The following is a 144,179-nucleotide window of genomic DNA, read 5'->3' as shown; positions in this document are numbered from 1 at the left end:
GCTTCCTCAGCACGAGTTATTTTCTCCTCTGGAGGTTTGGAACAGTCTGTGCCTTCCGGCCAGTTGGTGATCACCTCCACTAGACCAGGTCGATCAAGATTACCCATTCGTGCTCGTTGGGTTATCAAAGCCATCCATTTAGACCAGGTTGCATCTGTGGCATGATGTGGTGATGAACCTTTGCCCTTGAACATCCAGTTAAGAACTGGCAGTCTAGGAGCTAAAAGCAATTGTGACTCAGTTCCAATCACTTCAGAAGCTGCTTTCACTCCCTCATAGGCTGCTAGAATCTCTTTCTCAGTTGCAGTGTAATTTGTCTCTGAACCTCTGTAACAACGTCCCCAGAAACCAAGTGGACGACCACGTGTCTCATTTGGAGCTCTCTGCCAAAGACTCCAAGTTGGACCATTGTCACTGGCAGCCGTGTACAGAATGTTTTTAATGTCCGGGCCAGATCTCACAGGTCCTAAGCCCACTGCATGGACTACTTCTCGCTTAATTTGATCAAAGGCTGCTTGTTGTTCAGGTCCCCACTCGAAATTGTTTCTCTTACGAGTCACATCATGCAGAGGTTTGACAATCTGACTGAAACCAGGAATGTGTAGTCTCCAAAATCCCACCACACCAAGGAAAGAAAGTGTGTCCTTCTTACTGGTGGGAACTGCCATGGTAGAGACTTTATTGATCACATCCTGAGGAATGTAACGGCGACCATCCTGCCACCGCACTCCCAGAAACTGAATTTCTTTGGCAGGTCCTTTGACCTTGTCTCTCTTAATGGCAAAACCTGCTTGCAGCAGAATGTCAATGATTTTGTTACCTTTCTCGAAGACTTCCTCAGCAGTTTGGCCCCACACAATGATGTCGTCGATGTACTGGATGTGCTCTGGAGCTTTACCTTTCTCCAGTGCATTGTGGATGACTGAGTGACAGATGGTTGAGCTGTGTTTCCACCCCTGAGGCAAACGGTTGAACTGGTACTGGATTCCTCTCCAGGTGAATGCAAACTGAGGCCTGCACTCCTTTGCTATGGGAATAGAGAAGAAAGCATTAGCAATGTCTATAGTTGCATACCACTTAGCCTCCTTCGATTCCAGCTCGTACTGGAGCTCCAGCATGTCTGGCACAGCTGCGCTCATGGGTGGCGTCACCTCGTTGAGGGCACGAAAGTCAACTGTGAGTCTCCAGTCGCCCGTAGGTTTGCGCACAGGCCAGATGGGACTGTTGAAAGGTGAATGAGCTTTCTCGATGACAGCCTGACTCTCCAATTGACGAATCAGCTGATGAATGGGCAACAAAGAGTCACGGTTAGTTCTGTACTGTCTGTGATGAACAGTTTGAGTTGCAATTGGCACTTCCAGGTCCTCTATGTCATGATGTCCCACAACTGCAGATTCATCAGAAAGTTCAGGTCTAACAGACAATTTCAATTTATCATCCTCAATCTCTACAGATGCTATTCCAAAAGCCCATTTATGACCCTTAGGATCTTTGAAACAACCTTGTCTCAAAAAGTCAATTCCCAAAATGCAAGGCGCATCAGGACCAGTTACAATAGTATGTTTCTTCCACTCTTTACCAGTTAAACTGATCTCAGCCTGTACCTTAGTTAACTCTTGAGATCCACCAGTGATTCCAAAGATAGAAATGGACTCTGTCCCTTTACAATTTGATGGCAATAAAGTACACTGAGCACCTGTGTCAACTAAAGCCCTGTATTTCCGAACTCTTGAACTGCCAGGCCACCTAATGAATACATTCCAATAGATTCGGTTCTCTCCACTATCCCTTTCCTCCTCCTGGCTGGAGGCAGGGCACCCCTAATGCTGAACATGGCATGTAGGGTGTACACAATGATTGGTGTTGTTGTGAGAGGAATTGCAACTGTTGGAACAATTGCAGTTGCTCTCAGGAGCTGAAGAAGTGACAGCTACTTTCCTGGCATTATTGCCTCTGTTTCTGCCACTCTGCAGATCCCTGACCCTCTTTGAAAGAGCTGAAGTAGGTTTACCATCCCATTTGTTCATGTTCTCCCCGTATGTGTCACGCAGAAGTATCCACAGTGACGCACGTGATTGCTGCTGTCTGGGTGGAATTTGTCTCCTCCTGGGCTGGAATTGCCTTGCAGGAGGTGGGCGTCTGTTCCTGACTGCAGAAACATGCACCCATTCAGATGATGCAGGAATGGTATCCTTTACCAGATTGGAAATTGAGGTTGTAAGGTCCTCCTTCAGTTCTTTCATGGTATTCTCAAAGCCATCTTTCATGCCCTTTATTTCAGCAGTCATAGTTTGTATGGCACAGATTATACCAGAATGTGACAAGCTGTCCTCTATCTGCCTGAGCTGGTCAGTGAATTCACCAACAGTGAAAGATCTTCCATTATCACTCCTTGCTAGAAATTTACTGGCCAAGATATTAGCATAGGATGAAGGAGCAAGCTTAATAAGCTTCTTCATGAGACCTGTTCCCAAAGGAATATCATCGGGCTCATGAGTGCCATGATCTCCATAAAGCACTTCCTTCACAGCAAACTCCTTCAGAAGCTTAATTCCCTGCTCAACGGTGTTCCACTTCTTGGCAGCCCATGGCAAATCATCTCGGGAAGGATATCTCATAGCCACAGCCAACAGAAGGCGTGTCCACAAGCTAACCCTACCAAAAGGACTTGCTAGGTGTTTGTCCACTCCACTCTCCTTAGTGAGTGGTCCCAGCTGCTTGGCAGACTTGTCTCCTACCTGCAGAGCATTAGCACCAATGCCACGGCATCTCACTAGCCAGCTTAGGATTGGCTCACCTGATTCCCTTGTGTATTCCTTCCTAACTTCCCTGACCTCTCTGAGTGGATCCTTGGAGCCTTGGATGTCATCTTCCTCCTCTTCCTCCTGTTGTTCTGGTGGTGCCGGGCCTAACACAATTTTCCTCATAGCATTCCTAAACTCATTGGAACCATCCTCTCTCCTGGCAGCTAACCTCACAGCGCTCCTCTCACTTGAGTATTGTTGTCTCAGAACATCTACAAGGTCTCGCAGACTAACTGCCTCCTCTTCCTCCTCTTGCTGCTGATCACCAGAGGTTCCATCTCTTACATCCTCCTGCGAACCACTCTTTGTCTTAGCTTTTGCCTTAGCAGGTGCCAGAAGGGCCTGAGCAGCAACAGACTTGGATGTGTCTGCTGGAGGGTTTGAATCTTTAGGAGTCTGACCTGAAGGGTTTGAATCCTTAGGAGTCTGACCTGGAGCATTTGAATTATTGGAGGTCTGACTTGGAGCATTTGTATCCTTAGGGGTCTGACTTGGAGCTTGTGAGTTCAAATCTGCCTTGCTTTTAACAGGAGGATTTTGGTTCTGGTCTGCTGGCTGGGGGTTCGAATTGGCTGAGCTGGTGTCATTAGGATTTGGACTGACTGGGCTAGCGTTACCAGCATTAGCATTAGCATTAGTGGGATTATTTGCCTGTCCTCCTGGGATGCCTGCCAACCCTGACTTATTTTCATTTTTGCTGGGAACATTCTGATTTTGGGTACCTGCCTGTCCTCCTAGGGCTCCTGCTAAACTCTGCGGCTTGTTTTGGTTATCCTTATCATTGTTTACGTTATTGGCGGGAACATTGGCTGTGTTCCCAGCACTTGGAGAAGGAGGGGCAGAGGCTGGCAAGGGGGAAGCCGACAACTGTGTTCCCTTGTTTTGCTGTGAAAGAGACTGCTTCTGAGACACAGAAGTTTTCCTAGCTCTTACAGAAGCTGGTTTTGAATTTTTCACCAATAATGCCAAAATTAATATGAATATTAAAATCATGAGGCAAATATTAAAAATTGTGAGAAGAAAAACAGTTTTACACGAGCATGTACCTAGGCAAACAGTTGGAATTCCTGTCTTAGGCTGAATAACTCTCATTAGAGCCATATTTAAAGCAGAATTTCCATTGATTGTCACATTATTGATCAGAGCTCCTGTAATGTCCTTGGTAATATTCTCAGAGATATTAAAACCAGCATAACCAAGAATAAAATCACCCCAGCTCCAGAACATATCTGAAACCTTAGCTTTAGCCTTATTATAAGCCAGATCAATGAAATAAGCAACAATTTGAGCTTTTATCCAATTAAATGCCAAGTAAACAAAACCAGACCAGAGCAATGCACCAACCAAATACAATAGCTGCTTGATTAGCTTCATCTTAATTCCCAGAGCTAATTTCCACTCACTGAAATATCTAGCCCCACGTTGGGAAAGCCAATAAAAAATGTGATGGTTTGGGGGTTACCCCGCCCCCCCACACTTTTGAATTTGCCCCAGCTAACTCAGACGGACCCTGGGAATATAGATGAAGCAATTTATTTACAGCTAGCAGAATTTACAAGCAGCTATTTACAATATATACAGTTATTTACAATTATATACAGAAATATACAAAGGATAAACAATACAAAAGCACAACTCCCCTCCCAGAAACCTGAGTCCCCAGGAGGGGCTCTCAAACCACCCCAACACCTCCCCCCGGCCCTCTCAACCTTACCCCAGTTCTCAGGAAGAAAAGAGGTGCAGCCAAGAGGTTAGGGAGCAAGGTTAGTAGGAGCAGGGTTAATGAGATGTGACCAGGTCTAAGGCCAAAGCAAGAGTGAGAAACAAAATGGAGAATGTTTTCTTCTTCTTCCCAGAGCTCTCAGCGAGACTGTGAGAGAAGTTGACATCAATTGTTTTTCATTTCACTGCCCGTTATCTAGTTCTGTTACCAAAACATTCCAGCTTGCTTCAAACTAGCACAATCATCTAGTTCCTATCCCCCTGCCATGGGCAGGGACACCCTACCCTAGATCAGCCTGGCCAGAGCCCCATCCAGTCAGTCATCAGCAAGTTTGCTGATGACACCAAGCTGGGGGCAGATGTGACTGAGTTGGAAGGCAGAAGGGCTCTGCAGCGGGACCTTGACCGCCTGGACAGATGGGCAGAGTCCAATGGGATGGCGTTCAATAGCTCCAAGAGCAGGGTGCTGCACTTCGGCCACAACAACCCCATGCAGAGATACAGGCTGGGGTCGGAATGGCTGGAGAGCAGCCAGACAGAGAGGGATCTGGGGGTGCTGATTGATACCCACCTGAACATGAGCCAGCAGTGTGCCCAGGTGGCCAAGAGAGCCAGTGGCATCCTGGCCTGCATCAGGAATGGTGTGGTCAGCAGGAGTAGGGAGGTCATTCTGCCCCTGTACTCTGCACTGGTTAGACCACACCTTGAGTACTGTGTTCAGTTCTGGGCCCCACAGTTTAGAAGGGACATTGAGATGCTTGAGCATGTCCAGAGAAGGGCGACGAGGCTGGTGAGAGGCCTCGAGCACAAGCCTTATGAGGAGAGGCTGAGGGAGCTGGGATTGTTTAGCCTGGAGAAGAGGAGGCTCAGGGGTGACCTTATTGCTGTCTACAACTACCTGAGGGGTGGTTGTGGCCAGGAGGAGGTTGCTCTCTTCTCTCAGGTGGCCAGCACCAGAATGAAAGGACACAGCCTCAGGCTGCACCAGGGGAGATTTAGGCTTGAGGTGAGAAGAAAGTTCTTCACTGAGAGAGTCACTGGACACTGGAATGGGCTGCCTGGGGAGGTGGTGGAGTCGCCGTCCCTGGGGCAGTTCAAGGTAAGGTTGGACGTGGCACTTGGTGCCATGGTCTAGCCTTGAGCTCTGTGGTAAAGGGTTGGACTTGATGATCTGTGAGGTCTCTTCCAACCCTGATGATACTGTGATACTGTGATACCTCCAGGGATGGGGCCTCAACCACCTCCCTGGGCAACCCATTCCAGGTTCTCACCACTCATGCTGAACAACTTCCTCCTCACGTCCAGTCTGAACCTACCCATCTCCAGCTTTGCTCCATTCCCCCTTCCCTGATATTCTGAAAAGTCCCTCCCCAGCTTTTTTGTAGGCCCCCTTCAGATACTGAAAGGCCACAATAAGATTACCTTGATGCCTCCTCTTCTCCAGACTGAACTCCAGCCCCAACTCCTTCAGTCTGTCTCCTCATAGGAGAGGTGCTCCAGCCCTCTGATCATCCCAGATCTAAAAGATAACATTTAGTTTAACTATTTTGTCCAATTGTTTTTATTTTCCTCTATGATTGCATTTCATATCTGAATTGGTTGTGGTGGAGTCACCGTCCCTGGAGCTGTTCAAGGCAGGACTGGACTTCGTGCCATGGTCTAGCCTTGAGCTCTGTGGTAAAGGGTTGGACTTGATGATCTATGAGGTCTCTTCCAACCTTGATGATACTGTGATACTGTGATACTGTAATGGCTCCTTTGGCCACAGAGATTCACCAATCAGAATGACACTTTGCCAAACTGACCATATTAGATGAATCCAGGGCTTGTTCACCCCTATTTGGGCAAGACATAATTGCATAAACACCTGTGGGTACCTGTTAATCACTTTGGGAGGGGACATAATGGGCCAAGCCTTTGTTTTCTTCCCACCCTTACATCCCACATCAGCAGAAGGGTGGGGCAAGCCAGGACATGTTTTATGTCTATTAGCCTTCCAGGAAAATATTCAACAGGAATATTGGTGCCACTCGATCAGAACTGTAACTTCTGAATGTATTTTGACTGTTCAACCACCAGGAACAGTTAAAAATACAGTCTTAATAGTGAAAAGTTCTTGGTTCTATTCTATTTCATATCTAACATGGAAGAGTTCTATCTACAAAATACTGATATAAAAAGCTCTGTGTTTTTTATTTTCAAAAAAGCAGCAGAAAATTATATTTTCAAAGAGATTTTGCTATAGCTACTCTTTTTTTTTCTCTTTCTAATGTGCTAGTCTAGTTAACAACTGCAATAGTCCTCGTACAGTTTGAGGTTGTAGTTTACGTTGAATGTAATTAGGCAAGGAAAACAACATTACTCAAGAGGCCAACAATATTATTTCAGACTGTTGTGAGGCACTTCAAAACCCTTCTTCCTCCATCTCTGGAGGTTTGAATGGGGGAAGAAGAAGGCACGAAAATTGCTTTCCCTGCCCTGCCTTGTGAGCTTAAAGAGGAAACAGCAAAGGCACACGTATACTGACTCGTGGGAAAACCCATGTTGGAATCGGCTGGTGATTGGCTGGATTCTTCACATCCCATATAAACAGCAAGTGGACAATTTGTTTAGGCAAAATCATAAATAGAGTGAGGAAAAAAGCATGGAGTTCCCACCTTTACAGAGTTCCTGCTTTTGGACAGTTCCCACTTTTGCACGGCTATCATTTTTGCACCGTCCTGTGCAGTCCTGCTCTTGCACAGTTCATGCCCCTCACCCACAAGCCTGCAAGTTCAGCAAATCCTTGGGTCAATTTGAGAGAGAGACCTGCCAGCAACACCCAGACCTGGCTTTTCTTGGACCACACCATGTCCTGACTTCTTGCTTGCTGCCCTGAGCTGGGGAAGATGCTAGCAGTTTGGCTTTCCCCTGTACTGCTAAAGCAGTTCCGCTTCTACAATGTTTTACCATGTGGAAGCTGTGTCTGAGACACTCTGCCTTTGGCACTGTTTTGTTCACCTCAGACTTCTGCTGCATGTATCAACAATTGGATATAACTTTGCAGTTTCAGAAAACTGTCACAGAGAAATTCATCAGGGATCATTGCTAAATTCTCACCTCCATGAGTTAAGTCTGCTGTCCTCTTAGATTCTCTGCTCAGCCTGGTTTGTAAGTGGGGTAAAGCTGTGCTGTAGCTTAGCCTTTTCCATTTTCTGACTTTCCTAAATTACTAAACTTGCTCATAAGCATCCTTGTGAAGATTTCCCAACCTTATTAGAACCTGTAAATAAACCTTAACTAGTTCTGTATATAGTTTGGGAGTGGGGTTTTCAGGAAAATAAAAATAATTCTATTTTTATAATTCCTGCCTCAGCCAATTAATCCCCAACCAAATCACAGATAAATGCTATGAAAAAAGTACTTGTGTTTGTCCTGATACTTTAATCTTAGTTTTTTCTGAGGTAACTGATTCCAGTGCAGTTTCTCGTAGAGAAGCTTATTCTGGACTATTTGTGTCAGTGTTTTTATAGGTGTTCTGTTACATGAACATATCCATACAATTATTCATTTTTTGCATATAAAACAATCTAAGTAACAGTGCTATCTTGTTAATTACTGCATATTGTGGCAAAAGAAGTCTTATCAGAGCTTGTCAGAGTTAACAATAAGGAGCTCGCTAATGAAGTGATGCTTTGCAGCTTTTGGACAGTACATCAGTTTGCAGATTTTGTTGATATTGCCTCAATCATTAAATATCTATTTGTAGTAACAAGCCAAACAGTCACTGAAAATAAGTCCTACAAGCAGTGAGAGCAGTCGAATCTAAAATATCAGAAACAGCAGTCATTATCCACAATCTCAGGTGAACACTTACTAATGTGGAACTAAATCCCTTCAGGCTCCATTTATGATATGTACACACTTCTCTTGCAGTGATGACAAATACTCCATTTTCCCAGAATTAATGACCCCTCTATAATACATACTAGGCAGCTGACAATTATGTGGAATGAGCCTGTCAACAAACTAACAGAGTGCAGCCACCTTTGAAAAGTTTTATGCCTAAACCACAGACAAATTCCAGTGCTTCCAACCTATAATAAGCTCTCCTGCAGCCATCTCAACAGTCTGCAGCATGTGTTCAGTCAAGACAGTTCCTGCATGCTCTTTTTTTCAATTTGTTGTTTTCGTCCATTACAGGTAATCAGGAGCAATACGTGAAAGGAATAAATATGTAACACTTAGCTGTGTTCTGGCAAAACACTAACGTCTCGTGGAATATTATAATACTTTAATTAGTGCATGCACTACAGAATATCCTCTATACCTCAAAAGCAATTTTATTTTTATACCAAGACATCTCTGAAGAAGATCTCCAGGTAGGTACAGGTGCATGGTGCATCTTATGGCTTTGTGGTATGGATTTTGACAGCATTTTCTTACTGTATCAGTACAAAGATTAAGGATGCAGAGAATAAGTATACCTTCAACTACATCAGCTGCTGTAGTTATAGTTTAACCTGAATTCTGCAATTCACTGCAATCACCAGGAAAAGGAGCCAGTCCTCATGACAAGGCTAGCATCTCTCCCAGCAAGCTTTGTTTTGAAAAATATAATATTGACTAGCCCGAATACTGCTAGGTTTGTTTTAACAAAAGCCAGCAAATTTGAGCAGGTACACAGCCTCATTCCATCAGTGCCACCCTCTCTTGAAAGGTGTCTTCTTACTTAGAATCTCTGCTTTTAGTCACAAAGGATCTCACACAAGTCCAAATTCCTGACTACAAGTCCTCAATGCAGCTTAAGAATGTCTCCCATTACAGTTGGCAAGTAATCAACAGGAACTCACAGCTAGGCTGTAGGATTTTGAACACAGGAGTTTCATCTATGCTGTCAAGAGACAAAATCAAATCTTAACTGGGAAAAATAGGGCCTTCTAGCATGAGCTCTAGTCAACATGACAGTCTTCTTGAGCTTTGGTTTGATCTGCCTTGTAATTACTATCTATCCCCGATCTGCAAGCTGTGTCTTCTAAACTGACTTGTACATATATATTTTCTAACAAGAAACTAGTACTTGGAGTATTTGTCTCAGAAAACAAAATTTTAATCATTGAAAACAAATAGAAAGAAAAGCATCCAATTATGCCTTTTAATGCTCAAAATTACTTCAGATTAACATGTCAATTAAAAAGTAAACCAAGTGAAGCACATGTATGTGAATTTTACTTGCGCGGAACATAGAAATTTTCCCACAGCATCATTTAATCAGTTATGACTGAAAAAGTGAAATGACAGCCTTGAGCATTGCAGTCCAGAATTACAAGTAAAAATAAGAGGTTTTGTTCCAAACAAGAGCCTATGCAGATATGCTATCTTAAATTCTTCAAGCAATTCCAATCTATCTTAGGTTTAAGAAAATGTCAGTTTGTAGTGCCCTGCCTCCAATCCATAGGAAAGGCAGATGTAGTGCTCTGTCACCTGGTTTCTTACTATTTGGTGGCTTGCTTAATTGTACCTAGCTGTTTGCTAGCCATAGGAGGAATACATCAGAAAGGAAAACTACATTGGGAAGGTAAAACACTGATCCAGCACGTTTGCCCAGTAGCCTCAGGCACACAGGTTCTCGGAAGCTCAAAATAAAAAACAAAGCTGCCTCCTCAGCAGAAGAATTTTTGCAATTTGTTTTTGGTCTTCTGTTGGGTTTGGGACCATTTTTGGGTGTGGGGGTTCTGTCCGAGAAGCAAGGTCAAAGAAGGAGCACTTGGGTTCCTATGATAGCTGCTGGTAAGCTGAGTTTCTGCTCCCTCTGTCTGGGACCACGTTTTGCCTTTTCCTGCAGGGTGTGTTTTACACTTCTGTATCCGTGTCACTGACGGCAGGCCCCAGCATCTTCTCCACGTGCCAATGAGACACACGGAGTTCAGTAAGGAGGCTATGTGAGAGTGGTAGCTCTCACACAGAATGTATAAACATGAATGATTTGGAAGGTGAAACTTCAAATCAAGGCAGCACTGCCAGGGCACAGCAAAATAACCGAATGCTCTGCAGCCAAAGGGAAGATCCAGGGTTTGTGTGTTTCTCTAGGGAAATAAAAGATTGTTCAAATGACAATTTTGAATGCATTCTTTGAGTCTGATTTCTCAAGTGATCTTTTTGCTTACGTTAACATTACTCAGAATTTGTGGTAAAGTTCTCATTACTGCCTCATTACAGATAGTTTTTAAACTAAGCAAAAGAGAAAAAAAAATTGGTAGTACCAGTTCCTGGCATTCAAAATTTGTGGATATGTATGAAACGAATACTAACAAAACTCATAATACTCTAAAAAAAAAATTTAAAAGAGATCAGTCACTAAAAACACTGAAGTTCTTAGTGTTCTGGAGTTACAAGCTTCTGGGTTTTTTCCTACCACTGCACACTGAAATAGGGAGTTGAAGTGCAGTGGGGAAGAGGTCATATCTTCACATATGAGATTGCTTAATGCCACATCTCACCGGGGGCATTAAGTGTGCTGCATACACACTAAGTAATTCCCTGGGTGCATGAGAAAAGAGGACTCCAAAAAGACCTTCTTGTGGCCATTTGGTCTTTGAAAGGGCTGATCAGAAAGATGTGGAGACTTTTGATCAGAGCCTGTTGTGACAGGACAAGGGGTTTGATCTGAAAGAGGGAGATTTAGACTAGAGAGGAGGAGTTTTGTTTACAATGAAGCTGGTGAGACTATGGCCCAGGTTGCCCAGATAAGTGGTAGATGCCCCACTTCTGGAATCATTCAGGTTTTATAGGGCTCTGAGCAACCTGTTCCGGTTGCAGATCCTAGAATCCTAGAGTGGTTTAGGTTGAAAGAGACCTCAAAGATCATTTAGTTCCAACCCTCTGCCATAGGCAGGGACGCTTCTCACTAGAACAGGTCACTCAAGGCCTCATCTAACCTAGCCTTGAACACCACCAGGGAGGGAGCATCCACAGCCTCCCTGGGCAACCTGTGCCAGTGTTTCACCACCTCACTGTAAAGAACTTCTTCCTAACATCTACATTAAATCTCCCCTCTGCCAGTTTAAAGCCATTACTCTTTGTCCTGTCATTACAGGACCTTGTAACTAGCACCTTCCCAGCCCTCCTGTAGGTCCCCTTCAGATACTGGAAGGCCACTACAAGGTCTCCTCAAGGCCTTCTCTTCTCCAGGCTGAAGAGCCCCAACTCTCATAGCCTGTCCTCATAGCATGGTGGTTGGCACAGATGACCTTTAAAGATCCCTTCCAACCGAAAGCATTCTATTATACTATGTAATAAATTAATATGAAAAAATATTTTGATTACATGATCTTCAATATCTGGAGATACACACAGAAGGTTTGCTTATCTCTTCACTTCCTTTAGCCTTTAGAATTGTGCACAGTTTTAGCAAGCACCCTGGAACCAGTCTCCCAGGTTTGGAAATTAACTCTACAATCAAGCAGAGTAAGTTTCCTGCTTCCAGCCTAGTGGAGATAAATGTGAACATACAGCCACAGTATGTTGCCCCCCCCTGCTTTTTTTCATTCAGTGATGGATGTGACCTGAGGATGAGCAGTCACCACTGAGCCAGACTTTCCTGGCTGTAGTCCTAGCTAGGCTGTGAAGGCTGATTGGGAAGCTGCTTCTTTCAGGGGATTCAAAACTGTGAGACTAGTTCTGACTATATCTACCAGCAGAGGAAATCCAACATAACTCATCATGAGTCTCCATCGATAACATGTGCCTCCTTCTTCAGGTTAGCAGGACTGGTGAGGAGTCCTGACTTTTAAAATTTCCCTCCACTGGCAATTTCTCACAGTCCAGAATTAATGACCTTCAAGTCATACTACAGGACATAAATATCTTAGACAGCTAGCAGAACAAAGGTGCCACAAAAATGACCAAAATAATAATTCAGTGTCTATGGAGTCACTGAGAGTGTGTGAATAGAGAAATATGGATGAACAGTCACTCAACAGCTTTATGTTTCTTCCAGATGAAATTCAAACAGTGGTTTGAGATTTGATTTACAAGGAATTGAGATTTCAAAAAAAATTGCATCAAGGAAATAGGTAAAAGCAGAAAGTTATTGAGACAGAGCTAAAAGAGAAACTGGAAAGGAGGGTGCTGACAACATTAAACATTTCTTTGTTTCCAAAGAGAGGAAGCATCATTTAAAAACACAGCTCAGCAGTTCTCACAGGGGAAAACAGTGTAACACAATACAGTTCAGTTCCCAAAACTCAGGCCCTTTTGTCTTGTTAGTTAGGAATAGGATAATAAGCTTCAGTAACCAAATACGTGCTTTAATTAGTAGCTTTTCCCAGCTGCCAGGTAATATACTGACATTGTTTAACCTGCTCCCTGAAGAAAAGTTTTGTTAGCGTAGACAGCTTCAAGAGCATACATAGTGTTGAGGAAGTCCTAAAAAGATCCTAAAATTTAATGTGAAATTTCGTTTGTGAGAACTCTCTATTGTAAAAAAAAATCTGTCCAAAAAGCTCAAGCCTGCTTTCCACAGCGGAGACATTCACATAGCTCACGTCTTCAATGCAACCAAATGCAACATATGTTTTCTGTTAGAAATTTACTTTGTGAAAACTGTTTCCAAATTTTTTTGCATTTTGTTCATCAATCATAATGTACATAAATAGTAAATACAGCACACATATATGTAAAATGTTTTAGTAATTCTGCATACAGACTTCCACTGATTTATTCACAGGCAAGCCAAAAGCTAAATTCTTGGCAAGTTCAAAGCAAAAGGAGAGAGAGAAGAAGAAGAGTCAGAATTCCTGAATAGACTTAATTACTTTTTCAAGAAATGAAAACTAAAAGGTAAATTAATTTTTATTTCACTCCCAGACAGCTGCTGCTCCGTGGCATGAAAACTGATTTACTGGTGCAACACATGACAGAAGTTCCACTTTTTTTGCTGTTTTCTAGGTCTCCCACAGAGAAGGTTTGGCAGATTTATTACTGCAGCTCCTAATTGTTGGTTCTACTTTTCTGTCTCTCAGATTCTCAAGCTAACAGTCCAATTAAGCATAGAGGTACAATCTGGTGAACTAGCCTAAGCTGAGACCGAAGGTTTTGCACCAGAATAAGTCTTTGATGTGGCTACTGAAGCACAGATGCAATACATTCCGTTATCCTAGCTAGGAAATTAAGTAACCCACAGCTTGATAAAGAGAAATAGGTGAGTGTGGTTGTAGCATCCAGAACTTCTGCAACCAAATCCACTGTAGCTGAATCATAAACTCTCAGTTGAATTTGTAACAGAAAGCCAGCCTATGTAAAGCACTTTGGTTAACACTGACGAAAAGACAGGGTTAACCTACACAGCCCGGGCACCTACTTTGCAGATTTATTACAACAAGCAAATAATCAAAAACCCAAAATCTTAGTCCTTGTAGGATAGTAAGAACAGTGAGCAAATGAAGCACAGGAGAAGCTAAAACACTGAATCCATAACTAGGAAAGCACAAGAAATTGCCTCCTCTACCTTACAAGCGTGATCATATTGCTGTGATATTTGAAACCAGGCAGGGAGCCAGAATGTAACATGATAAATAGCTGGACTTTTCAAACCATCATGATACTGAGAGATGCTTGTCTGTGCATGGTAGTTATCTGATTTATAGTGCCTTTTAACATGCTTGTTTTCTCTACAAATGAATCAAGGACAAGTAAGCTGGGACAAAGGCGAGAGTATCACGGCTGTTGAAATCAAATTTCCCTTACCTTATATGTCTAATTTGTGGATGGGGGAAAAGATGTGGTTCAATTTACAATTAGGATTCCTCCCTAGTGATGCCTTTCTTTCATAGCTCTTGCTTAGGATAAACAATTCTCTCCTAAAAAACTAACAATAAGGTACACCACATGGTTTAGCCACAGTGTTGCTTAGCTTGGTGTGACAGATAGATCAATGCAAATATCGACAACATAAAAAGACTAAGGTGCTCTAAGCATGATTTGAAGGGAACAGCAAAGGAGAAATCTGAGCAGCTGTCAAAAGGGCAGACTTTCTACAACTCACTGAACGTTCCAAAATGATCCTTAATGTGTGTCTATAAACAGTTCTTACGAGGCAAAGCATGGGTTTGAGTTGGTTTTACATATTGATGCTCACTTATTCCATCAAAATCAAAAGTAATAGGTTTAATATAGGGTAAGTCTCTGTGTTTCGGGTAAGCATGTAGTGAAGGCAAATACTCTGTTCTTTACTGCAAGTGTGAAAATAAATGTACACAGTGTCAGAACTTCTTAATTTAATATTACCTCTGGATTCAGTTTGCTGGACTTCATTGAGTTTAGCTGAAAACCCTTAGTCACACTCTGCTCAGACATAAGTAATTTTTAGTCTCTTATAGTTTAGATGTTTTAGAATCAAAATGTAAATTATTAATTTCCTTATGGAAAGCAGTCACTTTGGGATAATATACAAATCAGTCTTGGGACAACACAATCAGCTGCCATTTCTGTTCAGAAGAGCTGTGAGTGACTTCTTTTCTGTCTCTTATGAGCAGTCACATTTACTGGACTCTATTCTCTCCCTCCCTGCATATACCTCCAGGTCTCCCAGCCTCTCCTAAGTGAAAGTGTACTTGTTTATCTTTAAAATTAAATGAAACTGCAAAAACGTTAAACAACTGAAAAACCTGTCCCAGTTTTGAATATTGACCCTTATTCTTGTGCTATCTGCTTTCCTTACAACCCACCACGCAGCAGGCTGGCAGTGCCCCTGCTTGAAGAGCACTACTACTTAAATGCTCACATCTGTTTTACCTCAGCATCTTTGCTATTGAAGGTTCCTCCTCTGTGGCTTTATGAGCTCTCATACTAGAAGAAGTAACTCTGGCTGCCTACCTCTCTTCTGCCCACATATCCCAAACTTGATCTCGAAATCACACTATTCCTCTTCCAAGTTCTGCTAATTAGCATTTACTCTAGTTCAGCTCATGACAGGTTATTCTGACAGATTTTTATGGTTTTGCTTAAAAGAACTACACAAACACATGGAGTGGGAGCTGTTGTAGATGGTCTAGGACAATAACAGAAAAAACAAACCAAGCAAACAAAAAAAATTCAAATAACAATGCACAAACACAGCACCAACTGCAGTTAATTATGTCTGTTAGTGTAGAATAGAAAAAGAAACGGAGGACTGACATGACACAGAAATATAATGAAGTAAATTATACTGTGCGGGGTAGTACATGTAGTGTATTTTATACATTCAATCTTCAGAATTATTCCAGCAGTCAGTCACTCCAATCCATCAGTAATACTCCACAGTCTAAAATTCCTGACTCCAATTTTTTGACTAAGTAGCTTTTTATAGTATGTTTATAAAAATGACATATGGAATTAAATAACTAAAATACATGCAGTTTTATTTTATTTGCAGTAAAGACTAAAGAACCACTTGTTAGTGAAAGAACCACTTTGCAGTCTGTCACACCTTTCTTTCCAGCAAGTGTCTGATATGTATTTTCATTCTTCACAACCACTCCTTCTTTCTCTTGATAGCTTACATCAGTCTCTCAGTACAAGTTGGTTTTATCTTCTTGGGTCTATGCCTTACTCCACTGGGGCTGGGGTTAAACCACAACAATATTTTACATGACAACTATTAGGAGTAAATGTAGCAGTAATTCTCTGTCACTAACAAAAGTCTTGGAAGATTCATTTGTGACCTGATTTTTGCCAGTCCAGACCCTAGTCTTCTTTTCCCTTCGAAAGGAAACTTTTGGGCAGTGCTAGCAGTAGTAGAAAATTAACCTGGGCTTTTTACCCCACTTCAGTGTCCTTCAGACTGGCAGTCAAGTGTCTCAGACCAGCGGTCATGACCTACCTATGAGGTCTCCTTGCTATTCTAAGTTTATTTAAGTTCAGTTTTAGTAGATTTCTTAAAATTTAGTGGGGGAAGGAAATGTAGTCTGATGATTATTTTTCTGCTGGGCTGCATAAAATGTGAGTTAGGTCAAGGTAATCTATGTGGTGTTGTTTAGATACCAGGACTCAGTCAAATGGGAAAAAGAAATTGAATATTTTCCATTTTTTCCATAGCATGGAAGATATTACAATTTCAACAGGGTCTTCAATTGTAGATAGCTTATTCCAATCATCTCCTACAATTTTCTCAAAAGATTTTCTGAACATATTTTGGAGTAGTACAGAAGCAGGAGTTCAGCTGTGCCTATCAGATAAAAGCAGAAAATTTACATTTAGTAGTCCTGTTGGTCAGGCTATACAAGAACTCTGAACAGGTGATACAACAGCTGTGGATGAAAATTCAATTAACTGACATATTTTTCACATGAAATTAACACAGATTAATTTTTTAAAAGATGTACAGGGTTACTCCCTCCAGGGGGAGTAACCTTGAACCTGACCCTAGGTGGTCTTGACCCCTCCCCAGGGGTGGGTCTGAACATTACCAGGTGATGGTTAGCCCACTCCCCCTTCCTGCCTAAAGATCCATAAAAGCAGGGGGACTTCCTGCTCTCTCTCTGTGCCCTCCATCCCTCCCTGCTTACCAGCATCACCATCCTGTTCCTGGTTCTCTTTGTTTCACCACGTGGCCATCACCCACTAAGCAGACAAAGCCATTGCCATCACAATCAGGTTGTACTTCAACCTTTTGTATTTGCTTTCCCTTCCCTATGCCTTTTGCAGCTTCCCTACCTCAGATACCTTTTTCTAAGTTATTGTTAAACTTTTCTTTTTGACTTCCAAATCGAGTGAGATTCATTTCTTTGGGTGTGCTTACCTTTCCTCTCTCTACATCTAATCTCTTTCTTTTGGGAAAGAAGGGGGAAGAGGGAAGGGCACTCTATAAAAAATGTTATTGGTTCTATCAAATTTATTTGAGTCTCTGGGAATTTAAACTAGAACCTAGACAAAAGATCAAATACGTATGTAACCATTTTTACTCTCATATTCCTCAAAAAAATAACAAACAAACAAAACCCCATAAAATAAATAAGGAAACAAATAAATCAACTGTAAGGCCTGAAGGCTTCTTGAGTCATTGTAGGATACCACTGATAATTTAATATGAATATGCCTACTAAATGAATGAAGTGACTTATAATTTCCACACAAAGGATTTCTTCCCTGTGATATAAATACTTCTTACAAAGCTCCCACGAGGGGTGTAGCAGAAGAAGCCTTTAACCTTTGCATGCAGAATTTCAGATCAGCTTAGCATCATTTTTCTTAGAATGAAACCATATGTCACTTAATGGCTCAGGGGAGATTCTGGCATATGGAGCTTTTCATGCTCTAACTGACAGTTTGAATCCAGCCCAGGCCAGTAACAACCAATGCTGGTATATCTGAAGGCTGTTGGGTCATCTATGCAGAATGACTTGGTAATCTCAGATCAGATCCTACAGCAAGTCTATCAGAATGTGACCACTGTAGATGGCTCACACCCACCTGTCTCTTGGCAGTATCAGCAAATTAGCCAAAGATTAAACCAGTTTGTACGAAGAGTAACTTTTTTTAGAAGCCACTCTCCAACAGCCAGGGATGAGACACTCAGTGAGTCACCTCTAGCCATTTGGCATTAGCATTACAACACCTTCTCCCAGCAGTTCCTTTATGGAGATTTAACCCATTAGACAGATCAAAGTTTAGTGTCCAAGTTAATGCATTAGTCCAAAGGGTAGTAGTTCTCTGAGTAATGACAGCTCTGCTGTCTAAAATGAGGATTCTGATCTGGGAGAATTCTTTTTAAAAAGAAGTAGAATAACCCTCTCCTAATCTGGGGAGGTTAAAACCTCAATCTCTTCATGAAAGTTGAAGAAAATACTGTATGATAAGAGTTGATTTTCTTTAAAATCCAAGAGTAGAAATTAATTATATAGTAATAATATTGATGCATGCATCACAGTAGAGAACACTGAAGTCCTCAGAAAAACAAATTTCAAAGCTTCTTAGTTAAAAATTACCAGGGAGCTTGCTCCTCATTTTTGCCGGGAGGGATTTTTATCTGTATGCAAAGCAAGTTTTCTCTTTGCAGCAGTGAAAACATTGTATGTCTGTATTATCAGTTCTGAGAGTTCAAAAAATACTAATCTCTTTTTCAAATAATCATAAAATTGTAGAACGATTTGGGTTGGGACCTTAAAGATCATCCAGTCCCAACTCCCCTGCCATAGGCAGGAACATGTTCTACTAAATCAGGTTGCTCAAAGCCACATTCAACCTGACCGTGGAACACTTGCAGGAATTAGGTATCCACAAGCTCTTATGGCAGCCTGTGCAAGTGCTTTAGCACCCTCCCAATGAAGAGCTTTTGTCTTACATTTAATGTATACCTATCTTCCTTCAGTTTGAAATCATTAATCTCTTGTCCCATCACTACACACCCTGTAAAAAATAAAAATAAATCCCTTTGCAGATTTCTTGTAGGTCCCTTTCAAGTACTGGAAGGCCGAAATAAGGTCTACTCAGAGCCTTGTCTTCTCTATGGTAAATAAACCCCACTCTCAGTCTGTCTTCATATGGCAGGTACTCTATCCCATCAAGGTTTTGGGTTGGTGTTTTGGTTTGTTGTTGTTGGGTTGGGTTGGTGTGTTTGTTTGTTTGTTTGTCTGGGGGGGCGGGGGGAGGAGAGGGTTTGGATTTTGGTTTGGTTGGTTGGGTTGTTTTTTTTGTGGCCTTCCTCTGGACCCTCTCTAACAGGTCTTTCTTTCCTATGTTGCAGCCCCAGAGCCAGATGCAGTACTCCAGGTGGGGTCTCAAGAGAGCTGTGTAGATGGGGAGAATCACCTCCATCAAGCTGCTCATTGTGCTTTTTTTGATACAGCCTCGGATATAGTTTTATTTCCTACTGGAAAGTTTTGGAAGGCAGGTATTTTGCTGCATAGCATGACACTGATGTACAGCTGGGAAATTAAGCCAGGCAAATTAATTGACAATGCAGTTCTTTATGCACTCTGTGGGAGTTGTATCACAAAAGAGGCTAACAGTAGCTGTTTACAAATAAAACAGAGAGTGGGAGGTGATTTGAAAACATGATTATTCTTACTGATCAAATTCTATTCCACATACTGCCAGGTTACTGAAGAGCTTAGATGAAGGCATTAGTGTGAGTCATTAGTTCAACAGTGTAATAACTCATGTATATCTATTGACACTTCTTTTCTATTACTGGACTTGGAATTTTGCAGCTTTTTCACATTGTAGTTTTATGAAATGAATTTGCACATATCAGAAACCAGCATACAGTTTAAATCTTTGCCTTTTTTTCCCCCTACTATAAATTATGTTGTTATTTTAGAAAATATATCTATCTTGTCAGGTGCTGAAAATGACATTGTCACATTCAGTATACACTCCCCTTTGTCACTAGAGAACTATATCTCATCTCTTTCTCTCATGTCAGAATTGATTCAGACCACTTATAAGGCTCCACATTGCCCATCTCCCAGAGTATATTTCTGCACTTATCCTACATTGTTAATTTTCATAAGCATAGCTGTAGCAAAGGTGACAAGAAGATGGTACCCATCCCTGGTGTAACTGCATATCCTCAAATGAGGATCTATATGCTCATGTGATCTAGTGACTGCTGCAATCAAAGTGCTGAGCTGAGCAAGCAGTACCATAGAATAAGAAATAATTGGTGAGACTTGTGTGCTGTGCAGACAGTTTGCATACCAAGTTCCACCTCTGTGAGAATTGGGAGGGGGAAGTGCCATGGAAGAATGATATTCTAAAGCCAAACTACACAACTCCATCTGAAAAACATCCAGCTGAATCCCAGCACTTGTTTATGAGGTGCACAATGTTACATCACTAGAAGTTATCTTGACTTCTTTCTTAAACACTACCTAACTCAGCATTTATATCCAGTTACAGATCAGAAGTTGATGTGATAAACCACAGCCTTTGATATATATTTAAACTATGATTTATTGTAAAGCATTTAACACAATTTATATAACTATAATATAATCATAGAATCAACAAGGTTGGAAGAGACCTCCAGATCATCCATCCCAACCTACCACTCCAATGGCAAATCACTCTCTCTGGGAAGAACTTGTCCTAACAGTCAGCCTGTACTTCTCCCAGCACAACTTGAGACTGTGTCCCCTTGTTCCATTGCTGGTTGCCTGTCAGAAGAGACCAACTCCCACCAGGCTACAGCCTCCCTTCAGGTAGTTGTAGACAGCAATGAGGTCACCCCTGAGCCTCCTCTTCTCCAGGCTGAACAACCCCAGCTCCCTCAGCCTCTCCTCATAGGGTTTGTGTTCCAGGCCCCTTACCAGCTTTGTTGCCCTTCTCTGGACATGTTCCAGCACCTCAACATCTCTCTTGAATTGAGGAGCCCAGAACTGGACACAGGACTCAAGGTGTGGCCTGACCAGTGTTCAGTACAGGGGCAGAATAACCTCCCTTATCCTACTGGCCACACTGTTCCTGATGCAGGCCAGGATGCCATTGGCTCTCTTGGCCACCTGGGCACACTGCTGCCTCATCTTCAGCTACTATCTATCAGTACCCCCAAGTCCCTTTCTGCCTGGCTGCTCTCCAGCCACTCAGTCCCCAGCCTGTAGTGCTGCTTGGGGTTGTTGTGGCCAAAGTGTAGAACCCTGCACTTGGCCTTGTTAAATCTCATCCCATTGGCCTCTGCCCACCCATCCAGCCTGTCCAGGTCCCTCTGCAGGGCTCTCCTACTCTCCAACAGATCCACACCTGCTCCTAGCTTGGTGTCATCTGCAAACTTACTGATGCTGGACTCAATCTCCTCATCCAGATCATCAGTAAAGATACTGAACAGGACTGGGCTCAGCACTGATCCTTGGGGAACACCACTAGTGACAGCTGCCAACTGGGTGTGGCACCATTCACCACCACTCTCTGGGCTGGGCTCTGCCAGCCAGTTCTTGACCCAGCACAGAGTGAATCTGTCCAAACCATGAGCTGCCAGCTTGGCTAGGAGCTTCTTGTGGCAGACAGTGTCAAAGGCTTTGCTGAAGTCCAGGCAGACTACATCCACAGCCTTCCCCACATTCACCAGGCAGTAACCTGATCATAAAAGGAGATCAGGTTGGTGAGGCAGGACCTGCCCTTCCTAAACCCATGCTGGCTGGGCCTGATCCCTTGGCCATCCTGTAGGTGCTTTGTGATGGCACCCAAGATTACCTGTTCCATCACCTTGCAGCACTGAGGTCAGGCTGAGAGGTCTGTAATTTTCTGGCTCCTCCTTTTGACCCTTCTTGTGGATGGGCATCACATTGGCCAGTGTCCAGTCTCCGGGGACTTCTCCAGTGAGCCAGGACTGCTGGTAAATGACGGAGAGTGGCTTGGCCAGCTCATCTGCCAGCTCTGTCAGCACCCTAGGATGGATCCTTTCTGGTCCCATGGACTTGTGAGGATCCATGTGGCCCAGCAGGTCCCTCACTTCTTCTTCCTGGATTAGAGGGGGACTATACTGATCCCTGACTCAATCTGCCAGCTCAGGAGGCCAGCTGCCCTGGAGACAACCTGTCCCACTATTGAAGGTTGAGGCAAAGAAGGTGTTAAGCACCTCTGCTTTGTCCTCATCCTTTGCCACTATATTCCCCTCTCTATCTAATAAGGACTGGAGGTTGTCCTTGGCCCTTCTTTTGCCATTAATATAGCAACATTTTTATTCTCCTTATCAGCAGTGGCGGCCTAAGTTCTAAATGGGCTTTTGCCTCTCTAATTTTTTTCTACAAGAGTTAGAAACATCCTTGAACTCTTTCTGGAATACCTCCCCTTTTTTGCTAAGGTGATACACCCTCTTTTTTAATTCCTTCAGCAGCTCCTTGTCCATCCAGCCTGGCTGCCTCCCTCATCGGCTCATTTTCCGGTACAATGGCACAGCTGCTCCTGTGCCTTCAGGAGTTCTTTCTTGAAGTAGGTCCAACCCTCCTGGACCCCTTTGTTTTCAAGGGCTGTTTCCCAAGGAACATTTCAAGTTAGTTCCTTAGACAGGCTGAAGTCTGCCCTTCGGAAGCCCATTGTGGAGGTTCTGTTGATGCCCCTCCTGGTTTCACCATATATTGAAAACTCTGTAATTCCATGGTCACTGGACCCCAGGCAGCCTCCAACCACCACATCTCCCAGCAGCCCCTCTCTATTTGTGAACAGCAGTTCAAGCAGGGCTGCACCCCTGGTAGACCCATGTAACAGCTGGGATAAGAAGGTCCATACACTCTAGAAACCTTGTTCATGCAAAATGTTTTATATCTACTTTTTCCTTCTCGAACGTTAACTTTTGCCTTGTATTTCTTTAAGATGCAGAGTTCAGATTTACAAAATTTATATTCAAATCCATATTCTTTATCCTGATAGCAACACGTTTTCCCCTGGTTTGTGGGGAATTTAGACGGTAGTTTAAACCATATTTATACAGATTTACCTAAACTTTACTAAAATAAGATTAATAACAATATATCCATGACTGACCTAGGGAATTTTAAAAATAGTACTCTGTAACCTGAAGTTATGCTCAGTACAAAAAGAATACACATTTTTCCACAAGTGCAATTACAAATCACGAAAAAGAGACATTTGTCTCAGTGGGCTAGATATTTTACATGAACATTAGAATCAGTGGTCCATAGTTATAATGCCCTTAATGCATTTAAATTGCTGGCAGTTTCTAGAAGTCAGAGAAAAAAAGCATTGTTCTAAGGTAACAGTTTAGTGGGATATTTCACACAGAGGAGCTAAAAGCAAGCCAATCCAGAGGCTGGCACTTGGGACTGTCAAGCTGGTTGTACCTCTTTTGCACCTCTATTGTATGTTTTTTGTATTTTGCTCTCTTCTGCTGCACTTTAAAATGGGTAGGAAAATCACAGCAGTTAAGTAAATGGTAGGTAAAATGCACATATCCATCATCAATTAAATAGTTCACTGAACAGAAAAAGAACAGCCTGTCATCCTTTCCTCAGAGATAGGATGGTTAAGTATTCAGGCTAACTTCTCATTAATACCTAGGCTCAACCACAATTTGGGCTTGGGGTATCTCTTTTACAACAGGAAACTTGCTACAACATGACACGACACGCCTATCCCTTTTTCTAAACCATCAGTAGGAGCATTGTATTTTTACTGCCTTTGGAGTAGAAAAATGTAACCATTTAACTTGTGTTTTAGATGTTTCTCACACAGGAGCCACACACAAACAGTACAGAGTAGTGATGGGGAGCCTGAGAAGACATGTCGAGTAAGAAGTGTCAGCAGATCAGACAGATGGATAAGCCCAGTAACAGATCTAACTGCATGCCTGGGAACACCTACCTTCCTTTCTGAGAAGGTCCCCATGGGACAGCAAGTTCAGTCTCATAAAGCAGTGTGCCCAGGCACAATGAGGTAAACAGAAGCTTGGGCTGTGTCAACCTGAGGTAGGCCAACAGCCTGAGAGTTGTCATTGTTCTTGGTGCTTGACAGACCACATCTGGAATAATTTATCCTGTTTTGCATCTAAAGGAAGACACAAAAGTACTTGAAAATGCCCAACAAAGAGCTGTGGAGTTCATTAGAACACTTTGAAATAAATGGGGTTTGTTCATCCTGGAGAAGAGATGGCTCAAGGGAGACCTAATGAGAGTCTTTCAATAACTAAAGAACAGGTGAAGGTACCCTCTGCACAGGGATGCATAGTGACAGAAAATACATAAGACACAAGGAAAATTCCATCTGGATATAAGAAAAACATACTTCACTGTGAGGCTACACTCCTAGCCAACCCATTTAAGCAATAAGGTTGGACCACATGATTTCCAGAAGCCCCTTCCCATGTCAACCATGTTTTGATTCTGAGAAAAGTAAATGAGGGAAGTAGTGGAATACCCTTTTCTGGGGATAATGAAGACTCAGTTTGACAATGCTCTTTCGTTTTCAAAAGGAAGTTAGACAATGCTCTTTCATTTTCAAAAGGAAGTTAGACAAGGTGATCTCCAGAGGTCCCTGTAGACTTTTCTATAATTTCCATCCTACTGGAAATTAATGTTTTGTTTTTTTTTTTTTTTAATTTGCTTGTAAGTAGATTGGTTGAAAAGTAAAAAATACTACCAAGAATACTTACTACTTTGAAGGATAAATTTCTGGGGTGAGGGGAATAAACAAAAAAAACCCAACCAAACCTGTTTTGGAGCTGTTCAAATGTATTATTCCTGCTTGGATCAAAAAAAATTTTATCAGTGAACAACATTTCTTTCCTTCTCCTCAAGGCTTTTAACATTCGGAAACTCCCTTTCCTGGTGGAGTTACCCAATTTCCAGTATTTCTATCACCTCGGGTATTAGTGAGGCACTTGCTTCTCCTGTTTGACTGTCTCAGAATTTGGTGGTGCACCCTTTCCCACAGTTTCTCTTCCTTTAATAACAAGTACCACACAGCTATCCCTCTTAGACTGCCAGATTTCAGTCTGACAAATACTCACAAGAAATCACAGTCTGACACAATTCAGAATAAGGAGCTCAAAAATAGTTATGATGCAGCCCAGTCAGCTTATTTTCTCTCTCCTTTCTGCTCTTACCTCCAGATATCCACTCTTATTTGTCACTTCCACAATTTTACTATTCATCACACTTCCTGAAAAGTTTTCCAGACTAAAGATAAACTCATGTTCAACATTATTTGCTAAGAATGCTAACAGCTTGAAATACGCCACTGATGTACACAGCTTGTTCCATCACTCTAAGTATGCCATAGATCAAGCTATCTCCCCGCGATGGTAAGCGTATTAAATCACTTGGAGTTCCATTTGCATGGCCATCTTTTCAAACACTCTTGCTGTCTTGCTGACTCTAGCACTTTGAACGACTCAATCGAAATTACTGTTTTAAAAAATGCAAACATTGTCTCACTGAGTTTGCAGGAAATGAAATGTGTTAGCACTTACCCATTTGAAATTAGATTCAGCACATAACTGTATAACATGAGTGCACCTAGCTATAGATTGCATTTGTCTCCCCAGTAAGCTTTTTAATCAAAAGTAATTTAGTGTTAAGCATATTGAAAAGCTTTTCATTAGCTATCGATGGGATCTGATTTATTCATACACTGTGTGACATGTTTCTGATGCTGTCATCTGCTACATCTCCAGATTTTAAAAGGGTTTCAGTTTTGGGTTGGTATTTTTTTGAATAGGGCTTATTTGAAGTTTTGCATTGTGTGAGGCTGGAACTTTCAGTGCGTTTAAGGTGTCTTGTTTGCACTGGAGACTGCACTGCAGTACTAGGCATAGGGCACTGAGTGGCAGATTGGAAGGGGTTTTCTGTTTCCTTGGGTCATGCTAGAGTTTGTTTTTCCCAGAGTAGTTTCAAGGTATGATTTTTATTTCTGTATTTGTATTCTAGTGCTTGGAGTTAAAATCTCTGCAGAAATGAGATGCAGTTCAGAACTTTTCAAGTACAAAACAGTCAAGACTACAATGCCTTATTTTGAATGAGGCATCTGTGTTGAACAAGATGATTCAACACACAATTTCAGGGCATAGGAAAGCAAAACTCAGTGTTTTTGTCAAGATATGTCTGTGGAAAATGCTTCAATGCCTATATCCACCAAGTGTCATCAAGAAATTCACACAAGACTAGAGCTGCTAGAGGAATATAGGAAGTACAGAAGCACTGGAAAGAATCTTTCTTAGTTTGCCATTATACGTAGACATTTCTGATACCTCCCAAGTAGCCCTACATGACATCTACGTGCTTTTCAAAAAGTCTCACTTAGCTTCCTTCTGCCTCTGCTACCCACGACCAGACAAAAAAAAAAAAAAAAAAAAAAAAGAGTTTTTGCATGCCTCCTTTTGTCTAGTTAGTTTTAAGCCTTTCTGAACAACTGTGTCACATGGTATGGCTAAGATCCTGTCCACTACTGACTTAGGTGAGAATTCTGTTGTTACTTTGTTGAAGTCTCTAAGTATAAATTTTGTTTATACAGCAAGAATCAAGAAGCATCACTTTAGGCTTGCATCAGCTAGACAGTGTAAGAAATGGAGAATCACATTGCCGGTCTCATATCAGTACAGAAATCAGTTACACCACCAGTTAAACACAAACACCAATAACCAGGTGGCACAGATGACTCAAACTCAAGTGTAACCTTACACATTTCACAGATTCATAGGTTGCATTGGGTTGGAAGGGACTCTCAAAGGCCATGTTGTCCACCTCCCCTGCTGTGAACAGGGACACCTCCAACTAGATCAGGTTGCCCATGGCTACATTAAGTCTGACCTTAGATGTCTCCAGAGATGGGGCCTCAACCACATCCCATGGCAACCTGTTCCAGAATTGTACCATTCTCATTGTGACGAACTCCATCTTTATGTCCAACCTAAATCTACCCTTCTCCAGCTTAAAATCACTGCTCCTTGTCCTGTCTCTGCAAGACCTTCTTCTCCAGCCTTCCTTTAGGTCTCCTTCTGATACTGAAATGCAGCTATAAGGTCTCCCTGGAGCCTTCTTATCTCCAGGCTAAAGAGCCCAAATTCTTTCAGCCTGTCTTCATCGGAGAGTTGTTTCAGCCTTCTGATCATCTTAGTAGCCTTCCTATCAACCCGCTCCAGCAGGTCCATGTCTCTCTCATTGTTAGGGCCCCAGAGCTGAACACAGTACTCCAGGTGAGATCTCACTAGAGCAGAGTGTCAGAATCACCTCTCTCAACCTGCTGGCCACACTTCTTTTGATGCAGCCCAGAATGCCACTGGCCTCCTGGGATACAAGTGTGAAATGTTGGGTCATGTCCAGTTTCTTGTCCACCAGTATCCACAGGTCCTTTTCTGCTGAGAGTGCAGTCATTCTCACTGTCTGCATCATTGGTAAAGATACTGAACAGAACTGGTCCCGATTATAGACCCTTGAGACACAACTTGTCACCCATTTCCATCTAAGCATCAATGCTTTGATCACTACCCATTGCTATGTGATCACCCAATCAATTCCTTATCCATTGGACCATCCACCCATCACGCCCACATCGCTTAAAGAGAAGGATGTGGACCTGATGAAGATAGCTCAGAAGAGAGGCATAAAAGTGATCCTGGGGCTGGAGTATCTCTGACATAAGGGCAGGCTGAGGGAGCTGGGGTTGTTCAGTGGTCCATCATCTCAGGAAAGGGGGTGGAGCAATACTTCCAGTGAAGACTGAGGCAAAAGAGCTACTGAGTACCTCATCTTTCTCCTTTTCTGTTGACACCAGCTCTCCACTCCAACTCATTAGAGGGGAAAACAGTTTCTTTAACCATTCTTTGCTGGTTAACACATCTGTAGAAGCCTTTCGTGTTATTTCTGCATCGTTTGCCAAGTTCATCTCTAGCCATGACTTGGCCTTCCAGACCTCATCTCTACACAACCAGGTAGTGTTTCTATACTCCTCCCAGGTTACCTGTCCCTGTTTCCACTATCTTTGCGGTTCCCTCTTCCTCTTATTTTAACCAGCAGGTCTCTATTCAGCCATGCTCATCTCTTCCTTTCCTTGCCCAATTTCTTACACATGAATATGGAGAGCTCTTGTGCTCTAAGGCCAGCTGCACTGTCCCTAAGGATATGTATTGGTGTGATTTAGCTTCCCAGAGCCCAAAATACTTAACAGAACAACACAATAATAGTATGCCTTCCCCACTTCCCCTTTTGGAAAGAAAGAAATTAGATGCAGAGGGGGAAAGTCTTGCTTCTATTTGGAAGTTAAAAGGAAAAAAATTAACAATAAATAAAAGGTATTTAAGGTAAGGGGAGCTACAAAAAGGTATAGGGAAGGGAAACAAGATACAAAATATATATACAACTAGATTGATGGCAATGGATGGAGATAGATTCACGAGGTGGTTGTCCCTCCATGTGGTAGGGTGGGTGCATGGCAAAACAGGAGCAGGAGGAACAAGGATGATGCTATCAGGCAGGCATGCAGGTCAAAGAGGGGAGGGGAGGAGAGGGGAGGGGAGGGGAGGGGAGGGGAGGGGAGGGGAGGGGAGGGGAGGGGAGGGGAGGGGAGGGGAGGGGAGGGGAGGGGAGGGGAGGGGAGGGGAGGGGAGGGGAGGGGAGGGGAGGGGAGGGGAGGGGAGGGGAGGGGAGAGGAGAGGAGAGGAGAGGAGAGGAGAGGAGAGGAGAGGAGAGGAGAGGAGAGGAGAGGAGAGGAGAGGAGAGGAGAGGAGAGGAGAGGAGAGGAGAGGAGAGGAGAGGAGAGGAGAGGAGAGGAGAGGAGAGGAGAGGAGAGGAGAGGAGAGGAGAGGAGAGGAGAGGAGAGGAGAGGAGAGGAGAGGAGAGGAGAGGAGAGGAGAGGAGAGGAGAGGAGAGGAGAGGAGAGGAGAGGAGAGGAGAGGAGAGGAGAGGAGAGGAGAGGAGAGGAGAGGAGAGGAGAGGAGAGGAGAGGAGAGGAGAGGAGAGGAGAGGAGAGGAGAGGAGAGGAGAGGAGAGGAGAGGAGAGGAGAGGAGAGGAGAGGAGAGGAGAGGAGAGGAGAGGAGAGGAGAGGAGAGGAGAGGAGAGGAGAGGAGAGGAGAGGAGAGGAGAGGAGAGGAGAGGAGAGGAGAGGAGAGGAGAGGAGAGGAGAGGAGAGGAGAGGAGAGGAGAGGAGAGGAGAGGAGAGGAGAGGAGAGGAGAGGAGAGGAGAGGAGAGGAGAGGAGAGGAGAGGAGAGGAGAGGAGAGGAGAGGAGAGGAGAGGAGAGGAGAGGAGAGGAGAGGAGAGGAGAGGAGAGGAGAGGAGAGGAGAGGAGAGGAGAGGAGAGGAGAGGAGAGGAGAGGAGAGGAGAGGAGAGGAGAGGAGAGGAGAGGAGAGGAGAGGAGAGGAGAGGAGAGGAGAGGAGAGGAGAGGAGAGGAGAGGCTTGGTTTCATCAGTGGGCTTCTACTGCCTCAGTAGCCCCCAGTGACATAACCCTCTGCTTGTCGCAGGCAGGCCTGATTTTGCCCTGTGTCCCCTTGGCTCTTCCTCTAAACCCTGCTAATTCTTGTCCCAGGATCCTTTTCTCACTTTGAGACAACTTAACCCCACTTGTTGCTAACAGGCCAGGTGTCTTATGGACCAGCTCATGCTTGAAGAACCCAAGGTTCTGCCACTGACACCAGGCTCAAAGCCAAGAATTCATCTGATGGCTCTTTCTGTCAAAGTCCTCACCAATCCCTGCAATTGGTTGAGTAGAGGAGAACACTACTTGCACTTCCAATCCCTTAACCAGCTGTCTCAGGGCCTTGAAGTCTCTCTTCATTGCTCACACACTTCTTGATTACAGTTCGTCACTACTTGAAAAATTAGTAACAGTAATCTGAGGGCTGAAGCAGAGAGGGGAAGTTTTCTTTTTATGTTCTTGACCTTTGCCCCAGGGAAACAGCAGACTGAAAGATATATTTTTGAGACACTGATGTGAAAATGCACAGTGCTTTTAACAAATTGAAACTGGAGGTGCTCCAATATATTGCACGTTTTGTAGGTATTCTCCAAATACAAACTGCCAATAGGCAGGGCAATGATATTTTGTGAATAGCTTCTTACCTCACTAAAGTAATCAGAACAAACTGAACAACATATTAGAACAAAGACTTCAAAGACATGCTTACAGATCACAGATTGATTTACACAGAAGCAAGTCTTTCAAATCTCCTCAGTAATGGACACATCTACAGAGCTGCCTTTGTTATATGAAAGTTGGTGACTGTGTCTGGTAAAACATGTTCAGATGCTCTAGTGGTGAAAAGGACGATAAAAGAAAAGACAAGCATCCAACCAGCATGTAAAATAAAGCCCATTTCCATTTATCCTAAGGAATTATATTTAAATTAATGATCATCACCGAAATTATTTACACTTTTTAAAATCTCATGCCTGGTAGGAGGCACAGTTCAGCCTCATGTCCTCAGTACTGGCCTTCTACCTCTTCAAAACTGTGAGGTGAGGAACAGAAGTTGATTTTTTTTTAGCTTTTTTCTCCCCACCATCTCCATAAGGGATGAGAATTTGCCTTTAAGTACTTTTACTATGTGGCATACCTCTGTCTGCTTTTCTCAGTCTCTCTCCCTTCGACAATATTTTAACTTTATGTTCAATTTCAGACAAATAAGATAAAGATATCTCAATTCAGACAAATAAGATAAAGAAGTTCCTATGTAATAGGAAAGCAACAAAAAGAGACTGTTTAGTGCTTCAAAGATGGAGAGGCTAAAGTATGCATCCTGACATTATTAGTCACCTAAGATGCCTCTTGAAAGAGAAACTTGTTGGTTCTTAGAAGTCTCTGAATACTTCAATTGCTAGCAAAGATTGGATTTGTGCTCATACCTAGTAGACTCTGTAAGGCAGACATCCACTGGGAACCAAGTCTTGATAGAAAAATAGTCCCTGAAGGAACTATTTTTCTCTTTCTCCCACAGCTCTACTCCCTCTTCCTTCATTGTCTCTTAAATGAGCTTCATTTCGCGTGTGTGTGTTATGAACTGATATAAATCTGATAAAACAGAGTCTCACAATATCACCCTGATTCGACTTTATATTCACGGTGAAATGCAGCCTCTTGTGCACCGAGTCCTTCTGCTCCCTGTGTGTTACAGCATTCAGCCCCGGAGACCAAGTGCCCCTAGTTATCCATTACTTCAGTAAAGGAGAAAGCCACCAGAGCCCAACAGTAATAAAAGAGAAAGTAATATCTTCAATGCAGAATGAAAAGGGAGTTATTCCTACCTTTCATCACTGGGGAAGTATTTCCTGTCTTATCTCTTTTAACAAGAGAACTCCCCTCTGCTCGTTTCTCTGCCCCACAAAGACCTTCCTAATCTGTAGGGGAATAACTGGTGGTTTAAAATTTACATGTATGAGTCAAGATGCTCTCAAAAGCAATCTTCAGCTAAGCTAGGGTAGAGCAGAGAAAGTAATACAAAGACAGATACAATTAACCTGCAATGTTTCCTTCACTGGGGGAAGGGGGGGAGGGGAAGGTATTATTTGAGTTATGAATAGACATAATTACTTCATAATTACTTGTATGTGCTATACAGAGTCATCTCGCTCAGTAAAATAATATAGTGTGCACAAAGATACATTTCATGACATAGAATGGTCAGGGAATGAAAACACGTTTTACAAAACAATCCCTTTTTTGCACATTAATCTGGCAACATTAAAACAGCACATGATGGTTTTAATACAAGCAAAACAATACAATTTATGTAATTAAATAAGGGTGGGTGGGTTTTTTTGTTTTGGTTTGAGTTTTGGCTTTTGGGCTGGTTTTTTTTTTGGTTGGTTGGTTGGTTGGTTGGTTGTTGGGGTTGGTTTTGGGTTCGGTTTTTTTGTTGTTGTTGTTGTTTGGGTGTTGTTTGGGGGTGTTTTTTTGTTGTTTTGTTTTGGCTTTTTGTAATATGGAATTTTCCCGTATTTTATTCCACCAACGAAATCTGCTGAGGCACTTGGAAGATATCCCACACAGCAGACGGGAACAAAATCTGAACAAATATTGCCATCTAGTGGAGCTGTCCCGCACAGAGCAAGCCGCAGCGATGTCAAGGCTTGCTTTCATCGGGATGGACTTTATTTGGAAGCGGTGTTGACATCCAACAACAACAAACAAAACAAAACGCAAAAAGTTTTCTGAGATGTATAAACAGCAGAGAGCCTTAAACAGAGGCCGCACAGGTAGATATCTTGTTACAGCTAAGGTAATTATTGAGATATCTTAGTTGGGAAGACAAAAACCTTCACAGCACTACTGCCAATCAGAAGTAAAACACACAAACGCATTTCTCTGTCCCGTTTTACCAGAAGTAAATGACTGCTAAAGTGCTCCGTTTCATATGTAGGGCCACACTCAACAAGCAAGGTGACTGAATGTTCACCATGCTGAGAGAGGTGTATCCTTCAGCAGATTTGAAGAGCAGTGGGCCACTGGCAGGGAAAAACAGCAGCTCTCCCACTTAAGACATATCATTTACTAGATGCATTTGTAGATATTGTATAATTTTGTCAGCTTGGTGCCTTTCTCAGACATGGAATTTCTTACAAAACCAGATGTTTAGCTTGAAGCTCAGATGAGTCAGGGAATTATTTGTGGAGTGATTAACAAATACCAAATAAAGCAAGCCACAGAGGGGTGAGTCATATCACCATTAGCACCAAAGAAATAAAAACAATATAGTTCTTCCGGTTCTTACTCCTTTTGTGGCTTTTTGTTTGCTTGGTGTCTGTTCATTCTCAACATTTGGAGTAATTTCCAGATATTGCACTTCAACTTCAGCTTCTTTACTTACTTTTTTCCCTACAAAGTTGACTAAAAGATGAAGGAAGTATTCATCCTCTTGATGCAGTACTGAATAACCTCCAAGCTGCAAGCTCCCAATCTTCTTTCCCTCCTCTCTGAGTCAATAAGTGTTAGCCCTAAAGCCTTTTCACTATGAATCATGAAAAGTCCAGTACCCTCTCTAGCATTATCACTCCCTAAATTTGTCAACTGGGACAGCTGGTAAGCTAGAGCTGTGCCAAAGAAAGCAACAGCACAAAAGACTGCATCTTCCTCTACTTTATTTTTTTTTTCTCAAAGAAATTGCTCTGCTCATAAAAGTTTCATAATTCTTCACCTAAAAAAAAAAACCACTTTGCAGAAAAGCTTATGAAAGCTGAACTCAGACAAGAATTAATCTAACGGGCAGTCACTGTGTGATCAAGACAACTAATGCAAGAAGGAAGGATTAAAATCAGCACCATGTGGAAATGAGGCAAGTGGGTTTCCAGGCATATTGCAGAGTCATCTAGAAAAGTAAGTAAATGAGGCTGCATTGTGAGATGAGAGTGGAGATAAACCCATTGCAACAGGAAAGATGAATTCAAGGTCACACAGTGACATAGAATCATAGAATCAACCAAGTTGGAAGAGAACTCCAAGATCATCCAGTCCAACCTATCTCCCAGACCTATCCAATCAACTAGACCATGGCACTAAGTGCCTCATCCAGGCTTTTCTTGAACACCTCCAGGGACAGTGACTCCACCACTTCCCTGGGCAGCCTATTCCAACGGGAAATCACTCTCTCTGGCAAGAACTTTCTCCTAATTTCAAGCCTATACCTTCCCCAGCACAACTTGAGACTGTGTCCCCTTGTTCTGTTGCTGGTTGCCTCGCAGAAGAGACCAACCCCCACCTGGCTACAGCCTCCCTTCAGGTAGTTGTAGACCGCAATGAGGTCACCTCTGAGCCTCCTCTTCTCCAGGCTAAACAACCCCAGCTCCCTCAGCCTCTCCTCATAGGGTTTGTGTTCCAGGCCTCTCACCAGCTTTGTTGCCCTTCTCTGGTCACGTTCCAGTATCTCAACACCTCGTTAGGCAAAAATAAAGAATTCTATTTCTAATCAATGCACAGTGCAGGCACTGAAGAGATTACTTGGTAGCTGCAGTCTTTTCTGTAGACTACCACCACTGAAAAGGGTGAAAGTAGCCATTGCTTGATGCAAGGTGATGTCATCAGAAGATTCACAGGTGTGTCACAGTAGGACGTGAAGTAAACAATCTTAGCTAGTACATGCTTTATTAGGATCATTTCTACTGACAACAGACATACAGGAACAAGCAAAAATCACTTATCTTGGTAACATTCTTGTGGACCTGCTTCCTTCAAATACAGTTCAATATGTATTAACCCTGAAAATTTTATAGCTACAGTAAGAGTTATATCAATGCTCTATAACATAAACTAAGCACATTAGAAGAGGGCAACCAGAATCACATAACTTAGAATAAATAAAAAGCTAAATAAATTTAGCAGACTACCTGAAATACATACCCGCATGTAGTGGTTTGTTCTGCCATGTGAAAACTGGGCTCAGTTCTAGAACTCGGCAAGGAAGTATGGCAGAATGTACACGGCAAGAAATTATTTGCAGTAGCTAGGATTAAGTGCTTTAAGTACATTTATACACTACCATGCAATTTTTTAACCTACAAAACCAGCAGTACAATCAAGAAAATCGAAGAGGATCTAAGGCTTTAACTCTGGGGATGAGGGAGCTTCCCAGGGGAGTAAGTGCACACAGAAGAACATGAAAGGTTAAATTCTTTTTTTAAATCAGAGGAAGTGGGCATTTACTCTTTTTTTTCTTTTTTTTTTTTTTTTTTTTTTTTTTTTTGGATGCTTCCTAAGACTCACAGTGCAGTGTTATTTAAAATCAGCAAATTGAATCAAGACTGTTGCAGATACCCTACAGGCCTGTAATATGATTAAGCACAGTCCATCAGCTGATCCTGACAGTCAGAAACAATGAGTGGGACTGATTTGCCTTCTGCTACAGTAGTGTAAACAGAGTATCTCTTGTTTTTAAAAGATCAGAATTCATCTGCATATTTAACAGTGCAACTGAGGGCAGATTTGGTCCAGCTTGTTCAGTGGCCACCGGGGCCCACCAATACACATGTGATGATGCATAGACGTGCAGTGAAGTTTGAAAACATGTTCTGTCTTTTTTCAAAGTGTGTACAGTGAATATTAAACAACTCCCTGAAGTTCACGTTGCCACTCATCTAGAATTAGCACTGAATCTCTATTACACACTGCACTATGTGGAATGCTAAGGACTATTTAAACTAATTTAGCACAGATGTGTAGAGAGCCAGGGAAGTGGCAGGGATATGGCATATACTGGAGTGCAAGATTATTCTATGGTATTACAAATCCCTTTTCTTTCCTCTTTATTTCAAGGAGACTTTTTTCCCAAATTGGACCAATTTTTATAGTGTTGGAGGACAGAAAATGCTATTTCCACATCCAAATGGTTAAGATACCCATGGGCTAATTCTGATTTAGGAAAAATGAAAAGCTGCCAAGTACCAGAATACTGTGCCAAAGGCTGGGGTGATCAATTATATCATAAAGGAAATGGATAGGAAGCTTCATTAAAATTGTAGTGGAAATTCCCTGCAAGCCATAGTGCTTTGTAACCTCATAGCTGCATTCTAAATTTATTTGCATTAGTTTTCAAAAATTACAAACACTAAATTATCAGAAGGATTTAGCTAGGAGATAGGAAGCAAGTGATATGACAGCCAATTATTTAGCTAACTAGAGAGAATACATATACAACATCCAAGCCTTAATAGCATATATCACTTTTTCCTTACATTTTCTGAATAATACCACAGCTAGAGCATCAGTCAGCAGTAGAGACAAAGGACTTTCTGGAGTTTACTACAGCTTTCACTTATTAACACAGAAGTAGCTTAGTGTATTTTTGTTTTTCTGATGGGTTTGCTTGTGGCTTGACAAAATTAGCATTCAGACAGTATTGAGCTCAGGATATATCAAACTGTCATACTGGATCTTAAGGAGAAGTTCTTCAGTTTGAGGGCGGTGGGACTCTGGAATAGGCTGCTAGGAGGGGCTGTGGCTGCTTCTTCTCCGGGAGTGTTTAAGGCCAGGTTGGAGCAGCAGAGTCTAATTGAGAGGCAACCCTGCCCAAGGTGGGGTGGTTGGAGTAGATGATCTCAAGGTCCCTTCCAACCTAAGCCATTCTATGGTTCTATGAAACTACAGTAAATACAATCTGCTTTGCTCTGGTTTTGTACCTCTGTGCTCTCAAAGAGTGTTTCCTTCAAAGCATCACTTCAGTAAGTCTCCGTCTAACTCACTGTTGAATAAATCTACCGTGAAGAGGCAGCCATAACACAAATCGCATTTTTTTGCAAGGGGAATTTGCACAAAGTGCAGGAAACTGTAGACTTGCTGACAAATACTGGTGCAAAATCATGAGCACTAATTAACTCAACTGAGCAAGTAAACAACTGAGTATTGTGATGAGCCTACCTGGTTTCAAAGTAAGTTTTGTTCCAGCTGAGGGAGAAGTCAGGTTCTCTGAGGAGCTGAAATAATTTTGAAGGTGAACTCAAGCTGGTAAACTTTGGGACAGAGTTAGATTTCAGGTAGTCTAAAATACTTTGACACCATGGTATTAGATATGATTCTTTTACACTTGAAATACAGCACACTGCATTTCTTCAGAGGAAGTCTTTGCTGGAAGTGTGTATACTACTCCACATTTCTACATCACATTCTCTACTTGGCTTAGCAGATCTGTTTCTTACATTCTTATTCACCCTTCCATGCCTGAAGCAGCACATTGGTAGAGAAGCTGGCTGTAACATGAACTGCAAATTTCCCAGGACAAATACTGCTGCTGCCACTTTGCAAAATGTTCCTAGGGTGAGAATGATGCAGACTGAATGTTCAGTATCTTGCTAAATGGTTGTGTACAGGTTAGAAACAAAGTAACACAGGGAAGGGGAAAAATAATTTAAACCCTTAAAAGGAATAGCAGGTTGATGATGTTATTTTCTTAGTTTCTAGCATCCTTTTTCCTAATTAAAACAGGGGAGAGTTTTGTTAATTTTTGAGTAGATATGTAACCTAATTCTTTATTCCCCCATATAAATCATTTTAAGGCCTGAGAGATTCTCTTAAAGATTCATTCTTTCAAGTTGCAATGCTGGAGACAAATTCTGATCACCTAAAATACTCCAGGAAAGGCTTGTGTTTCTGGCGTACAACTCCTGGCAAAAACATTTCAGCAGGATTTTGTTGTATCAGGATTTTAGCAAATTAAAGCATGCAGCTAAAGAACAAGATAAAGATAGGAAGGGGGATGAATCATGAAAATTTAAATGTTGGAGGAGAGAAAATTAAGAATAAAGAAATAGGAGAGACAGCATTTTACTGAAGCCACATCTCAAAAATAGGCTTACACAGTATTAGGCAGTCAGCCTGATTGACATCACAACATCCGAGCGGTGCTGGGCTATGCTTTTGTGACACCAAGTGGTTCATTTGTAAAGGTGCATTTGCTCCTCTGAATTCAAAAGGCTGTTAGAAGGAAGCTGTACTCATGTTGTGGAAGGCCAAAATAGGCGTAAACATGTCGTGGCTTTCCCAGACATGTTTCCCTGTTCTCCCTCTCTCTTGCTGGTGGAAGCTAGGACAGGAAAGGAAAACAAAGGCCCTGGTGCCTTCTGGTCTCCTTCTCACCTTTCAAACTTGTAAACAGGGTCCCCACACGTGTTTATACACTTGTATTCTGCCCTGAAAAGGTAAAAGTAAGCCTTGACTGTACCTAATATGGTTAAGTTTGGCAAAGTGCCACTCTGATTGGCTAATCTGTGGCCAAGGAACCATTAGTCTCAGGATGCAATGATAAAGACATGAGCAGGTAAAGACAACGTGCTTTGCCTTATTGTGCTTCTGCTGTTGCATTGCTCTCTGCTGTTGCATCTTGCCATGCTCCACGCGCTACATAATAACAAGCCCTGATACTTTGGGTCTACCTGGAAACCTATCTTGCCTCAAATTTACCAGGATTAGGCATCAAGTGCCTTCACGTAACAGGCTCATTTAGCCAGCAAGAAATCATGCCCATTTGCACATCCACAAGACATCCCACCTGCACCTTTGCAAAACTCCATGCCATGTCTGGAGTCAAGAAGAACCAGGATAAGATCAGAGATAGTCTGCCTCTCTCCCAGCACCCTGTTAGAGCCTGGGAAGAACGCGAAGCCTCAATGGCTATCAAGACACTGATGGAAATCCATTCAAGTGTTTGGGTAGAGTCTAGAAACTGTAGTTAGACCCCAAAATCCAGAGATAACTTTTGTGAGTAAATACTCAAAAGCCCATTTGAAAAACTCTGTCAATTCTAACTGAATCCAAGTGCATTCTGCATTAAGCAGAAAGAGCTTCTCAAGTCCTTCTAGTGGACAAGTGGTATAATCGACCACAAAAAAACTCTTTCCAGTTCAATTAAGTTTAATGTTTGTTATATTATTGGTAGTTATTTTATAAGTGTCCTAGATTCACTCTGTGATGGGTCAAGAACTGGCTGGATGGCAAAGCCCAGAGAGTGGTAGTGAATGGTGCCACATGCAGTTGGCAGCTGTCACTAGTGGTGTTCCCCAAGGATCAGTGCTGGGCCCAGTACTGTTCAATATCTTTATTGATGATCTGGACAAGGGGATTGAGTCCAGCATCAGTCAGTTTGCAGATGACACCAAGCTAGGAGCAGGTGTTGATCTGTTGGAAGGTAGGAGAGCCCTGCAGAGGGACCTGGACAGGCTGGGTTGATGGGCAGAGGCCAACAGGATGACATTTAACAAGGCCAAGTGCAGGGTTCTGCACTTTGGCCACAACAACCCCAAGCAGCACTACAGGCTGGGGACTGAGTGGCTGGAGAGCAGCCAAGAGGAAAAGGGCCTGGGGGTACTGGTGGATAGTAGGCTGAAGATGAGCCAGCAGTGTGCCCAGGTGGCCAAGAGAGCCAATGGCATCCTGGCCTGTATTGGGAACAGTGTGGCCAGTAGGACAAGGGAGGTTATTCTGCCCCTGTATTCAGCACTGGTCAGGCCACACCTTGAGTACTGTGTCCAGTTCTGGGCCACTCAATTCAAGAGAGATGTTGAGGTGCTGGAACATGTCCAGAGAAGGGCAACAAAGCTGGTGAGGGGCCTGGAACACAAACCCTATGAGGAGAGACTGAGGGAGCTGGGATTGTTTAGCCTGGAGAAGAGGAGGCTCAGAGGTGACCTCATTGCTGTCTACAACTACCTGAAGGGACATTGTAGCCAGGTGGGGGTTGGTCTCTTCTGCCAGGCACCCAGCAATAGAACAAGGGGACACAGTCTCAAATTGTGCCGGGGAAAGTATAGGCTGGATGTTAGGAGGAAGTTCTTGACAGAGAGAGTGATTGGCATGGGAATGGGCTGCTCAGGGAGGTGGTGAAGGCACCGTCCCTGGAGGTGTTCAAGCAAAGACTGGATGAGGCACTTAGTGCCATGGTCTAGTTGACTGGATAGGGCTGGGTGATAGGTTGGACTGGATGATCTTGGAGGTCTCTTCCAACCTGGTTGATTCTACGATTTTATGATCCTCTGCTTTCCTCTGTGTAATACTTTTCATGACTGTTGCTAAGACCCTATTATTAAAAAAAAAAAAAAACACTAGTCAGTTCTGAATATCAAAATTAATAAACAATATTAATTTTGAAAAAAATAATCTTGCCTATACTTCCATAACAACTCGGAAGTGCTTATAAAGCCAATCCTTCTCAGTCTCCCCTTGGTTGGGTTACAGGTCCTAAGGACAGCAAATAATGTCAAGTGAACTTACCTAATTTTTTTCACTCTGGCCCCTTTTCACATGAAATTTTTCATTTACTCGTATTGGTGATGGTTTAAAGCCCAGCCACAGCCAAGCCCCATGCAGTCAATCATGCAGCTACTCCCTGAGTCCACACACATGCACACACACACACACACACTTTATTCTACTCTAAAACTATTAATAGAAAAAACTATATGCTCACTCCACGCAGCCCTTAACACCCTGACTGATGCAGTCCCTGCCCAGACCAGCGCCTTCACACACTGCCTTTATATAGCAGGCACAACATTTAAGGTATCAGATACCCAACTGGCTGGCTCAGCTGGCTGTTCTGAGTGTGTACTTTCCAGCTTCTTGTCAATAAAATTAACCTGCCTCGGCTGAATGTGCTGGGGGAGGTATAGGCTGGGTGTTAAGAGGAAGTCCTTCACAGAGAGAATGATTTGACATTGGAATGGGCTTCTCAGAGAAGTGTTCAAGAAAAGGCCAGATGGGGCACTTAGTGCCATGGTCTAGTTCAGGGGTCCTCAAACTTTTTAAACAGGGGGCCAGTTCACTGTTCCTCAGACACTGTCGGGGGCCAGACTACAGTCTGGAAAAAAATGAACGAATTCCTAAGCACACTGCACACACTTTATTTGTAGTAGTGCACAAACAGGAAAGAGAATGCAATATTTACAACGAAGAACAATTGTAATCAACAAAACCAAATAACATTTCAATGTGAACTACGGGCCTGCTTTTGGCTAATGAGATGGTCAATGTTAGGTTCCATATTTGTCACTGCTAGTCATAGCAGGTGATGCAAGTGTTCATCAGTTAGTCTGGATCTGATTGGAGATTTCAGATGTTTCATTTGGGAAAAAGTCTGCTCACAGACATAGATGCTGCCAAAGATGGCTGCAATTTTGAGTGCCTGGTTCCTGAGATTATGGTATGTCTCTGAGGGGAGAGATGCATAGAAATTAGTAAGGCAGCTTGATTTGAATGCATCTTTCAGTGAGTCACGAGTCTGTAGTTCAGCCAATTCCATTTGGTAAATCAGATCAAGAGTTTCAATGTCAACAGAAACTGGGTTCTGGAAAAGCTGTATGTACTGCTCATGGAGACAAAGCTCTTTAAATCTAATTTGAAATTCCTTTTGCAACATTTTTAGTACATCCATACATGTTTTGTTTGGGAATGCAACTGCTGGTTTTTCTGCAGACAGGTTTTGAGTTGTGGGGAGATGGCAGAAGTTTTCCTCCTTTACTTGGTTAATGAGCAGGTCTAATTTGACTTGAAATGCTTTCACATGTGAATACATATCACACATGAGCTTCCCCTTTCCTTGAAGTTGGATGCTGCAATTGTTGAGTAGCTTTGTAACATCTGTCAGAAACGCAAGGTGCCATTTCCATTCTGCATCTTTGAGCTCTGGTACTTCTTTGTTTCTAGAAACCTGTAAGTAAGTCATAAAATCGTTTCAAAACTCTCCCTTAAGTCAGTCAACGGACTTCTGAGTGGTACAGAATACCTTCATAGGCAACATTTAGCCCAAACAGAAATTTCTGAAACTGTCTGTGGTTTAGTGCATGAGCTCTAATGAAGTTAACACAAGAAACTACAATTTTCATTACAGAGTCCAGCTTCAGTGGATGATGCAGTGTTTCCATTCACTATTGGAAGTGAATGGTTGTGTTTGTCCATCTCTTTGTTAATGCATACAACCACTCCTTGCATGACTCCACCACACTAGGAGCACCATCAGTTGTCACACTGAATAGTTTACCCCAGTCCAGATCCAAATCATTCATAGTTTGGCAAACTTTCTCATAGATATCCCCTCCAGTAGTTGTTCCTTTGATGTTTTTCAGTGTAGCAAGCTCCTCTGTGACTTTAAAAGAATCATTTGTCCCACAAATGAAAATCAGAAGTTGTGCAGAATCACGAACATCATTGCTTTTGTCAAGTGCCAGTGAGAAATAGGAGGAGGAGGACAGGGCGGCAGCAGTGCAGTTTGTGGTCGAGATGCTCCTCATGGAGGGGGCAGGTCAAGGATGAGGCGCTGGTTCCAGCCTAGTCCCAGCGAGTGCTTGGGTGCTGCAGAGGCTGGCATGCAAATTAAGTGGCAGGAAGTGGCTGCTTGGTTTGCCCCCAAACCCCTGAGGAGCCATATCCATCTCGCGGGCCCTAGTTTGAGGACCCCTGGTTGATTGGACAGGACTCGGTGATAGGTTGGACTAGATGATCTTGGAGGTCTCTTCCAACATGGTTGATTCTATTCTAGAATAATGTGAACAGGCCTAGGATTTATTGACTGACAATATTCAAAATGGTGTTCAATTTGGAGGTCAGATTATGCAATTTAAAATCTAGGTGGAACCATATCCACATCAAGTGGATACTATACTAAACACCTACACAAGAAAAGAACAGGAAAAGAAATGGACCACCATGGCTGTAACTTTGTTGATACTAATTGTTTCTCAAAGTTAATGATCCTCTCAGCAGTAAAAAAATTTTAAAAAAAAAAAAAAAAAAGGTCCTATTGATTGTGATCAGCAGTCAGGAAAAGTAAGACATTTTCTTGTTAAATTCCCATGTCTAACAGTTGAATTAAGTATGTTACCTTTATTTCTGCTTTTTGTAAGACAACCATCACCAAAATTCCTACACAAATGCTTCACAATGGACCCTGCTGTCTATCTGTCCCTCATGGATTTTCAAGCCAAGTATACTCAAATTCTCATTTGCTTGAAGATTTCTTTTATTCCTGACCTTTCCATTAATATAGTTGTATCTGCAATGACACAGAAAATATTTTCCTAGCAGGCAAGTATTGCAAATCACAGTTTAAATCAGTATTTGTTTCATCTGTTAGTTCCCTCTGCAGACAGGTGACCTCCTTCAAGAACCTTCCTCATCTATCCAGAGCTTTCTGACTACTCGAGAGCATAGCTTTTGCATCAAGCTGTAAATGAAGAAAAACAGATTAGGGGCTCTTGAATGGATTCTAGATGTCAAATAAAACATTGTGGAGTATCCTGGGAACTATAGCAAACTGTTGATACTCTATTTTTTGAACAGTAACTACTGCATTTATACCAGGTGCCTACCACAAGCTTCAGATAAAAATAATTATCAGTCAGTCTTTACTGAGGTGATGATTATAGGAATGGATTGTAGTCAGTACTTCCTTGTGATGAAAAGTAACACTTCTTGTCTAGCAAGCTAGACATGAAAGAAAGCATCTCCTCAGACTTCATGCTAAGTCAGAGCTTTTCAATACTTGTCTTTGGTAACTGAAAACACACACCTTCTAAGAAAGCCAGTATTGCAACAAATCATTGATATATTTAATTTCTGAATACCTTCACTTTCAGTTCCACTTGCTTTACTTTTGTTCTGTCCAGTGGACACTCTGGCATCCTTGAGAAGGTGTAATTTTCAGAAGACTTTGCTACTCACAAACGGGAAGTATCAGGGTTTTTTCTATTTTCATTAGAAGTATTTAACAGATACCAAGTAACAACATACAACCACAGAATAAACAAACCAAAAGGTTGTAAAGCACAGTTCCCTATTTAGACAGACCTTGAATTATCTTGGGATATTTTAGGAGACCACTCAGTAAGAGTTTTTATTGCAAGGGTACAGCACGTTATACTAAGCTGCAAACAGGCACAAATGTAAGGATTTCTGTAGCCAGGGCTGCAAGGGTGCCCTGCAAGGAGGAATCCATCAGCTGTCCCATGCAACTGCTTCCAGCTGGCTTTGAAATCATTGTAGACTTCATGTCACACACCAAAACTTCAAACTACCATGTGATGCCTTCGTTGAGATACGTTTAAGCATGAGCAGCAGCTGCTGGAAGAGCAGAAACAGGAGACATATGGATAAAGACACTGCTAAGGGCACATATGGAAGTGTGCTCTTCAGAGATGCTCCATGCCAGAGGAGGTGAACTTCTGAAGGGAGTGCAGCCCACAGTGGGGGTACCCTGAAGAGCCTGAGGCACATGAACAACACACACTAATGTAGGGACACCAGGGTAAGGACATCCCCAAAGGAAGATGGCCCATGCATAAACCACAGTGGCAGAGGAAAACAAGACTAACAGAATCACAGAAAGAAAAAACATGTATAATGCAAACTCCAGCTTCTCGAATTGTAGCTGTTTTTCTTGTGACACACTACAGATAGTTCCCAGTGGAACCCTGCCAGCTCAGGCTGCTCTTACAAGGCTTAGTGAAGGAACTGCAAATAAACCTGCAAATAAGATATATTCATATGAAAGGTAAATGGGAGATGGATGTCCCAGCAGCCTTCCTGCACACTCAGAGATAATGGATTTGTCTCAGTCCTGGCATTGGAGTTTAACAAATTCTTGTTTGCTCTTAGTGCTGCTGTATACATTAATCTTCCAAAAGACTACTAAATCTGAAAGATTGCTAAGTTTAAGTTATATAAAATATGTGCTGTCTGTTTTCTTCTTTTTAAGGTTACAAGTAACTACCAAAGGGAGCCTGTTTCTAGGAAGATAGCAGGCATTAACACCAGTGACTCCACAGGCAGCACACTTCCCCCTGAGGTGGAGGGAATTAAATAGATTGCCAGCATGGTGTCAGGCTGAATTCTTGGAAGCATTGTCTTGAAGATGTAGTATTAGACCTATATCTGAAATATTTGCAGTCCAGAGATCTCCAGTGTGCTGTGAACAAGGTTGTCCCTGGAGTTCTACTTAAATCACATTTTTTGCAATTGCATTCTGTCAACCTGAATTTCCACTGCCTTTTTTTTTTTTTTTTTTTTTTTTTAAGATTCTGTACACCCCTTTCGTTCTTGTCTTAAAGTGCTGTGCAGTCTTTGTACATACTTTCAGCAGGGCACATGTTGATAAGCAATTGGAGAGGAAAACACAAGGTAATGGCACATCTTCAAAGGCAAAAGGGCTTCTCCTTGATAAGGATGGTACAGCCACATTCCCCCCTTCAAGCACAGACCATCATCAGTTAACTTCCAAGAGGATAGGCTAAACATTGCACATTTACAGGGAATATGTTGTGGAGGGCCTGTAGGCCTGAAAATAGGCTTGTTTATGCCTTGCCCTGCCTGGACATGTTTTTCTGTCCAAACCAGAGGTAAACACATAACGAGCACAAAGGGGGACAACAGACCTGGTACCACGGAGTCTAGCCTGCCTAGGGTCTATGTTGTATAAGGTGTTTGTAAACAGGTTGTGTAAGCCCCCACATACTCAGCTCGTGTCTGCCTAGTGTAGGCCCATGGGATTCCCATATTTGGGGAAAGTCCAGACCTGGGGCATTTACCTATTATGGTAAGGTTTGGCTAACTGTCAACCTGATTGGTCACTCTAGTGGCCAAGGGGCCATTAATCTCAGCCCACATTCAATAAAGAGGGGTACACAGGTAAACAACGTGCTCGGACTCCCCTGCACAGCTCAGACGCCATTGCTTACACTCAGACTCCCCTGTCTGTGTACTTACTTGCAGAGCTCACTTAAGCCTGCCTATATATATATGGAGCCCATAGTCTCCCAGCCAGCGGTGCACACTTGCATGCCACTGTGCTATCAGGACCAGATCCTGTATTGTCTGCCTTTACCTACGGAGCGCAGACTCCTGAGCAGCCATGCACACCTTGCATGTCCGCTGCCTTATCATTGCCTGGTAAGCGCCACTGCTGCTGAGTTACCAGGAAGCAGTTGTCTGCATGTGATCGACCTGCTGGCCAGCTTTAGACCATGCTGAGACTGCAGGACAGTCTACTTCTGCACCTGAGATCCTGCCTACATATCCCTGGACAGAGCATCCAGAAGAAGCCAGGATACAAGGGCAAAGATTGTACCCTTCGCCTGGAGAACAAGGTCAGAGACCATCATTTCTCCAGAAACTGGGAGGATTCCAGCCCCCAAAGTCCACTGGCAAAAACTTCCCTGAATCTTGGACACTAGTAACAGGCTGTGACGTAGCCCTGGCGGGTGATTATTGATAAATAAGAGTTGTAAGTGAATGCTCTAATGCCTCTGTAATATCTATTGCCTCTGCCATAGAGCAGGAAACAGTTTCCAGCCCACTCTGATGGACAAATAGTATATAGACCCCATGCGGCATTAAGCCACAGGGAAAAATCCCCTCTCTGTTTATAGTTTGAATGTTGCTAGTTATTAATAAGTTACTGTAGATATTTATCCTGGAATGTTTTCATAACCGTGTAGAATCCTTTTAATATTAATATACAGTGGTTGGGGGTGGCGAGAGTTCAGAATATTGAGTTTAATAAATATCTATTTTTATAGAATATTATCTCGCACCAATTAATTTCTCCTCTCCGCCAAAATCAGCATAGGTGGCAGAGTACCCCTCTGTGACAGAACATCAGAAAAAAAGTAGCATTTTCATAGTGGTAATTTCAGCATTGCCATCTTCAAATAAAGGTAGATCTTGACACAGAATCTTTTCAAGAGTGGCATATTTGAGGACCTCAGAATTTTGAAGTGTTTTCATGCTTCTGTTTGTTACAGAAGCAGAAAGACTAACATTTTTGTGAAAACTGGTGATTTCAGGTTGACACATCACTCAAGTAGTCAGGAGAACCAACAAGAGCAACTTCTGCACTTGTGACATACTATTTTTCCATGCCTTCCATCTTTTACAAAACTTTCAGTGCAAGTTCTAGTGTCCTGTAAAAAAACGATAGGACTAAATTCTATGGTATGCTATGCTTGGAAGTAAACCACTGCCAATTTCCCAGGAATCCTTCAGCAATGCACAGAAAATGAACTTTATACATCTACAACAGACAGCTTCCCACATTGTAATGGGAAAATTCTTTTTAGGACTCTAATTCTCTAGAACTTCAGAAAAATATTACATCTTTTTTATTATAATATTTCTATTATAATGTTTCTCTGTAAAATTGCAGACAGTATCACTCTCTGTGCAAAGACTTGTCTATCCATTATCCAGCACAGCAAATTAGCTGGTGACATCCTGTTCTTCATGCATTTTTTCTTCTGGCTCTGAAAAGCAGTAAATAACTTACTCTAGAAATTACCACATGTTTTTTCAAAGAAAGTAGTTCTCTTAGTTCAACTTCAAATTAAAGGTTTCTTATGTAAGTGACATCAGAGAACAACAAAGAGACTTGAGAAATTTTTATCACATGAAACTCCCATAGAAAGCTAAAACAGTATCACATTAAATGACTTCTCGCAATTTGTTCAAAATATGAACTACGGGTATTCTGAACAACTTCGTGTTTTCACATAACTTTTCCTGCAGAATTATCTCTTATTCTGATTTTGTCTGATCACTTTAATGTTATTTCATCATTTGACAGTTATTTCAAATAAGCAGAGTTCAAATAAGAACATCTACAAGTGGAGTCAGTCAGCAGTAGCTACAGAAATTAAATTTAAATCTATTCTAATCAGAATTAAATTTCAAGTGTGAACAGATTCTTTGTTGTTAAAATCATAGAATCAACCAGGTTGGAAGAGACCTCCAAGATCATCCAGTCCAACCTAGCACCCAGCCCTAGCCAGTCATCTAGACCAAGGCACTAAATGCCTCAGCCAGGTTTTTCTTGAACACCTTGGTTGGACGTTGGTCATTGGTTGGACATTGAGATGCTTGAGCGTGTCCAGAGAAGGGCAACGAGGCTGGTGAGAGGCCTTGAGCACAAGCCCCATGAGGAGAGGCCATGGGAGCTGAAAGTATGTACAGCTCGGAGAAGAGGAGGCTCAGGGGTGACCCCATCGCTGTCCACAACTACCCGAAGGGTGGCTGGGGGCAGGGGGAGGCTGCTCTCCTCTCCCAGGCGGCCAGCACCAGAACGAGAGGACACAGCCTCAAGCTACTCCAGGGGAAATCCAGGCTCGAGGTGAGGAGAAAGCTCTTCACCAAGAGAGTGACTGGCTACCGGAATGGGCTGCCCGGGGAGGTGGTGGAGTCGCCGTCCCTGGGGCTGTTCAAGGCAAGATTGGACGTTGGAAAGAGAAGCTGAATTACAATGATCTGGTTAGAATACAGCTCCACAGACACACAAGGAAAAATAATTTAATGTATGATTTTTAAAGTCTTATTAAGGCTTTTATTCAAAAGTCACTTCTATAAGCCACAGAGGCACAAAGGCCACAGAAGCAGCATCCCAAAGCAGCTACACATACCCTGCTCATGTGAAAAATTTATTATGGAGAAAAAGAATAATTACACATGCATCTCCCAAGTGGACCACATTGCCTGGTGAAGACCCTTTAATGTTAGAATAAATATGCCCACAAACTAAGCTGATCAAAAGCCATTTCATACATTTGTATAAACAAACAAATGCAGACATAGTCTCTGCTTAGACTCCTCTGTCTTGGCTACTAGCAGCTAACTGAGCAGCAGAAGGGAGTAGGATGGTGTCATGGAAGGTAGTAGAGCCCTTTTGCAGGCCCCATTTGTGCACAGGGTTGTGGCTCACATGAAGGCCAAGCCATCGCAAAATCAAAACAATATTTCTATCTGTTGTCCCAGCAGCTACAGGGCCTCTGAGAAGATTTCTCCCCCAGAGGGGCAGAAAGGGTAAACATAGGCTATGTTTTGGGACAAAGACCTTGGTTCCCATCACCCGCTGAACATCTGTTGGGGGCTGACTCCTGGGTGGTCCTACAGGTTGTTTTTGGTAATAATTGTCCAATTGTATGAATTGATTATAACTTTGTGCCAATCTGTAAAATTAATGTAAAATCACCTGAACTGGCTAAACACACCTCTTTTGAACACTATAAAAATGCTGCATTAGCCTTAATTGAGAGCTCTTCATCCTCCTGCTCCCCTTCTGAATGATACCCTGCCTGCATACGCATCACTCGGAATTCGCACCGCAGCATTGAATTTATGGCCAGTTTGGAAGAGCATGAACACGGCAGCGCCTGATCCTCGTCAGCCTCGGAAGCAAGGGCTCAGCTCGGACAACGCACCTTAAATTCACAATACGCTAAGACTGTGGCACTTGGTGCCATGGTCTAGCCTTGGGCACTGTGGTAAAGGGTTGGACTTGATGATCTGTGAGGTCTCTTCCAACCTTGGTGATACTGTGATACTGTGAACTGCATTTGGACAGTGCATAACTGACAAACTTTATTTAGAGACTGAATAATCTCTCAGGACTCAAACAAACGCTCTTAAAATCACAGACTCTCTTCATTTTTACTATTCTGTATTTTAATCTGCAACCGCGAACCAAGAACTTCTGTGGGATAGTTATAAATAAGTTTGGGGAAGGGGATTTCTGGTGTTTTAGTAATAAATCACTTAAACCTTTTCATTAATCAGCCTCGCATGTTATTCCCCAAAACTCCCCTAAACTCCGTTCCTTGACAGATGGGATGCACAAATACCAGCCAAACAATTCCATTTGAGGTTTTTTGTGTGTGTTTTTGTTTGTTTGTTTGTTTTTGTTTGGGGGGGGGTGTTTGGTTGGTTTGGGTTTTTTGGGGTTTTGTTTGTTTCTTTGTTTCTTTGTTTATTTTTACTCTCTTATTGTTTTTCCATTTAAGAGAAGCAACAGTGGTCAGAAACAAAACACACAGATTCGGGAAGAGAGCAGTACCGAGGCTAGCTCCCCTGCAACGTGCATCTTTCGAAGCCTTTTCGAAGCCCCTTTGCTTTGGGGCTCTCCTGATTGGAGCAAACCCAGCAGCGGGTTAAACAACTGAAGGCTGCCTTAAGATCACCCACTCTTGTTCTTGTGAGTGACTTTAACATGCCAGACATCTGCTGGGACTTTAACACTGTGTGGTGGTTTGAGACTAATTTTTATTGAGAGAAATTAAATCCTTAGCTGTGAGAAGAAAGAAAAAACAATAGCAACCTATATCACCATTCTTCCGCTGAGAAACACAACTAGTCAAAATATAGATAAGATCACTTCACACACACACTGCTCAGCTCTCTCTTCAGGCTGTGCCTTCTTTCTGGCAGTCTGGTCTCTGGCTGATTCTGCCTTAACTCTCTAATCCACCTAACCCCTTTTCTTTTTCCTCTAACCTCCCTGTCACCTCATTTTTGACATCTCACCTCAGATCTCCAGATTTATCACATGAGATATACGTAGGTAGATCTGGTTATACCAGCCACTAGTGGTGTTCCCCAAGGATCAGTGCTGGGCCCAGTACTGTTCAATATCTTTATTGATGATCTGGACAAGGGGATTGAGTCCAGCATCGGTAAGTTTGTAGATGACACCAAACTAGGAGCGGGTTGGAGGGTAGGAGAGCCCTGCAGAAGGGACCTTGACAGGCTGGATGGGTGGGCAGAGGCCAACGGGATGAGATTTAACAAGGCGAAGTGCAGGGTTCTGCACTTTGGCCACAACAACCCCAAGCAGTGCTGCAGGCTGGGGACAGAGTGGCTGGAGAGCAGCCAAGACGAAAGGGACTTGGGGGTACTGGTGGATAGTAGGCTGAAGATGAGCCAGCAGTGTGTCCAGGTGACCAAGAGAGCCAATGGCATCCTGGCCTGTATCAGGAACAGTGTGGCCAGTAGGATAAGGGAGGTTATTCTGCCCCTGTACTCAACACTGGTCAGGCCACACCTTGAGTACTGTGTCCAGTTCAGGGCCACTCAATTCCAGAGAGATGTTGAGATACTGGAACATGTCCAGAGAAGGGCAACAAGCTGGTGAGGGGCCTGGAACACAAACCCTATGAGGACAGGCTGAGGGAGCTGGGGTTGTTCAGCCTGGAGAAGAGGCTCAGGGGTGACTTCACTGCTGTCTACAACTAACTGAAAGGAGGTTGTAGCCAGATGGGGGTTGGTCTCTTCTGACAGGCAACCAGCAACAGAACAAGCGGTTACAGTCTCAAGTTGCATCAGGGGAGGTCTAGGCTGGATGTTAGGAGGAAGCTCTTGCCAGAGAGAGTGATTTGCCTTTGGAATGGGCTGCCCAGGCAGGTGGTGGAGTTGCTGTCCCTGGAAGAGTTCAAAAAAAGACTGGATGGGGCACTTAGTGCCAAGGTCTAGTTGATTGTATTGGGTTGGGTGATAGATTGGACTGGATTATCTTGGAGGTCACTTCCAACCTGGTATTAGGTCAGATAAGCAAGTTGATCACTGCTGGCATGGCAATTCCAGTTGCTGGACTGATCCTGTTTGGACAGTTGGTCAGATTTCTTCACTCTTATGATATTTTCCAGCAACAGGTATTGGTTCTTTAAAGACCTCCCCTCTGGAAAATTAATGGTAGCAGCACTAGGAAAATAATATTTTACATAATGACTGTTGTGATACCTAGCTATTTTAATCTATATGATCAAACCTATATTGAAGTCATGGAGTTCTATGTGATTTCTATGTCAGTTCCTCAGAAACTATCATAGGACTGCAGCCTGCATGTTAAAGTAATTAATGAGAACTTCCAAACAGTGGCTATTGATTGTTGTTTCTAGAGACAGAGGGAGAAAAAGTCATTTCAGTTTGAAAAAACAATCTCACTCATATTGTGCTTATTTGAAGCTGGCTAGAATGTTTTGATGAGAAGAACTAGATTACAGGCTGTGGAAAGAAAACAATGGTGATGTCTACTTCACTCATAGGCTTGCTGAGATGTATAGGAACAAGAAATAAAAACATAGATAACCACTCTCTCTGGGACTGCTGGCTGAGATGCATCGTTCTAACCTCACCCTCCATTTTGGACTAATCCACTTTGCTTCCTCACCCTCTGGCTGAACCTCCATTCTTCCTTGGGACTGGGGTAAGGTTGAGAGGGGTAGGGGGAAGGTCAAGGGGTGTTTGAGAGCCCCTCCTAGGGACTCAGGTTTCTGGGAGGGGAGTTGTGTTTCTGTATTACCTTTTTATCTTCTATATTTATGTATGTAACTGTATATACTGTAAATATCTGCTTGTATATTGTGCTAGATGTAAATATAAGCTTCATTCATATTTCCAGAGCTGGCTGAGCGTAGTCTGGGTGATTTCTAAAGTAGGGGGGAGGGTGAGAAACACCCAAACCATCACACGTGTATTACGAAGAAATGGGCTGCTTTTCACTCATTGTTGATGTATGATAATCAGTATAATGGAAACTAAGTTAAAATTGGAACAAACATTCCATAGAGGAATATTAAAGAAAAAAAAAAACAACATATTTTTAATGAGTTTTGAGGATAATGTAACTGGCTATTTTTTACTCCCTTACCATTCTTCTTTTTTTCTTGTTTTTATAATTTATTCTTCAGCTCTTGTGCATTATCTTGCTGGCAAAAGAATATTTCAAATGCTAACTTAAAACATCAAAAATGAAGGTGTAATGCAGCAACGGTATGTAAATTTGAATTACTTTAAATTACTTTTAACAAATCTGCAATAAATGATAAAACTTTTTTTACATTTACATAGGGTAGTTAATGAATATTACGTTAATACATTTTTATTTATGGTTGCTGTAACTGAAGTACAGTTAACATATTTGTATTCTTCCCTTTGATATTCTTCACTTTTACTTCTAGCTTTGTGCATAAACAAATGACTGAATTAGAAATGTCTGTACAAAGAGAATTGAAAATATCAAGTGAGAAATGAAGGAAAAAATAAATAGCTTCATTAAGAAGTAAAAATCTTATGCAGTAGCTTGACACAGTTGTTGAAGCAAATAGCATAATTGTGATGCGAACAGCAGGAAGAAAAACAGCTCTCTTGTTTAAATATGGAAAGGGCACAGATTCTTGATCAGCTCTCAAAACAAGAAGTTTCACATCAGCATCTACAGAAACTCCATACTCAAACTGCTTTTGGACCTGGGCCTTCCATCTCACCTCTGGTGTGAGTTTTACTGCCTGTGATGGAAGTTTTCATCATTAACAACCTAACACATGATTTTCACTGGAAATTTTAGAGGCCCTCTTCAAAGAGCCAGCTGAAAAGTTGTGACCTCTGAAGTTCCTGGCACATGATTCACATGATGGCCTTTAAACATGCAACCTTTGGAGCTGTTTTATTTTTAAATACTTTCTTCAGGAAGGCTAACTAAATGAAACCTATGGCATATTTTGTCTGAGTTTAGCACATATACCACGTCATTCAGGCATACAATAATAAGAGGTAATTAGGCAACACATTATAGCCATTTTTAAAGGGAGGAGGATGGACACAGGCCATGGATTTGTCCTCAGGATATAAGCAGTTAGTCAAGTTTAAACACTTGCAAAAAAAATCACATCTATCTATATATGGGAAGAAGCTGTTGATGAGGCCTTCTACAGACCACTGGAAGTATCCTCAAGATGGGATGCTCTGTTGCTAATGGGTGACATCAATCACTTTGATATTAATCGGAAATACTACGTGGCCAAGCATAAACAGTCTAAAAGGTTCCTGCAGTGCACTGAGGAACTTTCTCCTGCAGGTTGTTGAAGAACCACCAAGAGAAGCGCAGTGCTGGATCTTGTATTAAAAAAATGAAGGACTGGTTGTATAGAGGAAGGTTGGGAAATGAAGGAAGGTTGGGGGTAATCTTGGCTGTAGTGACCATGACATGTTAAGAGTTTAGTATCACTAGAGAAAGAAGCAGGGTGATAAGTAAAATTTCAACCTTTAAGAGGGCTAACTTTGCCCTCCTCAAAACTCTGCTTAGAAGCATCCAGTGAACTAGGGCAGAACAAAATAGAAATATTACCAGATAATGTAGAGAAGCGACAAGAAAGGCCAAGGCCCTCTTGGAGCTGAGTCTTGCCAGGGGCGTGAAAAAAAAAAAAAACAGGGGCTTTTTCAAGTACATCAACAAGAAGAAGAAGAAGATCAAGGAAAAGGTGAGTCCACTACTCTCCACATGTGGGAGATATAGTAACCAAAGACACAGAGCTGGCAGAGTTGCTGTACACCTTCTTTGCCTCAGTGTTTACTGCTAAGACCAGCCTTCAGAAACCTCAGTCTCCGGAAGCAAGGAGCAGAACTGGAGGAAAGAGTACACTCCACTAGTCAGTCAGGACTGAGTTAGAGATCACTTGTGCCAACTGAAGACACACAAATCCAAGGGCCCCAATTCATTGCACCCAGGAGTGCTGAGAGAACTGGCTGATACTGTTGCTGAGATTCTCTCCATGTTTTTTGAAAAGTCAGGGAGAACAGGAGAGGTGCCTTACAATTGAAAGAAAGCCAGTGTCAGTTCAATCTTCCAAAAAGGCAAGAAGGAAGAGCAAGGCAACTACAGACCAGTCAGCCTCACCTCCATCCCTGGTAAGGTGATGGGGCAGCTCATTCTGGAAGCCATCTCTAAGCACATGGAAGAAAGGAGTAGCCAACATGGATTTACCAAGGTGTGATGGTTTGGGCTCTTACCCGCCCCCCCACACTTTTGAATTTGCCCCAGCTAACTCAGACGGACCCTGGGAATATAGATGAAGCAATTTATTTACAGCTAGCAGAATTTACAAGCAGCTATTTACAATATATACAGTTATATACAATTATATACAGAAATATACAAAGGATAAACAATACAAGAGCACAACTCCCCTCCCAGAAACCTGAGTCCCCAGGAGGGGCTCTCAAACCACCCCAACACCTCCCCCGGCCCTCTCAACCTTACCCCAGTTCTCAGGAAGAAGAGAGGTGTGGCCAAGAGGTTAGGGAGCAAGGTTAGTGGGAGCAAGGTTAATGAGATGTGACCAGGTCTGAAGGCAAAGGCAGAAGAAGAGACAAAATGGAGAAAGTTTACTTCTTCTTCCCAGAGCTCTCAGCGAGACTGTGAGAGAAGTTGACATCAATTGTTTTCATTTCACTGCCTGTTATCTAGTTCTTTTACCAAAACATTCTAGCTTGCTTCAAACTAGCACACAAGGGGAGATCTTGCTTGACTCGCCTGATAGCCGCCTATGATACCATGACTTCAGCATGGCTTCTGACACTGTCTTCCATGACATCCTCACAGATAAGTTCAGGAAACAGATTTCTGATCTGTGAGGTGGATTGAAAACTGGCTCCACGACAGAGTTCAGAGAATTGTCAACAATGGCACACAATCAAGTTGGAGGCCTGTAGTCAGTGGTGCTCCCCCAGGGATCAGTAGTGTTGAACATTTTTGTTCAGTATCTTTACCAACAACCGGATAAAAAACTGGGGGGAGGTGGCTGACAGCCTGTCAGGCTGTGCTGCCATCCAACGAGATCTGGACAGGCTGGATTGCTGAGTGAAAGCAAAACTTAGGAAGTTCAATAAGGATAAGTGCAAGGCCCTCAATCTGGGGAGGAATATCAACAGGCACCAGTGCAGGTTGGGGGCTGCCCTGCTGGAAAGCACCTCTATGGAGAAAGACCTTGGAGTCCTGGTGGACAGCAAGTTCCGCCTGGGCCAGCAATGCGCCAGTGGCATCCTGGGGTGCGGTGAGGCAGATCTCGCAGAGAAGGGCTAATCTCAAATATGCAAGGACACCACACAATTCAATGTGGATCAAAAGCGAGAGACAACTTTATTTGGTAGACACGTGCTTATATGTGTTACAGATAATATATGCACACATGTAAAAAGCTAAGTGGCTGAATCTCTAAACACCCCATTTGCATGGCGCACCTACTTGCTATGTGCAGCTGCAAGCAGCAAACCTACTTCTTATCTTATTCAGAGTTAGCTGGATCCTGCTCTGCCTGAGTTGTCTGCTGACTTGTCAAGGACAGTGCCTCCCTAGATAGTTATATTAAATGCTGCCTTTGCTTCTTCAATGCTGCCTTTGCTTCTTCAATGCTGCCTTTGTTTCAGTGTGGCCTAGCACAGCCTTAATTTAGTCCTATATACTCATCCTGCTTGCCCACCTCTAAGTCATGTCCATTTTCCTTTGGCCATTCTGCATCACTGGGGTGCATCAGGAAAAGTGTGGCTAGCAGGTCTAGGGAGGTTCTTCTCCCTCTCTACACTGCCCTGGTGAGACCACACCTGGATTACCATGTCCAGTTTTGAGCTCTCCAGTTCAAGAGAGACAGGGACGGGACCTTCTGGAGACAGTCCAGCGGAGAGCCACAAGGATGACTAGGGGACTTGAGAGTCTCCCCTACAAAGAGAGACTGAGAAACCTGGGGCAGTTTTGGAGAAGTTAAGACTGAGAGGAGATCTTATCAATGTATACAAATATCTGAGAGGCGAGTGTCAAGTGGATGGGGACAATCTCTTTTTGGTGGTCAATAGATATAAGACAAGGAGCAACAGCTATGAACTGGAGCATACAAAGTTCAACCTCAACATGAGGAGAAACTTCTTTCCACTGAGGGTGACAGAGCCCTGGAACAGGCTGCCCAGAGAGGCTGTGAAGTCTCCTTCTCTGGAGACTGCCTGGATGTGTTTCTACCCATTATGCAAACTACCCAAGGTGATTCTGCTTGGCAGGGAGATTGGACTTGATGATCTCTGGAGGTCTCTTCCAACCTGTGATTCTGTGAATTGGCCTAGGTTACTAATCAATATCCTTAGCAAATAGGCACAAGAAGTATGTCTGACGTTAAAATGATACTGCTCTTAATTATATACCAGGAAATAAATTAGATCTCTTTCAAGTGTGTGCTAAAATTGGCTCAAGTTATTAGCCTCCAACAAATACATTATACCATCCACTGGTCTTAAGAAGGGAATTCCTAACTAGATAAATGTCAACATTGACATATGTAAAATAGACATTTGAACTGAATCCAGCCAAGCATACAGCCAGCTGTCTATGAACACCAAAAAACAGAAATAGCAGCTGGGAACTACAACTTCCTTATAAAATGCTTGCTTAGGCAAAAGGTACGAGAATACTGGGGGACAGGGAAGGGAAGAGTAGGGGAAAAGGTTTAGATTGTTCTGATGGAAGATAAAAAAGGAACAGTAAAGCTTTCAACAAAGTTTTTGTTTATCTGGCAATACACTAGTGGAAGAGTTTTAAAGAACAAGCACTAATCTGGCATGAATACCCCACAAAATCACCTCCACTTTTCTTTGCATGCTTTGTCTCTTAATCTTCTGATCTAGTTTACACTGTAATTGAAACCCTAGAGATAATTAGCTTACTCTCTGAGTCTTATTGCTAACAAGATAGAAGACAAGTCTGTTTGACCAAATTGGATTGCATGCTATCTTTTATTTGCTTTTTGACTGTGTATCATCTATTTAAGTAGTGATTTCTTTGTGTGTGAGACAAGCTTCCTCCCATTCTTTAAAAAAAGATTCAAAGCATTGGCACTTAGAGTAAATAAACAGTGTTTTCACATTTGATTTACTCTTCTTGAAGTATAGATGGCCATCTGTTTTTCATCTGCAGCACACAAAGTAAGTAACCACAAAACAGGAATACATCAGATGCAGAGAGCTATTACCAATCGCATTAAAGGCTCTTTATGGCTTAAGCCTACAATAAAGTGTGGGCATTTCACTTTGTTACATTTTGTTGAGTAGTCAAGTTCATAGTTACTGCTATATAGGCTTTGTATTACAAAACTTAATATGTCAAACGTAACAGGTGATTTTTTTTCTCCCTGTATTTCAGTATAATCACTGAACTATTAAAGCAGGTTTTTAATTACATTATTTGTGTTGTGAAACAACAGTATATAATATGCAACTCATATTGACACTGCAGACAGACTCAAAATGCCCTTGTCTTGTAAATAATACTGAATATAAAAAACCAAAACAAAACAAAAAAAAAAAAAACTACTAAAAAAAAAAGTGCAAGATTTATGCAGGTTTTGAAATTGTAGTAGATCCTCCCTAAGCAGAAAAGTAAAAAGTAAAGCAAAATAGAAAACACATCTGGAGATAGAAAGCACACATCAGGCAGGAAAAAACTGGACATGAAACCAGCAATTGCAACAGAATTTTCGAGACAGCAAATGATTCTCCTTGCTGATAAAAAAAAGAATCTGTCTCATGACCCTAAGCCTTGTGTACTTCCAGTATATTATGACACTAAGGAAACAGTGAAAGGCAGCCATAAAGGAAAAAGTCTCTCATCTACAACAGTACACATTTTACTGTTTTTTAATTACAATAACATCTTAAAAGCAATTAATTCTTAGTATTACCTAGCATGTAGTTTTTACACTGAAATTGTAAATACTAATATATTTTTAGCTGATAATGTTATCGCTAAATAACATTTACATAAACAAGAATAGCAAATAAACAATACATCTTGCAGTAAATTGCTAATGTTGCTTTACAAGTATATACCATGTACCCTAGACAGTGTTTATGATACCGACATAGCCCACACCTCTCTTGTCAGATGGTTTGTTCAGCTGCTGTAAATACAGGAGGGGTTGTGAAGGATTATGCAAAATTAATCATCTATATTATTTTTTATATTCAGGTGGTGATTGTTAATAACCTCAGGAACTGTTTATTAACACTGAAACTCACCAGAAACTTATTTGCAGGTTCAAAAATCAACGCACAGGTTGGAAATTTATATGTGCAGGGCACAGGCAAAACTCGATCTCTTATTTCTTAAAGTGGCAAATGCAAATATTGTATTGGAAGAGGCTTCTAAGTATTTACTCAAAAAATTATAAATCAGTACCCAAATCAGGTGGAACTCTGTCCAATTGGCTGCTGAGATTTGATTCCTCCCAGGCCTATGGAAAGGAGGCAGACAATCCCTGGCCTTGTCCCCAGCTCCTCTGGATAATCTCTGTATCTCCAGGACTTGCAGTTTTAGCAGGAAGACTTTCAAGGGCAGGCAGGATATCTTGAGGTGTGCACGGCCGGGGCTATGCAGGCCGATTGCGTGCAGGCATTTGGAGCCTGCTCCTGGTAAGCTCTCCAGGCAAATTCAAGATGCAAAAATGAGGCGGCAGCAGCCTCGTGCTACCTGCTCATCCCTTTTATCAATATCCAGCCCGTGACTAGTGAGGCACTGGACATCGGTTAGCCAATCGGAATGGCACTTTGCCAGGCCTCACCACATAAGGCAAAGCCAGGGCTTTCGCCCTCCCCTCCCAAGGTTGCCTCCCCAGCAGAGAAGGGAGGGGGGGGGGGGGGGTGGTAGCGAGTGGGGCAGGCAAATATGTCTGGGCATGGATAAGCCCATGTTTGGCCCATCAGGCCTACCACTACAGAGGCTGGAATATGGGTTAGAAGTCAATTGAAATGAGGCCGATATAAAATTATTAGCTATTTTATTAAATATATATAAAGAAAATTTCCCCAAACTTACTTACCATTAACACACAGAGATTCTATTATGCGACTGGTAAAATTATTTTTGCAGAATGTATATATACAGTCAGATTAAATTTAAATTATTTGGGATGGTTTCAAGAAATGCAAACAAGCAGAGAATCTTGCAGCACAAACAGCTGCTTAAAGATTAAACATAAACTCTCACAAACTTCAGAAAAGAGAGTTAGCTCATTCTCTGGTTAGAGTCTCAATATGTGTAATCTGACAGTGTATGCAGAAGCATAAAAGAGGGACAACACAGTCCCAGCCACGTGGTGGCCTTCCACGTGGTGATGATGTGGTAGGACTTTGCTGCCTGCGTAGCTCAGATTGAGCAGGTTGTCTAAGAAGATCCACAGACATGAGGCAAGTCCTCTGTGGCTCTCAGGAGGTCATCGGAGTGGTCAACCACCTGGGCACAGCAGGATCCAGGTTTGCAGGCTGGAGCAGTTCAATCGGGTGCTGTGTATAGCAAAGCCGTCGGCCCTTAGGCTGGACCGGAGGGCTGGCAGGTCTCTGTGTCCCAACTCGTTGCTAGGCTGTTGCCTAGGCCGTTGCCTAGACTCGTCCGGATTCAAATGGACTAGGGCTTGGCTGAGGTCAGGCGGGCAGCTGTATCTCAGAGTGGGGCAAGCCCTTCCAGTCCCTTGGCTCAGTGTGGAAGACAGGTAGGGTCAGGTCTTACCTTCGTGGGGGAGGCAAGGCCCCAACTATGAGGTGCAAGGCACGCAAGACGAACGGTCAGCAGACAAAACAAAGGCAGCAGCAGCAAACAAACAAATTGGCTAGGTTTTTAAGCATTCTGGTGAGTGTCTTTGACCAATAGCAATGGATAAAAAAACCCGTAGAACCAATCCTAAATTATTTCAACAAAAAAGGGAGATGCACATGCCTAGCATCCATGACCTGTATTTACCAAAGGCAAAGAAAAATGCAAAACAAGGCCAAATACAGTGTCTGTGATAGACTGAGAGGTGCCATGGCTTTTGTCTGCTTTCCCAAGCTTCTTCCACCTAGGAAGAAGGAGGAGGGGGCACCAAGGTGGGTATTCAGGTAGGTGTTCAGGATATGTCTTGGATACGTATTCTAGGTATAATTTGGACCTTCCACCACACTAGTTAATACAGAACAGATAAATTATTCTGAATTTTTACATAATTATTTTCCTTCCTCTTGGAATGGTAGGAAGCTGTATTTCCTATCCATGGCACAAAGTAACCAGATTTTAGTTTAATTAAATATTACCTAAGTTTCTCTTTACAAGTGAAAATTGCACTGCATTGAAGTGGCTTCCTTCTTAGATGTTATTTTATGATAGTAATTGTCATAAATATCAGGCATAAACTTGCGTTCATGCAAAATAAGGCTTTAATAGAGTTGCAGGAATCAAGCAATGTACAGGCCCGGGTGCGCAGGGAGGCTCTGCTCTACCCTAACGCACACCTTTTGTTTTCAGTTTTCTCTTTTTACATCCTATTCTATTACATATTCATTACTAATTCTAAGAAAAGGTTGGGTTTTGCTTATCAGTTCTAAGAATGGGAGGTGTCTCTTCCACGCATGTCTCTTTTTACTCAGTGGTCCCTCTGGTGGTCTTCAGGGATGAAGTAAGGGGTCTTCAGTGATGAAGTAAAGGATCTTCCTCAAGTGTCCGCTCCTTGAACTCCAAACTAGTCCTCTGCTTGCTCATGCGCAAAGGCTGTCTCTTCCACCTGCCTCACTCCTCCACCAAGCTTTCTAGCTTTTAATTATTTATTGCTGTTATCTTAAGCCAAGTGTATGCTTTTGTGATGGTTGTGCAAGGAGGAGTACAGCTCCATTCAAACCCCCCCTTCCTCCCTGTCTGTGGCCTCTTGCCAAAAATTGATCGGATCAAATATATATTTCTCACATAATGGACTGCCTGATTTTCCTTAAGAAACTGAAAAAGGCATCACTTTGACAACTATGATTTTTTAAGTTATCAACATTACTGTATTTAAGAGCTATAAAGAGAAAATAGTAACAAGGGGAAGATTCCCTAATCACAGCTCACATTGAAGAATGACATGGTTTTAGTAGACTGCACTGTTACATAGTACTGTCCAGAATATTAACAGGTGTCTTTCCTCCCAATTGAAATGATAGCTGTATTTTTGTTAGGCACACATAAAAAAAGGGCTTTAAGCTTCAACTTTCAAAAGAGACTGCTAATTTTGAGTGTCTCCTGTTTCAGAGATCACGTCAGTGTTCAAGTCCCTCTGTCTATTCTTTCTGTGTAAAACCGGGAGTGACGACAATTTATATTTGTATTCTAGCAACACAGCATCTTAGAATACCATTTAAAAGGCTTTAGGAAATGTATTGACAAATAGCCTCAAAAGAAAGTTCTCAATTACATACTGCTGAAACCAAGCATTAAGGATAGCTAGCTTCTTTGGCTAGTTAAAGGAGGCCAAGTAGCATAAAAGAATAAAGTCTCCAGGCAGTCTTGATTAGTAATTATGATTACCAGCTCTTCTAGACAGATTGGACTCTTCAAGAGATGTAATTTCAAATCAAGTGATGACAAGCTCTCTGGATTCTAGACTCAGAGCCAGCTACATTCAGATTTGAATTCTTATATTGTCCTTTTAGTTTGTGACACCACCCTGCTCATTCCCATGCAAGGTCCAACCTTTCTGTGCTTCCATGCCAATGCTGTGGCATCATATCCTCTGTAGTGGTACAGCCACCTCTTCTGCAGGCTCTGACTTTGAGCTGCAATGGCAAGGGCCTTGGTCCAAGCTGTACTGATGACAGTGTGCTAATCTGTGCCCCTAGGCCCTGCCCAAAACTACCTTGAGGTTTTACTGCAGCCAATATATATGCCCAGCCTGCCCACTTCAGCCTCAACACAAACAGCCAAGCATGTCAGAAATGATCAGTTCTCTCTGCTTTGCTGCATCTTTCCATAGTTAAGAGCAGGTAAGCCATGCCCACCAGTATTAATGAGTGGCTGCAGAGCTCACATACGGTTCATGGGTTGCCACAGAAGAAATCTGTCTGGCAGCATAATATACAGGTAACTGCTGAATGAGCAAAGAAGCCTGATGATAGCAGCAATAGACAATTAGTGTTGCCCAAATTCTTACAGAATCATAAAACCAGTTAAGTAGGAAAAGACTTTTAAGACTGCTGAGTCCAATTGTATCTACCAAAATATGTTTCACAATTTTCAGAATTTCTCTGTGAAATGTGAGTTCATTGCTTTTTAAACAAGATCTGTTGTAAGGGGATGTTTGACTGCAAGATTAACCCTTGAAGTCATAAGCAAATACAGAAGAAGTGCTTTGCTAGCATTCAAACACTGATTTGTTAGCTCAGCAGATTATTGCTACTATGATTACAGCTAACCTGGCAAATCCACAAGCTGGACTCATATCATAGAATGAACTGAATAGTTTCTAGTTCATCATCGTTCAGCAGTTACTAGTGGTTGGATACTTTCACCTGCATGTATGTGCTAGGAACTTGTAAAGAGGTATCATCCAGGGGACATTTTCCCTCATATCTTTAACACAGCAACAGAGCACCTTACATGCCCTGAAGGTCTTTCAGCAAGAGGTTTAAAACATAGTTGGGAGGCATCTCAACTGGAAGGCTAACTGTGTTGTATCGTCTCATGTAAGTGTCTTGTATAGAGCTAATCTGACTTTTCAGACATTGTGACAGAAAGAACTTGTTTCACCGAGTATTGGAACAGAAATGGTAGTAATGCATTCCCTTCCAGAGGAGATCTGGAGCAGAGCAGGTGGGAATGAAAGCGGCTGTCAGACTGAACAGGAGCCAATAATGTCTAACACTTCTTTTTCCTTGCCAATTACAAAAAGGAAGTGTCTTCCTCATAAGTTTTGAGATAACATAATAATCTAAGAGCTGCAATACTCTTCAACTGTCTAATATTTTTCACATTTTAAGGAGATCTGTTTACTCATTTGTGTAGTGTCTGTATCCTTGCATGAGCATCTACACTGTTTAGCATCCTCTGCTATTCACCTGCCAAAGTGACATGAAGTTCTATTTTAACTTCAGTAAGGAAGCTGAGCCTATTTTTAAGGATACAGCAGCCTGGCCAGCAGAATTCCTCGAAAACAGAATTTTCTAGCTTGTCCAGTCTGCTGAAATGCTGTGGCATCCTGCAAAGCAAACCTGACTGTGCAACAGTGGCACTGCCTCTGTTTAGACACCGTTTCAGGGAGGCTCAGTTTGATCTTGTTACGTTTTCCAGCGGGTTTGGGAGAGAATTCCTCTCTCTTTTCATCCGAAGGCCCTAAACTCGCCAACTTCCCCTAGTGCGGGACGCGCGGCCGATCCTGAGGCTCGGCTCTTCAAGGAGACGATGCCCTCCCACTTTGCCCCGGCACTTCCTCGCCGACACACAGCCCCCGAGCTTTGGGCTCCGGCTCCGCCTTCACCGCCTTCTTCGTCTCCTCTTGCTTGCTCCCCGGTTGGGCAGGCCAAGCCGCGGCGGCGGAACATGGCCTTGCCGCTGGAGCTTCCTGTCACGCAGCAGGTCGGCAGAGCGCTGGGCCCTGACCTGCCGCCGGAGCCGGGGGAACTGCGGGAGGCCGCTCGCTGCCTGGTGCTGGACGCAAACGGGAGGAGCATCCCCTTTAAGGCCCTGTACAGGGAGCACAAAGCAATCGTGTTGTTCGTGCGGGTGAGGAGGGAGAGGCTGCCCGGGCGGCTTGTTCAGGCTGCCTGGAGTCCCAAACACGCTCCTTGCGGGGAGCCCCAGCTTGGCTGCGAAAGGGGCGGGAGGGAGAAGCGGGGAGTTCATAGAAGCGAGACTGGAGCAGAGGGAAAAGAGAATAGAAGCAGAATTGTCCTGCTTCAGAAGAACACGTCCCCCCACGTGTTTTGTTTTTGTTTTTGTTTTTTTTTTACACGAAAGGCAACAATTCTTCGAGTGTCGCCTTAGGGAAATAAATATTGCTGCCCTCTGATTCCCCAGCTGGCAATTAGCTTTCACCTTTGTAATATGTCTAGTGATAGAAATATTAGCCAGGCCTCAACACCAGTGTCTTTGTTCAGGCATAGATTAAACCAGGATCACAATACAAATTAAACCAGGCTCCCAATCCAAATTTGATGACTGCAAAGAACTTTAATCTTTCCTGTTTCCAGTTTCCTGATCATCTCTAAAGGGGTTTGTGCCCAAAATCAGAACCTGATGCTTCATTGCTATGCAATTATGTCTCTTTCTGACATGTCCATCTATGTTGCAGAATTTTTTATGTTACACCTGTAAGGAGTATGTAGAAGACCTGGCAAAAGTCCCCAAGGCATTTTTAAATGTAAGTACTCTGCCCTTAGTATGTAGATGGTCTTGCTTTAGTCAAGCAGATCTTGCAGTCTGGAATGAAGCTTAAACCTTCAGGGAATAAAAAAGAAAAAAAATTCTCAGAAGAAAGTTAAGTTTTCACTGTTTGCTACAATAGTCATAATGTACCAGCCTAGGCGACACAGTAAAAGATTTACTGCACTACATGCTCTGTTGCAGCAGCATTATTTCTCCCTGCCCTCTTAGCGTGGTGCTGTTTTTTTTCTGCTGTGTTCTGAACAGTTAAGACAACATCTGACAGGCATGTCTTCTAGTATTAGTAGTGCCCTAGGCAGCTGTTTTCTCCTGACCACTAACTAACTACTGCCTTTTCCATTATGCCAGTAGAGTTGTACATGGAATGAGATCAGAAAACTGATACAGATTAAAAATGGTCTCTTCTTCCGTGGTTATTTGTAAGCTGCATCAGTTGTGTGACATGTTCTCCAGGCAGCTGCACAAAATGGGACATACTGATGGAAAGAAGAAATGAAGTGGCCAGGGGTTGCTATGGACAGGTATTTGTTAGGTGCTAGTAGATACCACAGAAAGACAAGGATTCCCTGCTAAATAAGGAAGGTCAGTCTGTCTGTTTGAGGCTGATGATTGAAATTCTGTCATATTTTATTCCCAAGAACAGTATAGGTGATGACAGAGATTCAGCTCCTTGCTGACAAGCAAAGCTTAGATGGACTAGAAACTTGCAGATGAAAAGTTATTCCAGCATCTCCCATTCTCAGGACAGATGTTTCTAAACTGCTAAAGTAGTGTTACTCAGACTGACATTTTCTTAATTTGGCTACTCAACTGTATATAGAAAATCAAACTCAGTTTTAAGGAAGGCTTCTATTCCTTGCAAGAAAAAAATTTATGTATGGGAAAGGCAAAAATTGCATCCTAATATTAAAATAACCTTGAATTTTATTAACAGTTTGACTTCTATCTAAATGAACTTGCGTTTGGCCTCTATGTTAGACTCAGACCTTTTGTTGCACCTGCAAAACACGGCAGTACGTGAAGATGCAATTTATATCAGTGAGCTTCTGAGTATGTAAATTGTAGATGCACTTGTATGTGCACTAATATTTGCATGCTGCTTCTTTAGATGCAAGTGAAGCAGAGTGGAAATTTTGAATTTCATAGCGGGTTGCAATCAGTTGAAAATACGACACTACTAAAGCAACAGAAACCCTGAAGTTTACTAAGCTGTAACTTACAAGTTATCTTAAGAAAATATTTTTCACCTAGTAAATTGATGCAGGCAAAGGTGCAGGCTCCAAACATGTAAGTGGTGATATTTAATCAAGTGATGAAATTCAAATAATTTTAACTCAGTGCACTGTGATCATTAGCTCAGGACATCAGATTCTGCAAACACGCAGCCAGGCAGAAACACTGAGTTTCTGTTTACAGTTTCAGTAACCATGTTCTGTTCTAGGAGGCAAATGTGAGGCTTATTGTTATTGGACAGTCATCTTATCGTCACATCAAGGTAAATAAAGTAGTCATTAAATATATTGTATCCTCTATTCTGTTTTAATGCTCTGCACTGAGGGATTTTGCTGTGAGTGGAAAAAACGGTAATTTGCAACCACAGAAAAAGGGGACAGTATTAATTTTAATGAAGCAGTTATAATAGTAGTACACAAATAAAGGAAACAACTAAAACAAAGTTTAAAAAACAGTGGGGCTTGCTAAGGAGACATCTTTTCTTGATTTCACTGGAAGCTTTGCTTAGTAAAAGCTTTGGAGATCACAACTTTTGGACTTTAATTTAACATGACAAATCTACAGGTTTCCAAAACGGGATGGAAGTGGGGGTGGGTAGCAGGATGCCAGTATATCTTAACTAATTATCATTTAACCTTAAAAATACTTTTTTGTATGCATATATTTTGCAGCCCTTTTGCCATTTGACTGGGTATACACATGAAATGTATGTAGATCCAGAAAGGGAAATTTATAAAACTCTTGGCATGAAAAGAGGTGAAGGTATCAATGCAACAGGTAAGAGAATTTTTCTTACCTTGTTTGGACTTACATAGTAACAAAGCAAGAACATTCTGACAAACCAGCATAACAGCAATATTAAGAGAAAGAGAATTGTCCACCAGACCATCTCTTGTAGGCTGTATTTTGTCAAAATGCTGTCAATCAAGAAAATCTAAACTATTCATATCAGCTATTCGATTTTGTTGTTCTCCTTACATACTTTTGTATTTTGATACAACAAGTATTTTGTGGTTTTGTTCAGTGCAGAGCCCTCACGTGAAATCAAACATGCTCCTGGGAAGCATTAAGAGTATGTGGAGAGCAATGACTGGGCCAGCTTTTGATTTTCAAGGAGACCCTGCTCAGCAAGGAGGAGCTTTGATATTAGGTCCAGGTGAGCTGCTTTGTTTTGTCTGAATGTTAGTCTTCCTCAGCTGTTTAATGCTATAATCTCAGCTGCTGTCGCTATAGATCTCAGGCAGACCATCTTATGTTGAACTGTGTCACTTTGCCAGCTAAAGGAATGTGTGGAAGTGTCATTGTGTAGTCTCATTTCCCACAGAGATGGCACAAAGTTGACCACAGCTCCACAGAAACTGACAGGAGTGCTGACAGAACAACTGCCTTGAAGTATGGAGAGGCTTTTTGGACATCATGTTGTTCACCTACATTCTCTTATCATATTTGATTCAATGGCATTTAGTGTGTTTCTAGTAGAGGAATGGTGCATGACCGGGGTGGCCTGCAACATGAGAAAGTCATTGCATGATTAGGAAGCACCATGCTACAGCATGGTGCCTCAATGTTCTTTGATTCTCTAAGTTAATTACATTTTTTTTTAAATCCTTGTCATTGTTTAAAATACAGAATGTTGTGTGATCTATAAAGCTAATACACATTTGTACAAGAAACATTAGAAATCAGAATGTTTCTTTGATTCCCTTCTGCCTTTGAATAAATAAATATTCAACAACTTACATGTTATTCTCATTCTCTTTCAGGCAATGAAGTTCATTTTTTGCACCTTGATAAAAACAGGCTGGACCATGTTCCTATTAACACAGTTTTGCAGCTGGCAGGGGTTAAAACAGTAAATTTCTCAAATAAACCTGAGATTATTGACATATGACACTGGCACAATGCATATGTTTTTATTTCTGCTCCACAAGAACAATTCTCTAGCTAATTTATAGCAGCATCAGTACTGTTGTGTCTTTATGGGACTTCTAAAAACCTTACGTAGAAAATTAGAGCACAGTGGCAGCACTGGAGATGGACGTGAAACTGATATTTCCGTTGTATGGAAGAAAAACTAACATATAGCTGAGGCCTGCTGCAAAAAAAAATCCTGCAGCTTATTATTTCCTTACAAAATAGTGATGCCAATACATTTTAAAATTCTTTCTTCAAAATGACTAAACAAAAAAATACAGGTTTACTTGGGAAGACTTTGGCATTCTTCCCTTCAGCAGATCACACTGGCTTTTAATGCAATACCTCTCAGCTATGTTTTAAGGCTCCCAGTACCATGTGACAGGCTTGTATTAAAATACACCTTGAAAAAAACACAGTTTTGAACACAGGGATTTAAGCTTATGTCTGCATTTGCATCTGGCAGTGGCAGACATTACAAGATAAATTTTATGGTTTTAAATAAATATTTTAAAAACATCAGCCATTGTTTGCAGGGGTTTTGTCACACAAATAAGCTCAGGGAGAGGTCTCTGGAAAAATGTCCTTAGTTATTTCGGTCCCAGAAAGCTGAGCAAAGGCAACAGCATTTTGGTATATAGGCCTGTTGGATCTTCTATTATCCACTTTTCTGAAAATGTTTATGTTCAGAATCTATTGCTTTCACTAAAGCAGATGTGCCATCTTCAATCCATGAGCCACTTCTTTGTAGCAATTTTAAAATTAGATTGTCTGAGATTTATGGAGGAGTGTGTCATCCTCTGCAGTTTCTGATCTTGGCCTTCACTGTAAAATCCTGCTATTCAAATTCTGTTCCCTTGTAAGCTTTAATAGTAATGTAACTGTAAAATGATATTCTGTGAAGAAGTTTGTTCCTGCATTAGCTAAGATCACTGGCCCACCCAGACAAAGCTCTGAAGAGCTATACTATCATGACCATGTGAAATTAAACACAGTGTTCTTGATGAAAAGTAAAAGGCCTGTTTGAGAAACATAATGATATTAAGCAAGGTAATTCTCTTACAGGTACTATGCCTTAGCCCCATATTATTATGTACACATTTTGATAAAGCGCATTTAGAATAAGAGTATTATTAATGCAGAAACACAGCGTTCAGTTCCCTGCATTGACTGAACAACACTTGGCATAGGGCTAAAAGTAGTCACGTGCAGACTATGAATCCACATGATTCCAGGGCTGGCCACAGGCTTCCTCAGGACTTGGCATATCGGACTGGGACTGTCAGCTGAGGCTCAGGGGACCAAAGTCTGCTTTTCATGAACCACTTCCCTGATACTCATAAGGACCAGCTCACTCCCTCCAGCCCCCGCCCCGCCCCGCCCCCCCCCCCCCCCCCCCCCCGATTTTTTTTTAAGTATTTTGAACACTCTCTAATGCAGCTGTCTCTGTTACTTAAAGCAAACATTGTCCATATCAGAAAGCAGGGTGGAAATTATCTTAGATTTGTAAAATCAATCGCTTTATTTGTAGTGCTTCCACTGCTCCATTCACCTGCCAAGGATACTGATTCTAGTAACACTTTGCCATCATTACATTACCACATTCTTGGTGCTTTTGTTTTTACGGCAGTGTTTCACTAGATGTTTCTCTGTTCTGCATTCAGTGGAACTAAAAACAAGCAAGCAAACAAAAACAACAAAACCAAACAAAAAAACAACCAATCAAACAAAACCATAACAACAAAAAATCCCCAAACCACATGGGTATATTGCCACTAATGCATTAAACACTATGAATTGTATGTAAAGGAACTCTGTAGTGGTAAAAGGGATTGGAATCAATTAAGTAATAGCTTGATAGCTCTGTAGGTTGAAGTCATCCATCTTCACTACTTCAATGGTGACATGAACCACAGTGACAGTAGCACTTCAGTGTGCAGCATCCCAGCAAAAAGCACTTCTTCAGAAAGATTTGCAAAGTGCAGGTAAACCAAAAAAAAAAAAAAAAAAAAAAAAAAAAAGAAGACAGGACGATTCAGAAGAAGAGCAATTCTAATCAGCACTTTTGCCCTGCGTTTTGCATCTGGTCACAGCTTCCCTGAGTTTGCCAGCAGCCTGCTTGACAATGATTCCCATGTGCTCACTAGATCGTAGCAACAGCCACATTCGTCCATTGAAGCAATCATTTAGGTCCGCAGTGTTAATTTGAAAAAGTATTTTTAAAAAGTTTTGCAGTGAAAGGTGGGTACCAGTGGGGGATAAATGCTGAACACATATTCGGCAAATGGTAGAATACTTCAGAATATGCGTTTATCATGCCCTATCAACAAAGGTATGGTTAAGAGTGGTTTTCAGTTAACGACTAGCTTCATTTATTTCAACGTCTACTTGAAATAGTTGTGTCCTTTAAAGAATCACTGTGTCTTGAGAAGCAGACTCAAGCCCAGCTGTTTTAACTTTCCAGATAAATTCCTTCAGAGCAGAAGGCTGCACGTACTGGACGTTTCAGTGGGCCTTACACAATGTCATGGCCCCTGGGGACCCTTTTCTGGTATGTATCGCAAGAGGCACCTGAAAGGCGACAACGCCTCCAGACACGCAAGTGGAAATAGCGAAGACTTTGTGCCAGCGCACAGTCGCCAGCTAGTTCGTGGAAGCCGAATGGCTCCGCAGCCTTCTTGCACCCCTTCGGTCAAGCGGACACCACTAGAGATCCCCGATATCTGCGCCAAGTCCGGCGCCACGTCAGCAGCGCTCTCCGCGAAGGGAGGCGTCGGGGGCCCCGCCGGACGCCAGTACCCTCAAGGCGACCACGACAGACAACCGGCTAACAGCCACTCTGCCCTGCCCCACCTGTTAGAGCCGCCACCGTCACATCGCTCCTCGCTGGTGACGCCACATAGCGCTGACCCAATCAGAGGTGGCGGGGCGGGGGGGGGGGCGCAGGAGCGCCGCCGGCTCTGGGCGGGTGGGCCGGAGGTGCATGAGGGGTGGAAGGGGGCGGTGTCCGCCGAGACGCGTCAGCCGCCACAGCCGTCGTCGTCGCGGGGTCCCTCCCCTCCGGCGGCCCGAGCCCCGCGGGGAGCGGCGCGGAGGGGATGAGGCGAGCCTCGTCGCACCCACCGTAGCGGCGCGGCCGCCTCCGCCATGAAACGGAAGAGCTTGGCGGAGGTCCGGCGCCGCGCGGCTCCGGCGCCGCCGGATCTGAAGAGAACTCGGGGAGCGGCGGCGCGAGCGGCGCGAGGCGAGGCGGCGAGGCGGCAGGCGCCCCCCGCCGGGACGGAGATCTGCCTGAGGATCGCGGGTGAGGGGCGCGTGCCGCGGGGGCAGGGGCATGGTACGAGCGTGGAAGCACAAGTCGGGCCCGGGCTGCCGACAGTGGGACGAGGCGGAGGGTGCTGGGTGCGAGGATGTTCTGTCCCGTCGTGTCCCATCTTGCCCCTCTCATAGGCTGTGGTGGGCGCCGTGCCGGCCCCCGCCTGGGAGGCGTGGCCGTAGGGAGGGAAAACTTGCACTCAGCAGCGGGTCGCCGCTTTCCCCGGTGGGACCCCCGGGCGGCAGCTACTTTCGCCGTCAGCGATCGGTCGGCTCTTGGGTCTCCCGGGCGTTTCACGCAGCGAAGTATTTATTAAAAATGCATAGCTAGCCCAACTCTTTTTCCGAACAAAAAAAAGACTGCATGATTTTTATTAACTCAGGCAGTACCTAGCAGTCGCCATGTGCTGTCTAAGGCAGAGTAAGGAGAAAATGTATTTGAACGAGTAAAATATGTTTCGGGGATGTGGGAGGAAGTAACATATTTCTGTATGTTGGGGATATATGCCTTTCTTCTACTGTGCCTGCTGACGGAGGGGGGCAAGTGTTGCTCTTCTTGGCACATGGGTGCCTAGAGCTTTTGCAGGCAGGTTTAGTCTGTATCCTCCGTCTTTTCTACGGCCCTATGATTTCAGCTCTGCTTTATTTTGGCACCTGCCAAATGGAGAAGCTATTTGAAACCTGCCTTTGTGGAGAATCACATTACATCACAGCCGAAGCAATTCTGTGTTTAGATTTGAACCCCCCAGCTGAAAGACATGATAAGTGTTTGGCTTACCTAAAGGCAAAAAAAAACATGTAATAAAAAAAACAACACACACCAAAAACCAAAACCTTTCTATGTCCAGTGCCAGAATCTGGGAATGGTAATGTTTACAACTTCTTTTAAAAGTCAAGGAAAATACTCCACCTACTATTTTTCTGAGAAGGGTATGTGACGTTATCTTGAGACAGAGCAATCAAAAATGCAAAGAGAAAATTTGAAACAACGCTGGTCTTATCTGTGGCAAAAAACAAGGTTCTTGACTTAACTGGTGTGTCTTCAGGTACCAATATGCTCAGAAAATGATGACATTTTGATTTTGAAAATTTAGTATAGCAGTGCAGGAGGAATGTGAACTCTCAAAGCATACCCAATTCCTCTTTTTGAAAGGTTCTAATACAGTTAGGAAAAGAAATCCTAAACACTCCAGCCTCAAATACAGCATTTTAGGCCTAACTGACTCAGGGAAACATAATGGGATACTTATTTGCAATGCTGTAGTATTACAATTACACCATATGTGTATTTTTCTATAATTGAAATAATTTCTATAGGAAATAATGATGGTAGAGTTTTAAGGTTAAATGTGGAAAGGCCTCATATGACAGTTGACAGCTTTTTGAATCAAAGTCATTTCACTACCGTGAAGCTCAGCTTAGCTCAGATCTCCAGCAAGTCGGTCTGTTTAACCATTCCCACACAGCAATTGCTCGGGTCTGTTAATGCACGCTTGGCATCAAAAGCCCCCTTAAATTGCTCACTTTTCTACTCCAAAGAAACATTCACCCACTTAAATTATACAATAAAGCACCTGGGTTTTTTTTTCAGTGGGATTTCACCATATATAGCAGTATACAGTACAACAAACTTGATTAAATTCCAGTAAATTACTATACTTAATAATATTTCAGTTTGTGTTTATCTTACAGCACACACTGCCTGCTGTTTGCAAGGGTCTAGTAATGGAATAGTTGTATTCTAATTTTTATTGTGCTGGTATGACATACATGTTTTTTAAATAGGAGACCTTAAAAAATAAGCCCACAGGCTTCCATTTTTATTCATCTGGTTTAAAAGTTACTTCAAGTTTTGAGCAGTCGATGCTGCCTTCTCCTATTGCAATTTTTAGAAATTAATTTGTAATTCTGGACTGCAAATAGATTAAAGCATAAGGCCTTATTCTTGCAAATGGATATATTGGTAAATATTTTAGCCTCTAGTAAGTATTTTAGCTTCTGCAAAGGCTGAAAGATCTGTGTTAGCTTGTCTGCTTACAAAAAACACTGACAAAGTCATTAAGAGCATTGCAGGCTGTGCTTGTTTTCATCTTGCTAAGAGACAGAGGCAGAAAACAAACCAAAATTGCTCTAAAGATTTATGGATTTTTTTTGTATGCATGTGTGTTGGTTGTTACATTCATAAACAGCAAAGTTTGCAATCCATTGTTTCCGTGGATTTTATACTCAAAATAAGAGTAATTGTTGATTTCTTTATTTCTTAATAAATTGTGTACATCAGCCATATGTCAAAATAATGTTTAATTAGAATCATCTCAATGTTCTTGTTTCCTATTAAAACTAGTTCAGGAAAGCTGTTCTTCTGAAAAAATTGTTTTGGTTTGTTAAACTACATGGTCAACCTTACCATTTTGTTTTTGTCAGCTAGTGCATGAGGCTTACTGGTATGAATTCGATTTACTGGAACTGAATGCATTTCTTCTGTTTATGAGAGGCATATTCACATATCTTTCTGATCTCTGAAAGAAGTAATTTATATGATGTAAAGAAAATGTGGGAAATCTGCATAAGATTCTCGAAAGCTATTGATTTCCTTGGCGGCTTTTCTTTGTCATTGTGTGTGTTTCTTTCTCATCTCTTTTCAGTAGTTAATTCTAAAATTAAGTAACTACAATAACTATAATAGGAATGAAATTTTAAGTGATGTGGCACTGTGGGTGATGTCTTGACATTTGTTTGTCCTCTTGCTGACTGTATATCCAGTTTGTTTACAGTGAGGAACTAACACCTTAAAGGATGCTTAGTTTGTACTGTATATGCCTTTCCACCCTTTTCTTCTCTTTATGGAGAATGATACTGTCACTTGGAGTTTTTAATAGCATTCACATTGTATTTTTATTGTCAGGTGATTGTTGGTTTTGTTTGGGGTTTTTGTTTATTGTTTTGTTTTTTTGGGGGTTTTTTTCAAAGTTTTCTGTTCTCTTGTTTTTCCAGTATTACTGGCTTGTCATTATAAACTTGGCATATTATGTAGAAAAAAAAATGGAATGCTAAGAGCACTTCTACTCAGTGTCATTAAGCTTTCCAGCATTTTGACTGCAGATACTTTTAGTGGTGGTGTTGGTCAGCAGCGACACGGCCCTGAAAAGAATTTTCTTTTAATGGTTTGCTGTTCTAATAAAAAGTTCCTTTAGCCTTTTATTGTGCTTTCATTTTCTTTTTTTCAGAGGCAAGGCTGTTGTTCTAATTGCCAACTCTGTCATCACTCTAAATTTGAAGTATCGTAGTGGAGTGAATGATCTTTCCAAGAATAGAATGACTAAAGAGTAAATCTTGCACAGCTTTGCTTTTTGTCTTGACATTGCAATAGAATTCGCCTTTTTTTTTTTTTCTCACGTGTCTTTCACATATTTTGGTGTCTTAAATCAAGCACAACAAAGTACTATGTACCAATATTAAATAACTCTCTGGTAACATTCCCGGTAATTCAAAACAGACTAGTTTCGACTTTTGTTGTACTGTCAGTTTCTCATGGAAGGCATCTATTTAACAACAGCACTGTGGAATTTATCTTTTTTTATGAAATAATCTTTGCTGATCGTATGCAGACTTGTCTTGCAGCAAATGCCTGTTTGTTGTGTAGCTGTCTCTGGAATTACTGAAATTTCTTTCTCCAAGGCCTGTGCACCAGATCCCAAGAAGCATCAGGCTTATTGAGGTTAAAGGGAAGGAGATTATTTTGTCATCTCTGTTTTCGTGTTAACATGATAGTGAAATGGTAGCTTTCCATCTGTTTCTGCAGAGTACTGTAAAGGTGAAAATCAAGGAAAATGCTTTGTATGTGCACTGCAATCAGATTTGTAACTGTTGTAGCTTGTGTAGCTGTGTCTGTGCTAGCTTTAATCTCACTAGTTCATGTACACAGTCCTAAATTAGGGGTCTTTAAGCTCATTTTTTTGTACATTGAATACTTAATTGCCTACAGTGATGCCATCTTTCTGTTTTTTAACTGTTTTCTTACAGGAGGCTGGCAAAATTAAGTGTAACTGAAGTATGTCCAACATCCTCTAGTTGTATCTCCTAATTCTGGTGCAAATGCAGCCTGCAAGGCAGTGAGCCCTACTCTGTCCTGCTCAGGGATGATTAGAAAGGTCTGCTGCAGTTTGATAGTTTTAGCATGACCTTTTATCAGAAATTTGCAGGAATATGGAAGTGCTTGAGCACACTCTATGTAAATGAACTATTAAATGGCTAAAATTGGCAAAGGAAAAATAAAAATAATAAATTGGAATCTTTGCTCCTGCAGTCCAAACCTTTGTGGAGTCCTAGTGAAACAAGTGCTCTAATGTATTTTATGTGTAAAGCCTAATCCTACACTCAAATCCTTAATGAACAAATTCTCCTTTCTCAGCATGTGTTACTCCTATTAAAAAAACAACACATTACTAATCCTTGGCTAAACAGAACTGGGAATGCATTTGAGAAAAAAAGACAAACATGTGAAAACTCACTAGAGTAACAGCGTTTGGCTTGTATTGGACTGGTAAGCTGGTAGAAAATTAAATGCACTTAACGGGAAAGTACCTCATTTCTAAAATCTCCCTATAGGAAACATGTTAAAAAGATGCAGCCTGCTGCTTACATGGTAAGGCACAATTGTTAGTCATGTACAGGAGTAAACAGCTTGTCAGGATATTGGCATTTGACACATACTGTTCTTACTGTGAGGTAGTTCTGTAACTTCATTAAACTCGAGTTTCTTCTAGGTGTTATTAAGAATAACAGCAGTTCGCACAATGCAGAGATATCAGTGCAGAATTGAATGCCAGCAGCAGTTAAAAAGGCCGTGTACACACTGTTCACTCAGGATAGGCATTCTTATTTTTTGTTGGGCATTTTTGCAAAAGCTGCAGGAGATTTTTTTTGTAAAAACAGGAGCACGGAGGAAGCAAGTGGTTCTGTTACTCCAAATGCTATTTAGCAGCAAGATGCCAAATTACTTTATGTCTTTGACGGTGCAAATATATTTCTTCTGATTGTTACCTTCCTTTTGTATTTGAGGATTTTGGACTACCCATTGTGTAGTGGTTCCATGTTTTCAAGAGTGATGTGGAGTTTGCATGAAGAAGCTGGTGTGCAAGGAGGTGGCATGTCATTTTGAGTGCTACAGCCATTCTGTCCGGGCTTCCATGTGGACGTTTGTGTATGCAGAAAGCTCAGTCTACGTCAATAATTGGACTGCATCTAAAGGACAGATGCCATCAAGGGAAAAAATGTGACTGTGTATTCCCACTGTTAACCCCCAGTGGGCTAGTTCAGTGAGCTAACTCAGCAGAGTTTTTTCCTTGTAAGGAAACTAGTGGCAGTTAGCCATTAAATCAGTTAGAAGTGGTGTGAAATTATAGCTTGGGGCTCTGGTGTGACGTGTTTGATCTAGCAGTGCCAGTTTAAACACAGTCCTTAGATGTCATATCCTCTCAGTTCTCCTTTCTGCTTCCTGCTGTTCCCTCGGTCTTCCCACAAGCACAGGTTATCTCTCAGGGCAGTACAAAGTAAACAAGATTTTTTTTTCTTTTTTAAATGTTGTAATAGGATGCATTGCAATGGGTGCTAGGATACCTGTTACAGTTTCTGATTCACAAACATCCACCTTGACACAGCACACGGAGTAACAGTGGTGGAGACTGACTGCAGGGCAGCTGTGGGAAGCCCAAGCTGTTCTGGAGGAGTGCCTTTCTGCGAAGCAGTTTTCCTCCTAGCGTATTTTGCATCCAGTTGGGATATCGATGCACACACTTCTCGAGACGTATTTCCCTTTGTTGGCCAGTTTAGTCACTTCAGAATGCACAGCATTACTTCTTTTTTTTTTTTTTTTTCCCCTTTGGGTTGTTTTCCGGAGATGCTTTGGTAAGTGCTCTAAGTTATTGGAGTTCCTGAGCAGGTAGTGCTCTTCCCAGGTAGTATCTCAGTTGCCGTGTCTGCAAAGTAGAACTGGTTAGAAGTTAAATAAGCAAGTCTGATCGCTTGCTTCTCTTGAGAGAATAAGGAAGTAAGTGCCTGACTTGTTCAGGAATCAGTGTATATCCATCCCATTGGTTGCCCTTGACCTGTAAACATTTAGGCCAGCTATTCACATCGGGCTTCTTGTCATACTGAAGCGTACATGTAGCAAACATATTTTTTAGTGGTGTTTTGTGCCTCCAACCCCTGAGGCACTACTCTACACAACTGAGCACTGAGCATGACAGTTGAAATACAGACATGGAGACTCTTTTCATGGCATATTTACCATGTATTTTCAAGGTGCAAATAGTGAAGGCTGAGTGCAGTCGTGGTGGAATTTCACAGTATCATAAGGTGTCCTTTTTTTCCTCTGCTTTCTGGGAAAAATGGTAGTTTTTCTTCATTAGAAGGCATCCTTTGAATTTGTATTTTTTTATATGCAGATGATTTATTTTGATATTTAAGTACTGTATTGTCCCAGGCAACTAGTTTGCAGAAACTTAAAATATTTTCTTTTAGGTTTGAAATTTATTCCATTTGGTTTATAATGATATTGTTTCAGCAGGAGGAAGGGAAGTATTGCTGTGGTGTTGCAAGGCCTCAGTTTTTATTGACCAATTACCACAAGCACAGCAATTTACAGCAGCAGAACAACCAGTGTTTAAAGTTCACTGTGGCTACATCTCCCCTGGCCATAAAAATAATTTATATCTATGTGAATACTGCTGGTGTTTTTTCACCTCAGCTTAGTAAAGCGAAGCCAGGGTGAGCATACAGTACCTCCTGCCCAGCTTTGAAGGGGCAGCCAAAATAGGGATGCAGAGCACAGAATCATAGAATATTGGACTCATTTCGGTTGAAGAAGCCCTCTAAGGTCATTGAGTTGAACCATCAACCTAACACAACCATGTCCTGAAGTCCCATAACTACATGTTTTTGGAACACCTCAAGGGATGGTGATTCAGCAGCACCATTCCAGCAGCCCATTCCAGTGCTTTTCAGGGAGGAATTTTTTCCTGATGTCCTGCCTAAATTTCCCCTGGCACAATATGAGGACATTTTCTCTCTTTCTGTCACTTGTTACTAGGGAGAAGAGACCAACCTCCACCACGCTACAGTCTCCTTTCAGGTAGTTTTAGAGAGCAGTGAAGTCTGCTTTCAGCTTTGTCTTCTCCAGAGTAAACACTCCCAGCTCCCTTAGCTGCTCCTCTTAAGACTTGTTCTCTATACCCTTCACTAGATTTGTTGCCATTCTCTAGATGTGCTTCAATAACTCAATGTCCGTATTGTAATGTGGGGCCCAAAACTGAACACAGTATTCAAGGTGGAGCCTCACCAGTGCAGAGTACAGCAATCACCTTCCTAGTCCTGTTGGCCACACTGTTCCTGATACAGGCCAAAATGCTGACGGTCCTTGTCGCCACCTGAGCACACTGCTGGTTCACATTCATCTGGCTGTCAACCATCATTCCCAGGTCCTTTTTTGCTGGATGGCTTTCTGGCCACTCTCCCTCAAGCCTATAGCATCGCATGGGTTTGTTGTGACCAACATGCAGGACCCAGAACTTGGCCTGGTTGAATTTCAGCCTGTTGACATCAGCCTATCAATCCAGCCTGTCCAGATGCCTCTGCAGAGCACGCCTACCTTCAAGCAGGTTGGCCCTCCCACACAGTTCAACATTATGTGCAAACTTACGGAGGATGCACTGTATTCCCTCATCCAGGACATGGATAAAGATGTCAAGCAGAACTGGCCCCAGTACTGGGCCCTGGGGAACACTACTAGTGACCAGCAGCTGATTGGATTGAGCTCTATTCACTACCAATCTGTGTCCTGCCATTCAGCCACATATTTACCCAGTGAAACCATGTGCAGTCAGTTTCTCCAAGAGGATGCTTTAGGGGTGGTGATGACTCTGCAGCCCATGGCTGCCACCTTGCCCCCTCATGTGTTGGTCATCTTGTAGGCTGTAATTGCATTCCACAACTGTTGAGATCATCGTTTTACAGAGAGATAGGAAGTGACTGTGTTTTGCCAGTGGACATGCTTTGTTATTTAATGTAGTTTCTCTGAGATGCTGAGTGATTTGTGGCTTGCTTTCGTATTATGTGTGTTGGCATTCGGAGTGCAAAAGGTAGGGGCTCTTGCCAAAAGGACGTGAGTCTCTGCTGCATGCATATGTGCAAGTTGAGTTTGTGCTGTACAGCAAAGTCCTCAAAGAGGTAGCTTTCCTTGGAACACTTTGTTTGGGGAAAAATGCTGAGGAATTGTTGAGTATGGGAATGCTGCTGAGCAAAAAGCCTCAATCTTTGTATGCAGTTACTTCACACCCAAGAAATAATAATACATAGTTCGGTAGTAATGAAAAGAAGATTTGGTTCATTTAAAAACACGTGAAGTTATTCTGTTGTCATGTGAAATCTCAGACGTTCAGCAGAAAATTCTAATGTTTATAAAAGATTTAAATTTTCTTCCGTTTCAGATCGCCTTTATTTTGCAATTCTCTGCCAAAACCCAAAGAGTGGAGCTGCAGATACCCATTATTTCTGCATAGATGATGAGCTTGTATATGAGAAGTAAGTTCAGAATTATTTTACCCTGTTTTTTACAGAAAAAAAGATTAGAGCAACAGCAGTGAGGAGCACATTTAATTGACATTCTTCCTTTAAATGTAGCTGAGGGAAACATACCATTCCCATTATATAACTAATCAAATGAGTTTGGTCATCTCAGATTTATCTGCCGTGAGAATTTATAAGACTTAAGAATGCTTTTTTGGCTTCCCATTGGGTTTTCTTGATTTTTTTTTTTAAGCAGAAGCTTTCATTATATCCATTCTTGCTAGAAGACACAGGAACATGATGCAATAATGTGTATTCAGAAGTGCGCACCGAGTGCTGCGAGCTGAAGGGGATGTCTTTGGTTGCTCTAGTGTTGAGTGGAATGTCTGAACTCATGAGAATAAGAGAAAACCTGGCAAAACCAATTCAAGCCTTTATGAGCTGACAATGGATATATTATGTCCCCTGTAGTGAACAGTGTATACCTTTGAATGTGATCTGGAATGCTGCTAGTTCTTTAAATATCTTTGATCAATGACATGCTTACTGTTTTTGAAAGTACTACTAAATCTTTATTCTTTAGCAATATTAATTGCCCTGTTCTGAAGCAAAGCTTTTGGATTGCTTTTGAAATAGAATTTCTAAACTGGTGTCACAAAGTGACAAGAATTTTTCAAACTTTGAGTATTTTAGTTTGCTCTTCAGTGGTAGTTAGTGAATATAAAAAATTGAGTTTGTGTCTAAAGATGACAGTACTATTCCTCCACTAAAACAGTATGTATGTAAGAAGACATTCTTGATTTTTAAATAATGCACATGTATTACTTATATATTATTACTCTTTGCTTTTTGCTGTTGATTTAAAAAAAAATATGTAAAGGCATTTACAGAGACTATACACAATTTTTCCCCTTTCTCCTTTTCTCCTACTAGCTTCTATGCAGACTTTGGACCACTTAATCTGGCAATGGTCTACAGATACTGCTGCAAACTAAATAAGAAATTGAAGGTAAAACTTGTGTGGTTTTTATTCAATATTTCTGACTTTTCAAAGAACAAAACTAAATGGACTAAAAGGTGTTTTTTTTTGTTGTTGTTCAGGTGTTGGAATCCTAATCTAGCTAAGTTTTGAATATGAATGCTACATTTTATCAGGGTGAATTTAGGAAAAAGGAGGATTAAGAGGAGAACCTACTTTAATATCCAGAGGATGGTAGTAATTAATGTTAGGCTTCTAAAGATCAGTTGCTAAATGAATGCAGATTTCTTTAAATGAAAAGCTCCCCTCCTGGAATTCAGTCTTCCTGGCAGCCTGCCAGTATTGAGTGACCTGGAGGATTCAATGCAACACATTTTTATTTGAGTTTCTCTTCTGGTCCTGACATCTTTTTGGTAAGAGAGAACATTTGACTTTTCATCATGTTTATGGCATTGTCACAAAGGAGACTGCCATGCTCTTACTGTAGATTATCCTCTCTGAGAAGTGCTCAGTCATTTTTTTGGGATTGAGCTCTTGACAGAGCATAGTCTCTTTAAAGCAATGAGTTCCAATATTAATTAACATGAGTGACTTCAAGATAGTTGACCTCTAACAGATGTTGGAGTATAAAACCTGTTAGGCAGCTGAAAAAGGTTGTGAGCATTAATATGAATCAGACAGAACTGCTTAGAACTTTAAACTGCCACTGAACTGTAAAAATTGGGAGATATGTAGAATATTATAGTTTAACAGAGTTAGTTTGGGTTATTTTGTTTGTTCGTTTTGGATGTGTTTTTCAAAATTATTTTGCAGACAAGATTCTTCTGATTTTTGTTTTCAAGATTCTGTGAAGCCACAGAAGTCTATATTACACTCTTTTTAATATCTTGGGTTTGGTACGTGGGAAAGACATGTTAGGATTACTGAGAACATACTGCTACTAGTGATCTGGGGCTTATTTTTCTTGAGTGCATTAAGTAGTATCTGGACAATAAAAACTGATATTTGAATAGTAATATTTTTTGATAGCTTTAGCAGTTCATCAAAGTATGTCGTTTCTAGTGCATCAAAATTTGTTTCAGGGGACAGCAAGGGGATAGTTTTTGCTGCCACCAAGGATATTTGTGTCCTTTCTATTGGCAATGCCATTTCAAAGGTAGTTGGAAAAACTGTATGCGTAGCTGAGTTGAAATTTTGAGAAGTTATTTATAGTAAAATTTAAACACTTTCAAATTATTTTAGTCAAAGCATGTATTTCCCACTGGTTCTGAACCTTAAAAACAACTACCTGTCAATTTACCTAGAGTCAGATTTTCATTAAGAGTACAAAATGTCTAAATTCTGTTTTCAAAACTGTTGCAACTTTAACATGTCTGTGATGTTTTTGAGAAAACCATTTTATGTCTGCTTTTCATAAGTACCTGTCTGTTACACAGAAGTCAGAAACACTAAATACGTTTAGGGAGAAAGATTACTGTAATTAAAAATCATTTAAGCTGGATGCTGAGAAAAGTACTGGAACAGTTTAGGTAGGGATGCAGCAGAGTCTTCCACATCTTTTGAGGGATTTGTCTACAATATACTTGTCCTCTGAATACTGGTGTCTGAAGATAGATGAAGAGATCCTTGAGCTCCTCTAATTTTGTAAAAGGAGACATTAGAAATCTCAAATGCAAAATCATAATTTTGTTCATTTCTTGATACAGTCATTTTCATTGATAAGGAAGAAAATAGTTCATTATACTGGCTTTGATCAGAAAAAACAAGCAAATGCTGCATTCCTCATAGGCTCCTACACAGTAAGTATTTAAATTTTTGTATTACATCAGCTTGCTAAATGTATTCCTTTCTCCATATTCATTTTTTTAAAGAGCAAGATTAAACCAATTCTTTTCTCTCAAACAATCTTTCTACTAATGTATTTCATAATAAGGTACTACATATTAAGTTTCTGAAGTCTCTAGCAGATGTGTGAATGAAGTCATATGGTTCTGGTTTATTTCATCTCTACTGCAGTTTCTATTCTTAAGAAATAAGAGCACCACTGAAAAAAATCTTCATTAATGAATGTTTCTTTATAGTTTTCCTGTCCTTCGCACACACACACACACACACACACACTTTTTTTCTTTTTTAAACTAGAGAAGATGTATCTTGCAAAAATATATAGTTTCCCACTGCGTGTACATTTAACTGTACCTTTTTTTCTCCAGCTGCTACTTTTCTAGTGCAAGGTCAACTCTTTGGTTAACCTAAGAAGAGGAGTTAGATCCTGTGGTAGGTTTGTTGTAAAGCCTGGGAGTATACAAGGTGAATGGAAATGTACAGAGCAGGTTCTTGAGTGTAGAGGGAAGAAAGACTGCCTTTACATCACAGCTGTGTATGTTTGGTAGACAAAACTGTAGTCAAGGAATAGAATGCTGAATACTTCAGAATGAAAGATGAGAGGTACCACATACCATATTCATGTGCTGTTTAAACTTGTAACACGTCTTGGTTGTAAACATCTCTCTTTATTACTGAGCAATAAAATGAAGTGGGAACCTGTGTGTTTTTGATGTTAGAGATCTGAGGGATCAAAGTTTATGTAGCCATAGGTCATGCCCATTTATTAGCTGCAAGGTTATGCAGTACTTGCTGTGATGCTGAAAGTGTCTTTACTGCCCTTCTACATCATGCCAGAAGTCCATTTCCTGCTTCTTGGGATTTCTCTGTTGTCAATTTTTTGCAGTATTTGTTATAAATTAAGAACTAGATTTCAAAATGTCCCTCTTATAGTGGTGTAGAAATGTTGCTGTAGGCCTTTGCATTCTTTAACCACATGGAAGCTGACAACCTGAGTTTCTAAACTTGTTTGCAGTTCAGGCATTATGTTGACAAAACAATTTCAGCTTTTAGGAAAACTACCTTTTTTCCTAGTACCTTAATCACACTGGAAGCACTGAAAGTGAGAGGGGACTGACTTCATAGGATCACAGGATGTCAGGGGCTGGAGGGGAGCCAGAGACATCATCAAGTTCAACCCTGCTGCCAGACCAGGACCATACAGTCTAGCTCATGTCTATCTTATGTCACAGAAAAATGCATCTAGATGAACCTTGAAAGCCTCCAGAGAAGGAGACCCCACAGCTTCTCTGGGAAGCCTGTTCCAGTGTTCTGTGACCCTTACAGTGAAGAAGTTCCCCCTTGTGTTGAGGTGGAACCTCTTGTGCTCCAACTTACATCCATTGCTCCTTGTCCTGTCACATGGAGCAAGTGACAAGAGCCTGTACCTCACCTCCTGACCACCAGCCCTCAGATATTTATAAACCTTTCTTAAATCTCCTCTCAGTCTTCTCTTCTCCAGACTAAAAAGCCTCACCCTCTCCTCATAAGCCATGTGCTTCAGTTATCAGATGTTATTTTGAAGGAAGTGGGTTCTGCTTTTCCCTAAAATATGTGTAGTAATACTGTGCAGGAGAGCAGCTGACATTTTAAGCAGACTCTACTATATGGAAAATTAACTAATGACAAAATAATCCATTATGAAAATACTGTGGTTGACTCTGTAAAAGTATACAAGAAACCAAACACAGAATTGCATTTTGATACCTAGTAGCCCTGCCATGTTGCAGTTACAATAGACTGTTAAAGGAGAGTGCTTCTACAGATTTGAATAAAGCTGAAAGATTATTCTATATGAACGACAATGGTCCAAAGTGCATAAATTAAAACTGGAGGTTGTGGAGCTGAAGGAGTAGGCAGTTTTTTTGCTTCAGAGAGTCACAGTGGAGGAGGTGGGCATTGCAGAGTACAGAAAGATGCTGCAGATCCAGCCGTCATGGCTGACTATCCAGTGGGCGTAGGAGGGTAGTTGCAGAGAGCTGGCATACAACAGGAAGAGGCTAGTGAAACCCATCAGTGATTTTTAGAGTACAGAGACTTGTGCTTGGGTTATTGCATTGTACAGGTTGGATATTGTGGAAGTTTCCCTTAAGGATTCATGGCAAAGTGAAGCACTATGTCAGTATCAATCCCAACTGGAATAAGAGTGAGTCCATCTTGCATAATTGCAAGTCCTAGGCAGTGAGGTAGCTCTAGCTAGTTGCTGATTTTCTTTCAGGTGCAACTGACTTTGATTTGGTACTGCTTTGTCTATAAAATAGAGTCCTTCTATAAAGTAGGTTTCTTCTCAGGGCAGTGTGGGAGGGATTCCAGTGAAGAAGAATCACAGAAGAAAGACTGTGGCCCGAAGGGTTACCTTTTCTTCCCCTGACATGCTTTGATGAACTTTCATGAGGAGATAGGCTTAATTACCATGCTGGCTGCTGAAATGTTCAAACATGTATGTCCCGCATTTCTCCTTTCTGCAGGGAGAACAGAATTGTTCTCTGTAGAATCTGTTCAGAATGCACAGTAAGTACATGTCTGTATTTCCTGACTGAAAGGAAATTTACTTCTTTACTTCAATTATATGTAGGCTTAAGCATCCCCCTGTTTCTTCAGTGATCCATCCAGCTATTGGTGAAACCTCTAAGAAGTTTTATTGCAAGTTTAATTAATCAAACTGTATCCTGTTGGCAGTATTCTTCACTGCTTGAACTGTCATCGTGCTTGAAGTGTCATCATTTAATTTCTGATCCCTTTCAGTGGAAGTGGTAGATTGCTGTTGTGTTTTGTTTTCTTTGAATGTGTTCTTCTTAGATTTTGGATTTTTAGCTTCATGGTGGGTTCCCATTTCAACAGCTTACCTTAGGTTGAGTAGCTGTGTGTCAGTGCATCAAATTGGAAGAGTTAGGGCCAAGGAAGTAGAAAAGGAAAATAGCATTGGCAGAGCTAGACATGAAAATAATGCTTGCACTTGTTTGCATGTGTTTTAAGGCCTTTGATAACTTAAGCGTAGTTTTGGGTGCTAGGTGCTCTGTAGATGGAGGTGCTTTAAACTTACTTGTTTGGAATAAGAGACTTCAGAAATAGCACACACACACAGTAAGCACATATTCTTTGCAGTTTTGTTCATTTTCTAAACACAGCCACATTTTAACTGTAAAAGAATAATGAACTGTACAACTTGTTTTTCTATGGAACTTGTGTGTTCCCATAAACAATCAGTATTTTGAAGAGGGCAGTTCCCAAGCCTATGGTTTTAAGGAGTTCTTGATCTCCAATTTGTCTTCTTAAACAAAATATTTAACATGTCCTTAAAGGAGCTGGGATATATTAGCTTGGTTTAACATTTGACATCTTTTGTTTAAATATATGTGTGTGTTTGTATGTATACACCTCGTGTAGGGATATGCTTTTTAAACTACTAAGGCAATTGTGCAAGTCTTAAGTGTGGTGAAGTGTAAGTGCAGCTCTAAGTGTTCTGGTTTGTAAGCAAAGTCTGTTCTCAGTCTTTTCTTCACAGTTGATGTGTTTTAATGTTTCCCCTACTAACCTTCATCTAACTTGTCTTTCTTTCCTCTTTAGTGGAGATAGTTTCTGAACTCTTCAGGTTACACACTTCTTTCTCTCCCATCCTGCATCTTCTGCTTCCTTCCAGGTGAACTTTGATGTGACAGGACAGACTAACTCAAGCTACAGGGCTCCTCACTATGAGGTGGCTTTAAAAGTGAAGAACAAAGTTTTCAAATACATTGTTATATACATAGTTCTGGGCTAAAATATAATGGTTTTAGAGCAAATCTTAACTTTAGATCTTAATCCCTTTATTGTTCATCTTCTATTTTAATTCTGTATTTTGTGTCATTTTTGCAAATTATATACTAGATAATGGAATTAATAATATTCTGCATAGTTTAGAATAAATTTGGCACATTCTTCCACACAAAGGGCAGCCAGAACTTGGTGTGTTGAAGTTGACTGTTTATGCTTTATTTGGGTAGAAAAGGTGAGGGAAAAGAAGGGGGAGGGGATGGAACCCTTTGTTCTTCACCTTTTAAAGAAAAATTGCATTTCCTTGGAACCTGTCTGCACTGTTCAGACATTACCACTCTACCAGAGCAGCAGTGGTCTTCTGAATTGATCTCTACAGTGGCTTCTCTTGATTTTCACCAGGATTTGGCTGTGGGTGAGGAAAAGTCTGCTTCTTCCATCATTTCTCATTCTGTGTTAAGAAAATGTACCCTCTGTGCCCTGTTCACCCAATTCCCAAGCTCCCCTCTCTCCCCTTGGCTGCATTAACTTAGTAACAGTGTTTTTTTTCTCAGGCCTGGCACTAATTATGTACTTGCAGGGTGACCCTCCGAGGGTACCGCCCCATGAACTGCTGTAATTCAGGTCACCTTCTCCAGGACTCATCTCTGTACTTTGTCTATTTTATCATCTTCTTTCTTCAGGGTAAGCAGTGTTTCCTTCATCTGTTCTGATCCGTAGTACTGGGGTTTTTTTGCCTTTCAGTTTCTTAGTATCTTTCCTAGCTGTGGGCCTAATGCTGGGTAGAAGATGGAGGTTGCAGAAGCAATTAGCACTCATCTGTGTGACATTGAACTGCTCTGTTCTTACCGTGGCACGTGCATAGTTATCTCTGGTTAAGCCATGGGAAAGCAAACAAACCTGTTCAGTGGTCCAGACTGAGTGGTCATAAATGAGTAACTGCAGCAAGCACTCAGATTACAGGTGCTTAAACTGTATTTACCATCAGCCACGTTTTACTGAGAGGTGCTTGTGCTTGGCAAACAAGTGGTTGAGACAAGACAGACACAGTATTGGCCTTTCATTTAAGTAAAAGTTGCCTTGAGTGTTTTTGGCCTGTTTGTGTCCTCTAAAGGTTACCTTCTCTGAACTGTGTTTTGGAAAGGAGAATTAGTCTTCATGACAGCAGCTGTTTCTGCCATTTGTACTAGGTTTTCTTGTGACTTTTCTTACCAGACTGCTTGTCTCTATAGGGAAAGAAGGGTTGCTCTTTGTAGGTCCATCACTTACAGTGCTAGCTGGCTTTTTTAGCTGTCCTGAAGTATTGCTCTGCCCAGCTGGTCAGTTTATAGCTAATAAGGTTTTCTATACCTCTTCTCTGATGCTTAAAAGGTATTTGAAGACGTCTTACTTTTTTTTTGATGAACAAGAGAGCTGCCAGAGACAGACAGTTATTTCTTCTTTGCCACTTTTATCCATTTAGTAATCTGCTTTAATCCACTTTGTTTCTGCTAATGAAGGGACACTGGCTACATGTGCATTTCTTCAGTACACCATAAATCCATACAGGAAGCTTTTTATTTTAAAATAATTCTATTTTATTTTTCTGCATTAACCTTTTCTTCCAAGGAATGTTGCTAGGAAATTTAATGTATTAACTGACCAATCCATGGAGGATTTAATTAAATACAATTTTGAATACTTTCATACTGAAATTAGCCATGTTGTGATCTTGTGTTTGAGTCTGGTCGGAATGTTTTTCAGAGTGGCTTGGTTGTGATTATTTACAGTAATTCAGGCTATTTTGGGTGAGTGGTAGTGAAACATAACTGTATCACATAAAATTTTCTTGTAAACCATTTACAATAATCTCATCTTCTTTTAAGTCAGTGTGGTTGCTGAAATCCGTGATTTAGATAAAAACTTCAAGTGGATTTTGCAGTTAGGGTGAGCAGGTAGATAAACTTGATTGCACTAAGCACATCATAAACTTGAATTTAAAATGCCATGTACAGACTTGAGTAGATACAGTTTCTAACAGTACAGCATGTTTAAATGTCCTGTTTAATTTTCCTGAAAAAGCAACAATTTGTGTCATAGATGATTATTGTAAAAAATGTTTTGTCTTGTGTTATTACTATACTTGGCAGTCTCATGTATTGAAGGTTAAGATGCCTTTTTTCAACCACAGACTTTTCATTTTCTGCCAGGAATATTTTTCATCCTATTGTGAGTACTGTTTTCATGACTATAATGCTAATCTGACAAATAGAGCTGGTTTGAAAACACTAATTTGAATCAGACAATACTGTGGCTTGCTAAAAGAACTCTCATGCTATGCTTAATTTTAAATGCTCCTAAAGAGTGGGTTGCCTAGTCCTGCAAGCCCTTCTTTTTTTTTCAGTGAACATTTTAACATCTGTTTGACTGCAGAGCAGTGTTGGCAGTGCTTGAGTCCACCTTTCCCAGTACTCAGCACTTGGATGGTTCTTGACCATTCACACAGCTGCCTGCAGTCCCTTAATTAGAAACAGATGTCCTAAATGAAAAGGATGATTAGAGCAATGCTGATGGTTCAACTACTAATCACAATTTTTTCTGTCTGTATTTTTAGGTTTAGTAGGCTATTTTTTTGTTTGCATAAAGAAAGCAATTGTCTAGATTGTTGGTACACAAGTGGTTACGCAGTGTAATGAAACAGTATATTATTTTGGCTTGAAAGATGTCAGTTCCTTATAGTAACAGTTTTCCAGAAAAGGTTTATAAGGGATTTGTAAGGGATTTGTAAGGGATTTCAAGAGTTTTTTCTCTGTATGTGTTTATGTGTCTGTGTGCTTGTATGTAGATATACACCTGGCTGCACTTGCATATGATTGTGGGAAAATTCCAAAACAGATGCAGCTGTATTTGCAGGTCATTATTTCAGGTCTGCCAAATTTTGTCAATTTCTTTCAGAGAGCTTTGCTGCTTTTTTTTTTTCCCAAGATTTGCCTAACCTGCAGGAAGGGAACCCCTTGGGAAATGAGTATAAAATCCTAATAGGCTTCTTTCGATTTGTATGGACAAGCACTACCCCAGAAAATGCCTGCTTCTGCTAAATAACCGCTAATGTCATTGACTGAAATTTCTTTCAGTATTTCTCAACCTTTTAATAGCACTTCTTGTTGGTTGTTTTTTTTTTGGTGTTAGCATATGAAAACAACTTTATTTGTGCAGGTGTCTGTCATCTTAGAAAGCACAGCAGAAACATAACTTAAAATCAGTATCTTGACAAACTGTTTTCAGCCGTTACATATTGCTGGAGGTTATGTCTTTTCCCATTTCCTCTCCTTCTCTTCATGAATTAAAAAATATATCTTTATTTTGCTGTTCATTAGACCAACATTTCCATTTCCTTTGTTTCTGAAACTGCAGTTCTGTTTAATGCATTTGAAAGTCCTTTTTTTCTTGCTAATGTTCTGTCTACAGCAGGCTCTTGTGGTCACTATTGGCTTTCTCTCTCATTTACTAGCTGTCTTTAGTTCTTCGTTAATATAAGTTAATATAATTTCATTGCAGCATCAAGAGCTTTATCTCTAGAAGCCAGCAAGGGGAAAGAACAAGCTGTGCTTTCTAGACGTAAAGCTCTTGATGCTCCAATGAAATTATATTAACTTATCCATTGTTTCCATTATATGGCCTATCCCTGGAATGTTCATCTCTCCGCTATGTCTGAGCTAGAAGATCAGCTCAAACGACCGCAATCTGCTCACTTCACTTTGGTTCACTTCATGGAGTAAGCAGTCCAGGAGAAATCCTAACAAATAATGGGTCTTATGTCCAGAGGGACAGACTGGAACTAGATTTTGAGGTTAAAAGCTGCTGCAAATGTGTAGTGCTTGTGTCAGATCTTTAGTGCTAGCCTTCAGTCTGTATACATGTTTCTGGTGACCCACAGTACTTCCCAAATGCAGATGTGGTCCATGCTTCCTTGATATCTGTTGCCTACCTAGACTTTCTGCTGCCTCCCTAACTCCTTCAGTCTTACCTTTTCTCGTATCTGGAATGTGGTGCACCCACAATGTGAACCCAGGCTCACCCTTGTTCAGCCTCCGTCCACTGTTCCTGGCATTCAGCATTTAAAGCTGGATGCTCTCTTGAAGTTTAAGCTGTGACAGAAACTGATCCTATCTCCATTTTTACTGTCATGGCTTCTTGTGTTGTGTTACTGCCAGGATACTTTCCTTATGAACTAAGTATCTTTTTATGGTCTTTCCCATTTGGTGTGGAGGCTGAATGTCATTCTTTCCCTTTTGGAGCACACCACGCCACTGCACCTGTCAAGATACCTTCATAACAACCTAAAATTTGTTCTCACTTTTCTTTGAGAGCATCATCTGACCATTTCATCAACTGCTGTCTCTGAAACTCTTCACAAGTTTTGTCCTGTATGTGTAGTATTGTCACAGCTGAAATGTAGCAGTCTCTCTGTTTCAGAAAATTCTGAGGAGTCCAACTTGAAGAGCTTTCTTCTTCAGTGAATATATTCTGTGTAATGCATTTTTTTGCTTAGTAGCTTGTCCACACCATATTCTTGCACCATATTTTTTTGTATGTGTTGAGCAATTGTAGATACTGGATTTTGTGTCAAAATCAGGTTAACTTTTGCAAGTGCTTGTACAACTGTGTTAAGGAAAATCCATACACGTGCATGTATGTTAAAATATTTTGTTGCTACTTCACTGGTAATGTACTTTCAGAAATTGGATCTGTGTTTATGAACTAACATGTTTCATCACACAGTAATGTTACTTAGACTTACTTTAGTGCAACGCTTGCATTTGCCTCTTGCAAACAAATGCTTCTGCATTGAAGATTGCTTTCTTTAAGAAGCTGGTAAAAGCTCAGTTGAGATATGAAAGAAATCTGTGGCTTTTCTGAGCTACATGTGCTTACAGGATTAGGTAGTATTAGCTGCATTTCTGTTTGCCTGTTCTGCAAGTAGTATTCTCTGTATATTAGGCATATAGCACTGAATCCCAAGTGGTTTTTTTCAGGTCACTCATTTCTGGCTACAAACTGGTTTTGCTGTTTCATTACCTTCTGTTTGCTAGTGCTGTTTCACATCTCTGTTTTGTAAGTTTTTCTGGGTCAGGGTTCATTTCTGGTAAGCAAGCACTACTGGATTTGTATGGTTTCTAGCAGTATGTGTTGACTGTGCTGCAAGATGCAAAGTATGATGGTATCAAAGCACAGAAATTGAAATTTCTTGGAGCATAACTTTTATATTTGGTTCAGGCAATGAATACGCTTGCAGAATAGAAAGTGAATCCTGGTTTCTGAGGAGCAGCTATTCAGTAACATTTTGGGGGCCTTTTAAGTGTCTTTTTTATTCTGGGTGTGTGCTTCCAAATATAAATGCAGAAGTCACATACCCTTTCACAGCGAAAGCACACACACAAAGAACATGCAGTTTTCATTGCTTAAGTAAACTGCTTAAACAAGGCAGACGTTTTTTTCTTTGTGCTAATTACACAGGAAGAGTGCTCAGAAAATACCAAGGTAATCAAATCATAGCGAAAATAAAAAGCATCACCTGTTGCTGTGTACATTTTATCTCTCTGCTTAGGATATGTTTCCAACTAGATTTGTTTGGGGTTTTATTAGCAACATCTGCTCTACCTCTCATTCTAACCTCACAAGAATGTGTGTGTGGGTGTGTGGAGGGAGGATGTTGAGGGTATGTTAAGCCATTTGTTCAAACTGGCTTTGCAACAGCATCAAAGAAATTTGAAAGGCAATGCCAACTTAAAAAAAATGTCAAAAGCAAAAGGAACTAAAAAGGCCACCTTAGATTTTTGGAGGGTGTTTAATTAAGATTCTTATTTTCAGAAAAGCTCTGAGGAAAAATGTCATTAATGTGAGAAATTCAAATAATTTTACTGGATGTTAATGGGGAAAAGAAAAAACAACCAAGCAGCCAAAAAAAAACAAACAACCACCAAACCACAAAGCTATATAGTGCTAAATACAGTTTTAAAGTGTTAACCTGAAATTAGAGAATGTTGACTTAAAGCTGCTAATAACAGGCAGTCATTAATATCTCTTAGCTCTGCTGGGTGTTTGGTGGTATTGGAAGACATGATTTGGGTAAAAGGAGTTTTACAGTATTCTTTCAGGAGACCTTAGTTTTAGAGGCTATCCAAGAGGGATCAGGCATGTCATAGTGGAAGACTGTATGGATATTTGTTGTGAGCTGGTCCTTTGTGAATTCTTCACTGAGTGTTTTTATCAGTAGAAAGTTTGATATGTAGTTCCTCAAGTGTGTTGCTTAATTTCATTCTTAGGATTTTGCTTCTGAGGCTACATGGGGTTTTTTTTTTTGCTTTATGACATCTGGATTTAGTTACTCTATACTGTCTTGCCAGTGCAAAGGAGGAAGTACAGGATTTGGAGTAATGCAAATGAAATGCTGTAGGAAAATCAAAACATACATGAATTACTGTTTTAATCTTGTCTGCTGAGTGTACGCAGTGTTTTGTAGACCAAATGATTCAGAGCTTTGCTGATTCTCTGTGGGTTTCTGTGTTTTGATTTACATCTTAAAGCTTAATTAAAAAAAAAAAATCTACAGACTGTTCCAGCAGAGTTGCAGTAAAAGCACAGAAGAATCTACGCATGGAGAAGCTTTTTCACTGTAGCCTATAGCTGAACAACTCTGCACAGATCTATAAATTTTGTTTGAAAATATATATTCCTCTAGGCTGACCTGTATTTTATATTATTGTTGATGTAGTTTTCATTGTTGCACACTTGCATACATTTATTCTTGATGCCACTCTTTCCAAGCACTAGGATAATTAGTTATGCCTTCTGAAGTAAACAAGTAACTTGAGATTGTTAATACCAATCTTAAAATAATATTTGTTATTTTCTGTCTTTTTTCACACAAATAGATAATATACCTGAGAGAATCCCCAGAAGATGTCTACAGGCTTTTATTGGCTGGAAGTGTTTCATATCTTCCTTTCAGGTAAATAATGTGTTAGAACTTTTCTGTGCTTCGATGTTTTGAAGAATAATGTAGCATGTATTAGTACTAGCTGGGTTTTGGGTTTTACTGTTGATTTTTTTCAGAGTTTTTTTGTTTGATAGTTTTGGGTTTTGATTTTTTTTTTCCTTTTCCTGATAGAGTCATTCAGGTTGGAAAAGACCCCTGAGATCATCAAGTCCAACCATTAACCCTACTCTACAAAGTTTACCCCTAAACTGTATCTCTAAGCACCACATCTAAACAGTCTTTGAACACATCCAGGGATGGTAACTCAACTATCTCACTGGGTAGCCTATTCCAATGTCTGACCACTCTTTCTGTGAAAAGAATTTTATATTACATTGCTTAATTTAGCAAACAAAGCTGATCCATAATGCAGAGGAACAACTTCTTACAGTTTCTTAGTTTCTTCCAAAGAAGAGTTTATGAAAAGTTGAACTAAACTAACATTCCTTTAGCAGCTGCTACTATATGTTGAAGAGAGTGGCCAAAATGCTTTTTAGGAGGCAAGTTTATCATCCCTATATGTTGTTACAGGATGATTTATTCAATTCTTGCTTGTGTATGTTTTTTAGCTCTTCACAATGGCTTTTGATGATTTGAATTTCAGTTACTTTCCCTTTTGATGATTTGAATTTCAGTTACTTTCCCTCTGCCACCACTGCAGTGGTGCTTTTGCATAAGTCTGCTATCCCATTTCTCATTTATAATTTCTGGTTTTATATTCCCAGAAGAACAAAAATCCTCCAGATTGCAAGGTTTCTAAGTACTGAGATTCATAAAGATGTATTTGGGTGATGGAGATAGTGGCTTTAAATTCAGGTTATAAGCCCTGCCCAAATTCCCAGACCATCACTTCAACAACACTACTAAAAGACTCACAGTATCACAGAATGGTAGGTCTTGGAAGGGACCTCCAAACAGCACCTAGTCCAAATCCCCTGCTAAAGCGGGCTCACCTAGATCAGGTTGCACAGGAATTCATCCGGGTGGGTTTTGGAAGTCCCCAAAGAAGGAGACTCTATAGCCTCTCTGTGCAGCCTGTTCAGTGCTTCATCATCCTCGAAGTAAAGAATTTTTTCCTTAAGTGAAATCTCCTGTCTTCTAGTTTGTAGCTGTTGCCTCTTATACTAACACTGTCCACCACTAAAGGAGCTTAGCCCCATCATCATGACCTCCACATCTTAGGTATTTTCATGCTTTTTTAAGATCTCCTCTCAGTCTTGTCATTTCCAGAATAAAGAGAGCCAGGTCCTTCAGTCTCTTCAGTCTTCTAATCATCTTCATGACTTTCCACTGGACTCTCTCCAGTAGGTCCTTGTCCCTGGGGTGAGCCCAAACTCACCAGTGCAGATTAGAGGGTGAGTGGAACCTTTCTCGACCTGCTGGCCACACTTTTCTTAATGCATGCTAGAATACCATTGACTTTCTTGGCCACAAGGGTGCATTTCTGGCACATGGCAAACTTGTCCACCAGCACTCTCAGGTCCTTTTCTGCAGAGCTGTTTTACAGTAGGTCAACTCCCTAATCTGTACTGGTGTTTGGGGTTATTCCTCCCCATGTGTAGAACTCTACACTTGCCCTTGTTGAGCTTCAAGAGGTTCCTATTTGCCCAGCTCTCCAGCACATCTAGGTCTCACTGGGTTGCAGCACTAAATTCTGATGTGTCAGCCACTGCTCCTAGTTTTGTATCATCAGCAAACTTGCTGAGAGTACACGGTCCCTTCATCCAGGTCATGGATGAGTATGTTGAACAAGACTAGATCCAGCATTGGACCCCTGGGGAACACCACTAGTCCCAGCTAGACTCTGTGTCACTGATCCCAACCCTCTGTGCTTTCTCATTCAGACAGTTCTCAATCCCTGTACACTCATCTCCCTGTACACTCATCTAGCACACACTTCCTAAGCTTACCTTTGAGGATCTTACAAAAGATAGTGTTAAAGGCCTTCCTGAAGTCGAGAGGGAGCACATCGACTGCTCTTCCCTCACCTGTCCCACTGGCCACACTGTCATAGAAGGCTGTCAGCTTGGTCAGACATGGTTTTAACTTCATGAATCCATGCTGACTGTCCTGGTAATCTTCTTTTCTTCTACGTGCTTAGACATGACCTCCAGAATGAACTATTCAACCACTTTTCCAGGGATGGAGGTGGGTGGCCTGTAGTTTCCTGGGTCATCCTTCATGCCCCTTTTGAAGACTGGTTTTCTAATCCTCAGGGACCATCCCTGTTCTCCATGATCTTTCAAATGTTACAGAAAGTGGTTTATAAATAACATTAACCAGCTCCTTCAGCATTCCTGAGTGCATCCCGCCAGGGCTTATGGATTTGTGAGTGTCCGGCTTGTCTATATCATCTCTAACCCAGTCCTCCTTGACTAAGGGAGAGTCTGCCTTCCTCCAGATTGTCTCTGTTACCTTCAGGGACTGGGATTCCTGAGGATCAGCCTTACCAGTAAAGACTGAAAAAAAGAAGGCATTCAGTAACTCCATGTTCTCTGTATCCTCTGTCACCAGGTCACCCACCTCACCCAGCAGCAGGCCACATTTTGCCTGCTGTTTCTTTTTCTGCTGAGGTACTTGGGGAAGTTTCTCTTGTTATTTTTTACATCTTTTGTCAGACTGAATTCCAGGAAAACCCTCAGCTTTCCTCATTGAATCCCTGCAGTGTTCCTGTATTCCTTCCAAGTGGCCAGTTCTTTTTTTCCACATACTCTGAACATTCTTCTTCCATTTGAGTTTTTCCAGAAGCTCATTTCTTATCCATACATGTATCTCGCCTCCTTGGCTTGATTTCTTACTCATGGGCATGCACTGCTTTTGAGCTTGGAGGAAGTGGTGCTTGGATATTAACCAGAAATGTAAAGATGTGTTACATAATAAGATTTACTGAGAGCTGCCTTCTCAACGTGTGTCCAGCCTCTGTGTTAAAGAATACAACGTGCTGAAGTTCCATGCATCCTTCTTGGGTTTACTAGTGCAATCAAACTCTGAAAAAGGAGAAGTCTGGATCACATTAATGATCAGCTGAGATTTTAGTCTAGGTTCTGTTCCATTCAGCTCTTCATCTCTGCAAAAATCAGTACCTTGTCACAAAATAGTAAAATGTCAGTCCAGTACTTGCTGCTAATGGTCATTATCAACACAAAAACTTTTGTTAGCAAGAATCAAAAAACATTCTTTTTTCACTTATAAAATGACAGAATCACAGTGAGGTTAGAAAGGACCTCTGGAGGTCCTCTGGTCCAGCCTCCCTGTATACCATATTCTGGCATCCTAGAACAGGCTGACTAGGATCATGTCCAGATGTCTTTTGAATATCTCCAAGGATGGAGATTATGCAGCCTTTCAGGACAATCTCTTCCAGTGCTCCATCACACTTGGAGTGAAAAAGTGTTTCCTGATGTTCAGAGGAAACCTTCTGTGTTCAGTTTGTACCCATTGTCTCTGGATCTGTCAGTGGACACTGCTGAAAGAGCCTGGCTCTGTCTGCTTTACACCCTTCCTTCAGGTATTTATATACATTGATAAGGCTGGTTCTGAGTCTTCTCCATATTGAACAGTCCTGGCTCTCTCAGCCTTCCCTTCTGAAGCAGAGGCTCCAATCTCTTGACTCATCTGTGTGGCCCTGTACTGAACTCTTTCTAGTATGTCTGTATCCCACTTGCAGTAAGGAGCCCAGAACTGGGTACAGCATGACCTCAGCAGTGCTGAGGAAAGGGAAAGAATCACTGCCACCAACCTTCTGACAAAACTGCTTAATGCAGCCTAGGATCCCACTAGGCTTTATCACAGGGCACATCACTAACTCATGTTCAACTTGCTGTCCATCAGGACTCCGGGAAAGCTGTTTTCCAGCTGGACAGCCTGCACTGATGCCTAGGGTTCTTCCTCCTCAACAGAAATTTACACTTGTTGAGCTTGATGAGGCTTTCCTCAGCCCACTTCTGCAACCCGTAAAGATTCCTCTGGGTGGCAGCATGACCCTCTGGATTATCAGCCACTCCTCCCAGCAGACTTGCTGAGGAAACTGGATTTCTTCATCGGTATCATTGGAGTACCTCTCTAAGTCCTGTCCTTCAGCCACTCTTTGTGCAACTGACCACCACCTTCTGGGCCTGGTGATTCAGCCAGTTTTCAGTCCACCTCTCTGCTTGACCTGGCTTGTCTACAAGGATCTTGCAAAGACAGCGTCGAAGACTTTACTGAATTTCAGGTAGACACTATCTACTGGTCTCCCCTCATGTTCATCGTAGAAGTTTATCACACTAGTCAGGCATGACTTTGCCTTGGTGAATCCATACTGACTATTTTTCATTATTTTCTTGTCTTTCATGTGCCTGGAAATTATTTCCAGAATTAGCTGCTCCAACACTTTCTGGGGATTGAAATAGCACTAACACACCTATAATTCCCTGGGACTCCTTCTTTCCTTTCTTGAAGCTGAGAGTGGCTTTTGCTTTCCTCCAGACTTTGCACATTTCTTCCAGTTGCCATGACTGATCAGAGAATTCTGACAATATCTGTGCAATGGCCTCAGCCAGCTCCCTCAGCACTCTTGGACGAATCCCATCAGCACCCATGGACCTAGGCATGTTCTGTTTGCAGAACTGTTTCCTGGCCTTATCCTCTTCCACCAAGAGTACATCTTCCAGCCTTCCTTCCTTGTTTCTGTGACCTGAGATTCCTGATAGTGCTAGTGAAAACTGAAGGAAAGGTGGCATACAGCACTTCAGCCATTTCCACGTGCTGTGTAACCAGGTACCATATTTCACTGAGCAATCATCTTCCCTATTCTTCCTTGACAGTGTACTTACAGAAGGTCTTCATGTTTTCTTTGACATCTCTGGCTAGAATCAATTCCGTCTGGGCTTTCACTTTCTTGACTTGATCCTTGGATGCTTGAACAATGGCTTTGTCCCTTCTAAGTTACCTGTTCTTTACCTGAGTTGAGTTCTGTTATTTTCTTCTCCTGCAGAGTTTTTATTCCTTGCTCGTCTTTCATACTGATTCATTAGAGAGGAAAAGGATAACAAACAAGTTGCAGAGGGAGCCATCCAGAGTCTTCCGAAGTTTGTCCTCTCAGTTGACATCAACCATGATATATTTGCTCTTTTGAGACATTAATGGTTCTCCTCTGATGAGGGCTTCACGGTCTCAAAAGAAGATGTTCTGCAAACCCATAGTATTCTTTGATGTAGATTCAGTTTAAATGAATTTTGTGACCGTATTATTCCTGTAGAATGCTTACTCAACAATGCTTATGGGGTGTAACAGTGGACACATACTGAGAACATGCTGTTCTTGGATGCACAGTATCTTTTAAATTGTTGTTGAAAGAAGAGGTTTCAATGAAAAACAGTTTCTCCTGGTCTTTAAGTATAAATTACTTTATGCATCTTAAGGAAAGACTTTTAATACATCTACAAAAATATCGTGACCGTTTTGGTAAGAAGATGCTGTTTGTGTATGCATAGAGTGCATGTGCACAGCATCTTTTAAATTGGCTGTGTGGCCATCCAGCCAAACCTGGACAGACTGGAGAGCTGGGCATAGAGGAACCAAATGAGGTTCAACAAGAACAAGTGCAGAGGCCTGCATCTGGGGAGGAATAACAAACTCCACCAGTACAGGCTGGGAGGTGATCTGCTGGAAAGCAGTCCTGTGGAAAGGGACCTGGGGGTCCTGGTGGATAACAAATTATGCATGGGACAGCAGTGTGCCCTTGTGGCCAAGAAGGCCAGTGGGATCCTGGGGTGTGTCCAGCAGATCATGGCAGGTTCTTCTCCCCCTCTACTCTGCCCTGGTGAGACCTCATCTTGAACTCTGTGTTAAGTTTTGGGCTCCCCAGTTTAAGAAGGACAGGGATCTCCTGGAGAGGTGTTGGAGTTTAAGTTAGTGGAGCGCTATGGGAAAATGACTCTTTGTTCACCAATATGGTTAGATGGTCAAATCCCCTTTATTTCCGTGATACAGTGACTTATATGCATTCTAGCAAGAGGCGTGCTCCACCAAGATTGGTTACAGTCAGAGGGTCCAGGGTTACTTGTAAGGAGGCATAGATAGGTCAGCATACCATAACATTCAAAGGGTCAGCCTCTGGGGCTGGCTAAACTCTGCCCACCTGCAGCTGCACTCCACCCCCTGCAGCTGCATGTGGGGGGAAGCCACCCTGTGCCTGCTATCTAAGCTCCCAGGATAGATTCAAGATCTTCCCAGCACGGGTTGCTCATGTTTATTAATTTTGTGTGCTTCTGCTAACAAGAATTTCTCCAACAGAGAGGGTCCAGCGGAGGGTTACAAGGATGATTAGGGGACAGGAGGGCACGGCTTATGAGGAGAGGCTGAGGGACCTGGGGCTTTTTAGTCTGGAGAAAAGAAGACTCAGAAGAGATTTAGTAAATGTTTATAAGCATCTGAAGGCTGTCCAGGACCAGGGGAACAGGCTCTTTTCACCTGCTCCCTGTGATAGGACAAGGAGCAATGGGTGTAAGTTGCAGCAAAACAGGTTCTGCCTCAACACAAGGGGGAACTTCTTTTCTGTAAGGGTTCCAGAGCACTGGAACAGGCTCCCCAGCGAGGTCGTGGAGTCTCCTTCTCTGGAGCCTTTCAAGACCTGTCTGGATGTGTTTCTCTGTGATCTGTGTTAGATAGTATTGCCCTGCTCTGGCAGGGGAGCTGGACTTGATGATCTCTGTGGGTCCCTTCCAAACCCTAACATCCTATGGCTAAGCTGTCAGCCCATGGCTTGGATGGCAAGACTCTGTGCTGGGTTAGGAACTGGCTGGAGGGCCAGACCCAGAGAGTGGTGGTCAATGGTGCCACATCCAGCTGGTGGCCAGTCACCAGTGGTGTCCCTCAGGGATCTGTGCTGGGCCCCATCCTCTTTAACATCTTCATAGATGATCTGGATGAGGGCATGGAGTCAGTCATCAGCAAGTTTGCAGATGACACCAAGCTGGGGGCAGATGTGACTGAGTTGGAAGGCAGAAGGGCTCTGCAGCGGGACCTTGACCGCCTGGACAGATGGGCAGAGTCCAAGGGGATGGAGTTCAATAGCTCCAAGTGCAGGGTGCTGCACTTTGGCCACAACAACCCCATGCAGAGATACAGGCTGGGGTCAGAGTGGCTGGAGAGCAGCCAGACAGAGAGGGATCTGGGGGTGCTGATTGATACCCGCCTGAACATGAGCCAGCAGTGTGCCCAGGTGGCCAAGAGAGCCAATGGCATCCTGGCCTGCATCAGGAATGGTGTGGTCAGCAGGAGCAGGGAGGTCATTCTGCCCTTGTACTCTGCACTGGTTAGACCACACCTTGAGTACTGTGTTCAGTTCTGGGCCCTCCAGTTTAGAAGGGACGTTGAGATGCTTGAGCATGTCCAGAGGAGGGCGACGAGGCTGGTGAGAGGCCTTGAGCACAAGCCCTACGAGGAGAGGCTGATGGAGCTGGGATTGTTTAGCCTGGAGAAGAGGAGGCTCAGGGGTGACCTTATTGCTGTCTACAACTACCTGAGGGGTGGTTGTGGCCAGGAGGAGGTTGCTCTCTTCTCTCAGGTGGCCAGCGCCAGAACAAGAGGACACAGCCTCAGGCTGCGCCAGGGGAGATTTAGGCTCGAGGTGAGGAGAAAGTTCTTCACTGAGAGAGTCATTGGACACTGGAATGGGCTGCCCGGGGAGGTGGTGGAGTCGCCGTCCCTGGGGCTGTTCAAGGCAGGATTGGACGTGGCACTTGGTGCCATGGTCTAGCCTTGGGCTCTGTGGTAAAGGGTTGGACTTGATGATCTGTGAGGTCTCTTCCAACCCTGATGATACTGTGATACTGTGATGATCCTACGGAGTTTGAAGAAAAGAATTTGCAGTGTATTAGGATCTGACTTTCTCGAAAGTGTACTTCAGATCAGATTGTTCTGGGAGTGTATGTTAGACCATGATACCGATGTAGGCATGAGCTTTTGCCAGAAGGAGTTTGTGCTGTTTGTTCTTTTTCTGACGTGAGCACTGAAACATGCGAGTTTCAGCGTTCATGTCCGAATCTGAACACGTCAGCTGTAACAAAACTGTTACTGCATCATCTCTTGGATCATCTGTTAACTCATTTGATTTTGTTATGGTAAGGTGCAAGGTGGAGAAAATAATTTGACATAATTGTTTTAGTTCTAGTAATAATAATCCCGAAGTGCTTTTTTTAAAAGTTGTCTAGAGAAATATCTTCAGTTGCTTTTACCTGGATTAAAATGGTATTTTTACTATTTTTGTCGTCCTGTCTTACAGGGATGCTTCCTTTGGTACTTGCAGCTTTCATCTGACATTGCTGGACTGTTTTCATGCAATAAACAAGGTCAGTAAGACAGTGTATTTCATGTTGCAAAAGGTCAGCTAAGTGTTGCTCAGCAGAAAAAGGACATCTTAGGAGGATAGGATCCAATTAGAGCTATGTAGCAGCAAATTTTAACTGATTGTTGACTGGCTTCTTATGTTTTATGCATTGTAACAACACTTCCAGATACAGGTCCCATAGAAGCTGACCAACATCTTGTATAATCAACTGGAGACAGAGAGAATTCTGAGTTTTATTTATGTTATCTTTCAAGATAGCATTCATGTCTCTAATCACTAAGAGTTGTATGATAGGTTATTATACACACCCCTGGTCTTAACAGTGTAGACCGATTATAGCCTTTGAAAGTGATTTTGGATTAGTTAGTGATACTTTTCAGGCAATTGCAGCACCTGCTAATGGCTTTTATTTCCTTTTGCTTTTGCAATACAAGTAGAACAAATATTAAGAGGCAGGTGTTCGTCTTTAATTAGAAATTATGATGATCTAGTGTGTCATAGTAATACAGTGCTGAAGTGGCACTGCAGAATAACTTAAAATCAGTTAAGATTCTAGCATTGTGGTGAGAGTGAATAGCGTTCACACAAAAAAAAAATGCAATCCTTGAATGCATAATTTAGAATGTACTCTTAACTTCATTAGGTAACTTCTGCCATTAAAAAAAAAAGTTCTATGCATCTAGCAGTAACGAGAAGACTGAGTGCTTCTGTAGTGTGTAGTTTTGTAGTGATTAGATGAAAACAGAAAAAAGTTTATTTGGCTTGCTTGTCTAACTTTACTTAAAATGTACAGATACGGTTTGAACTAAGACTGATTTGATCTGATCTGTAGTTCTTTTCAAATTTATGAAGAAATTTCTGAACTAGTACAACAGGTATTAATGGGCTTTCAGTAACCTTAAAGAGTGGTAAATTGCCACCACTGAAAAGGTGTTTTCTTTCTTAAAATCTGTGTTCTGAATTTTAGGCTTTGCAGTATGGATTCCTGGATTTCAACACATTTGATGTAAATGAATATGAGCATTATGAAGTAAGTGTTCAGTATCAGACATCTGATTTGTTCTCTGTTATTAATGCTAAGACGATTGTTTGTAATATATGCTATTCTTTTTGTAGTTTGAGGATCCATTTCTTCTTTGTCTCTTTAAACTTTGCTTGTTAAATAAAGGTGCACAGTCAAAGAGAGAGTATTAAAATTCAGATTTAGGCACAGTCACCTTCAAACATGGGAGGGAAGCAGAAAGCAAAATGGATATGAATACTTTTTTCCAGTATTATTCAAGTTCTGGAAGATGATCAGTGAGTGGGAATTCAGACACCTTTTAGAGGTCGTGCACATTCTTGAGCAGTCTTTATAAGAAACTTGAGGGCATACAAGTCCAAGTCTAACTGAATTCTGGAAAGGAATTGAAGTATGCATCTGTAAACACATGGCAAAGATGTAATAACGCTCTTTGATATAAAGAAGGAAGCAGGGCTGGGAAATTCCAAGCCTGTAAAATTCACTTTGGGGTATGGGAACCTAACGTGGCAGTGAATGACTTTACTGACTATATACAGCCTTTGAAATTAAAAGCTGCCGGTTATCTGTACAAAGAAAATTAAGTGTTCTTAGAATTTAAAAATACATTATTTAAATTGTGAACAAAGATAAAGCAAAGATTATAATGTAGAAACCTGTTAAAAAATTAAGAAACGTTAAGTTACCCTTTATCTGAAGGGCATCAGTCGTGTTGTTCTAAAACCGATTTAGAAAGAGAACAAGGCAAGGAAAGTGCTAAGAGCACCTGGCATTCTCCCAACAGAACAAAAGGCAGGTGACTAACATAAATTCCACTGGCAACATTTTCTATCACTTCTTTCTAGCATGTATTTTGAAACAATAAGAAAAAAGCATGAAAATACAGGGATAATGATAAACCAAGCATTTTCTCTTGACAGAGAGCAGAAAATGGAGATTTTAACTGGATAATACCAAACAAATTCATTGCCTTCAGTGGACCTCATTCAAGAAGTAAAATTGAAAATGGTATGCTTAAAAAAGGAGGTGGGGGACACAAGCCCACTGCTTTCTTAGCTGATTGTTACCAGTAAGAAGACACTTTAACGATTGTTCTTCAAACAGTGTGTTTTTCCCTTGACTCTTTTTCTTTTATAAGAACCCTGGCAATACAATTTAATGCTTGGTTTAGTTGTATCTGACCTAGGTGATTATAGTAAAATTGCACTTTTGGTTAGTCTGTTTCTTTATGTTGAACATGAGTTCTGTTTTGAAAGTGTTCTCATCTCTTGCATTTGAATCTTTGGTTATTTCTGCGGTTAGAGCCTTACTCTCTTCATTTGTTTGTTTGTTTCTTTTTTTACACTAGGCTATCCTCACCATGCTCCAGAGGCTTATTTCCCATACTTCAGGAAACATAAGGTCACTACTATAATACGCCTTAACAGAAAACTGTATGATGCCAAACGATTCACAGATGCTGGATTTGAGCATTTTGACCTCTTCTTTGCTGATGGAAGCACACCTAGTGATACTATAGTTAAATCATTTCTAAATATTTGTGAAAATGCAGAAGGTGTTATAGCTGTTCACTGCAAAGGTATTGTGTAAAAACAATTTCTATTACAAATGATACTTATAGTGACAGTTCCTGAGGTAGTTTGCACTATAATTCTGCTACGTTTTTGCCAAAAGGCAACTTTTTCATACAGATTGTCTCTGTGCTTCTGTTATTTACTTTGTGTCCTAATTTTTTTTTTAAGTTCCAGAAAAACATTGTCTGCTGTTTCCAAGATAGAGACTAGGTAAAGTGAGCTTGCAAGTATTAACAGCTCTTTCTGCTAGAAAGCATTAGCACTTCCAAAGGACGATTTTACACATGAATTTGAAGCCCTGGCAAGTTTTCTAGGTCTTTCTGAAAATACAGTTAAGCATACCAAATCAGAAACTTTTGAAAGTATCAGTGCAGCTTTCTGAGGAGATTCCTCATGAAGTACAGGTGTTAGTTCAGAACTACAGAAATCTTTGTTCTTCAGAAACCCTTTACCTTAGCCACATTAGACACACTCTCAACAGCTGTTCCTCTACAGTTAAACTGCCAAGGAAAAGATATTCAGAGCATGCCCAATGCAGCTAGTATAAAGGTATAGTTTTATGTAAACCTAGAGGAACTGTTTCACTTCCCACACCATCTTTGATCATCTGTAAGGCATCTGTTTTACACAAAACTTTCCTTACTGTTACACCTGGCAATGCTGTGATTGGAGGAGAAAGGCCTTTTCTTAACCCTATTACACGGGACTTGCAAAGACTGTATTTTTGTTCCTGGATCTGCAATCCATTTGCCACATGTGTAACAGGATTCTGCTGTAAAGTGAAAACATCAGTACAAAAAAGCATTTTGACTGTTGGGAAACAAGTGCATAGCCTTACTAGATGATAAATTTGGACATATCACTGAATTGGTTATGCCTGAATGTTGAATATCGGCAGCACAAGTGCTTTGTTTTCATTCAAATAAAGATGTTGTTTGATAATTATCATACCAGTGCTGTCTAGTCTACCTTATGTTCCTCAGCCTCCTCTTACTGTTGAGAAAAAATGGAATGCTGTAGCTTGTTCTAAGGCAAGGCAAGGCAAGTGCTTTATGGCTGTCTCAGCTGTTGGGCTGTGCTGAAGGTTTTGCACTGGCATTGATCAGTTGGTTGTTAAATGAGCAAATATTATGTGTGGTTTGACAGTTAACAGCGAGTGAACAAGGGGAGAAGCCTATTAGCTGGAGCTGTCCCCCTTTATTTCTTGTTTCCAAAGATGAACAGAGCCATTTTGAGGGCCATTGCAAAGAAGCATCTTCATTCTGGTGTGCTTTTTGCCTGTGTCAGCTAGTACTCAGACTTGCTTGTTGCAAAATTTGTCTTTTCCTTGAGAACTGTAGTAAGAAGTTAATTAGAGGAGCAATCAGAAGAACAACTGGTTTCAGTACAATGTATGATCATTTTGCAGGAAGGTGCTTTGAGAATTTTGGTAAAAAAGCTATCTGTTTTGTCCCATGTATAAAAATACCCTGGTGGATATCTAAGTAAATAAAATTAGATAGTTACAGGTATTTGTAAACTCACTGTCTTTGGAATGTTACCTCACTCAAAAACCCGTGTGAACAACATGTTAGTAAAGCTCTCTGTGGAAAAAAAATCAAAAGGTAAGTTGCTCTTACCAAGTTTGATCAGTGGCAGATTTATTTAAGCAACTAGGCAAGTAACTATATATCCTAGTAACTGTCTGTAGCTACAGTAGATTCCAGATGAGGATGAGCAGCTAATAGAAGCCATTCTTTTATTTTACACAGCTGGCCTTGGACGAACTGGAACACTTATTGCCTGTTACGTTATGAAGCATTATCGAATGACAGCTGCTGAAGCTATTGGCTGGATAAGAATAAATAGACCTGGTTCAGTGATTGGACCACAACAGCACTTCCTGGTGGAGTAAGTAGATTAACTATAAAGATCTCAAAAATAGAGCTAGATATCCTTTTTTCCCCCATTCCTTTATAGTACACATAATAATCTTTGGTGTTAATTTGTTGCATTTGGGCCTTTTTTTTCTTTCCATGTTGTGATAGCAAACAGGCAGAACTTTGGACAGAAGGGGATATTTTCCGTGCAAAGCTGAAAGGAAACCATAAAATTGCTGTCACAAGAATCCTGTCAGGAGTGGACGATATTTCAATTAATGACAGGAGAAACAGGAGAACCATCCGAAATGACATTGAACTGGTAATCATCTGAATATTGTTCTCTTGTAAAAGCAGTAACTGCTGTTGAGAGTATCTCTGGTTCCGAGCAAATCTATGGGTACACTAAAAGCAGATTGCTTTGCTGCATGCCCTTTTTTAATCAGGGGTTATGAAAGGACAAAAGGTATGGACAGCAAGATGAAAAATGGAGTGTGTAGCTGAAGTAGTAGCATCCTTATCAATACTTTGGTAATTAGGTAAATATTAGAACAAAAATGTACTCAAGATTTGCAGTCAAAACCACTGTGAGTTCATTTTGGGTTGTCTTTACTGTCTGTGTTTAAAGGCAAGATATAAAAGGTTTTTTTTGCTCTTTCTTGTTTTTAAGTAATTGCAACTTCTATACCTTTACATGCTGCCCTGAGAAAAACAGTACAGCTGTTTTAAAAAGGTTAAGTGAAAGGAAATGCTCTACTTGAGTGAAGATTGTACTGCACTTAAGTGAGTTTTAAAGACAGACAATATTCTGATGTGTGTAGTTCATGACACCACTTACTATTTTACAGCCTTAATAGCAGTGAACCAGAAACTAGGAAGAACAGAACTGTATTTAGCCAAGTGAATTATCTTCAGTTTTATGCTGGCAGACTTCCCTGTTGGAATAGTTCTAACTTTAAGATTACCTGAGCAAGGCGTTTAACACTGTCCCGCACCACATCCTGGTCTCCAAGCTGGTAACACATGGGTCTGATGGGTGGACCACAAGATGGTTAAAGAACTGGCTTGATGGCCGCACCCAAAGAGTGGCCGTCAACAGGTCCATGTCCAAGTGGAGGCCATAAGTGGAGTCCCTCAGGGATAAGTCCTGGGACCAGTCTTGTTCAGCATCTTTGCCAGTGCCATAGACAGTGGCATTGAATGCACCTTCAGCAAGTTTGCTGACAACACCAAGCTGTGTGGTGCAGCAGACATGCTGGAGGGAAGGGATGCCATCCAGAGGGACCTGGACAGGCTGGAGAGGTGGGCGTAAGCCAACCTCATGAGGTTCAGCAAGACCAAGTGCAGGGTCCTGCATCTGGGTCGGGGCAACAGTACACATACAGTACACATACACATACAGGCTGGGCAGTGACCGGGTGGAGAGCAGCCCTGAGGAGAGGGACTTGGGGGTGCTGGTGGACACGAAGCTCAACATGAGCACTTGCAGCCTGGAGGGCCAACCAGATCCTGGGCTGCATCAGAAGTGTGGCCAGCAGGTCGAGGGAGGTGATTCTCCCCCTCTACTCCATTCTGGTGAGACCCCACATGGAGTACCGTGTCCAGTTCTGGAGCCCCCATTACAAGAAGGATGTGGACATGCTGGAGTGTGTCCAGAGATGGGCCACTGGGGTGATAAGAGGGCTGGAGTACCTCTCCTGTGAGGACAGAGTGAGAGAGTTGGGGCCAATCAGTCTGGAGAAGAGGAGGCTCCAAGGTGACCTTATTGTGGCCTTTCAGTATCTGAAGGGGACCTACAAAAAAGCTGAGGAAGGACATTTCAGAATGTCAGGAAGTGACAGAACTAGGAGGAATGGAGCAAAGCTGGAGATGGGTAGGTTCAGGATGGACATCAGGACGAAGTTGTTCAGCATGTGAGTGGTGAGACCCTGGAATGGGAGGTGGCTGAGGCCCCGTCTTTGGAGGTGTTTAGGGCCAGGCTGGATGGGGCTCTGGCCAGGTTGATCTAGGGTAGGGTGTCCCTGCCCATGGCAGGGGGATTGGAACTAGATGATCCTTGTGGTCCCTGCCAACCCTGACTGATTCTATGATTCTATGATTCAGGATAAAGTTAATTCTTAAATGTCTGTCTGTATTTTAATGCTGATTTATCCCTTGTCCTCCTCCATTTATCCAGTACAGTGATGAAGATGAAACAAACTGTTTAACACAAGGTGACAAGCTTCGTGCTCTGAAAAGCAGAAGGCAATCAAAAGTTCCAACTGTGTCTGCACTAACGTAAGTTTCCAGAATGTATAAATGTCAGAATATTTTTATACTCCTCTTTATGTGTACTTTACTTTGCTCCCTAAAATTTGTTGCCAAGGCTGCTTTTAGTCATTTATAACAAATGTGACATTCACTGTTTCTCTGGGGTCTTGGTGAGCACTAAGGAGACAGAACAATGTGGTTAAAGAACTGCATTACTCATTTGTATTTTACTGTGTTGTATTTTATCACAGTAGGCTGTACTTCACAAGCTGCCATAGGTTTTTTGCATGCTATGCTTTTAGTTTAATTGCAAACATTCTTTTGTCTTTCCTGTGGTAATATGAGATTTGAAGAATATAACTGTGCGTAGTGGAATTTGATTAGGTGGAATAAGCTACACGCTGGTTTTTGAAGTAAAAGTCAGATATTTGGAAGGAGAATCTCTAGCTTTCTTTCATTTCCTCTACCTTGAAGAGGAACTTGCCCTAAATGCTGTGGGCTTGGAGACAGTGGATGGTAGATCTGGAAGGCATAGAGTAGCACTATTTCAGTAAACAAATTCAAAAGGCGTAGGCCTCTGTCAGGGAATCCGGTATGCTAGTCTTTTTATTTCAGACAAGTACTGAAACACTGCCTGTAAAGGAAAGCTCACAGCCCCCTTTGCCTCTGCTGTAGTTTGTAGCAGCTGTAGGTAGGAAAAAAGCTTTCTGCTGCGTTTAGATTCCAAACAGTGCAAGACTTGGAAGACGTATCTCGATCCTGTTGGATTCCTAGTAAAGGAATGGTGACCCCTAGCTGTCAGCTTTTTGCAAGTAACACAGGGGTAGTGACAGAGCAAAGGCAACTTGGCTTTTGTTGTAGTCATTCTGTAGGGGATGGTGCTGCTATCTGCTGGGTTTTATTTGTTTTGAGTTTTTTTTTTCCTCTGGTCTTCTTCCTCTTCTTTTTTCAAGACCAGTGTCGTGAGAGTTTTATTAAAATTAGGAGGTATATAGTTAAAATGTGCTGAAAGTAACGGAACATGTCTTTGGAAACCCTCGTGTTGCCATGTATGAGTTCTGCTTTTGTTTCAAAATATTCTTTTTTGTTCATGCTCATCATTTCCACGGGCAATCTTATAAGCAACAACAGATTTGGAACAAAGCCTGACATTAAAAAAACCCACAACTCATCACCTCAGTTACTTCATGTAGCACAGTAAAATAAAGCTGACTTGCACGTTAGTTTCTAAGGCACATAGTGCTTTAGCTTCCACTTTGTAATATTTTTTCTTCAAAGATCCTTTAAGTCCTGTGATAAAGGCTGTGAAAGATCTCATTTACTGTTTGATAGAACGAATGTAGACTCTATATGATAATCTGTTCAAAACCGTTGTCTTAATGTGGAGAATCCTGTTAAAATGTTGTTCCATTCACAAAGCATTCTGCAGCGTATCTGCTCTCATTAAAACTATCTAGCTTGTACTTCTGTAGAATTAAACTAATCAATCTAGAGCTTACAGGTCTTTTAACGTTCGTTATGGCTACTTCTGTTCCCCCACTGGAATTCTATGGTTTGCAGCTTGTGCTGAAATAATTAGTGAAAAATGAAGGTATAATTTCTTACATTGTTTTTGTAACTAATATTAAACAAAAAGTATTTAGCTGTCCTACATGAGGCAAGGTCTTCTCTATTAGAAGACATCAATCTTCTTTTAGTTCAGACCACTGAAAGGAATTAAACTTGCTGTGAAATTGATTAGTTTTCTCTAAACAAAGAAAAATAAACTTCTAAATCCCTTATGTAGTTTCATTTCACAGAAAAGGGGGAAAACCAAAGCTAATAAAATAGGAGCACCAGAAGTTGGGACAGTTGCAACCCATTTTAGAAGCACTGCTTATGTTTAAGTTGCAAGAGATTTGTGCGTAACACTGGTTAGTGTTTGTCAAAGTTGGTTCTACAAATGCTGTGCTTTGATGAATGTATGAGCTTTGGGTGTGTTCTAATTAGCAATATTCTGCACCTTTCCTGGAGGATTGTGAATTAGCTTTTGCTGCCTAGAACACAGGAAGAAAATATACCAAACTTGTCACCTGGGTGTTGACATCGATTATTCCTACAGACTGATCTGGCTTTGATCTAATGTTGTAACATTAAAACCTATGATTGTGAAGCAGGATGTATGAACACACAGGCTGATCAAACTGCATAAGAGATGGCAGCAAACAGTCAAAAATTTACTGTCCCAGCATGCATTTACTTTCAAAAAAGCCATACAGACCTTCTTTGGAATGGATGAGGATTTAAGAAAATTTGCTCTGTTAGCAGCAGCATGTGGATATTACACTTGGCCATTTACATAGCATAGATTGTTACAGTAGTAGAAATTAAGGAAGTGCTTGGCAAAGATTGTAGAGCAATATGCTTTTGGAGAACTTGAAACAAGCTAAAATGCACCAGTAGCTTTTGCTTTTGAATTTTTGTTCATCTTTTCCTCCCCCTCCAACCCCTTTTTTAGATGGCTCCTAGCTATGCTGGTGTCTGCACTGTGTAGCATTGTGATCTGGTGGATTGTATGTGGCTCCCTTCTACCCAGCCTGCTATTCTGTCTAGATGGTTTAAGAACATAGTAACCATCAGGACCCCCTGAGAAAGAGAGCCACTGTGTAAGTGTCCCATTCCATTTCTCTACAATAACTCACACTTTCTGCCTAGTATGACTCATAAATGCATGTTTCCATATCATGTCTCTTACTGGCTTTGTTGCAAGAGTAAATTTCGCTGCTCTGGCTTTGTTACGCTTTTATATATATTATTTGGAATAACTGCATGATTTTTGTGGCTGGCTTGCAACACAAAAGGGTGCAGAGCTTTTGTAACTGGGATGATTTTAATTTTGAAGCCTTTCTTCTCTGCATGCTCCTGCAAATAAGCAAAATTATATAAACGAAACTATATTTGTAACAGAAAAAGTATTGCTTTAAAATACAATCCTTTCTTTTGCATGTTGCCTAAGATGTTAGCTCCAGTTTTACTTTCAGTTTCACAAACTTGAAAAGGATCTTGGTTTTCCCAAACAGTAGTTTTACTTATATGAAATGCCAAGAACTAGAATTTATTAGAAATCTTAATAGGTTTTTGTTTTTATTCAAGAGATTATAGTGTTGTATGCCATAAGAGGCACTAAAATGGGAGTTTTCTGCTTTTTAACAGAAGATGAGGCTTGACAAGAATAAAATGCCTGCCTGTTGCAGGTTAGAGAAGATAATGCTCCTGTTGTAATGTCTCTTCCCCCTCATCCCTGCCTAGGATTTTATCTTGAGTTGAAAAGTTTCGGCTTTTATGTCTTGGCACTGTACCTGTTCCCCATTGCACTCCAAGTTAAATGGTGAAAAAAGGTTTTCATCTGTTTAAAAGATAGCACTACAGACCCCAACACTGTTCTATATAGGTAGGTTTTAATTTGTTCAAAGGCCAATATAATAGGCTGAAAGTAGGTAATGTATAAATTAGTTTGGTATTTGGGGAGTGTATTAAATTCAGAACTAACAAATGGTAGTTCCATTAAAGATTAAGTGAAGGTGAAAAATTAAACTATATGGATTACCTAGAATCATAGAATGCTAGGGGTTGGAAGGGACCACCAGAGACCATCAAATCCAAACTCCATGCAAAGCAAGACCACTTAGGGCAGATCACACAAGAACATGTCCAGACAGGTTTTGAAGATCTCTGGAGGAGACTCCACAGCCTATCCAGGCAACTTGCTGCAGTGCTCCGTCACGCTCACAGTAGAAGAGATTTTCCTGACGTGGAGATGGAGTTTGCTGTGGATGCGCCCACTGTCCCTCATCGTGTCACTGGGTATGGTGCGTTTGTTCGTGAGTATCGTGAGAGTACAGTGGGCCTGATCCAGACCGTCCCACCACGGCGAGCTGAAATGCAGACTGGTAGACAAGTTTGCGAGGAAGTGACCACAGCCACAGGGGGGCCAAAATGGCCTCAAACTGGAACCAGTAGCTATTTATTGAGAAGTTTGTACATGCTTTACTTCACTTTCCCACAGCCTACCAACCCTCAAACCCACTGTTCTGTCTTATTCTAACAGATGCATTTTTCCCCCAGCTGCTTTTCCCGTCTGCTTCAACAATACAGCATTTCTTGTCTCCACATCCCATCCTTTCTTACACAGTTCCAAGGTATAACAAGATGTCCTACCACTTATCACCCTCTGGGCTCCCACATAGAAGTGAGGGCCAGCTAAACATTCCGGTAGCTACTCTCTTAGGTTTCCACAGGGTATCACTGAAAGGAGACTGGTCCCTTCTTCCTGACAGCCACCTTTCTTCAGATATTTGTGGACACTGATAAAATCCCCTCTCAATTTTCTCTTCTCCATACTAAACAGCTTCAAATCTCTCAGTCTTCCCTTTTAAGACTGGTGATCTGGTCCCATAATCATCATCATAATCTTCTGTTGAATTTGCAAGCAGTTCCCTGTCTTAAAATGGGTAGTCCAGAACTGTACACAATATTCCAGATGTGGTCTGACTCTACAGCTGAATTGAAGGGGTCAGAGCCTCCCTCAGCCAGCTGGCCACACTCTTCTTGATGCATGCAAGTCCACTGTTTGCCTTCTTGGCCACCAGGGCACATTGCTGTCCCATGGATTACTTCTCAGCCAAGGTCCTTCTCTGCAGAGCTGCAATTCAACGAGTTAATCTCTAACCTGTATTGGTGCATGGTGTTACTCCTCCCCAGGTGCAGGACTCTATACTTACCCTTGTTGAACTTCATTAGGTTTGTCTTTGTCCAGCTGTCCTACTACACTGTTTTGGTAGTCTATCTTACTACAGCGTCCTGTAGCCTGTGCTCAGGCAATGTTCTGCTTTTTCTTTAAAAAAAAAAATCATTAAGTTAAGAAAACTTTTGCATACATCAGATGTGCTTTCTGTCAGTGTTTCTGGAAGTTGGTTGTTGTCATGTACACCAAGACAGATGATTTTGACTTCTCGCCTTCCTCTAACAGAGTTTGGAAATTTTTTGGTCTTGATATTTCGGGAGGATTTCTTCTACTGTTGCTTCATCTCACATCAATGATAAAACCTATCAGATTTCTTACCAAGTCAGGCTGCTATCCTGTTTTTGTTAAATCAAAATTCCATGCACTAAGTATAGTTTCTTATCTTACCTTAAATAAGTATGCAAGAGCGTTCTAGTAAATCAGCGATAGCACTGCTGTCAGTGCTGTAGTTTCTGCTCCTAAGCTGATAGTTGTGAAGCTTGAAGAGGGCTCTCAATGTTTATTTTTAACACCATGCCATGCAGTGGTGTAAACAGGACCACATCTGTTTTCCTTCAGGTGTTATCAGCCTTGAAAGTCTGGACTTTTAGTCTCATTTCAACATGCCTGTTTGTTCGTTCAGCAGACATTTTGTTCATGGGGATTTCAGATAATCTTTGCTCTTGAGTAGCCATGTGAATTTGTGTATCACTGAGATGTAAAATGATTGATGAGCAAATGTGTGTTAAAATTGTACCATGTGCACAGCTGGCTCTGGGCTGATCCTTTATCTAGTTCCTTCTCTCTCTACCCCTTGGTAGGGTCTTAAGAGGATGATGTTGTGATTAGTTTGGTTTTAAGGTGTGATTATATATGGTGACTATTTTTATAAGTACCATTCTTTCTTTGTTTTTGAACGGATAAAATTAAATTCTGTGGGAAATAATGTGTTGAAAATATAAATATTTAAGTGTTTGTGCAAGATGGTATCACATAATTCATAGCATTTTTGTTCATACTAGAGAAGTGTATGCATTTAAGACATGTATACTGGTCAATTCTCTGAACTTCTGGTGTCTGGAGAAAATGGACACCTGTAAGAGAAAGATTATAACTGTTAAATCGTGTTTCAATAACTTCTACTTTCTTTTGTATGGACATTACATGCATTTTATATACAGAGACAGGGTGTATATATATATATATATATATATATATATATTGTTTTTTAAGGTGAAGATTTTCTATATTTCCATCTTCACAAGCACTAGAAAACCAGCACATGCCATAATTTGGTCACACTTATATGTTGGTGCCTAAATGTTACGGGGTTAAGCCAGCTTTTTACCTTTCCATTCAGTCCTAGAAGTTACTAGTGGCACAGAGGAGAAGTGCAATGAAAGTCATGCTTCACCACAGGTGTAATTTTTAAAGCTTAATTGAAAGTGCAGTAGCACAAATTTGTTCATGTTATTGTCAACTGTGGCACTGAAAAGAGAGTTTTTAGTATTAGAAATTGTTAGGGCTGGATTTGCAAGCACAATAGAGATTCTAAAGTGAACTTCAGGTTTTTAACCTTTTCACTTTGGGCATGGAAGAAAAACAGACTGAAAATTTTTATGGTGTCTACAGAAGCATAATAATACGTTAAAGGTTTGGGTTTTGTTATCAGCCCCTCAAATTACCAATTCCTCTGACTTTGGAGCATGTTGTGTTTACAGTAGAATTTGCTTTGCATATAATACTTCTTGTCATTGCAATCTTTTATCTTATGTGAGAGACAGAGAAGATTGATTTGGACTTTTGCAAATCAAGTGACAAGATTTTTCAGGTTTGAAATATCTAGAGTTATTCAAGTAGAAATGTAAAATACTTGAACTTTGTGGGTTTGTAGTCAGCTACTTGCTCAACAATCTAGAATTATGTAGTAAATAAGGTTACTTCTCAATTTTACTGCTGTAAAGTATTTATTTTAGTTGAAATTCTGATCTCTCCAATGCATATTCTAATTCTGGTATCAAGCTCATAAAAAATACAGAAGCATAGGGCTAGGGGACTTACTGGTTTCAAGTTTTGATGAATATGTTACTTATGAAAATGCTCCTATTTTCCATCATGTTTATTTTTCCACTTCTGCTCCAAAAGTTGTGGTTTATTTTCATGTCTAGGATTACTTGAAAGCAATTTCTTCAGAGCATTAAGCAATCAGACTGCAGTTCATACACATTAATGACAATTTTGATTTCCAGTCTAATATAATATGCTGGCACAGATAGAGTCAGTGAAGCCACTGAAAATGAGAGTTTAATAACAACATGGGGAGAAAAACAGTGATAGGTTAGTTACTTTTAGCTCTGCATTTTTAAAATGATGCAGTTTTATAGCTTGCATGGCTGGAATGACTAGGGAACAGACATACAAAATAGTGCACTAAATAGATACCTGTGGACTACATTGACGAGTTGCCACTTTGTAGTATCATAATTTCACTACAAGCATTTAGTAATAGGGAAGCCATGGTTTCTCTATGAATTGGCTGCCTAGTGGCTAAAAGGAGTTGCTTGTATTTCACAATCTGGACCTGTTTTATCACTGATGTAAGCAGTACTAGGATCTATTTACCTGTTTAAGAAATAGTCGATATATTGCACTAGAGTCTTGCAAAGGAGCAGCTGAGCACAACCAGCATGTAAAGCTGAGTTTTGAGTATGACGTAGTAATTCTCTTTAAGAGCAAAGTGCCAGTTTGTGAAATAATTTTCTGAGCCTGTTGTGTTTGAAGGGAACATATCCCTGTTAATTCTGGGAGATAAAGACTTTGATTTTCATTTGTTTTTTTTTTTTCTGAATTGCATTCTGTGTCAGTCTGGAAATCAGTGTTTGCTTTTGTTGCATATTTCAGATCTTACCTTTTTGTTTTATTCTATTGCAGCAACTTAAAATACAATTTCATAGCTTTTTGCCTTCCAAAAACCTAACAGGAATTTCAAACACATTAATTTAATTAATTCCTTGAAAAACAAACAAACAAAAAAAAACAACTTAACCGAACTGCTATGCTCCTAATAAAGCTACAAGCATTGTAATTATGACAAGGATGTTACAAGAGAAGAACGTGTTTCAGACAGAGGTTTGCTTTTCAGAATGGGTTTTGAAAAGCCAGCTGATACTCGTTAGTGCTGCTGCAACTGTTAAACCCTCTTTTCAGTGTTTCTGTAGAAACTTTCACGTTATATAATCTTTCTTTTTTCCTACTCTTTCCAGAGTAATTCTGCAGTCCAGTGTTCAGAAAAATAAAACCTCTGAACCTAGCATTTCTGACAGTAGAGACATTACTAAAAGAACTACCAGGTCTGCTGCAAGAAAAAACAGTTTAAAAAGGTGAGAATTACCCTCCTTACAGATCTAGTAACTGTTCTCTAGGTACATGCTTGGAGCTGGGTATCCAATGCTGACAATAGCTTTTGCTGCAGTTCAACAACTCATCCAGGCAATGGGAAATTGGAAACATGCTCTTGGTTTCTGTCATGTAGTCATAATATTTGGAACCTTAGACCTTATGTCATTTGTTGCTCACTCAGGTTTGATTTACTGAAGATGAGGGATTTAGGGGGGGAAAAAGAGCCTTTCCTTACCAAATATGTGCCTGGACAGGACTCAGAGGTGTAAAAGTGGTTAATATGAGGTCAAAATAAGACAAATTGATCACTTGTCCATCAAATCAAGTGAGTAAGGTGCAGAGGTGAAGTTTGTAAAGTGCGTGTGTATACACTGACATCAGATTTTGTGCTGTGAATATGGCTCATAGCCTGAACTGAACCTGTTCAGTGAGCTTAAAGAAATTTTAAATTTGGATGGATTTAATCCAGGTAGAAAATGCCTTTTGGCCTGGAAGTATATGACCACACTAGTATTATATTTCTTTGGGCATGTTTGTGTTCATGCTCCTCTGCAGCACTATCGAAGCTGAGCCTGAGAGTGCAGCTTAAAACAACTACCAAGCAATTTCTAGTGGTTACAATTGACCAGAATTTATCTTGTCCTTTATAGTCAAAAACTTTGGAATGGATCTGTCAGGTGCTGAAAAGACTTTTGCAGGGAAGAGTTAAAGATAGTAAATAACATAAAAAGTAGTTATGTAGGCTGATTTGTAAGTATTAGTGAAAACTCTGTGTTCTTGTGCAGCTTTTTTCCCACAGAGCTTTTCTTTCCCATTCCTCATCCCCTTTACCTTGAAAGTAATAATATATCAGGCAACAAAAACTGTCATTAATAGTGGAGTGCAGTAAATTCTACTCAGAGAATTCTAGCAGTGGCTATATGAGTTACCGTTTTGATTCTTATAACAGTGTGTTAAGAATAATCTCTTTCCTGAAGCATTTTTTACTGAAAATCTGAAGTATTTCTCAGAGTTTTCCTGTTTGGTTGGTTGTTTTTTTTCCCCTCCATTTTGCGTTGTTTTATTTTCATGTCAGTTTTAGTCCAAACAGAATTTATGAGATTCTGCCTGCCCTTTTTATTCTTCATGCCTCTACCATTTTTAAGCTCCTTGCAATGCGCATACTTAATTGAGCAGACATTTTCACTTCCTGGAACACTCACCTCCAGGTTTATCTTTCTGTTGTGTGCCTATCACTATGAGGAAAAAACATCCTTGAAACAAGAGTTCACAGATTTTTATTTATTTTTAAAAAGTCCTGTGGGTGTATTGCCAGGCATATGACTCTTAAGGACCAAAGATCAGGTTGAGCTCAGACTTCATAAACTACTTAATATTTTGATGGATTTTCTCAAACTTCTACCCAAACGATTCACTCCATATACCAGTTCTTTTCTCCTAACTTCTGAGGTAAAAACGAAACAAAAAACAAACCCCCAAAACTCATTCACTTTATGCTTGGATCTAATAATCAAACTTACCCTAAACAGTTATGTCGCAGTTCTGGAGCTCTTAATTACCTCACCATCTGAGAGGACTAACTGGGTCCTGGTCCCTCTAAAGGGTATTTTGGTATGACTATACAATTTCAGAGACTTAGAATGCAGTACCTTTTTGTTAATCTTATAGGTGTCCTTTTATTTTTCCTGCATCATTTGGGGAAACCTTACTAATTTAATTTTTTTTTACTCTCTTTAAAGTTTATTTTAATTTCTTGAAGCTTGTGCAGTTTGCCTTACCTCATAGCGCTCAAATGACTGACCTGTTCCAGATCAAGTGGATTACATGGTAGAGGAGAACATTCATTATTACAAAATTTAGACCATGCATGCCATAACCAGCATCTGTCTTTGTCAAGACTGTGTTGCCATCTCTTAACTTCCGACATTCCTTTTTACCCTTACTCTTTGGTTTTCTTGTCTGATATGTGCCAGTGAAACCATTTTGCAGGTTTGTCACATTAATCTCATTTGTTGATGCCTTAGGTCCTTTGCGTCAATTCTTACTGTAGATGAATTGCATTTGTGATCCATCCTAGTGCAATATTATCTGCCATTGCATCCTTCAGGCTATTGACACTATTAAAATGCCTCTAGAATGATTTCTTAGCTGACACAGCCATTTACAGCTAAAGCTCTATTCTAGCTTTGCAGACGGAATTTAGGGAATTTCAATCTTATTCATAATGTTCACTGCATTTTCTTTATGGAACATCTCTGGCTGCCATCTGCAGAAAAACAGTACTGATGGACACAAAATATTACCTCTTGTGGTTAAAGTAAGTCTGTTGCTGAACTGCAAGTAATCACATTACTAGAGTTACTATTCACAACCTTTTTTCTGTAGATGCCCTTGTTTCTCCAGCTAAAACATCTTCCTTGTAAATTTGTCTGTTACTGAGAAGTTTATATTTGTACTATATTACAGATTAAAGTCCTTTCTGTGTTCCCAAACACAGAATTAGGATTACAAATTTAGTATTACAAATATAGGATTATGAATATAGTAAATATCTTGAGTGGTGAAGGGATTATGGTAGATAGCATTATAGAATTGTTTTGGTTGGAAAAGACCTTTGAGATCATCAGATGTAACCATTGTCTAACTCTGCCAAGTCTGGTGCTAAACTGTGTTACTTAGCTCCACATTCATGTGGTGCATGGAAGCATGTTCCAGCGTTTGATAACTCTTCCATGGAGGAAGCTTTTTCTCATATCCAATCTAAACCTTCCTGCCGCAACACCAGGCCATTTCCTCTCATTCAGTCACTTGTAATAGCTAGAAGAGACTAACTGCAGAGAGCAGTAAGGGCTCCCCTCAGCCTGCTTTTCTCCATGATAAACAACCCCAGTTCTACAGCTACTCCTTGGAAATCGTTCTGCAGGCCTTTTCTGGACCCATTCCAGCACCACAGTGTCCTTCTTGGAGTGAGGGACCTGGAACTGTACACAGTACTCAATCACTACAGTCTATTCCCTACTTCCTCTGGCCATACTATTCCTGATACAGGCCAGGATGCTGTTGGTCTTCTTGGCCATCTGAGTGCATTGCTGGATCACATTCAACTAGCTGTCAATCGACAGCCCCAGCTACCTTTTTGCTGGGAAGCTTTTCAACCACTCTTCTCCAAGCCTGTAGCAGATGCAGGACTTGGCTTTCAGCCCTGTTGAATTTCATAACCATTTGCTTGGCCCAACCTGTCCAGGTCTCTCTGTAGAGCCCTCCTACATTCAGACAGGTCAACACTCCTGCCCAGTGTTGTGTCATCTACAAACTTAAGGAGTGTGCACTCAATTTCCTTATCCACATCATAAATACATAAAGTGAACTGCCCCCAGATGGCTGGAAATTAAGAAATGAAGCTTGGAGTTTGGAGGATTGGCCAGGGGGGTTAGAAAGCAGAAGGATTAGTTACAGCAGGTTAGGGACAAAAGTACAGGCACCAGCTGCAACAGAGACACTGCATTATCTGTGTTCTTGGTTTTATACATCTCAGCAACCCTATGAGTGAAGTAGACATCACCATTGTTTCCTTTTCACAGCCTGTAATCTAATTCTTCTCACCAAAATATTCCAGCTAGTCTCAAACTAGCACAGTCACCACTCTTTGGGCTGAGCCATCCAGACACTTCAAAACCCAATGAAGCTTCCACCCATCCAAGTCAGGATCAGCCAATTTCTCCAGGAGAATGCTGTGAGAGACAGTGTGAAAGGGTACCAAAGTGTAGATAAACATCCACAGCCTTTCCCTCATCCACTAAGAAGGTTGCCTTGTCACAGAAAGAGATCAGCTTTGCCAAACGGGACCCTGCTGGCTGGGCCTGGTCACTGCTTGCCCTGCACATGCTGCTTAATGACACTCAAAATGATCTGCTCCATCACCTTTGCTGGCACCAAGGTCAGACTGACAGGTCTGTAGCTCCCCAGGTCTCTCTTCTGATGCCTCTTGCAGATGCACATCATGTTGCCAATCTCCAGTCAGGCACCTGGGACCTCCTCAGCTAGCCAGGACTGCTGGGAAATGATGGAAAGTGGCTTGGTGAGCACTTTGACCAGCTCCCTCAGTGTGCTTGGATGTATGCCATCCTGCCCAATTGACTCACCTATGTCTAAGTGGTGCAGCAGGTCACTAACCATCTTCCCTAGGATTATGGTGACTTCATTCTGCTCCCCATTTCTGTGTTGCAGCTCAGGGTTTTGGGCGTCCATTTAACAACTGGTCTTGTTACTGAAGACTGGCACAAAGAAGATAGTGAGTGTCTCAGCCTTCTACTTACCCTTGACCACTGTGTTCCCTCCTGCATCCTGTAAAAGACAAATTTCATTTTCTCTTTTCTTTAGCATATGAAGCTAGATTAGCTTCCAGGTGGGCTTTGGCCTTTCCAGTTTTCACCTTTGTAGCCACAGGGGGCTCCATTCCATACCGTCCACCATAAACCATCTTTCAAATGCTGGTGTGCTACTCTTGGGCTTATTTCTAGCAAGCCCAGTTTCATGCCCTTCTGCCTTAAAATGTGGTTTAAAGCTCCTTCAGTAACGCCTTGCCACCTCCTCTGCCAGGATCGTTTCCCCTGTTTGCAACGGATGCATCCCATCTGCTCCAGCAGGCCTGGTGTCCTGTAAATGAATCCATGATTGAGGAACCTGGTGCTGGTGACACCAGGCTTAGGGCCAGTCATTGATCTGCCAGCTCCTCCTGTTTATTCCCTCATCACTCCCCACAACTCAGGAGAAAGAGAACACTACCTGTGTTCCTGATCCCTTATTCAGTCATCCCAAGGTCCTGAATCTCTCTTCAGTGGTCTGGGCCTTCTTGTTATTTCATCACTGCCTGCCTGAAAGATCAATAGCAGCTAGTAGTCTGAGGGCTGTACTAACTGAGGAAGCTTTCTGCTTTTCGTCACTAACCTGGGCCCCACATCCAGTCTGCATATCAGTCCTTCCACTGTCTTCTGAAGTCAATCACATATGACAATGACACACACTTTGTTTTTTGCTGAAGACGTTTTGATGTGTCATGTAGATCCACTAAACCTCAGCAACACCTCAAGACTGGCTGACCCTTCATCCTTGTAATTCATTTACCCTTGCAGAGCAGTGTACCTGCAAGGGTAAATAGGCAGACAACCTGTGGTGCCTGTTACTGTGGGCAGGGACTTGTTGTCATTGTCTGCTATCTTAAAAGTCACCACATTTAGTCAGAGAGACAACGAATTCTCTGTATCATGGGCTCCGTCTGCCTGTTTAGTTTGTTTCAGGATGGGCAGGATGTGACTCCAAGAGCTTGTCTCTCATTCACTGATGATTCTCAACCGATTTACCTCCTCTTAGACCTTCATCACTAAGCAGAAGAGCTCCTCTACTTGAGCACACCTTTGTCAGGCGTGCTCACTGCTGCCATTTGATATTGGCAGTAAGAATAGGGCACATTCTGTGGCTGACACCTGGGTGCTTAAGGGAATGAAGGTCAAGATAATTGCCAAAAAATCATTGGTAGTCAGAGGGGAAATACATGAAAACTGTATTGCATGGATTGCTTCTTTTAATCAGAGAGGAATATCACAGAGAGAACTATTACAAAGAGGAATACACTAAAAATCTCATGCTGACTTGCTTTGTTGGGAATTGTAAAGCAGCCTTCTGCATCCTTGGTCAAACACTGCAGCAACTCAGAACTTGCCTGTATGTAATCTAAATCTTCTTTTAAAAAAAATAGTGTTTCTTTACTATTCCTTCTGCCTTATCTGCAGTCTGGTACCTCAAAGGGAGAGAAAGAAAAGGAGTACTTTACAGCAAAAACACTTAATGAATTTATGGTACTTTAAATCCTCTGTTGCTTTTATGTATGGAACAGAACCTTTCTTCATATTGTCCGTGATCAGACCAGTCTGTGCTTTCTTTACAACCAGTATTGCTGTGTTCTTAAATGCAGTAACCTTTATCCTCTGTTTCTTTCTTTGAAGTATTGTTTGCTCATTTTACGTTGCCAGAAATGTTTGCTTGAGATGCATATTCAGTACATATTTAACTTTTTTTTCTTCAAATACATTTCATTTCAGCAGCCAATCCATCCCAAGGACTAGAACAGTATTGCGTTAAATTTCAAATGAGCAACCAGTTTTGAAGAGGATATTCAGAAACAAAGGGGATATGACTAGAGAGGACTTGATGCAATTCAAGGAAGATTACTCTGGTTCCATTTTTCGTCAAAGGAGAAACAGAAGACTCTCCTCGCTACTTGTAGAATAAAATGAACTATCACCGTGCTTGGTAGACACCTTTCTAATGTGCTAACTCTTCCTCAGACAAAACCAACAAAATCTGTGTACTTTCAGACTCAGGTGTACATGCTTAAGCTCCCTATTATAAAGAGGGCTTGCTAGCATGTATGATGCACGTGTACGAATTGTGATGGCAATCAACGTAGCTGCTGACAACAATAACTGAAAAGACTGGGAGCTTTTAAATACATAAATCTCTGTCATCCATTCAGACTGGGCTTAAGTATCCACTTAAGACTGTAAATTAATCACTAAAGCTTTTTTCTTACAGTATTGGTACTCTCCTGTGTTAATGGGCTATTCTTTCTTATTTTGTATGAGGTTTTATATGAAGCTAAGTACTGAGTACACAAAGCAACTATAGTCCACTGAAGAGTGCTTTATTTTCAAAGGTTTTGTGGTTTGTTTGTTCAGTTTGAAAAAGAAAACAACTAGGCAATTACCTTCATAGACTAGAATCATAGCATGGTTTGGGCTGGAAAAAAAACTTAAAGGTCATCTAGTTACAATCCCTCTGACATGTGCAGGGACATTCTACTGGACCAGGTTGCTCAAAGCCTCACAGTCTTGAACACTTCCAGGGATGGGCTAGCCACGACTTCTGTAAGCAGCCTGTTTCAGTATCTCAGCACTCTTACAGTCAGGTTGTTTTTTTTTCCTGACATCTACCTTTTTTTTTTCAGTGTGACACCATAACTCCTTTTCCTATCACTACACTCCATGATAAAGAGCCACTCATCTTTCTTGTAGGCCCCATTTTAAATGCCGAAAGCCTCCCCAGAGGCAATGCCTCTCGCTTTCCCTCTCCCTCTCTTCCAGGCAGAACCTCCCAAACTCTCTCAGCCTGTCCTCATAGAGGAGGTGCTCCAGCCCTTAGATCATCTTCATGGCACTCCTCTTGACCTGTTGGAGCAGGTCTATGTCTTTCTTACACTGTAGACCCGAGAGCTGAAGACAGTACTCCAGGTGAGGTCTAGTGAGAGTGGAGCAGAGGGGCAAAATCACAGGTATTCTGAGTTGACACTGTACAAATGTTTACTTGTTTTTAATTGTTACATATTTTTACTTGATTACAACCAGTGGCTCTTTTAATTAGTTGTAATTGCTTTAAATCTGGTATGATTTTAAGGGAGAGGTAAAAGAGCTTCCCATTTAAAACAGTGCAGTCATATTGAAATGTCATTACTGTTTCTTCTGCTATCTTCAAATCTGTTAGGTGAAATGGTAGATTACAGTATCCCAAATATAAGCATTTTTCCTAAGTTTTAGTGGTGTGCTTGATAACATGTGGATGTCACTGGTTTTTAGCTTTGAGACAATTAAGGGGTGTAGCATACAAAAAAAGGGAAAATAAGCTTGCTGTGCAACTGATACTGGTAATGGAACTCAGGGGCAGGTATAGATTTTAACATTCAGTTAACGGTTCAAAAAAAGAGCTTACCTCTGCTAAAAAAAGTAGTGTGATATTTAGAGGAATCTGACTGAGACTGAAATTTTCATCCACTACAAGAATGTCTTCAGACACTGATGGCGTTTTTTTCCCTACCAATTTTTGTATTCCGAGATCTCAAAGCTGGCTTTGCAGCTCAGTTTGTCTGTCATCTGAAGTTTACAGCTGCATATCCCTCAGATGAGGACTGTTACCACATAGCCTTAAATATGCGACAGCTGATTTAGTGACTCTCAAGACATAAAGTAAAAGAAACTGAGAGATCTGGAGTGTTAGCAATGGAATAACTGAAGTTTTTAAAGGTACAGATTACCTGTGCAAGACGGATAATTTTCTGGATGTAAATGAGCAGGTTCCAGGACTAGTGTTAAAATATATTCCTTTAAGTTAAAATTAAGCTTTCTGTTAAGCTGGGGATTTTTGAATGCAAATATAAATAATCACATATTGACTTGAAAACTTCCTGTAGCAGGAGCATTATGACTTGGAAAAGAAGCAGGATGTGAAGGGCTAGTAACCTTACATCCCTGAATTTGGAATAGCCTGAATTTGCAAATATAAATCCAAAGAAAACAGAAGAGAGTAGTGTGGTGTAAAATAAAGGACCATTGAGCACCTAAATGAGAGGGACAGAACTCACCCTGGTACAGCAATTAAACTTTCTTCTAGGTGATTGGATTTGGTTTGTTGGTTTTCTTTTTGACATAGGTCACTTGCCCAAAAGCTGAAGCAGAGGTAACCACAATAATAGGTACATTGTGCAAATATTAATCTTTATTTATTAACATTTTTTTTATCCTAGAGAGCACAAGAGATGAAAGTAGTGAGGTGAGAGGGGTGTGAACCAAATCAGGAAAGATTTAGTAATATTACTGTGTTTGGCTCTCAGCCAGTCTTCCTCTTTTAGCCTCTTTGTTTTTAACCTGAAAACAATCAAGCCTATTTCACACCCCTTCTAAATTCCAGATTGGAATTTGCCTTTTGAGATGCTAATTTTTAAAGTAGCCAGCAGAGCCATTCCAGGTTCATCAGAAGTAAATCTGCATAAAACAAGTGTTCACACACACAAAACAGCTCTCACTGCGTGTTTGGCATGAGTGTGTATCAGGATACTCTGGCTATCCCCCAGTATCTTAGTGACGAACACAGTCATGTGAAAGGGATTGTACATCTGAACGCTGCAAGCAGCCTTTCGTGGAAAAATGAACTCATTACCTCACTGTGTCCCAATTGACTGTATTGTTTAGTTTGTTCTTCTAAAGTTTTAGTTCTTCGTGTAGCATTTTTACTATATCATACCAAAGCTGTCTTAAGGATGAGAATGAAAAGTGGGCATGGGTGAGGGAGTCCTTGGTTTCTAATCTTCAAATTGTGAAGTATTTCGTGCCAAAAGGGGAACATTTGGTGGCAGCTGCCACAGTCTTGTACCGCAGAGCGGCCAAAGGAAGTTACCTCTGCTGTTATCAGTTACGATTTTTTCCTTGGAAGTTATTTCATCTCTGTCAAGTATACGACAGATGGATTCTCCCCTGATCTCTATTAAATAAAGTATGCAACATAACTCAAAAGCTGTAATATCTTGGGTCAGATTGCTAGCTTCCATTACAGCATCGATAACTTCTCAGATGTTAGCCCACTCCTTGTCTTTGCACTTGTGTGACCACAGAAAATGCTGGTGATTAAAACGAAGAACCAACCAACCCACCAAGATTTGACAAGACTCCTGTATTAAAATGTGGGGCAAGGAGGGGGGAAAAAGGCAAGAAAACAAGACAAACAAATGGAACAAACCCAGAAAACATGATGCTGACCAGTTTGTTGCACTGCGGTTTTTATATATTAGTGGTTTGCAGACTGTCTTGCATAAACTCATGTACAGACTATCAAGGTCTAAGAATTTCTTGACTAATCAGTACTGTTCATCCTGATTATTTTTAAATTGTATATTTCTATTCATATTTTTTTAACTTGGATTGACAGAGTGGGAGTTTATTTTGTTGGAGGTATTTTTAAGATAAAGCTTCATATTATAATACTAAGTAGTTCAATATGCATTTGTGTCTCATTTGAAAATACTGCATATTGTATTTAATTTTATACAAAATATTGACAAGTGACAATTGTAAACATGGATCGTGTAAAATTAAAAGTAATAATCAGAAATTTGTTTCCTCACTTTTATTTCCAGCATTCTAAAAACAAAATAATCAGTACAAACCCATCATATATGTATCACACTGACTCATGTTCGCTGAAAAATAGTACAAGAATCTCAGCTGCCTGAAAAGTACAATCCTTAAAACAGACATACTTATTTCAAACATAGAGAACTTGTGGCTCTGCATCCCAGGGGACCCACTTTGGAAATGATAATGTCTCAGTTCTAATTTAAATTTCCAGAAACTCAGATAAATTTGATAGCACCAATAACAATTTGTGGAGTGCTCTTCCCTCTTCCCTCTCCTTTCCCAAAAGAAAGAAATTAGAAGTAGAGAGAGAGAGGAAGATAAGCACACCCCAAACAAGTCAATCTCACTCGATTTGGAAGTTAAAAAGTGTAACAATAACTTGAAAAGGTATCTGAGGTAGGGAAGTTACAAAAGGTTAGGGAAGGGCAAATAGCAAATACAAAATGTATAAATGCAACCCGATTGTGATGGTGGTGGCTTTGTCTGCCTCGTGGATGATGGCCACGTGGTGAAAGAGAAACAAGGAACAGATGGTAATGGTGGTATGCAGGGAGCAGAGTGGTGCAGGGAGAGAGTGAAACAGGAAGTCCCCCTGCTTTTATGGGACAGGAAGGGGGGGGAGTGGGCTAACCATCACCTGGTGGTGTTCAGACCCACCCCTGGGGAGTGGTCAAGACCACCTAGGGTCAGGTTCAGGGTTACTCCCCCTGGAGGGTTAACCCTATACAGATAGTAATTGCACATTAATGGTTGGGATACTGATGCCCTGTAAAATTCATGGATGAGACAGAACAGTGGGGTTCTAGGTCGTTTGTTTCCTTCCTCTATATTCATGAAGGGTTGGTTTTGTTTTTTTTTCAAACAGGCATCATATGTAATACATTACTTCCATACTTACTATGAAAGTGGAGGTTTCTTGAAAGTAAAAACTAAATTTTCAGAAACATTTATTTTTTTGATGATTTCCTGTCCCGGGTTTGGGCTGATCCCTCCCCCGGGAAGAAAATTCACAACACAAACCCCCCTACTTTTTTGAAAGTCAGGGAAAGATGAAATTGTATTTTCTTATAATATAAGTATAACAATGTAAAGAGAAATAATAACTAGAGAAGGAAGGAAGGGAAAAAAAAAAAAAAAAAAAAAAACCACAATACAATAACCTTAAGGGAGATGGGGAGGGGGTCAAGCAGCGGCGAAGCAGCAGAAGCAGCAGTAGCCAAAACAGCAGCCGGGGAAGATAGGCGAAGCTGCAGCAGCAGAAGCCAGCGGGAGAAGGGGGAGAACAAACTGTGCTTCTAGACATTAAGTTCTTGATGCTCCAATGAAATTATATTAATTTATCTATTGTTGCCATTTATGTGGCCTATCCCTGGAATGTTCATCTCTCCCCTATGTCTGAGCTAGAGGATCAGCTCAAACGGCCACAATCCACCCCTTTAATATAATTTACCATTGCAGCATCAAGTCATTCTATGTAACTAGGAATAACATCAGTATCGTAGATGGTCATTTTCCAGGCTTCAAGCATCTTTCTTCAATCTTTGGTCATTCATCTTCTTATTTCCGTCTGCCTCAGGCATTGGCTAGCTCAATGTTTTTTTTTCAATGAGTGGAACAGAGCAGGACTCTTGGCACTCTCAGGGCTCATGCTCATGGGTAGCGGGCTCTTCATGGCTTTCCTTGGACACCACAATCATCTGCAAAAGAACTCATAACAACATATCTACATTCTTTCTGCCAATGTCAGATTCTTTTGTGGCACACATTGTATTTTACCGTTTTTCTGCATAACCCAATATGTATGACCAGGCCCTTCAGCAGAAACCACCCCTCGGACAGGTGTAGCCTCCCCCGAAGGGGAGAATACCCAAACAGACTTGCCTAACAAATTCTTTTCACGAATGACAGGAACCCTGTCACCTTCTACCTTTTGTAAGACCTCTGAATGAGCTGGGCCAGCTCGGTTGGTGGAACCTCTACTATTCACTACCCAAGTGGCTTGGGCTAGATGTTTCTCCCAGTTCTTTAAGGTTCCTCCGCCCATTGCCTTTAAAGTTGTTTTCAACAAGCCATTGTAACGTTCAATTTTGCCTGAGGCGGGTGCATAATAGGGGATGTGATAGATCCACTCAATGCCGTGCTCTTTGGCCCAAGATTTTATGAGATTGTTTTTAAAGTGGGTACCATTATCTGATTCAATTCTTTCTGGAGTGCCATGTCGCCACAGGATTTGTCTTTCCAAGCCCAAAATGGTGTTATGTGCAGTGGCACGGGAAACTGGATAGGTTTCCAGCCATCCAGTGCTTGCTTCCACCATGGTCAGCACATATTGCTTTCCAGTCCGAGAACGAGGTAGAGTGATGTAATCAATCTGCCACGCTTCACCGTATTTGTACTTTGCCCATCGCTCACCATACCACAAGGGCTTCAGACGCTTGGCTTGTTTAATAGTAGCACAAATATCACAGTCATGTATAACTTGTGTTATAGCGTCCATGGAGATGTTGATTGCTCTGTCCCGTGCCCATTGGTAGGTAGCATCTCTGCCTTGATGTCCTGAGGAATCATGGGCCCACCGGGCTAAGAACAGTTCACCTCGGTGTTCCCAATCTAAATCCAAATCACAATTTACATCGGTCTGAAACACCTTGGCAGCCAAATCTGCCTGATGGTTGTGCTGATGTTCCTCAGTAGCTTTACTTTTGGGCATGTGAGCGTCTATGTGTCGTACTCTTACAGGGATTTTCTCTAGACGGGTAGCAATGTCCTGCCATAAGTCAGCAGCCCAAATTGGCTTTCCTTTCCGTTGCCAATTATTTCTTTTCCAGTCCTTTAGCCAACCCCATAAGGCATTAGCCACCATCCATGAATCAGTATAGAGGTAAAGCATGGGCCAGTTCTCACGTTCAGCCACGTCAAGAGCAAGTTGGATAGCTTTTACTTCTGCAAACTGGCTCGACTCACCTTCTCCAGCTTTTGCTTCAGCCACTGCCCGTATAGGGCTCCAAACTGCAGCTCTCCATTTTCTCTTGTTTCCAACAAGGCGACAGGAACCATCAGTAAATAGAGCATAGTTTCTTTCTCCTTCAGACAAATCACTGTAAGGAGGAGCTTCTTCAGCCCGACTCATTCGCTCCTCTGGAGGATTTATACAGTTTGTACCTTCTGGCCAGTTGGTGATCATCTCCACTATGCCAGGTCGTTCAAGGCTCCCCATGCGTGCTCGCTGTGTTATGAGAGCCATCCACTTAGACCAGGTAGCATCGGTTGCGTGATGTGGCGATGACCCCTTTCCCTTAAACATCCAGTTCAAAACTGGTAATCTGGGAGCCAAAAGAAGCTGAGAGTCTGTTCCTATTACTTCTGAAGCAGCTTTCACACCTTCATAAGCAGCAAGGATCTCTTTCTCTGTTGGTGTATAGTTTACTTCTGACCCTCTATATCCTCTACTCCAGAAACCAAGTGGTCGGCCACGTGTTTCTCCTGGGGCTCTCTGCCATAGGCACCAGGTGGGACCATTATCACTCGCAGCCGTATACAGAATGTTCTTAATGTCTGGACCAGTTCGAACAGGCCCCAAACCCATTGCATGGACTACTTCCTGTTTTATCTGATCAAAGGCTGCTTGTTGTTCAGGTCCCCACTGAAAGTTGTTTCTCTTTCGAGTTATATCATATAAAGGTTTTACAATTTGGCTGTACCCAGGGATGTGAAGCCTCCAAAATCCAACTGTTCCTAAGAAAGACAATGTGTCCTTCTTATTTGTGGGATTTGCCATGGCAGAAACCTTATTTATCACATCCATTGGAATGTGACGGCGACCATCTTGCCAACGAATTCCCAAGAACTGAATCTCTCTAGCAGGTCCTTTCACCTTGTCTCGCTTTATGGCAAAACCTGCCTTCAGCAGAATGTCAATTATTTTGCTACCTTTCTCAAAAACTTCCTGTGCCGTGTTCCCCCAGACAATTATGTCATCAATGAACTGCAGGTGCTCTGGAGCTCCACCTTTCTCCAATGCATCATGGATCACTGCATGACAGATCGTTGAGCTGTGCTTCCACCCCTGGGGCAAACGATTAAACGTATACTGAATCCCCCTCCAAGTGAAAGCAAATTGAGGCTTGCATTCTTCTGCTATTGGAATAGAAAAGAAAGCATTAGCAACATCTATGGTTGCATACCATTTGGCCTCCTTGGATTCCAGCTCATATTGGAGTTCTAACATGTCCGGCACAGCAGAACTCATGGGCGGAGTCACTTCATTTAGGCCGCGGAAATCAACTGTAAGTCGCCACTCTCCATTTGCCTTTCGCACAGGCCATATGGGACTATTGAAAGGTGAATGGGTCTTTTTAATGACGTCCTGGCACTCCAGACGACGAATCAGATCATGTATGGGCACCAAAGAGTCACGGTTTGTTCTATATTGCTTGTGGTGTACAATTTGGGTGGCAACTGGCAACTTCACATCCTCTACATTATGCTGCCCAACAACTGCAGACTCATCTGAGAGCTCAGGCCTAGCAGACAACTTCAATTTGTCTCCAACAGCTTCTACAGTTGCTATTCCAAAGGTCCACTTAAACCCCTTGGGATCTTTAAAACGCCCTTCTCTCAGAAAGTCAATTCCCAAGATGCAAGGTGCATTTGGACCTGTTACAATGACATGCCTTCGCCAATCACTTCCAGTCAAACTCATCTCTGCCTCTAACCTTGTCAATTCTTGAGAGCCTCCTGTAATTCCAGAAATAGTAATAGACTCCATTCCTTTACAGTTTGAAGGCATCAATGTGCATTGTGCACCCGTGTCCACTAGAGCCCTGTATTTCTGAATTTTCAAGGTACCAGGCCATTTAACATATACATTCCAGTATATTCTGTTGTCTTCCTGGTCCCTGGCCTCCCCCTGGTAAGAGGCAGGGCCCCCCTAATGTTGGCCATTACAATTGCAATTGGCGCAGTGTTTAGTGGTGTTAGTTGAATCATCACCAGAACCATCTGAGTCATGTGGTGAAACTGAGGCGACTATTCTTTTAGGCTTCTCACTCTGTAACTCTCTCACTCTTTTTAGGAGAAGAGAGGTAGGTTTTCCATGCCATTTATCCATGTTTTCACCAAACTGGTCACGTGGGATTAACCAAAGAGACCCACGTGACTGTTGTCTATTTTTTAGTGAGTTTGGTTGAATTGGTCTTCTAGGAAGACGCCTATCCCTGATGGCCGAGACATGTACCCACTCTGAGGGTGAAGAAGAAAGTTCACTGTCCTTTGCCAACTGGGATAGGGAGGTTTTAAATTCCTCCTTGAGTTCTTTCATGCTATCTTTAATCTCTTCAGTCATAGTATTTATGGCTGACACCATAGCATTAACCGTAAGGCTATCCTCCATTTGCCTCATTTGATCAGCGAATTCACCCACAGTCATAGAAGTTGTTGCATCGTCTTTCCCCACCATCTTGCTTGCCAATGTATGGGCATAACTAGATGGGGCAAGCTGGATAAGTTTCTTTAGGAGAGCTCGGCTCATTGGTATCTCCTCAGGATTCTCTGTTGTATAATCTCCATAGATTAGCTCTCTTATGGCCATCTCTCGCAAGCACTGAACCCCCTGTTCAATTGTATTCCAGCGTAAGGGTCTCCAGGGTAAATCATCCCTGTTAGGGTACCGCAGTACCACAGCTGTCAATACACGTGACCAGAGGTTAGAGTTGCCACCGAGATGTCCTAAGTGTTTATCTATGCCATTGTCTCTCGAGAAAACTCCCAACTGCCTTACTGTCGGAGGGTTTATTTTTATGGTGTCCATGCCTCCGTGCCAGCATCTGTTCAGCCAACTCATCAGCAGTTCTCGCTCTTTCCGGGCATAGTCTTGCCTAATATGCCTGACCTCCTTCCTTGGCAACGGGGCTCCCTCCTCATCATCACTATCGTCACTATCATCCGTCTCCTGAATATGTTTTTCCTTTGCTTTTGCCTTTCCACTCCTTGTGCCCACAAGGGTACTGGCCTTCACACCAGCCGATGTACCTTCTCCTGGATCCTCTTCCTTTTGTTCACCCTGCTCTGGTTTATCCCCATTGTCATCTGAGCTATCTCGACCCCCAAGGCTAGCTGCCATTTTTCTCCTCGTTTTAACCGGGGCAAGGGAGACCTTATCTAAGGTAAACTGTGTCTTACTCTGGGAGGTGCCTTTCACTGAATCATCTGAGTTTTGTTTGTCTGCCTGGCTCTGTTCCACACGCGGTAGTGGGGCTGAGGCTGAGGCAGAAGGACCCTTCCCCACAGCAGCAACAGCAGCCAGCTCAGCAGAGACAAGCGGGGCTAAGGCAGGAGCAGTGGCATTAGCAGGCTCGATGGCGTTAGTGGGTTCGCCTTCCGAGGACCTCGCCGCCTCCCCTGGGACCGCTTCCAGTCCCCTGGTTGCAGGCGAAAGAATCTTTGCCTCAGCAGCCTCTCTGCTGGCAGAGGCTCTGGTGTCAGCGACCCTCCTACAGATCAAAACGTTCGAGCCGCATTTTCCACAAACCAGTTCCTCAACTTTATCTGTGCGAGGAACTTTGCCATAGCCCACACCGTCTGCAGCCAGATCTGCCGCCGCCGCAGCAGCCCTTTGTGACTGCACTTCTGCAGGGGTTCCATCGCCTCTACCTTTACTTTCCTCCGTTCTATTAGGTACGAATGGGAACCAGATTGTTTCCTGCCTCCATGCTTCAGGGTCAGTGGGGTACAGGCCATGTCCAACCATTTTTCCTCCTCTCAAAGACTCCGAGGCAGGACGTTTCGCTGCTCTGCGAGCAGTCCGTCTGCCCAGTGCCGTGGCCCTCCCTCCCCCGCTTCGGTTGTAGACTCTTTCTTTAACCCTTAGCTCCCTGCTATTGCCTCCGGAGAAGGTAAAAACCTCACTTACAGCCTGTTTATTCCTGCATTTCTCTCGTCTCCACACTATAACCAGACCTATAATAGCAGCCAAAAACATCAAGTTCACACATATTAGGCATGCTACTGGGTAGCTCATCTCTTCCAAATAACTCCTAGTCTCTGACACCAATGTCACATACAGCACACCCTCAACGACATTCCTAAACCCTAAAATATTCCTAACAACATCTCCAACCTTCCTTAGCACAGCTTTTACCGAGTCCCAGACCATCTTAGCCAAGAATGAACACACCTGGTAGTGCACCATAGCTGTAAAACACTGCTGAACCGACAGAGTCAGAATTGAGGCAATAATAGGCCAGAATATATCAAACAACTTCATTTTTCCCTGATGTTCTTATTCTGATTATCAATCAACAGGGGGAAAGGAAAAAAAACCAAAACAACAAGCCAAGATCGTGCCCCACGTTAAGGCGCCAAAAAGAGTCCTGTCCCGGGTTTGGGCTGATCCCTCCCCCGGGAAGAAAATTCACAACACAAACCCCCCTACTTTTTTGAAAGTCAGGGAAAGATGAAATTGTATTTTCTTATAATATAAGTATAACAATGTAAAGAGAAATAATAACTAGAGAAGGAAGGAAGGGAAAAAAAAAAAAAAAAAATACAATAACCTTAAGGGAGATGGGGAGGGGGTCAAGCGGCGGCGAAGCAGCAAGAAGCAGCAGTAGCCAAAACAGCAGCCGGGGAAGATAGGCGAAGCTGCAGCAGCAGAAGCCAGCGGGAGAAGGGGGAGAACAAACTGTGCTTCTAGACATTAAGTTCTTGATGCTCCAATGAAATTATATTAATTTATCTATTGTTGCCATTTATGTGGCCTATCCCTGGAATGTTCATCTCTCCCCTATGTCTGAGCTAGAGGATCAGCTCAAACGGCCACATTGTCTAATAAAAAACAATAAATCCAAACACAATGGTAAAAAATACTGACCAGGTCAATTACTTCTAATCAGTCCTGCCTACATGAAAAAAAAAAAATGCAGAAGTTGCATAGGCTAAGCAGAACCTGTTTGACAGGCTTGCTCCAAAGAACTGTTTAATGGTTGGAAAAATCAGCAAGAAAGGTGATACTTTCAAAACCTCCATGTATGCTTACCAAACCTTTTCCTGACAAGCTGGTTGAATACAGAAGAGTAAATGATGGATTTTGCCTGAGAAAGTACAGGCTTATGCATGTGATGTCCAGAGGAAAATACAGTGAAGTCCTACCGTGTTATCAGTTAAGGTGGACAGAGAACAGAGAACAACTGCACAGTGATTCCGTCAATTCCATTAGACCAATTAGTGCACTGCAAGAATAATCTGCTCACAGCATTTCTGAACAACTTCTATGTGGCTTGATACAGTTCCCTTTGCACTGCAGTTTCTGCATGGCCTATGTAGGAGTAGATTAAAATACAATATAGCAAAACTGCTGTGTAGAAATACTCAGAGCTGGTGTTAAAACTGTGTTGTAAGCTTCACTATGAATTTGTTGAGTAGATACTGATTTTTCCATGCATTTGTTTTTTGGTGGAGTTAGTTTCATGTGAGTGTGACTGAACAGGAAGGCCCTAAAACAGTAAGGCTGAGAAGAGATGGGTAAGAGTGATGTCCCTGTGAAGCTGAAGGAGTGATGCAAGGTGCATGGACCACAGTTGTTGCAAAGATGACTTCATGTAACACAAAAGGAACTGGAGGGTTAGGTAAACAGCTATCAAGACTTGAGTGGATCGGCTGGTGGTGTAATTGTTTTGTTAGAGTGAATGTCTCCCTGAGTTGGCCAGATGAGCAGTGGGAGAATGAATACAACTGCCAGAGGAACTTTGAAGAGAGCTTTTTTAATGGGCTTGAGCTGACAACAACCCTTCTGTTCTTTCCTGGGGACTACAGACCCCTGCATGGTATAATGAGGATATCTGTAGGGCCCAGTAATGCAAATCAGACTGGTATTGAGCTCTGTATTCCAATCCTTGTGTTTCGCTAAGTGTTAACTTTTTCAGCATGCTTCATATCACTTTAAATCAGAAAGATTACATCAACTACCTTCATATAAGTAGATCTGGAATTACACATGACACCCTCCATTCCAGAGCCTGGTCGCAGTGTTGGCCTGTGACAAGTGGGACTCAGGAAGGACATCCATTAAGCCTGTTCCAAAGGACAGTTCCACTCCTGTTATGTGTCCTTATTAAACTCTGTAACAGTCTACATGGCTGCTAAAGAATCTCCAAAACCAGGCCACCCATGAAGCAGCTCTTGTCATCTCTCTGCAGTGCAGTGGCCCTTCTGCACAGCAGCAAATAAAAAGCACCTCTGTGTCACCAGCACCTCTGACTTCCAGCTCCTCCAATTACATCTGTAGCTGACACTATTAAATCCCAAGAGCCTTGTGCCCTGACACGACAAAGGGAGCAGACAGACTGCCTTTAGCAGCAGCTATTATTAATGCAAGAAAATTCAACATGATTGCTGCTCTTAGTAGCAAGAGAGACACTACGCAAATACCCTGTGTGAGAATGCTCTTACCTCCATCAGCTCTTTCATGCTGTTCTCTTAAGATAGCAGGGCAACTTCATAGCTTTCTACTCGTTGAAAGGGCTCAGCCTCCTCATTATCCTTCCTTGAACTAATTTGCTCTCCAGACTCAGTTGTGTGTCTTCCCAAGATGGGATTAATTTTTCACTGTTCATCTCAAAATGTTATGCTTCTAGGACTGAATCACTACTCAGTACTCATGAAAGTTGACATCTGCCTTGCTGCCATGCTTATATGTATACTTTTTCTCCCCAACATCATCTCCATTTTCAAGTGAACTATTATTTAGTAGTGATTTATTAGGGTTCTGTAAAGTGTTAACCCTCCTGGGGCAGTGGTCTTGACCCTGACCCCAGGTCCTCCTGACCCCTCCCCAAGGGTGGGTCCAGAAAGTTACCATGTGTGGTGGTTAGCTCACTCTCATTTCCTGTCTAAATCCGTACAAAAACAGAGGAACTTCCTTTTTCTCTCTCTCACCCTGCCTCCCTGACAGCATCACCTTCCTACTCCTGGTACTCTTTGTTTTACCACGTGGCCATAACCCACCACCACTGCCATCAAATCTGACTGTATTTATGTATTTTGTATCTTTTTTCTTCCCTATATGTTTTGTAACTTCCCAACCTCAAATACCTTTTATTTATTGTTAAAATTTGCTTCTTTTTAACTTCCAAAATCAAAGTGAGATTATTTATGTGGGAGTGCTTACCTTTCCTCTCCCTCTACATCTAATTCCTTTTCTTTGGGAAAGAAGGGGGAAGGGCATCCTATAAATTGCTATTGATTAACTATATTTGAGTCTCTGGGAAATTTAAACTAGAACAGAGACAGGTTCCTTCCCCTTTCTCTGACCAAATACTTTCCAGTCTGTGATCTTGTTTCACTTCAGTGGAAGCTTCCCTGAAAAGGTTACCAAGTTGTTGGGGTTTTTTTCCCTGTAAGAGTTTCCAAGGCGCAGAGCCTTTGCCAGAGCCAGTAAAGCCTCTGGAAACAGCATTCAGCTGTACCTCAGGCTGAGTACTCAGTACCTTCTTTTTCTCAATCTGCAGTAGCCACAGGATCACAGGGTGTTAGGGGTTGGAAGGGGCATCTGGAGATCTTCAGGTCCAATCCCCCTCCAAGAGCATTAAATCTCCTGCAGGTCACACAGGAACACATCCAGACAGGTCTTGAATGTCTTCAGAGGAGACTCCATGACTTCTCTGGAGAGACTTGTGACAGTGCTTAGTGACCCTTACAGTAACAAGTTCTTCCTCATATTGACATGGAACTTCCTGTGCTGTAGTTTACTGCCCCTTTTCCTTCTGTAGGGTGCAAGTGAGAAGAGGTTGTCCCTTCCTTCTTGACACCCAGCCCTCATGTATTTATATTAAATTCCTCTCTCAGTCTTTTCTCCAGACCAAAAAGCCCCAGGGCACTCAGCCTTACCTTGCTAGGCAGTGCTCCAGTCCCTTCAGCATCCTTGTAACCCTCCACTGGACTCTCAGTCCTCCCTCTTGAACTGGGAAGCCCAGAACCAAATGCAGTATTCTATATGAGGACTCACCAGGGCCAAGTAGGAGGGTAAGTAGTAGTAAGAGCAGTTGTTCAATGGATACCCAGCCCCCAGCAAGATAGGAACGGGGAGCACGATCCAAGAGGAGATGGTCGGTGACCTGTGGCACCACTCAGACATGCACAAGGTTGGACAGAATACAACCAAGGATACTGAAGGAGTTGGCCAAAGTGCTCACCAAGCCACCTTCCGTCATTTCCCAGCAGTCCTGGCTAGCTGAGGAGGCCCCAGGTGCCTGACTGGAGATTGGCAACATGATGTGCATCTGCAAGAGGCATCAGAAGAAGGACCATGGGAACTACAGACCTGTCAGTCTGACCTTGGTGCCAGCAAAGGTGATGGAGCAGATCATTTTGAGTGTCATTAAGCAGCATGTGCAGGGCAAGCAGTGACCAGGCCCAGCCAGCAGGGTCCCGTTCAGCAAAGCTGATCTCTTTCTGTGACAAGGCAACCTTCTTAGTGGATGAGGGAAAGGCTGTGGATGTTTACATGAACTTTGACACTGTCTCTCACAACATCCTTTTGAAGAAACTGCTCATGGCTTGGACGGGTAGATGCTTCTTTGGGTTAAACACTGACTGTATGTCCAGACCGTAAGAGTGGTGATTAATGGAGCCAAATCCAGTTGGTGGCAAATCACTAGCGGTGCTCCTCAGAGCTCAGGTTTAGGGCACTGCTATTTTAATATCTTGATTTATGACCTGGATGAGAGGATTGAGTGCACCCTCAGTAAGTTTGTAGATGACACCAAACTGGGCAGGGTGTTGATCTGCTTGACAGTAAGAAGGCTCTACAGAGACCTGGAGAGGCAGGATCAATAAGCTGAGGCAAATTCTATGAGATCCAACAAAGCCGAGTGCCAGGTCCTGAACTTACATCACAACAACCCCAAGCAATGATACAGGCCTGGGGAAGAGTGGCTGTAAAGCTGCCCAGCAGAAAGGCAGCTGGAAGTGCAAGCTAACAGCTGTCTGAACATGAACCAGCAGTGAGCTGAGGTGGCCAAGAAGACCAACAGCATTCTGGTCAGTATCAAGAACTGCATGTCCAGCAGGAGTAGGTGCCACTTCAAATACTGTGTTCAGTTTTGGGCCCCTCACAACAAGAACGTTGAGGTACTGGAACATGTCCAAAGAAGAGAAAATAAGGTGGCAAAGGGTCTAGAGAGCAAGCCTTATGAGGAGTGGGTGATAGAACTGGGACTGTTTAGTCTGGAGGAGGCTGAGGAGAGACCTCATAGCTCTCTAAAACTGCCTGACAGGAGGTTGTAGTGTGGTGGGGTTTGGTCTCTCCTCCCTAGTATTAAGTGAAAGGATGAGAGACAATGGCCTCAAACTGTGCCAGGGGAAGAATAGACTGAATATTAGGAAGTTTCTTTACTTGAATAGTGATCAGACAATAGAACAAACTGCCCAGGAAGGTGCTGGGGAGTCACCGTCCCTGAAGGTGTTCAAGAAATGAGTAGCCACAGCATTTCAGGACAGGCTTTAATAGCCACAGTGGTGTTAGGTCAATGGTTAGACTCCATGATGTTAGAGGTCCTTTCAACTAGAACAAGTCTAGGATTCAATTCTATGATTCTATGGCACTATGAACCCCCACCGCTAAAAGCAGACAGCAGCTTATTGAATTCTGTTCTGTAAAACACTGCAGAAAAAACAGAACACAGAATATAGATGTTCACACTAATTATCAAAATAGGAAAGCAACAACTTTATTTGATTCCTTAAGTGCTAATTGTCACAAGCACAATGCTGCTATTAAATGTAATGCAGTAACTAAAGTGCCTCTGAAGACACAGCTATCTGCAACACTTGTTACATCAGATCTTCAAAATGGCATGTTTGCAAATAAAAGCCAGCTGAACACTTCATGTATTTCATATTCAATTCCAAGCAAGAGAGCCAAAGTGTAACAGTTGGCACTTCTTCCAAAGACTGAAGGTTTTTCCCCGTCAAGCATAAGCTGTTCTGTACTTGACAGTCATGTGATGGAAAAAGCTCCCATTCCACACCTGTTACTCAGTGCCTGAAATATTCCTTTTCTGCAAAGACGCTCCACACATGCAGTTGTGATTTGGCCACAATCAATCAGTGTCACTTTCCTTTCAACACACTGAATATTTATGTGTGTATGAAAGCTTTCACGGTGACGTTTCACTCGTGTGCGCACATATGCCTGTCACATCTCTGAAGGAAGATAATCGCTTGAACATTATGTTAGAAAAATCTTAACAGCATAGGTGCACTAGGATTTCAGATCTGAGCCCAAAGGCTACGTGTACCCCCAGTGGGGCCCTTTTCCCATGAGGACAAGTGCAACCTGAGCTGAAAGCTCATCTGCCCTGGGAACAATTGCTTAATATTCTGTCCTTGGTTCAGCTATGATAGGGTTGTTTTCCTTACAAGAAGCTGGGAGGAACAACCAAGACAGCCAGCTGAGGCAGTCAGTCATGTGACATCGTGCCCACCACATAAGGGAAGGGCTGACTGGGGCAAATGCTGACTCAAAATATATTGTGATAATGAGAAATTTGACCAGAGCCTCTTAAAACAACTTTGCCATATGCATTTTATTAGCAAAATGGTGCCTGTTTACAACATTGGTCCATTTGCTTACAACACGCAAGTCTTCATGTGTTCTATGTGCTCACTTTCCCCTCAAGGAAACAGATCAGGACTGTGATGTTGCTGTACTGAGTGGGCACTGTCAAACCACAACACGACTGTGCTCACAGTCAACAGACTGAACTGGTATTTGTACATGGTGATGTCATTTGTCAGCAATCTCACCCAAGCTGTGGGCAGGACAGCAGAGGACACTAATTCAGCTTTTGAGAACTGTGAATATTCTTGAGATGTCCAAGGCAGTCTGCTCTTGCTGCGTCTCCTGTACATGCCTCAGGTCTTGTCTACAGTTACACACATTTTTCCCATAAGAAAACCACTCATGGTTACCTCCATTGGTTTGGAATTCCACCCCTAAAGAAATGCAAAGTCAGGATGGACTAGTAAAATGGACAAAATGTACTGTCGGCCTGGCAATTCCAGAGACACAGAAATCACTGCAACGTGTCCCACTGATGCGCCCTATGCCTACTGAGTCCTCTTCAACACTATTCAGTGCACTCAAGGGAAAGAGGGCTCTGGGATGAAAGGCAGACAGGCAGGCCCTGTGGCTACTCAAACCCCAGCAGCAGGTGCTGCAGCTGCACCAGAGAACCAGTCTGTGCAGGCATCAGTCACTCCAGTACAGGGCAACAAATACACAAAAAACCCCAGGGAACTATGAACTAGGGCCATCGAAAGAACAAGAAGAGCCAGAGGTAATCACCTATCTCTATCCCTGAGTGAGCTGTGAGACAAAGGATCTTGCCCACCATCCAGGTGTGTGCATTATCACTTGGCTGCTCCTGTGCTGGGATAATGGGGCCAGTGGTTTCAAATTAGATAGCAGGAAAGTAAAGAAACTGGGGGGTCTATCTAGGGAAGAGGGCATTGACAAGGTGACTGGAAAACAGGCACAAGCCCTCAGCCTCTGGAGGTGACTCCCATCAGGCATCAAGGACTGATAATATAAGGGAAGTCTCTCTTCCACTGTTATGGCCCTGCGTTTTGGCAGCGGAGGAAGTGTCCAGGAAGTTCCAGCAGTTCAAAGAGATGTCCTACTCCCCACCTGTATGGACCCATATCTCAGCTGTTAAGAAGAGGCACTACCCTATCCAAGAGGTAGAATCTGTCAGGTACACACCACAGGGTACCCTATACAGTTTTACCTACATGAGCATGAGGAGGGCATGAGGAAGTGGGGCAGAAACCACTTCAGTCTCAGCTGCATGAGTATGTGACTTAAAAGGGAAAATAATCACAAGTAATTATTTCAAGAACACTGCTTCTGCTCTGAGTAACCTGCCACTGGAAAGCAATGAACTGATTTTGCTTCTGATCTTCTTGAGAGAACTTCCAAGTCAACAAGAAGGGAGTCATTCTCATCAGGATTAGAGGAACCCTGTCTCCAATCAGGTGGAAGAAAGGCACAACTGGATCCATGTGGATTCAACACCCTAGAGTGTAAGGTTCTAGCAGTGTACTCTAATGCCATCAAGCTACAAAGGAGTTGAACCCATCTGTATTTCTGGAGTGCCAGGGAGATCCCAGCAGCTGAGTGTATGTCAAGCTGAAGTGAGTCTAACTAGGAACAACTGGCGCAAACACTCCACTCTGACTGGCCCTGTACATCCTTGGCTCAATACTAATTCAGAGACCCAAAGGTGGGCATTCTCAGTCTCTCAAGGGATGCTTCTGTGGTGAGATTGTTGAGGGTTAAAGAACAGCAGGTGTGAAATGCTACCACAGCAGTGCACTAGTGGCAACACTGCGCCAAGATTCCCTGACTCTGTCCATGAATTAATTTGGTAGTTGAAGAGTCAAGGGGTGATAGGCAGAACCCACTCAAAATTCAACAGCCTCATATGGCCAGCACAGAAGTCTAAAGGAAAATGAAGACACACAGTGGACTACTGCAGGTTGAATAAAGTTGTACCACTGATGAGTCCTGCCATGACAGACATGCTAGAACTTCAATACCAGCCGAAGTCAAAGGCAGCCAAGTGGAGCACCACAACTGATTATCAGCCTACTCCTATAGCACCTGAGTGCAGGCCATAGTTTGCTTTCACTTGGAGGGGCATCCAGGACACCTGAAATCAACTGCTCCAATGTGAAAAAACAGCCCCACCATTTGCCATGGACTAATTCAGACTGCACCAGAACACAGTGGAACTCTGGAACACCTGCAGTACACTGACAACATCATTGTACAGGCCAACAGACCCGAATAAGTTTTTGAGAATAGTCCAGATCCTTCTGAAGGTCAGTTTTGCCACAAAGAAACTGGATGTCCTGTGCATGTCCTTTGGCTAGGGGTAAAGCAGCAAGATGTGCATCACTAGACTCCAATAGATGTGGATTACCACAAAAGCAACTCCAGTCTCCAGCCACCAATAAAAAGGAAACTCAGGCTTGCCTGCGTGTTGTGGGCTTCTGGAGGATGCATAAAGAATCACAGAATCAGGGTTGGAAGGAACCACAAGGATCATCTAGTTCCACCCCTCACTGCCACAGGCAGTGACACCTTATCCTAGATCTGGCTGGCCAGAGCCTCATCCAGCCTAGCCTTAAACACCTCCAGGAATGGGGCCTCAACCACCTCCCTGGGCAACCCCTTCCAGGGTCTCACCACTCTCATGGTGAAGAACTTCCTCCTCACATCCAGTCTGAATCTACCCACCTCCAACTTTGCTCCATAACCCAGATGGATTGTAAGCCCTCTCTACCAAGTGACCCAGAAGAGTTTTCAATGGAACCCTGAGCAGTGACAGGCCTTTGAGCAAATTAAACAGCAGTCTATGCATGCAGAACTCCTCAGGTCAGGCTGGGCAGGACAAGATACTAAAAGCGTGTGCCACACATTTGGCAGAGAGCACACAGGGAGACCCAAGTCTGAATCCTAAGAGTTTGGAGTCAGTGATACAAAGGATCCAAGGACAGCTACACTCTAATGGAAAAAGAGATACTGGCCCCATAAAAAGGAGCCTGAGCAACCACTTCCATGTGTTTGACACCGAGGACAGCACCTCCTGACACACCAGCTGCTAATGTTGGGCTGGATGTTCAAACAAAGGGTTCCCTCTACTGACCATGCAAGTGATGCTGCATGGACTAAGTAGGTTAAACTGAATAACACAGTTGGCTCTAGCCAGCACTAGCCACCCAGGGACCTCGGCAGTGATGACCAACTGGCCAGAATGCAAAGAGTCTGGGATGCCACCAGAAGTGGAGGTAACACATTATGGAAGCTCCACTGTACAACAAACTGTCAGAAAATGAGAAGCAGCATGCCCTCTTCACCGATGAGTCCTGTCTTGTTGCATTGCCATGTGGAGTCCTACATGGTAAGTTGCTGGAGGTGCTGAGGGAAAAGGTGAACTGAGTCAGTTTGCAGAGGTGAAAGCCATTCAAGTGCTTTAGATATAGCCAAGCAGGAAAGTCAGGCAGCACTTTCTCTGTGCAGACTCTTGGACAGTGGCAAATATCCTGTAAGAGTGTTTTCAGCATTGGAAGCAAAGCAACTGGCAGCACAAAGGAAAACCCACCTGGACTGCTTAATTATGTCAATATATTGCTGCACAGGAAGAGAAGCTGGTGATGAAAGTACATACGTACCCAAGCATTGGGACACATAAGAACATCAGAATAACCAGCAAGTGAATCAGGCTGCTAAGACTAAAGTGGCTCAGGTGGATTAGGACTTAATATACTATCAAATATGGCTTAAGAGTTTATCTAGTTCAGTCAGACTTAAAAAAACAGTAATGCTGCACCTAGCTGCTGTAAGACACTTTCGGTTTAATGAGCAGTAGCCAACTACACTGAACCTCTAGACCTCCCTCCCAAAGCTCTGCATTGGACAGGTTGCCATCTCTGGTCTTGGAAGTAGGCTGCAGGGTGTGTGGGTGTTAACAGTTGGGTTTGAATTTTTAAACAGTCGTTGAAGCCACACACTTTGCTTAAAAACTCTTCTTTTAAAAATAATCTGCTGATGAAATGCTGACTACACAGATATACTCTGACAAGTCCTTTAAAGTATTTCCCAAATAGGTTATTTGTCACTCGTTTTGAAAAACGGATCAAAAAGTCAGAGTGGGAAACAGTATCTTTGCAGCAGCAGGAACCAGACTGTAAGGTAAAACAATTATTTGAGCCTTCCTAGAGACAGGTCAGAACCAAACCAATGGCATTAACCAGATTCAGCCCTGTGGCATAACAAGGTTTCCAATTTTTCTCAGAAAAGTGAATGGTTGCTTTTAAGTAGTTCACTGCTTTACTTAGCAAAAAGACATGTTAGTAGAAGAGGTTACACCTTCAAAACATGACAGAAAATACAGGTGAACCTACCAAAGAAGCTCTCCACATCTATATATACACTCATCCCTGCAAGCAAGAACATAGAAAATTCAGACATTCTTCCCCGTCCAATAGGAAAAGGGAAACAGGAAGGGAAGAATAAGCAAAAAATGCCAAAAATCCCCACACAGACATGAAATTGCCATTTTTGGCAGAAACAGAAATTATTAAAAGAGCAGCAATAGTTAAATCTTAAGCTGCAGTGATTTCAAGTTCCAACAAAATGAGAGCTTGTTCCAACAAAATGA

At 41.9% G+C, this 144,179-nt stretch overlaps 2 protein-coding genes across 8 annotated transcripts; both read left to right on the top strand.

Annotated features, from left to right (window-relative positions):
• The first annotated feature begins 63,246 nt into the window (after positions 1-63,246).
• Positions 63,247-67,273, top strand: PRXL2C (peroxiredoxin like 2C). 3 transcript variants are annotated; one of them, XM_064176510.1, is made up of 6 exons: positions 63,247-63,400; positions 64,047-64,115; positions 65,580-65,633; positions 66,043-66,148; positions 66,396-66,527; positions 67,135-67,273. In XM_064176510.1, exons 1-6 carry the CDS (start codon positions 63,296-63,298, stop codon positions 67,260-67,262), a joined length of 594 nt encoding a protein of 197 aa, XP_064032580.1. In that variant the 5' UTR covers positions 63,247-63,295; the 3' UTR covers positions 67,263-67,273. The 3 variants fall into 3 exon arrangements, with proteins under 3 accessions (XP_064032580.1, XP_064032579.1, XP_064032581.1); XM_064176509.1 differs by having other exon boundaries at positions 63,247-63,478; XM_064176511.1 differs by lacking the exon at positions 67,135-67,273 and adding an exon at positions 66,696-67,100 and having other exon boundaries at positions 63,247-63,478.
• Positions 67,274-70,288: 3,015 nt separating this feature from the next.
• CDC14B (cell division cycle 14B) lies at positions 70,289-125,805 on the top strand. 5 transcript variants are annotated; one of them, XR_010309109.1, is made up of 15 exons: positions 70,289-70,589; positions 79,087-79,180; positions 80,099-80,174; positions 81,851-81,943; positions 92,696-92,772; positions 101,066-101,132; positions 102,099-102,161; positions 103,073-103,160; positions 103,501-103,731; positions 105,478-105,616; positions 105,754-105,907; positions 107,762-107,862; positions 115,861-115,977; positions 117,736-117,823; positions 122,095-125,805. XR_010309109.1 is itself a non-coding variant. In XM_064176669.1 (14 exons), the coding sequence occupies exons 1-14, from the start codon at positions 70,433-70,435 to the stop codon at positions 122,132-122,134; spliced, it is 1,494 nt and encodes a 497-aa protein (XP_064032739.1). In that variant the 5' UTR covers positions 70,289-70,432; the 3' UTR covers positions 122,135-125,805. The 5 variants fall into 5 exon arrangements, 4 of the variants coding, with proteins under 4 accessions (XP_064032739.1, XP_064032738.1, XP_064032741.1 ...); XM_064176669.1 differs by lacking the exon at positions 117,736-117,823 and having other exon boundaries at positions 122,098-125,805; XM_064176668.1 differs by lacking the exon at positions 117,736-117,823.
• The last annotated feature ends 18,374 nt before the right edge of the window (positions 125,806-144,179 follow it).

Source organism: Pogoniulus pusillus, chromosome Z, assembly GCF_015220805.1.
Source record: "Pogoniulus pusillus isolate bPogPus1 chromosome Z, bPogPus1.pri, whole genome shotgun sequence".
Classification (NCBI taxonomy): domain Eukaryota; kingdom Metazoa; phylum Chordata; class Aves; order Piciformes; family Lybiidae; genus Pogoniulus; species Pogoniulus pusillus.
Note: the sequence above shows the minus strand (reverse complement) of the source record. Positions and strands in the feature narration are given on the sequence as shown.

Excerpts from the sequence above, each read along its gene's own strand:
- PRXL2C (XM_064176509.1), top strand. The coding sequence starts at position 63,296 with ATGGCCTTGCCGCTGGAGCTTCCTGTCACGCAGCAGGTCGGCAGAGCG. Across the intron at positions 63,479-64,046 it reads CAATCGTGTTGTTCGTGCGG|AATTTTTTATGTTACACCTG; the intron begins GTGAGGAGGGAG and ends TCTATGTTGCAG. Across the intron at positions 66,149-66,395 it reads TGAAGGTATCAATGCAACAG|TGCAGAGCCCTCACGTGAAA; the intron begins GTAAGAGAATTT and ends GGTTTTGTTCAG.
- CDC14B (XM_064176668.1), top strand. The coding sequence starts at position 70,433 with ATGAAACGGAAGAGCTTGGCGGAGGTCCGGCGCCGCGCGGCTCCGGCG. Across the intron at positions 81,944-92,695 it reads TCCTCATAGGCTCCTACACA|ATAATATACCTGAGAGAATC; the intron begins GTAAGTATTTAA and ends TCACACAAATAG. Across the intron at positions 105,617-105,753 it reads CAACAGCACTTCCTGGTGGA|CAAACAGGCAGAACTTTGGA; the intron begins GTAAGTAGATTA and ends ATGTTGTGATAG.